We start from the raw sequence: 136,595 nt of genomic DNA, 5'->3' as shown, positions 1-136,595 counted from the left end.
GGCGGCACGGACCGGTGCCCGGCAGGGCTGCCCAGAGGTCGGAGGAGACCCTGGGGGCCCACAGCGCCTAGAGCGCAGAGCAACTGGGGCCTCCCACGGGATTTACGGGGTCAGCAAAGTAGCGGGGCCGGGAAGTCGACCCTCCAGCAGGACACGCTGACCTCCGACCTGCAGGCGCCGTGTGCATCACAGAGCACATTCTAAGGGGGGAGGCTCCCCAGCCCGGGCACCCCTGCAGTACCCAGGGAGCTGGGGAGCGGGGTGCACCAGTCAGCTGTGGCCAGCCTCCAGCCGCAGTGGGACGGGAGGCTGGGCTGTTCTCCAGGCACGTCCCCGGCCCCGGGGCAGAGCATGTGAGGGCCCGACGGGGCCCCCCCGCCTCGTGCGTCCCCTGCCACAGGCCTGGCGCAAGGGGACAGACGCCGCCGGTCAGCTCGGCCAGGCCTCGGGACCCGCGGGCCAGTCTCCGGGGTCGAAGCGTTATCGTATTACAGGGATCTCGAAGACTGTTGACAAATATAAATCCTCGCACCAGGACTGCTGAACAAACACTGGTAAAAAAAAAGTCTCGGCTCCAGGCCATCAGCCTGCGGCGGTGACGGTGGTGACGGAGGAGCCGCGGAAGGCACTTGAGACGGCCGGTCTCAGCCGCGGCAGGGCCGTGTCGTGCTGGGCGCCGGCCGCGGTCACACCTGGCTGACGATCTCGCCGTTCTCGGGCACGAAGATCTGCACGGGCGCCCCCTCGGGGGACCTCCGGAGCACACACATGGCGGGGGCCTGCCGGGCCGGGGAGAGAGGGGTGGTGAGCAGCCCGGGCACCGCCTGCTCCTCAGGGCTGCGGGCCGGTGGGGGCCCCGGGCCAGCCACTCGGCGCCTGCCTCCAGGGGGCCGTTGGTCCCCCAGGGAACACCTGGTGGCCACTTCCCACTCCAGGTGTGACAGGCACCTTGACCGCCCCTTCCCTCTGCTGGCTCTCTGCTCGCCACCCTCCCCGTCTGGCAGGTTGGGACAGGCTGGGCCTGGGCCAAGGACAGGTCCAAGCTCGCTCACGGGGGAGAAGCACACCGGCTGGAGGGTGTGGCCAGGACGGGCTGCCAGGCCCAGATGCCACATGCGGCCAGCGGGCGGTGGCCGGGGGAGGGACACGCAGCTGGGCCTGCGGGGACCCAGGGTTTCGAAGCAGCTGCCCGTCGGTCCCTTCTGGAGCCCGCCCCCCGCAGAGCCCTCCAGTCCAGCGAAGAGCAGGCTGGGGCCTGCTCTCCCCCTCCCAGGACGAGGAGGCGGGGCACAGCAAGCAGGCGGCCACCCCCACGTCACGGTCAGGGCGCGGCGTCCCAGAACCACCCACGACCCAGGGCAGCACCGCCAATCACGGCTCGAGCACTCACTCCCCAGAGCCCCCGCCGGCCTGGGGCGCAGGTGCCCCCCCCCCCGCCCCCCACGGAGGCAGTGAGGGCGCGGAAGCTGGCCGGCAGGGCTGAGGCTGGAACCCGGGCTCGACAGGGGCGGGGGGCTGGGCAGTTAACCGCCAGGCCACCTGCCCTTTAGCCCGACAGCACGGAGGGGCGGCAGCCGCCCCAGGAGGCCGCTGACCGACAGGCAGTCACGGCGTCCGGCTTCCGCAAACACTTTTGCAGAGTCCTTTTGTCCTGGGCACCCCAGTCAGGAAGGGGGGGGGCAGCGTGGGCTGGACCGCGGGGAGGAATACGGGTGGGTCTGTCTGGGGACTGTCCTGGGGCCTCTCCTCTGGCCCGGCCCAGCCCGACCGGCAGGTCTTGCCCAGCGCCAGGCCCGGGGGTGACCTCACCTGTGCCCGGGACGCCAGGGCCCGGCCGGGGGGCAGGCTGTGCACGCGGAAGGCCCCCTGGCGGTCCAGCGAGTGGGGGCGGGCACCGCGCAGGTGGGCGCGCTCGACCCACGACTGCAGCTCCTGGGTCACGGCCGCCCGGCAGAGCGGGCGGCCCGTCGGGCTGTCCTTGAGAGAGGGCGTGCGAGCGGGGCGGCCGCGGGGGCGCACGGGCTGCGGCCGCTGCTGGAGCCGCAGGGCCAGCGCCTGCTCCTCGCCCGGCGGCAGGCGGCCCTCTGCCACCAGCACGTAGCGCCCGGCCGCGAGCGCCCCGGGGGGCAGCAGCAGCGCTGGGCGGGCCGTGGCCGCGCCCCAGGCCCCGCGAGGCCCTGGTGGCATGGGCGGGGACAGTGGCCGCAGAGCGCAGATGTCGGGGCTGCTGCTGCCCGGCGAGGTGGCGTGCGACACGCTGGAGCCGTCCGAGCCGCTGTCCTCGGAGCAGGAGAGGGGGACGCGGGGCGGCCGTGGGGGTCCGGCCGGGGTCCAGCAGGAGCTGGGCACCGTCACCGTGTAGTGCGTGGGGCGGCGGCGGGGGCCCGCCCGGAAGGAGTCCACCCTGGGGGGGACGAAGACAGACGCCCTGAGTCTGGGGGTGGGGGCGGCCCCCTGCACCCCACCCCTCGCCCCGCCCCTCGCCCCGCCCCTCGCCCCGCCCCCGCGCCCCGCCCCCGTCCGCCTCTCGGGCTCATGTCCGGTGTGCTGCGCTGTGTCACACCCTCTCGGCCATTCTGGGAACCCGGTGCTCAGCGGCGTTTCATCCGTGGTCTCCACGCCACGTAACTAACCGGAGTGTGGCTCAGGATGCGGCCACAGAGGAAGGCCGCCGTGGTCCCCAGTCCGAGGACAGAGCCTCAGGAGAAACCAGCCCCGGAGCTTGGGGTACGGGCCCCCACAACCGTGAGACGATCATTTCCGTCCCGTGAGCCACCCGTCCGCTGCATTTGGTTAGGGCAGCGCTGGCGAGTGGCCTCCCCCAGAGGCGCCGGTCTCGGACACCGCCGGCCGGGCAGAGGGACACAGCGTGCGGTCAGTTCTCAGCGCCCGCAGAGTCCGCAAGAGCAGAGGTGCAGGAGGCCGGGGTGGGCCTCGTGCGAAAAGTCCTGGACGAGCCCCATCTGGGCATGAGTTCCACGTCACCGAAACACAGCAACTTTACCCAGAAAGCCACGTCCCATGGGTCATGAGCCGATCGGCCGACAAAAACGTTGTGAGCGGAAGCTTGTGAGAGCCCCGCGCTGCGTCCCCGGGAGTGTGGGCCGTCGCCGTGGATTCGCATTTGGGGCGACTTCGCAGGACATAAAACGACCACGAACGAGAATCCACGGACGTGGTCGGCGACCGACAGCCTCAGACACCTGCTGAAGCTCCCGCCCACGCACGGGGGCCACCGGGGACAGAGCGGCCGGCCTGGCACCTGCCCTGGGCCCCCGGCACGGGACGCCTGTGTGACGGACACGCGGGGCCCGCGGAGGAGCCCGGCGTCGCGGGCGGACTGGCCACGCGCCGCCCACAGCTGCGCCACCCCGCTCCGCCGTGGGCTCCCGCGGTGGGCCCCCCACCCCCTGCGTCTCGGGGGTGGCCCGCGCGTTACCTCAGAGACTGGCCCCTCCTGCCCCGCACCTCGGGGGTGGGGGGGGCACTGGTGCGGCCCTGCCACTGGCCGGGCACGCTGCGGCTGGGCGCGGGCTCCGGCAGCCTCGGGCCGGGGGCGCCGGGCTGGTCCTGCAGCGGGGAGGCCGGGCTGCTGCGGAAGGGTGCAGGCGGGTCAGCGGCGGGAGGCTCCCGTTCCCGTGCATGTTTGCAGAGGAAGCGGGTGCTCGGAAGGGGCCCCACGCAGCCGCCAGCAAGCACACAGCTGGGCAGAGGGGCCGCCTCCCGCCTGGCCCTGCCGCGCCCTCCCGGCCCTCACCTGGACTCGCTGCTGGGCTCGGAAGACTTCCTCGGCTTCTCGTAGGGGTGGTCCAGGCTGGTCTCCCGCCAGGGGCTGTTCTGGATGGGGGCCCGGTCCAGGCCTGCCGTCTCAGCTCCAGCCGGCTGCAGCCCCTCGAGGCTCTGGGGCGGGAGAGGCGGGGACTCTGGGGGTGCTTCTGGCCCCGGGGCAGCCTCTGCAGGGGTGGAGAGGCCTGAGGGTAGTGGCCAGGATCCACCGAGCAGCTCTCCCCAGCCCATGGCTGTCCAGCTACGCTCCCCCCAGATGCTCGAAAAGGGATCCCCCTCTCTGGGACCCTATGCCCTCGCGGCCCTGTCCCACGCCTGCCCCCTTCAGGAAGCCCCCCTGGACTGCCTCCCTGGCTCGCAGTCCTCCGCGGCTGACCTTTGCTCCCGGTGCCATGTCTGCACCTGACCTACTTCGCCTGTTCTCGCCACGCCCAGCCGTGCCACTTCCTTACTGGCCTGGGCGCTGCCCCGGGCAGGGCGGCACACCTTCCGGTCACCTTCCCCCCGCATCTGTAGGGCTCGTAAACAGGGCTCTTGATCTACAGACTCGTGCCCTGCGACCGTCCTCTCAAAAAGGCCAGCGACTGTGGCCGGACAGCCCTCTGGCTCCGACGAGTGCACAGTGAAATAAAGTCCCAGGACGCCTGGGGCCCGGCTGCAACTCTCCCTGCCCTGCCCTGCCGGCAGGGCTGAGTGACTCGCATGGGAGGGGCCGGCCACCCCCGCCCTCGGTGAGCATGTGCGGGGCACCCCGCCTGCCCTGGCCCGCTCGCCCCCGAGCTCTGCCCGAGCCCCAGGGCCGCTGGCGCCCAGCCCTGACTACCTCCCCGAGACGCCCCTCACCTTCCTCCCGGAGTGGCCCGTCCGACAGGGAGCTGTCATCGGAGGCACTGAGCTCTGGAAAAGCCAAGGGGAGACAAGGGACAGAGGTGAGGAAATGAACCCGCGGGCACGGGGCGCCCCCAGCCTGGGGCGGCCCAGGCCGGACCCGCCACTCTGACCCCTCGTCAGGGGACGCCCCCTGGTGCCAGACACCGCACCGCATGGGTGCGGATTTGCTGCTTGGAAGTAGAAGAAAAATCAGAAGTTAGGAGCTAGGAGACAGGAAACCTGATTTTAGTCCTGGCTCTGCCATTAGCTTTGCAACTGTGAATCAGCCTTCCCAACGCACAGGGCCTCAGTTTCCCCATCTGTCAAACAAAAGCCAGGCCCGCCTGCGGCAGGGTTTCCTGGTGGGGAGGCGGAGGTAGAGCACCAATCTGGTCGGCCCGTCGGGGGAAAGAAGTTTGCTAACTGTTCCACGGCCTCGGCCGTCCACAGCGCAACTCAGCTGGAGGCCCCCGAGCCGAGAACTCCCGCGCCACGAGCAGCAGAAGCCGTGCGTGTGTGCGTCTGAGTCGTGGGGTTGGGGGCGACGGCCGGATGCGGAAGGTTCTGTGACTGGTGACATGGCCAGGCCCCCGGAGGACATGGGGCGTGGCGTTCCCGCAGGTTGCAGCCAGAGCCGGGCCCCGGGAAAGCAGAGGGGACTGACCTGGGCCACGGCCTTCGAGCCGAAGCCTTCGGGCCCTGAGGATCTGCCTAACGTGACCTGCGTGGAACTCAGGGGGCACCTCTGACTACACGTGAGAACAAGGAGGAGGAAAAACAATCCCGAGTGTGTCCACTGTGCCTTTAACTGCCCAAGCGCTGTGATAACTGCCTGCCCAAGGCCCGGGGCCAGTAAGCACTGCGCAAGGTCCTGGCCTGGGGGCAGAGAGTGGCCTCGGCCAAGAGCCGACCCCCCATCCAAGGGCCAGGGGTCAGAGCCCGAGGGGGTGGGAGCAGCGGACAATCCCCCCAGCCCAGCCCAGGCCAGGAATCCAGCTCTGCCCCAGGGCCCCCCACAGCCCCTCCAGCCCTTCACAGCAGCCAGGAGGTCTGGGACCCCCAGCAGGCCTGGGGGAGGGGCCAGCCAAGGGCAGGCACCCTTGGGGGGGGGGGGGCTGCAGGTCTGACCCGACAAGCTGGTTTTGTGTCTGAGAAGGACAAACGGTCACACCTCAGGGCTCAGAACCACATGTGGAAGGTGACCGAGGCTGGAAGCCTGGACGTGTTGATGGCTGGGCCTGGGCCCAGGCCACCCCCAGGCGCCCCACACGGCCACGGGGCTGGGGCCTCGACTGGAGAGGGGAAGCCGAGGGCTCCACCCGACCGGGGCGCTTCTAGAGACTCCAGGGGCTGTGAGGCAGGGTGCTGGTGAGCCTCAATATCAGCGTAAACGGCCCACGAGTCCCCCAGGCCCTGGGACGATTCAGAGAGCTGCGTGTGAAGCCCCGGAGTGGCCTCCCTCAGGCCAGGGGACAGCGCATCCCAGCGGCATGCAGAGCCTCGGGCTCGTCCGGCAGACCAGATACGCATCTCCAGGGGAGGAGCCCTTGGAATGGAAGGAGCCGACCTGGCCGGGGCTTGAGCCCGGGGGCGGCAAGGACGGTTTGGAACACTGGACGCAGCTGGGGCGCACGGCGGGGCTGGCCAAAGGCAGGAGCGGTGGCCGCAGCCCAGCACCCCGAACGGGCTCATGGGGACCACCGCCCCCACGGACTCACCGCGGCCCAGGGGGCGGGCGGGCGCCGGCGGGGGCCCGCTGTGGCGCCTCCACGCCCCCAGGTGGCGCTCCAGCTCCCGCAGCTTCTGCTCCTCCTGCCGCACCGCGTGCTTCCGCTGCCGGCGCGCCTGGCGGCCCAGGTGCTCCTCGCGGCTCAGGCGTCTGGCCGCCTCGGCGATCTGCAGCTGCAGCGCCAGCTCCCGCTCCAGGCTGCTCAGGGGGTCCTGCGGGGGGAGATGAGGCGTGGGCGTGGGAGGCAGGGGGCTCGGGGACCCTGGGGACACAGGGAACAGCCCCGGCCGGGTGTTCCGGATCCTGCCCTAAGCCGCCCTCCTGGGGCAGAGGGTGGAGTGATGGGAGGTGCCCACGAGCACAGCTGTCGGCCGAGAAAGCTGGGCCACCCCAGCCTGCCCGCCGAGCCAAGCAGGGCGGGGACCAGGTGAGACACTTTCCCTCCTGACCCCAAAGCGTTGGGCAGAGGAAAGTGCTGCCACTCAGGACGCGGGGCAGGGCTCCCGGGGGACCTGTGCCACACCCACTCCTCCGTCCCCAGCCAAGGACAAGGACAGCCCCAGGGGCCAGAGCAACCTGTCGAAGCAGGCCACCGCCTCTCTCGGCCAGCTGCCGGGCTCCTAACTGATCTCTGCCCACTGGGGACCACGCCAGTGTCCTCCCTTGAGTGCCTGGCTCTCTGCTTCCGCGTGGCCACCCGGGCTACGCCTCAGCGGGTGGCCCTCGTCCACTCGGAGCCACGCGCCCTTCCTGGGGGTGATGGGCGGCGTGCACGCTGCCAAGCGCCCGTGGAGGCGCTGGGCCTCAGAAGCTGTGCCCAGCTGGTGCGAGGTCCTGGCTCAGGGGCCGCCTTTGGGGACCGAGGTTCCTCACCTCTCTGGACAAGGCCTGCTCATCCAGCCTGTAGGCGGCTCCAACCCTGCGGCGGACCTTGGGGGCCTTCTCCCCTGGTTTGAGGGGATACTCAGCCGGCAAGACGCCCGTCAGCTCCTGCGGAGGGAGGAAGGTTAACCCAGGCCCCTCTCCACTCGTCCGGCCCGTGGCCGGCCAAGGTGAGCCTATCCCCAGGCCCGGCCATGCCCACCCTCCACTGCACCCTGTCACCCGGGGTGGTCTCGCTGGCACCTTTGAGGCCCCCTCTGCGCCCCTGCCCCGAGCCTCCCAGCCTCCTCCGCTCAGCTCCGGGGCTCGACCCTGGCCCTGGCCAGCCTCACCCACCTGCGTCTCCACCTGCAGCCTTCCGGCCCTCGCTCCCCGGGCCACCTGTGCCCTCAGCAGGGGCACCGGGCACCGTACCCCCACCTGCTTTCCAAAGCTCTCCCTTCTCACAGCCCCAGCCTCCCAAAACACGACTCCGCAGATGAAGCCCGGGTGCGGGGAGCAGACCGGGGCCGGGCTCACCGCCTCCCGCAGGCAGAGGGCCCTCAGCTCCTCCAGGCAGGCCTCCAGACGCCCCTCCAGGGCCCTCTGCTGCCTGCGCATGGCGTACGTCAGCTCCTTCGCCTCCTTCAGCTCCTTCAGCGGGGACACCGGGCTGTCGGGACCTGGGGCAGAGGGCACCCGTGTCAGATGCCTAGGGGAGCACGTCCACACACACGCACGCACACGCGTGCACACACACATGCCTCTCCTGCCCTCCGTCAGGACGGGGCCAGCCCAGGCCCACGAGCTCAAGCCAACCAGAGATAGGACATTCGCACGAGCCGGGTGGGCCATTTCGACGCGGATTATCAAGCTAAAATGGAAGATGCCGCGCTCCCGGCCTGACCCCCCGGGGACGAGGGCTCTCCAGCCCTCACAGCGTCCACCCCCCCACACAGAAGGCCCCCGACCCTCCAGTCCTGGGGCGCTGGGGCTCAGGGAGCCAGGGCCGGGGGGCCCCCCGAGCCGCTCACCAGACTGCAGGATGACGCCGCTGTCGGTGCTGCTGACCTCGTCCTTGCTCTCCATGGCGGGTTTCTGGGAGGAGGGGGCACAGAGCAGGGGGAGGTGGCACTGTTCCCAGCCTGGGCCAGGTCTCACAGGTGGCCTGGAGTTTCCCCAGCTTTTAGGAGATAAAAAAAAAAAAAGCTGTGCGTAAACCCCCTGGGTCCAAACAGCACTAAGAGTCAGACGCTGGAGGGGGTGGGGGCCGTGTCTCTGGGGCAGGTGGGGTTCTCGGCACTGGCCGTACATAGAGGGAAGGTTGGCTCTGTGGGCCCCACGAGCACACCTGGTCCCTACAGGCTCACTGGGCCACTGAGCCCCCTGCCTCCTCTTCCCCCCGGGGGGTCCACGGCAGGGTTGGCACAGGAGCCACCGCCCTGGGGACAGGGTCCGTAAGGAAGAGTCAAAGGGCAGGAACAAGGACGGGCGGGGCACAGGGAAGCAGGAAGTGGACAACGTCCTCCCGAGATACAGCCGTCCCCATGGGGCTGACTGTTCCTGGCCGGAGGACCTGGGAGGCACGAGGCCCACCCTGCCACCCCAGTGCGTGAGGGCACTTCCGGAAGTGGGGGGGGGGGCACTGGGCACTCAGCCGAGGCCTCAGGCTGGGGCCCTCACAGCCGCCGGCTCTACAGGCCATTAGTCTCAAAGGCAGTGGCCAGAGAACTGTCCCAAAGCCCAGAACCACCACCCGGGCCACTAACCACGACTAGGAGACCCCTCGAGGGGGAGTCGGCCCGGATCCCCTATGCCGCCAGGGGGCCTGGGGTGGGGGTCGGGGCTTTTGGGGACAGGAAGGGCATCCTGCTGCCCTGCTCCCTGGGGCTTGGGGACGCTGCCGTGGCTCAGGCGCAATCCCAGCTGTGCCGGCCCAGCCAGCACCCACACCAAAACAGCACCTGCTGCCCGCCCCCTCCCCGCCCCACCCCGCACCCCTGCAGGCCCTGTGGCTGGAGCAGAGCAGGGGCGGGGAGGGCGGGCCCGGGGGCCAGGGAGACGAGCCCAGCCGCCTCCTCGCTGAGTCAGCCCCTGAGCGACAGGCCAGTGCTCCCGAGTTTCTGTCTGGAGCTCATCCTGCCTCCCGAGGGCACGGCCCCGGGCTGGGCTGGGGGCGGCGGGTGCCACCGCTCGTCAGCCTCCGGGAGGAAAAGTGGGCCTTGGGAAAGGGGCGTACACAGCAGGGCAGAGGCGGGGGGCCCCGACAGCACCCCGGCCCGCAGAGGCGGAAAGGCCAGCACGGCCGAGGCTCGCTCGACCTGCGAACAACGCCCGGCGCCGGCGACGACAGTGAGGCCGGAGCGGGCCTGCCCTTGGGGGCTTCAGCTCCCCGAGGATGCCCGAGGGGGCGGCGGGGTTGGGAGAGAATTTACATGGGGCCCGTGCAAAGCTGCCCGAAACACTAGCCGCGTGTCCTGCGAATATGGGGGGGGGGGCGTCACCTCTGTCCCTTCCATCCCTCCAACCCCTCGTCCTCCTAGGGATGAGAACAGGGCAGAGGACAGGGGGCTGGGCAGTCACCCGCTTTCTTACCACCCACCCAGTAGCCTCGGACCCTCCGCCAGGCCCGGGCCAGGCCCCGCCAGAGCTCCCAGACAGGTAGCCTCGCTCGCTGGGGGCAAGAGGGGGTAATGTGGGTAGGAGCTGTTAATTAGTCACACTTGCTAATTAATTATTAACCTGACGGGCAGCTCCAGGGACTGGGGGTGCTGGGCGGACACCCCTTGACAGGTCAAGGCTCAGGGGCGGGGAGGGGGCCCAGAGGGGCTAACTGCTGCTCCGAGTGAGTCACACGCACAGCCCCTGGAGCCGGGGACCCAGATCAGACTCTGTCACCTTGCCTGGCTGGGTCTCGCCCCGCCTCACAGGGACAGTGGACATGAGGCCGAGGCCCTTTCCAGCCTCCGCTCTGAACCCGGACACTGCCGGACACAGCTGCACAGCGGGGCCCCTCACGCCCTGCCCAGCTGGCCTCCACTCCGTGGGGACCCCGCCCCGAGCCCGCCTGCACCCAGGAGGGCACGGGTCTCCTGCCGAGGTGCTTCAGGCACTGCTTTTCAGTAAAGCCAATTGGGGACACCCCCCCACACACACACACCGGCCTTCTGGTCCTCAGCCCTGGTCCTGGGCCCTGGGAAGCACTCTGCCCGACTGAACGATGTCCCCGGAAAAAGGCAGAGGAAGGAAGAAGGGCCGTGGGGCCGGGGGGGAGGGAAAGGAAGCCCAGGGCACCTCCCTCAAGCCGACCATGGGGTCCTCCCGTAACAAATGTGCCCCCGGCCAGGTCCTGGCCCTCTGGTCCCCTCCCCCTCAGCAGTACGCTGACAGGCTGCTCGTCTGGGCCACCGGCGCCCCTCGCCCTGGGCCCCCACTCGAGGAGGGGGTGGCGGAGCCGGCCGGGTCCCCGGTCCCCGCCCCGCCCTCACCTGCTTCTGCGCGGCAGTCCAGGCGTCCCGGAAGCAGCCCCCGTCCCCAGGTCAGGGGGCTGAGGGGCGTCGCGTGCCGCCTTGGGGCCTCCCAGGCCGCAGGGCGGCCTCCCGGTGCGCTCCCTCCGATCTGGCGCCTGCCGTCCCCGCGAGGGTCCCGCCGCAGCCTGGCCCGGTCGCTCCCGGGCTGCTGGCCCCGGAACCAGGCGACTTGTTGCGACTTGAGGCAGAGGGAGGAGCAGGTGAGCTAGTCCCTCCCTGAACAAACCTGCCCTGGCTGCTTCTGGGCCTCTGCACTTCCGGGAGCAGTGGCGCGAGGGGCACCGCGGAGGAACCCCACGAGGAGGCGGGGGGGGGGGGGGTGTGTGTGTGTCTGTCTTCGTGGAGGAACCCCACGAGGAGGCGGGGGGGGGGGTGTCTGTCTCCGTGGCCCACAGTGGGCACTAATGCAGCAGCCACGCAGTGGGGTGCCCAGTGCTCTCAGCCCTGACCCTGCCCTGGCTCCTGCCTCCGATGGCCACTGCCCTCCTGAGCCTCAGTTTCTCTTTCTGGAAATCGAGGCACGCAAACCCCCTGGAAGCGGGGGTAAGGACCACTGACCACGGGGGCCAGCAAGAAACCTGTAAACCACCAAGGCTAGGTCCTCGGTCCTTCCGCACCGCAATACTGACACTGAGGGCTGAGCTGTCTCTCCCCGGCCGGCTCAGAAGCCTCGGGGAGGCAGTGACCCCAACTCCCCACGCGGAGCCCAGACTGCTCCGGCCTTTCATCCAGACGCCTCCCCCAGGGGTCACGGGGACCATCGCTTCCCTGCATGTGATTTCCACTCATCCTTCAGAGCGCCGACTTGAACCCCGATCCTGACCGGCCCCAGGCCCTAAGCCCACTCCCCCAACTCGAGGGACCAGAGACCAAAACGGCGTTTGTTTCCTACAAAAATCAGGCCTCCAGTTCGCCCACCCCATTGACCCTCGAGCAAACACTGCTGGAATTCAGCCTATTTTACCAGGGGACAAGGCTTAGGCCACCTGTTGCCCGTCCCCAGGGAGCAGAAAAACAAATGCCGCAGATCCAGGACTGACCCCCAGACTGCGCCCCGCCACTGCTCTCTCCCCCCACTCTCCGACCCTCCCCGGGACCCTAGCACCTCAGCACACCTCTGCATGGCTTCCCCCCCCCCCAGAGTGGGGACGGCAGACGGCTCCGCCAGGCACCTCCAGGGACCGGAGCCCCCCCACACACACACTCAGCTCACCTCCACATTCCTGCACACACCCTCTTTCCAAACAATGCCAGTCTGGTCCTCCAGGCTGACCACCCCCTTCCCTCCCCAGGCTGAGGCTGAGGGGCCCCAACAGGGGACGGTCCCTTCCGCCGCGAGGGGCCTGCAGCCCTTCCCTCTCCCCAGCCCCAGGAGAAACAACAGCCATCCTACAGGTCTGTCACATTCTTCCAACGTCAAGACTGACACCCTCTCTCCATCTTGCCCACCCCCCCCCCAGCTCCAGGCCTGGGATGATGGAAGTTTCTAGAATCAGCTGACAGCATATTTTTTGATGCATTAAATAAAATTAAGAGAACCACTACGAGAACCAATTATACTGAAACATGGTTCTGAAAACAAACAAACAACAAATAGCGAGGGACGTGCTCCTCCCTCAGCAGCAAACGGGGTCTCCCAGCCCGCGATTCCACAGAAGGGACGAGTGTGGCCGACGTCTCAAGGCAGTGACAACTGCTGCGTGACACGGAACTATCTGTGAGTTCCGCTGACCCCCGGCTCCTGAGGGCGGCGCTGAATTTCTGCTGAAGGTAGTGAAAATTAAGGACGCAGGTTTCCCCTCCCCCACGGACATTCGCCAGCCGGCTAAACTCTCTCCAGATGCTTTAATGAGGACCCAGTTAAGAGCCCCACCTTCCGGTGACCCCCATCTCTGAGTGCAAAGGCCTCTTGCTCCCTCGAAATCGCAGGCGGCATGTCCCAACCCAGCAGAATGTGGGGTTTGGAGCAGAACTGGCCAACAGAGTGTGGGAGCCCCCCTGGCCCACCGGCTCTCACTGTGCGCCAGGCTGTCCAACTCCAAATGCCAAGGGCAGGTGGGCGTTCCAGGGGCTGGCTGGGGACCTGGGGCTTGGCGGCCCACTATCAGCCAGCCCATGGGGTCAGCGGCCAGATGACCCAACTCTAGACCACCGGCTGGTGAGGACGTGGAGTCTCCCCACATCACATTAGAGTACTCAGCTCTGTAAGCGGGGAACATCTGTCTCGCCAGGGTTGTCGCTTCCCAAGGAAAAGCCGCCCCCTCCCCGCCCCCCGCCGCGCCCCGTCGCCCCCCGCGCCCGCACACTGTCTTAGGTTCGGTCTGTGTTTCCTCTGGTCCATGAGCGCGAGTTCTTTAAGGCCGGGGCCCGTCCTGCGTCCCCACCCCCCACGCGCACCCAGCGCGGTCCAGTCCCAGGCGCCTGGAATCCCACAGAATGAATTAACAATCCGCGGTCAGCGCCCAGCCCGCAGAGCACACCGCGGGAGGGGAAGGGGCCGGGACCCTCCAGGCGAAGGGGGGGGGGCGGGGGTGACGGCTCCTTGGCCATTTTCCCTCCACACTCTCCTCCCTTCCCACTGGAAAAGGTGTTCGCCCCAGCGAGCGATGGTGGCGAGGCTGGGACGCGGGACCCCACCAGCCCGGAAGGCGCCCTGGAACCAGACCTCTGGCTTCCCTTAAAAGCCCCTTTGTCCGCTCCACCCTCTCCCCTCCCCCACCGCGCCCTCCGCATCCCGCGGCCCGGACTTTGCTCCTTTTGTTTGGCGGCTTCTGGCTTCTCGGAACCCGGCCGCAGGGTCCACGGCGCGGGGAGGGTCCCGAGAGAAAGGTGGCCGTGGTGGACGCAGGCATTTGGGGTAGAGACTCGGGATGCCCACCCCCCTGGACGGATTCCCGCGTTCCCTGTGCCCCCCCCCCCTCCGCTGAGGCCGAGAACCGCGGGTGCAAGGGCCGATCCCCCGTTCCCCCTTACCTGTCCTCCGGAGCTGCGGCGCCGCGCGCCCGCGCCCGCGCGCCCGGCTCCGGCCCCGCAGCCGCAGGACCCGCGTGTCCAGGCCGCCGTCGCTCCCCGCGAGCCCTCCCGCAGACCGCCCTCCCCGGAGGTGTTCCATTTAACTTCGGCATTTGCAGCATCCCAAATGTTAAAGATCCCAAGACATCTGTCCCCCGGGGCGTACCAAGGCGCGGAGGAGGGGGGGAGGCGCACGGGGGGGCTGGGGATTCCCACTCCGGAGCCGGGCGAGGCGGCGCGTGGGGCGGGAGGGTGCCGGCGGGGGTGGGTGGCCAGCGGGGGCACCGGCTCCAGGGGCGAGGCCTTCCCTCTTCGCCCGCTCTCGGGCGCCGGCCGGCGGGACCCCCCCGGCGCGGCCGGTTCCCGCGGCCCGGGCGGGAGGAGGCTGCTCTGCGTCCGCGCGCCGCCTTCGTCCGCGCGCCCCGGCGGGGCCTGGCGGGCGGCTGCGTTCCCGAGTGCCCCGGGTGAGAGAGGCGGCGCGGCCGCCGCGCCCCTCCCCGCTCCCGTGCGCCCCGCGAGCCGCCGTTGCCCCCCCACCTCGGCCCCGGCCCAGCGCCCGCGGCTGGCCGATCCCGGGCGGGGAAGCGGAGACGCTCCGGCCGCGCGCTGTGAGCCACGTGCCCGTCCGCCCTTCCCTCACTCGCTCGCTCCGCGTCCCTGGCCCCGTTTGCTCAGTAAACTAGCGCCCCGCACCGACGATCGGCATTCGGGTTCCCGCCCCGGAGAGCACCCCCATCCGGACAGTGCGCGCCGGTGAAGCCAGGGGCGGGACCCAGGGCGCGGAGCCCGAGGCCCGCGCAGGCCGAGGGGCCGCCGGGCCTGGCCACAGGAGACCGGGGTGCGGGGGGGGGGGGGCGCGGGGGCAGCGTTCGGGAGGTTTGCAGAGGAACGCGGGGGACAGCGGCGACAGGGCGGACAACAGCGCAAAGGCACAGGAGCCCGGTCGGTTCTGGGAGCTGCAGGACATTAGGGTGTGGATGGCGAGGGAACGAAGAGAGAACAGGCCGGAGTGGCGGGCAGCGGTCCCTGGGGAGGCGCGACGGCTCCGTGTTCTCCGGATTGTCCACGGCACTCAGGAAAGGCTCGCGCGTGCTCCACCCACGGAGCCTGGAGCCCTGGCCAGAGCCGAATCCGCCTAGAGGCGGCAGCTTTTTCTGGTGTGGGCAAAGCCACTGGATGAGCTAAGCTGGCTGAGGAGCCACGTGGGCTAGCGAAGGATTTAAGATTTTTATCCTGAAATTGGAAAGAGGCTACTTGTATTATTCACGGTTTTCCAAAGAAACAAAAAAGAAAAGAAAAATCATATATATATATATATATATATATATTGAGGAAGGCTAACAAGTCCGAAATCTGCAGGGTGGACTGGCCAGCCCGAGACCCAGGGAAGGGCAGCAGTCAAATCCAAGAGCAGTCAGCGCAAAGAATTTCCTCTTCATCAGAGGAGGTCAATCTTTTCCGCATTAAGGCCTTCAACTGATTAGGTGAGGCCCACCCACATTATGGAGTGTAATCTGCTCCTCTCGGAGGTTACTGTTCATTCATCTAAAATATACCTTCACACAAACACCTAGAATAATGTTTGGGTACCATGGGCCACGCCAAGTTGACACATAAAATTAGCCATCACACTACTGAAGACTGGATCCAGATGACTTGGGTCAACTCACTCGCAGATCACTTTGGGGTATGAGCAATAGGTGTAGGTTGTTGGGGGGGGGCAAGGAAGCCGTGGCTAGACAGTGACCAGGCAGGGGTGATGGGGCCTGACTCATGTGGCAGCACCGGGGGAGGGAGGGGTGAGTCAAGGACGAGTTGGGAGATAGACCCGGCCTGAGTCTGTGATTGATCGGCTGGGAAGCTGGGGATTCCCAGGTGCCCTCACTGCGGGACATTGATGGTGACGTCCACCGAGCAGTCCGGCTGGGGCTCCCAAGCACAGAGTGAGCGGCTAAGGCGCCAGCCGTACCCTGCCGTGTGGGTTCCCGTTAGCCTTCAGGGTGCCGCCTGGGAAAGTGGGGTGTGTGCCACCCCAGCAGGCCCTGGACAGAATCCGACTGATCTAAAAGCAACAGAGGAGGCACCGGGTGCATCTCGCAAAGCTGAGCTTGTAGGTTAACATCTGCAACGTTACTGTTCTCTTCACTGCTGGAGAGGAAACCGTAATCGGGTAAAGCCTCGCCATGGCTGGCCGAGGGGGGGCTGGGGAGTAGATCTTCCTGATTCCACACCCCTGTGGGTGGGCAGCGGCGCAGCCCCAGAGGGCCAGACAGGCGAAGCGACGGGGGGAAGCCCCTCCGGCAGGATGCCGTGTCCCCGCGCGGTCCTGCTGCTCCTGCGGGGTGGTGGAGCTTGTGGTGCATTCGAAAACGGAGGGAGGGGAGAGGTGCAAACTGGGAGCTGCCACCAGGCCCCCATCAGATGGGGGCTCCTGGAAAGGGGTGCGGGTGCTTTGAGGGGACTCCGAGGGTCTGCCGTGAGGAGCAAGGGACATGGTGGGTGGCCGCAGCTGGGCTCCTGGGAGCCACCTCCTCCCCACACACACCCACAGTGGAGGGGCTCGCCCCAGCCCGCGGTCCTGGTCCAGCTGATGCCGCGACCCCCGGGGCCAGCAGCTAACCGGCTCGGCCTCCCGCTGTGCCCTCCGCATCGCTGCGTGGCTGGCAGGAAGGCACCCGGAGGCCCAGACGGTGCCCTGTGGGCGCCCTCGCCAGGAGCTCACTGGAAACCCCAGTGTGAGTGGGGGCCGCGGCCCCGCTTCCTCTCCCAACCGCATCCTGCAGCCTCTGTCGGCCACAAGCCTCTCGACCGGGCTCCGGGCGGGTGAGTAGCTGTGCGAAAGGCTGGCCGCCAACTTAGGGGGAACGCCGGGGGCTTCACGCAAGTGCTGGCGGGAAGAGACTCCCCCAAACTGGACCCCGCTCCAAGTCTGGTGGGCAGGCCCATGGCGAGGCTCTACCCCGAGCCACGGGGCGTGGGAAAGGGGCCCGCTGCCCCAAACACCAGCGTGCGCGGCCAGCTGACCTCCGCTCTGTTCTAAGTGCCACTTAGAGAAGTGGGGTCCCCCTCCCCCCTTCTCTCTCTCCTCTTGCATCTCTCCCTGGCCTCCTCTTGCTCCTCCTTCACTTCAGACTGTCCATCCTGGTCTTGGGGCTGCCACAGGAGTCCAGGACCCCCCATCGGGGCATCACCTGTGGAGGTCACTGGCCCCCGAGACTCCTCCCCTCCATCCCGCGGGCCACGCCCCAGTTGTGGCCGCTGTCCCCGGCTCTGCCACCAGGGGACGCCCAGCGGCCCTCCGTGCGCCCCTCAGAGCGACCTGACGGGGTGGCTGCGGGGCCTGCAGAATCTAACAGCCTGGTCCGCCCAGGCCCAGCTGGCGGGTGGTGGTGGTGGGGGGGGGGTCACCCCGACTGCCCCGCCACCTTCCACCCCTCCGGGCACTCGGCGGCTGCACAGCCGGGCCCTGGTCGTTCCCGCCGTCCACTATTCGGTTTCCAGAGACCCGAAGAGACTTTGGAACTTTAAGAATAGATAGTGAATTGTGTTAAAAATAAATCGACGACTATGAAGACCAAAGCGAAATACTGGAGAGGGGGAAGATGGCATTTTTGTGAGGTTTTCAAATAAGGCGGCGGCCGGTGGCCAGTCCCACAGGACAGCAGGGTCCGGAGTGCAGCTCTGCTCCAGGCCCCCCCCCCCAGTCCCACGAGAAAGCCCTGTCTGCTTGAAGCAGATGGCACAGAGTAAACACACGGTCACGCTGGTCCCCACCCATGTCCCCGCTCCTCCCCCCTCCCCGCCCCCTCTGGTATGTGTGCAAAGCATTCCCCGCCCCTGGGTGCAGACCCCCAGCCCCCAGCCCCCTGCCCCCCCAAAGGCTGGAGGGGCTGTGGGAGGGGTCTGCTGCTGGCTGCTCATTGCTCCCAGGCTCCAGGGCGGAGGGACCGGGTATGCCCGTGCCTCCAACGGCGCCTGCCGGAGGGGTCCTTTCCCCGCTTTCCCCGGCAGGTGGCATTGAGCGGCTCAGGTACCCAGCTGAGGAGAGACGTGAAAACACGTGTTCTGCAGCCTCGGTTTCTCCGTCTGTGCTGCGGGGACCGCAGGGCCCGCCGCGGCCGCGGCGAGGGTGACGCGCACGCGCAGAACGCGTCCCGGCGCGGTGCCGCGCTTTCGCAGGCAGTGATTTTTAAAACGACGCGTTCCCCACGTCCCCAGTCTTAAAAGAAAAGTTTTTCTTCTTCACACTCACCTCTCAGGGAAAGAACTACTAAAATGTCTACAGTCACCTCTTCCTGGCCTGAAGCTGTTTACGGGGGACTGAGTTTCGCTTCCTGTGGTTTAGCAGCGAGAGGCTTCAAACGGCCAGCCTCCCGTGACCAGCCTGCCTGGGGCCTTGGCACCGGGGCCTAGAAACACCTCTGCCTGCTCTTAGAACACTCAAAGCTATAAGAAAGGAAGAGAAAGGGGGGTGTTTAGGAGGGAGGCGGTTTAAATCGAGGTCAGACGTGGGTCGATTCACTGAAATGGTCCGTGAACTTGCCATTGTGACCTCCTGACACCCCTCCTCGGTGCCGCCGGCTCCCGTCCTCACCCCCTGCAATGGTCAATTTAGGTCAATTCCCGTTCATTTGTTCGCAAGCACATGGGTTGAGGCGTCTGGGTGCTTTGACAGTCCCTGGGCTGGGCGTAGAGAGGAGGGAGCTCCTGGGAGGGGTGAGCTCTGTGGAGCAAAGTTTGGGGTGCTCGTGGTGGGCAGAGCCCCCTGGGCTGAATCCGAGGAGAAGATGCTTGGTTTGCATAAAAAACTTGTTGCCTTGGGTGCTGGAAAGTGGGCGATTTCCTTCTCCTCGGCCACTGTCACGAGCTGGGGTCCAACAGCCAAGGAATTGAAAACCAGTGAAACACACCCAGATGGCAACAGCGGCTCCTTCCGGGGAGGAGACCGGGCTTGGGGCTGGGGAGCGAGCACGGCTCCAGCTCTGTTATTTCCGCGTGAACCTCGTGCTGTAAAATGCATTCCTTATCTATGGGCACTTTCTGTATTTTAAAGACATCACTTAAAACTTTAATGATGAATGGGTTCCAACACAAATAAGAGACAAAGACAGCGAATTCCCGGTGATCCATCACGTAGACTTCGTGATCATCATCTCCCTATATCGCCTTCGTTTATTTTGTAAGTGAAATATTTTACAGAATGCCTCGGGCGGGGGGACGTAGCGCTTCTACGATACGCGCCTCTGAGACAGGTCAGACATTTTCCCTTATCTGATCGCAATAACTCAGTATCGCCTAAGGCACGTTTGGAGTCCTTCAGTGCCTAGTGCTGCCTCGTAAAGTCGGCCAGTCTCTTGGTGTCCAGGGCAAAGCGAGCGGCAGGTCCCCGACCCCACCTGACTGCTTTTTATCGCGCGGGGGACTTGTGGAAATCAAGTCCTGGTCTCAGGACATGGTCTGTATTCTGCGTTTCATCTGCTGGCCCCCCACCCACACTGTCATTTAAATCTCTCCTAATCCCTCTACGTCCAGTCACCTGGGACTTAGTGGCAAAAGCTTGAAGAGTTTCTGGTTTATCATTTTTTGGCAAAATACCTCACAGGTGGTGCAGGGCGCCCCACCCCATCCTCGGCCAGAAGCACATGACCCTCTGGTCCTGCTTGGTGGTGCCAAAGCTGATCAGCGGGTCCAGGGGGTGACAGCCTGACCGTCCACTGCGAGGCTGCGCTTTCCCCTGACCGCTGGGACATAACCCATCTGGTGACATGTGGCATCTTGCGATATCCAGCTCCCCGCTGCCTCCCACCGAGGGGCCTGGCACCCAGCCGTGCCAGAATCGGGTCTTTCATTTTAGGTTGCAAAACGTGATTTTCGACGTTTTACTGTTTTCCCTTAGAAAGCAGTATGTTCCTGCGACGTGAGTGCTCGCCTCTGGCTAACCTGTCTTCCCCATTCAGGTGGCGACATGGAAACCCTATAGCGACATGCACACTGGTTTGTTATATTTTGAAATAATTCCTCTGTTCGTACCCCATGCTATGTGTGGATTGTTTGGCCTTGATTGTTTAGCTCTTAATTGATAGGTATGTGCTTCTAGGCTTTGGAAAGGTGCATTTTATAAAATGTTTAAAATATTTTAAAAAGCGATTAACCAGGTTAGTTTCTGGAGAACAGGCTGGGCGTGCACTCACGGGACCATGGAATCCAGGTAGGCAGGGACCCCAGGGTGCCCCTCGTCTTACCGTGCATAAGGCCGTCAGCCACACTTGTTTTGGGGACCGCCCTGGTCTCTGCGGGTTTACCCACGGGCTTTCCTGAAGGGACACCGTGCCTGACTAATTCTCTGGGAATCGATGATACAGAAAAGCGACTTATTCGCAATACAGATTCTCTGTCTGATTTTTAGTTTCAAAAGAAAGAACAATAGGAAAAGCAAAAGAACATTTTACCGAGAATCAAAGATTGCCCTCTCTGACACCAGACAGCCCACGGCTCCGTCTTCGTTGCGTGTGGGATGGAGCCTGCCGTTCTCCGCGGTTGTTCTGGAAGGGGACTCTTGGATGCTGTGGCCCCGTGGCCTTGCACGCCAACGGGCGAGCAGTATGTGCAAAAGAAAGATGCTTCGAGTCAATGAATTTGAGAGGTCGAGACCCATGGTGGAATGCAGCTCCGTTTCACAAGTAATTTTCTTGTTTATTTTATTCCCGGTAATTGTAGCAAACCTGCGGCGCTTAGTATATGAAGCGCTTAAAACCATCCGACACGCGAGTGTGTTTAACTCTCACGTGCCCTTTGAGACAGCAGCGTGACTCTCCTCCTATGGACGTCGTTTGGAAGTGGGGACACAGGGGTAACGTGCCCAGGTCAGAGCTGGGACCTGAAGCAGTGGCGGCGAGGCGGGGGGAGGGGCTGTTTGTGCACTTGGAACCCGTTATACCGGTTTTCACAGTCGTGGGGGCTAAAACGGTGACCCCTGACCTCTCCCCAGGGCTCGGTGATGTCCGTGCTGGGCGCCTTCCCAGAGTGCTTTCAACATGCATTGTTCATGAGTCCCCGAGTCCCCGGCTGCTGCCGCCGAGCAAGGTCGGGCGCGTGGCATGAGCTGCCCCCCAACACAGGTGATTTAATCTCAGAGGCAGAGCGAGCGGGGGCAGGGCTGCTGGGTTTGGACCAGACATTCAGAACCATCCCTGAGACAGACGGACGAGGGTTCAGTGCCGCACAGTCCCAAAGCGAAGGCGCCTCAGCCCACTGAATGTCCGATCCCAGAGGACCTGCAGGTTATGGGGTCGCCCACGGAGGACGCCTCAAACGACCATTGCAAAATCTATACGGTGGCGTCGGAAAATGCTCACACGTTCTGCAAAAAAAAAAAAAAAAAAAAAAAAAAAAAAAAACAGAAAAAAGCAAAAAAAAGAAAGCAGACATCTCATGATTCCGGTGTGTAAACTGTGAGCCTGGCAGAGGCGGGTAGGACCGAGTGCGTCAGAATGACACGTTCCGGAGGGTCTCGGGCCATTTCACTCTGAACGTTCCTTTTCCTCTCTTTGTGGTAATGATAATCTTAGCAAATGAGACCCGAGAAGATTTGGGGCGAAGGTCATATAAAAAAAACAAGACTTGGTTTAAAAAGACGGAAAGAATTTGGCCAGCTCGTAACCCAGCCGCGCTGGGACCGTGTGCAGCGCCCAGCCCGGGTCGGCCCCTGGGCACAGCCTGCCTGTCTGGGGGTGTTTGGGGCTGAGGCAAACAGAGATTGCATTAGAGGGAGCGGGGAACAGGCACCCCACGAGGAGTCATTTCCAGAGCAGGCGGGGTGAGAGCGCGCGGCGCCCGTCTGGCGTGCCTCCGGGGGCAAACCACAGCCTCTGTCCACCGCCGGCAGCCGCCCCCGGTGTCGCTCACGGGGAGGACTCCCCGGGCACCCCGGCCCGTGGTTTTAGCGCTCTTTCTCCCAGGCCTGACCCCTGACCTCGGCGTACCTGGGAAGACCCCCATCGGCCCCCTGTCTGATGCCAGACATCTCTGCAGTGACAGGGAACTTGATGGGGTTCGTCTGTGTTCTCCAGGGAGACAGAGCCAACAGAGGAGATTAATCTTAACCTATATCTATAGCTGATATGACATTGTATTCTCTTAAAGTTGGCCAGTGACAAAACACATTTTTTTTCTTTAAATAAAAATGCCTGCTGCTGTTTGTTAAGGGTGAGTGAATGGATAGTCTTAACCACCTCTGGAAAGAATGTACGTTTTCCCAACAACTTGACACAGCGAACCGAAGTCTTAAATTGTTCACCATCTTCAATAAATAATTTCGCTTCTAGGAAATTATCCCGAAGAAAGAAGCAGAAATGGATATAAAAGATTTTTGTAAAAGGATGCTCATTTCAGATTTATTTCTAAGAGTGAAAAATGGAAAAATATAAAAGATTAGGGGCTTGATTAAATACGTGAGGTAGCATTTCATATAATGACCTGATGTGACCTTATAAACGTGTTTTAGAATAATCTCTAATGGCGTGATAAAATAGGACAGATCACTAAGTGAAGAAAACAGGCTACAAAACACTGTTGTAGTAGAGTCCGCACTGAGTTAGCTTCGGGGTGCACGCCCGACCACCCGGGGGGGCTCTCTTCAGTCTCAAATGCACTGGGTCTGGTGTGGCTGGAAAACATTGTACACATGCGCATCGTTACATACGCGGGAAAATACTCTAAGTTATCTTTTCGCGGTGGGATAAAGGGTGTTTTTCATCTTTTCCTATAATTTCCGCTTTTTCTCCTAAACAAAGAACCAGTGTTACTTTACTAATCAGGAGAGAAACCGTTAAATTTTTAAAGAGAGAGCAAGGCCAGGGAATCCCCGGTGTAAACTAGGTTCAGAGTGGGGGCAGCGTCTCCCACGTGGGAGGGGCAGAGGGCAGGGGCCAGAGATGGCGGGAGAGACAAAGGTCTGACTATGCTCTTCGCTCCTCTGTGACCTCGACCAAGCCCCTCACTTCCGAGCCTCAGTTTCATCGTCCGTAGAATGGAGCTGTCGTCCTTGCTTGCCCCAGGGTCCTGAGAATGGATACGATCACGTGTCCGTGCTTTTTAAAACTTTGTGATGGGCTGCAGAGATGCAAAAAGGTGCTGTTGCAGCCTTGGGCAGGGGGCGCGCCAGCTCTGGCCCTCAGCGGCCCTCTCAGAGCGGACAGAGAAGGCTTCGCGAGTGCTGAGGTGCCTCTCCCTCCGTGAGTGAATCCCTTCCGGCTCTGATGAGGATGAAGAGCGAGGGTGACCTCACATCCCCGCCTCGCCCCTCTCCCCGGCCAGGCGTCCCCTGGCCCCCCTGCCTGTGGGGTCTTCCCGTCATTAGCCCCGTCCGACTGAGGCTGGGGCCCCGATGAGGGGTGCTGGGTAAGGAACTTCCTGCAGGACTCGCTGCCAAGGCGGGGGAGGGGTGACACCTGATGACCTTTAAGGAGCGAGACGTCCCCACCAGTGTCCAGAGACCTGACTCCCCCCCGGGGAAACGCGGGGTGCTGAGTCATATCGGCAGGCGCAGCCTCGCCAGCCTTGCCATTCATCTGAACTCCCCAGATCACTCATCAGCCATGGGCGCCAGGTTCCCACACTGTGCCCTGAGAAAGGACCACGGGGTCAAGGGAGGTGAGGAGGAAGCCCAGGATGAGTCACAGGATCAAAGCAGAAACACGCGTGCCCCGTGTGCCCAGCCTGTGCCCAGGCGGTGACCTCTTAGAAAACCAGGACCCCGTCTCCTGTTCTTGGGGACAGGTGGAAAGGGGGCAGCGGGCCTGGAAGGGGACACCCTGACTTGCAAAGAACCTTCCAGAACATGATTGCTTTGCTCTACGAGGCAGCCTGAGCGGACGCAGTCACCTCCATCTTGCAGACCAGGGAGTGAGGCTGCGGAAGGCGCCAGGGTGGACTGAGCCAGCCGGGGCCAGGCCCGATGTCGGCTCCAGGCTCTGTCAATTCGACAGTTTTTTGTTAACTGCCCTTAAAAAAAAATCATAGGACACTTTGAAAATAGAGACCGGGGTGGGGACGAGGATCCTAGCGCGCTCTTATCTAGCACCATCTCCACCAGCATCTGTCCCGTTCCCTCCCTCCGGCCTCCGCTCCATCGTGTGCCGTGATAAAACGTACCTAAAACGCAGTACCGGTCCTCCCTCGTCACGTGACACCATGTTACTTCACGTTACGACACGGTCCTGATGACGATTCCTTCCCCAGGTGCCTGCTACCTGCCAGGCCCTGCGCGGGCACGGAGGGCACAGCGTGGAAACGAACCGCGCCCTTTGCTTAGGGAGTTCGGAGTCTGATGGGAGACGGGCCCGGACAGAGCATCCTGTCAGCACTTAGAGGAGAGAGACCTACCTACGAGGGACGAACAGACAGACAGAGGGACACCTACAGCGAGTGCGGGGGAGACAGGAAGGGAGCGAAAGCTACTTTTTATCAAAGGCCTTTGTGGCAATAATGTTTCGCTTCAACAAAACCAGAACTAACAGTTATTTGAAATGTGTGGGTGTTTAATAGCAATTTTGTTACCTTTAAAAAGCTTATCCACACTTTCTAGTCTCTCTTGTATCAGGTTGTAGCAGGTTCTTCCTAGTCGTAAGACTGGAAGGACTCGGCCTGGGCATCCTGCATTTTAGGGGGTGGGGCGCAAAGATTTTCGAAACCCTGACAAGGTCCTCTGCGCGGGAGTCTGCCACTCTTAACCAACGCCTCCTGCCGAGTCGCTGGCTCGGCTCCAGGTCCCCTGTGGGAAATGGGAGCCTGTTGGTCCTCCCTTCTCATCTGAGAATGAGGGAAAATTTCCAAGGGACATGTGGCCGGCTAATTAGTGTCCTACCCCCAATGAGGGGGAGGGAACGCTGAGTTTCTATAACTGCAGGGGGAGGGAGCGAAAGCCCCCCTGGGCGCAGAGGGGCTCCTTCCTGTGTCTCTGGGGAAGTTCCAGCGTCAGTAAGTGGGGAGAAGCCACTTGGCCGGAGGGGGTGGCGGGGGGCGGGGGGGACTCAGTCAGAACGGCCTGGCGAGGGGCCTGTTCTGGAAGGCGAGATGTCCTCACAGGAAACAACCGTTTCTGTGTCAGAAAGTGATGGGGAGGGGCAAAGGGGCCGTGGCAGGCCTGACTCGGAGACACGCCAGTGTCTTCAGCATGGTCTGCTGGCCGGTGACCCCAGGGGCCGCGGGCATGCCTGTCTTGGGGTGAGTGGGAGGGGCGTGCACAGCTGTGTGTTTCTTGGCAGCCTGACCTTCTAGGGCAGCTGACGGGTGGGGTCAAGGTGGCCATGATGCTCAACCACAGCCCCAGATACGGAAGAGAAACGCAGCGCTCTGTGACGGGCGAAGGGCCCACCGGTGGGCTGTGGCCGGAGTGGTCTGGAGGGGCCGTGGCCCTCAAGGAGAATTGCTGAGGTCCTTTCCGGAACTGACCAATATTTCTTTAGGCCAAACCCTCCTAAAGCAAAAGTACCGTTAACCTAAAAATAAAAGGCCAGAGTGAGAAGCAATAAGCGTTTATTTGAGATTAAAAAAAAAGCTAGTCGGGAGGCACTGATTCAGGCAGAAACCCTAAGCGATTCAGTTAGGTGACAAAGGCAAGAGGTGTTTGTGAGAAGGGGACAGCGAGGCCCACGAAGGGGGGTGTCGCTCTTGGTGCAGACGAGCGAATATGGTGACGCCGATTCTAAACGTTTTCAGTCTTCGGCCCAGCGGCCCTCGCATCTGCTCTCCTTGCGAACGGAGCTTGGGGACAGAATGCCGCCCCGGGCCCCGTCCGGGGGTCCTTCTGCTCTGTTTCAACATTCCAAAGAGTTGGAGCTGAAGACCAGCAGGACGGGGCCTCTGAGGCAGCAGCTCCGGCTCCATCCGAACGCGGCTCCATTCACATTTTTTTTCCTATAGTACGAACACTGAATTCCAAACCCACGGGAAACCTCCAAGGTAAGTCACAGAGTCAGAAAATGGATAATCCCAAACACTCGTGCTGGGCGGTCTCAAAAAGGACCGGAACGAAGGCCCAATGCACATTCGAAAGTCGCAATGACGGCCCCCCTTGGAAGGCGCCTGGCAGGCAGATCCCCTTAAGTCCTTTTTTTCTTCTCTCTGGAACCTTCAGAATGTGCAACGCCCTTTAAAATAGTAAGAAAAACCGACTCGCTGCCCTCCCGTGGGGTTCCCGCGCCCACGCTGCCGCGGCCCGAGTCCTGACATCACACCACAGGCTGCTCGCCCTGAAGTCAGCCTCAGTCACCAGTCTGAGCTCCGTCTGACCCCGAGTTCAACCGCCACTCGACACTCATTCCAGGCCCACGCTCAAGTCGAGAAAGACGTCTTGTCAAGCTCAAATAGCCACCGCGCGAACTGAGAAGGACGGACTCACGCGGAAGGTCCCGGTGTTCCTGGTCAAGTGACAGAGTGATGGAGAATCCGCAGGCCCGGCGAGAGAGACTTCGGGACCCTCTGTCTGAGGGGAGTGTGGGGACCGCTTGCAGGTGAGCGCGCCAGTCCCCGGGAGCGAGGAGCAGGTCTGGAAATTGCCAGGGGCGTACACTGGGCAGCTCACACCCCGCCGGTCCCCAGGGCTTTGCTGAAGCTGGCAAGTGAAAATTCGAATTGGTGGTGACCCGTGACGTAGCAAATGCAGCTAAAAAGAGGACAGGACCAAGGGGCCGTCCACGTCCACAGTCTACAGAAGCTCTCCGAGAGTGAAGGTGCCCAGGGCCTGCGCAGAGAAGGTAGTTATTCCTCAGGAGGCAAAGCTTGTGCAGCTGCAGACAGGGGCTTCGGGGTCTGGGTCTGAGGTTCCGGCAGGTGCTCCTCGGGACGGGGCTGGGAGGCGGTCCGCTTCCCGCTCCTCTTCCGGGGGAGCCTGTGGGTGTCCCAGCTGCTGTCCGCTGGTCCCGGCACCTTTACCGGACTGAAGGGTCAGCGCAGGCGCCCACTGGACCGCGCAGCCGACGGGCCGCAGCCGCCTGGCTGGGGCAGCTCAGGAAGGAAGCGCGGGGGTGCTCGGTCAGTCCGTGAGGGAGCCCGCGGGTCCCCGGCGGCGCCGCTGCCGAGACAGGAGGCGCTTCTGTGGGTCCCGCTGCCTCCCGGCGCCTCCGCCCAGCCGGGGTGGCTAACAGGGGCCGGCCGGGCCCGGACCGGCCGTGCGCGCGCGCCCCGCGCTCTCTCTCGCGTCCCGCGCCTCGGCGCTGGCGTCTGCGGAGCGCGAGGACGCCGAGCTGAGCCCGCGGGCCAGGCGCCAGGCCCGGGCGCGGAATGAGCGGTCCAGCAGGAGGTAGATGACCGGGTTGGCGCAGCTGTGGCCGAAAGCCAGGCAGGTGGCGACGGTGAGGCCCCAGCGCAGCGCCTGCAGCAGGCGGCAAGGCAGCGGCAGCGCCCCGAGGCGCGCCAGGTGGAGGCCGGCGCGCAGGGCGCCGAAGGGCAGCCAGGAGCCCACGAAGGCGCCCTCGACGGCGCAGATGATGCGCAGCGGGGCCGTGGGGACGCGGCCCAGGCGCGGCGGCCGGCGCAGGCGGCGCGCCAGGCAGCAGTAGCAGAAGAGGGTGGCGCCCAGCGGCAGCGCGCAGGTGAGCAGCAGCAGCAGCAGCCCGAGGGCCTGCAGGGCGTCGGAGGGCCGCTCCCCGCACTGGCTGCCGAGGGCTCCGGGAAGCGGCTGCAGGTCGCGGTAGACCAGGGCGGGCAGGCCGGCCAGCAGCGCCGCGGCCCAGGCGCCCCAGCACAGGGCGCGCGCGCACCGCGGGGAGCGCAGCCGCTGCGCCCCGAGCGGCCGCGCCACCGCCAGGTAGCGGTCGGCGGCCAGGCCGGCCAGCAGCAGCGCGCCCGCGCAGCGCGACGCGGCCAGCGCGAAGCCGCTCAGCTTGCAGAGCGCGCGGCCGAAGGGCCAGCGGTCGCCGCGCGCCGCCGCCGCGGCCCACAGCGGCAGCGTCAGCACCAGCCCCAGGTCGGCCGCCGCCAGGTGCAGCACGAAGGTGTCCGCCAGCCGCCGCGGCCCGCGCCGCCCGGCCAGCAGCCGCACCACCAGGCCGTTGCCCAGCAAGCCCATGGCGAAGGCCGCCACGTAGAACGCGGGCACCAAGGCGCGGGCGTGGGGCAGCTCCCAGGCCGCGCACAGCTCCAGCTCCTCCTCCAGGGCGCCCGACCCCGAGTAGTCCCAGGACGCCATCGCCGGGCTGGGGCTCCAGGGCTCGGTGTGGGGCACGGTCCGCGGGAGCCTGTGCGCACCCATGGCCACAGCACTGGGGGCAGGTGGCGTGGCGGCAGCTCAGCTCGGCCGGTGCCCAGCACCACCCTTCCTGCCCCGGTCCCAGGCGAGGGGTGGGCGGGAAGGTGGGGGAGGAGCGGGGGAGGAGGGCGTGGGTGGGAGGGGCAGCTTCGGGGATGGAGCGGGTGGCCTCCGATTTGGGACCGGCCCGAGCGAAAGGGCAGGGCCGAGGCGGAGGGGCTTCACGGCTGGGTCCTGGGAGGAAAAGTCCCGGGCTCCCAGCGGGAGCAGCCTGAGGTCAGGGCGCAAGCGAGAGGAGAGTGGCGGGGAACCCTCCTCAGCTCCCCGCACCCTGCACCCCGCGGCCCTCTTTTCTAGTTTCCAGGCGAGGAAGCAGACCCGTGAGGGGCTCAGAGGGCTATGCGGCCTGAGCCGGCGCCGGCCTCCTCCGCTCCGGGAAGGGGTTCTGCAGGCGGGTCCGCCCTGGGCGGCCGGGGAGTGGGCCCCTGGGACCCGCCACCTAGCCAGGAACTGGGCACCGGAGCTGTCAGTGCTCGTTGGTCTCCCGAGGTGCTGGGCTCAGTATCTGAAACAAAGTGGCTTTCCCGGCCCAACCAGGTCCTCGTGCAGCCACCGGGCAGCGTTTCAAATTTTGAGGGAGGGCTGAAGGAGCAGAGCCTGGGGTTCAAATCCCATCTTCCATCGGGCAAAACCTACCTACGAAACCCACCACGGACGACACAGGATGGTGCCAGAGTCGGCGCCAGGGTCGCTGTCCCAAATTCGGAGCCAGAAGCAGAGGCCGGGAGGAGTCGGCAGTGGATTCACGGACGAGCGGGGTGACTCGGGCCCTTGGTGGGGCGGGCAGGGGCGGGTGAGCGGAGCTGCGCCCTTTCCCCAGGTCACGGGCACAGCGGGCATTCGGCGATGCCAGCGCGGTCCGGCCCCTCCCGGGCGAGGCTACGTTGGCACTCAAGTGCCAGTGCGTGTGGCACACAGAGCCCACCCCACTGTCACCGGGGATGGACGACTGCCCCGCCGGGCCTCCGGGCGTTGACCGTCGGAGGCGACTGTCAGTTTTACTGTCGTCTCGAACTGCGCGCCCCTGAGCACCACAGGGGTCTGGGCAGGGGCACAGGCGCACAGCGCGCAGGGGCCGACGGCAGTCACGCCGTGGGGCCACCAGAAACAGAGCCGCGGGAGCACGGCGGATGGGCAGGGCGCATCGGAAAGGCATCCCAGGTGACGCTGAGTCAGTCCCGGGAAGAAATGGAGGGAGGCGAGAGCAGCAAGCAGCTCCTGGGCCCAGGGGAACCAGAGCCGGGTGGCAGGAGAGGAAGCAGATGACTGAGGGGCCACTGGCCATTTCCGAGTCGGGCAAGACACTTGTCTGCTCTGAGAAGATCTCTGGCAGAACTGTGGCCTGGACAGGGTCAGGCTCAGGCCGGGAGACCCCTCGCGAGCTGTGACGTCATTTGTGTTGGGCGCGGAAGGCTCTGGAATTGATTGCTGGCTGTGGGGACAGAAATAGGGCTCATTTAAGAGGTAACTGTAACATCGCGGGTCTCAGCAGAGAGAGGGCAAGGGCGGGCCTTGGGTGGCTCTGTGGGGGACCACGTGGATGCCACCCCCCTCCCCCAGCGTGTGGGAACCCGAGGGGCTGCAGGAAATTCAGAGCTTTCTAAGGTCTGATTTACGTGGGTGCTGGTGAGTGCCGCCCACATCCTGGTGGCCTGGGGGCTGCAGCCTCCTCCCCTGGGAGGCTGGCAGGGGCAATGTCTGCTTGCCAGGCCCAGGGCCCCTGGATGTCACCTCCCTTGGACACGCCTCCGTCTGGGGCAACCGAGAGAGTGAGTGATTCTGAAAGCGAGATGAGCAGCGAGGGAACCGCCAGGTGAAGTTGGGGGGGGGTGAGCTGGGAAGGGAGGACCTGGGTGGGGGCGGGGGAGCAGAAGCCGGTTGTTTACTGAGCACACACAGGCGCTGGCTTCCTGGGCTGTGGTCTGGCACCCAAGGGAAGTCTGCGGCCCACAGCACAAGGCTCCTCCGCGCGCGCGCGGGGGGCCTGGGCCGCGCCCCGGGGCCCTTTCTGAGCTCGGCTGGACCGGAGGGAGCAGCAGAGACCAGACACCGCTCTGGGCCTGGCCCCCGGGGTGCCTGGCCGGGGTTACGTGATCCAGGCCCACGCCACCGTGCTGCGAAGCGTAAAGTGTCCTCCCTCTTTCTCAGAGTCTCTCTGTCCATCACGATGATTGGCACAGGCCGGAGGCAGATGAGGCGATAAATAAATATCCATCCAGCGCCTTGAACTATAGGTTCATTTTATTTCTGTCATTTGTGGGCTGTAGATTTAAGCCCTTACAGCTTCCCCACAATTTGAATTTTTCCATACAAATCACTTTGACCCTTTAGGAAAAGTGTTGAAAATTATATTTGCCTTTTTCATCCCAGGCCTGGTGAATTCACTGCCAACCAGAGAGGGAGGGTCTCAAAAGTAGAGAATTCCATCATTCTTGGGGTTTCTCTTTCTTTCACATTCCATTTCAGGTATTCTCCAGACAGGTACGTTTCTACAGCCCTGTGTCAGAGTTGCACTTGGACTCAGGGTAAATTGCTTTCCCGTCTGCTTTTCTCAGAGAATGCTACACAACTGCACATTCTCCTGGGTTGCTTAATTTTCCAATCCCTTAATTTTGGAGATTTAGATTGTGTCCAGTATTTTTCATTGTTCCAGAAACTTGTAAAAAAAAAAAAAAAACCTGCTCTTATGACTCTTTTTTTTCCCTTCTTTGGCGCTGTTTCCATTGTATAAATGCCCTAAGGTCAAAGGCTGTAAGAATGTTCAGGGCTCAGAAACGCTTGTGATTAGTGATTTTGCAGCATTGTCTGAGGGGATCAGGCTCAATACAATCTTGTGAGTGAAATATATTCCACTTTTACAGATAATGAGGTAAAATGGCACCTCATTTTATGAGCAGTTCCTTGAAAACAAGACTGAAAATCTTTCCACATTTAATTCCTCTTCTGTGGACCATCTTATCATGTGTCACCTGTTTACTTATATTTATTTCTTATTCATCTATATGAACTTTATTTATTTATAGGGAATTTATGATAAATCATCATCCCATTTGATTTCAAATATTTTTTCAGACTTTCTTCTCAGCTATTTTTCATTGTTTTTAGTTTTACATTTTTATATAGTCAAATTTGTTGCTCTGAGCAATTTCAGAGTTTAAAATGTTACTTTGTCTTTGACGATCTAAAAACATTCACTTTTATTCTTGTTAAAAAATAATTTTGTCTTTTCCAATCTATCTAGAGTGGTTTTTTTTTTCAGATTTTTTCCCAATTTTCCCAACACCCTTAAATAAAAAATATATATATTTTAAACCCTGTTCCTTGTGTCGTGACATTGAATTTATGATATATCTATCTTCTGTGTCATCGTGTCTGCTTCTGGTCAGTGAGCAATAGGCCAGGTCACACGCATCAGTGGCAAGAGTCTGGCTTTAATAGCAGTTTTGTAAGTTGAAGTTCTGCGATCCCAAACCTGTTTCCACATCTTCAAAATGAGCACGGCAGTGTCTGCCTGCCGGGGCGGTTGTAAAGTCAGATTAGGCGGCCGAGCTGAAGCCCGTGCCCCCGGGCGGCGTCCTCATGCACTGGGCTCCGAAGCGCGGGCCGCGGGGGCCTCACGGAGGACTGCTCTGTGGTCCCCGTCTCCCGGCCAGCCTCGGCCGCGAGCCGGCGGCTCTCTCCTCTGGGACCTGTGGCTTCTTTGTGCACAGTGGGTGCTCAGCATGTGCTTTTGGAACTCGGCCGGGACTCTGTGGAGGTGCCCCAACGGGGTGGGATCCGGGAGACCCGACAGCAGAGGTCCCGGGGCCTGGGGTCCCCCGGGGCCCAATGGCTGACGGGCTGATGCCCAGACGGACGGCCTGACGCCAATTCAGCAGCAGCCGGCAGGACGTCCACAGTACCTGAGTCCCGAGTGGGAGAGAGGCCTTGCGTAGCCACGACCCTTGCACGTCCCCGCCTGTCTGGAGAGGTCCTGGGCTGGAAGTGGGGAGCTTTCTGTTCCATTCACTGGGGCTGAGTGGCCACCAAGACGGGGTTCCCCGCAGCCCACACGCCCCAGAGCCTCAGTGTGTGTGTGTGTGTGTGTGTGCTTAAAAGATGAGCAATAGGGAAGTCCCTCCACGTAGCGATGGCTGCAGAGCTTGGGGCGGAGGTAAGCTCTCTCCGCGGAGTCCCAGGGAAGCTTCCCGCCGAGGGCCCGCCCTGACTCTTCAGCGATTTCCCAGAAAGCGAGCGCGCGCGCGGGTCATTCGCAGCAGGACTCGGGCGCCGGCTCCTTGGGTTGGTGGGGGTTCCCCGTGCGTGCACCGTGGTGCCCGCCGTCACCGATCGAGCCACCGGCCAGCTCTGACTCGGGCGGCCCGGCCTTTCCGAGGACGAGGTCCGTGGGAGTGACCCGGACACCAGGCCCGGACCTTCGAGGTCCCAGGCACCGGGAAGATTCGTCTCCCCAACACACCGACCCCGCCCTCTGCAGCCCTCAGCGGAACAGACCGCGGAGTCAGCGTGAGAAAGGCCCACGGGCTGGGTGTTTTTTTCATGACAGCGCTGATGAGTTATCTCGAAATATCAGATTGTTCTGAGCCCTGCCGTGCTCAGGAGGTGGTTATTTCCCCGTCCGAGGTCCTGACTCTGCTGAATCGCCGAGCCGGGGCGAGTCTGCGGCTCCGGCGCCGGCGCGAGGACTCGCGTTTCAGGCTGCGACGAAAGCCGCGCTCCGGGAAGGCCGCGTGACCGTGGGCAGGACGGTGTGGAGGGAGGTGCGGGCTCGGGCCAAGGCCGCGGGGCGGCTCCTGCGGAAGTGGGGTGTGAGCTGTTGGTGCTCAGACTGGCCTGGATGCTGGGAGGCGACAGGGACGGTGAGGAGCGCGCGGGACTCCGCACGCATTTCCCAGCTGTCACCCACTGCGACGTGGGCAGGCGGCGCCACGCCCCCCGGGGCGGGGTCTCAGCCTGGGGCGGGGTCTCGCCATCCCCCTGCGGTGTCGGCCGGGGCAGGGGTCTCAGCCCGTCCCCCTCCCCCCTCGCTGCGGTGTCGCCTGGGGCTGGGGTCTCACTGCCCCGCACAGGCCTGTCTCCCCCTCTGCTACTAAGGAAAGGCAGTGAGCCAGGCCCGGGACACACTCTGAAGCCACACGTGGGCGCCAGGGTGCTTCTCGAATGCTGCCTGAGCCTGTGGACAAATATTCTTACTCTTGAGACGGAAGGTACAGAAAACACCTGCTCTGGAGGGTGAGAATCTACCGCAGCACGCTGGGGATGGGAGCTGTTTCTTCTGGTCAGGCTTAAAAAGGCTTTTGTGTTGCCGTTTTATTAAGATGTTTTACAATTTTTTAATTTTTTTTGCGCCTACAGCGCCTGGTCTTCCTAGGTGGTCTCCCATGCAAGTACTAACCAGGCCCGACCCTGCATAGCTTCCGAGATCAGACGTGACCTCACACCATCAGGATGGCGTGGCCCAAGATCTTTTTATTTCAATTGTTCTGGTCTTAGTGAGTAGAACTGGCCAAATCAAAGTGAAACTTACAGAATGACAGTCAAGAAGCGACTCTACGTGGCCAGTAAGTCATCAGGGAGGTCGTTAGCCATTTGGTTTCAATGTACGGAATGTTAATTCTGGCACAATTATTAATTCACTGAAATAGTGAATCCGTACGCACGAAACCAGTACGAGATGGGCGCAAACGTTTCTACGCCACTATGCACTATGCGGACTGAGTGGTAAGCACAGAAGGTCACAGGCTTAACGCTGCCCCAGGCCAGTATTCAACGTCTCATGTTACTAAAAGCTGCCTCTTACGGATATTTGAATTTTTAAATTTAAACATAGTTTAAGAGAAAGGAAAACCATACAATGACTTTGCCTAAGTTCACATCACATTAGGAAAAAGCCACATTTCATTCAAGAAACAGGAATCGTTTGGTGCCATGCTTTTATTCAAATGAGGGGACTACACTGTACCAGGAAATGGCAAATCTGACAGTATTTTACAGCACAGCATCTTAAAAAACCTGTAAGCAACGCTCTAAAGCGGACAGTGAGCACACCATACACCATCTACTGCCTGACTGCGTCCATGAAACCATCATTAGAAAGCTGAATTTGGCTTTAAACAGCCAAGTGAAAACTGTACCAGTTACTCTAAGACAACCTTGAAGAGCTTTGCAAAGCCGCGTCCAAGGGCAGAACCTGACGGCTGCACTGGTGACCATGACAAGTATTTGGCAAACTTAACTGAATAATGATCAAAATAATTTGACCTCCGATGATGAAAGCACCAGTGTTTCAAGAAGATGGATGGAAATCTCCAGGCTTGATGAAGTGGCATAATTTTCATTTGTACAATTTTAAAAACATAATTAAAAAAAAAAAAAGCTGCACCATAATTAAAAAATTTGCAGACTTAAAGAAATATCTCCATATTCCTCCTGCATTGATAAAGTAAATGTTATACCGGGAGCGATGGACTCTCGTGGCGACATCCACACTCCACCTTTGGACACCACGGACGTTCACTGCTGGACATGCGCATGGAGGGGAAGGTCCTGCTTAGCCGTAAGGGCTTCCTCCACTGTCCTGCACCCAATTTTCAATAATTTAATGGCCAACTAACATCATGAAGAAGACTGCTCGGATAAGGGAGACGGGGTGGAAAGAACTAATTTAGTAACGTAAAATGCGGGCCAATTCTCCTTTTGACTATTACTTGCCACTTTTTGATTAGACTTACTATTTTTAAACCAGTCTTCATCTAAACATTATGGGACGATTATTTCCTTCTAACAGTGATAGACACTGTTGTCTGAAAGGTAAATGTGCAATGCCCCATTTTTAATATTCGTATATTATACACAATATGTATACACTTAAAATATAAGAGTTACATATCCTGGTCTCTGACATGCAAACAGTAGATCACAAATAGTTTTGAGCTACACATATATCTTGCACAGGTATTGGAAAAAACTCTTTGAAATTTTTTTACAGTTTTAACAAATATACATAAATATAAGAACATAAATTACAGTAAAATATTGACAGCATTTGATAAAGTGTCGGGACCTCAGATGCACTGATACCTAACGGCCGCATGAGGATAGAAAAGTGCGGTGCAGGAACGGCTCGCTCCTGCTGTTTTTAAAATAAGTCAGTACATCGTACGAGACGTCAGTCACTCCTCTAGACACCTCGATTAGAGAGATGCGTACATTTTAGTCTCTGCTTCCCACGAAAGAAAACCGCGCGTCTCGTTTGTGATACAATACTGCCGTCCCCCCTAAGTCACACGGTCGTCACAACACTGATACAGGACAGGGTCACATAACCATTCGAGTCTTTTCCTGAGAGTGAAGTTTTCCCCCAACTAACCCTCCGGGACACGCTGTCAAAGGGACAAAGGTCAAGTAGAGAAGATTTCAAGTGTCTACTTAATCTAAGCCGTTCCACTCGAAAAGGACCAAAAAGAAGAAAAGCTTGCGAAGTAAAACAATGTGAAGCTATTTTAAAATTAAAATGTAGCCCTTCGTACAGTTTAAAATTTCTAAATATAGTTCTTATATTAGTTATAAATATAACGTAAAGACTTTCTTGAGACTTTGCAGCAGGAAGTCTTAACCTCTTCAGGCTGAAAGACGACCCTCAAAGTGTCATTCACTTCTGCCAGCTTATAAAGTGACTCGCCGAGGAGAGACAGAAAGCCTTTTCTGGCGAAAGAACGATCTGCGCTGTTCTGAGGCGGCCAGAAGTGGTGCCTCGACACTGATTTCATCAGCAACTTCTAAAATTCGTGGTTAAGCTCGTGTGGTTTAAAGTGACCCTGCTAGCAGCTCTGCATGACACCTCTTACTTGATAATGTTAATACTTGAGTGAATAATAAATATGGAGCTGTGAATACTTAGCGGAATACTTGCGAATGCTCTAACACCATTGAAACCTGAGGGCTGCCGTGGCGCCGAACACGGGCCTTTCTCTTAGCGTTAGGAGAGGGGCATGTTGCCTGTGGAGCAAACGTCTATTCTCTTCATCTCCACAGGAAACAAAATGTCAAGTTATCTTAAAAGCAACCCTCGAGGAGAGAAAATGCCAAAATAAACCATCTGCAGACAAGCACATACATTAAAAGTTAAAGGAAACAAAGCGACAAATAAAACGCCTACCTAGTTATCTTACCATGTTCCCACCATGCGTCCAAGTAGTGTCTGAGAATTCAGTGCTTCAGTGTTCCTGGAATCAAGCAGTGACCCCCCGATGACACATCTCCATTCGTGGATCCAACGGGTCGTCCTCACCGGGCCCGCCCGCCCGCCCGCCTGCGAACCCCCTGCGCACCCGCGGCCTGCGGTGTGCGTCCTGCGCTCCATGGTAACGGGGCTCAATGTCACTTTCGGCAGACTGAGGTCTTGCTGGCAGCGGAGAGACCTCTGCAGGCAGGAGGCGCGGAGTGCGAAGCCACCGGCAGCGTCCTGCGGCCCACACCCCCGGCCCTACGCTCGCGTGGGCAGCAGCTTCTTGGGCGTCACCGGTCTCTTGGCTTGCCACAGATGGCTGTGAATGGTGATCGCGTCCACGCTGGCGGACAACGTCTTAGCGGGGATGTGGCTAAACTGCTTCCTGTCGGAATTGTATTTGTAAAGTCCCTCGATCATTTTCTTAGTGATGGATTTAGGGCCTATCCCAGTCAGTTTATTGATTTCTTCAGTTTCTGGACAGTAAGTGTACAAAGACCGGAACTGACAGCCTGAATCCCGGAACAGGATTAAGAAGTTGTTGGCATCTGACTTCTCCATTTCCTGTGGAATAAAAAAACAAAAACCGAAGCAAACGATAAACACCCTTTAACGTTTCACAGAATAATTGTGTCACGTTTCCTGGAAAAATCTGATGACATTTAATTTAAAATATAAATACTTAATGGCCAAAATAAGGTGCGTGTTATAAAGGCAAAGCACACTTCGGTCAAAAACGTACGCGGACACTCACGCTGAGGTGGCCGCTGCCCCCTGGTCTCAGCCACCCTGTCCCTGCCGCTGCCCCCAGGCTCTGGCCGACTCACGCCTCGGCAGGTCGGCCTCCTCTAACAAAGGGGGATCACGTTACCTGCCTTCACGAAACATGAACGCGCGAATCTGGGCAGGGAGCTGACTTACGATTTTTTATTCTCACCTGAGTCCAGAACCCCATTTGGAAGTGAACTAAATCTAACCGGTCTAAGGCCAGTTCCGGGCCCGTCACGCGCCGCTGAGACGCCGGGCCCTCGCCGGGGGAAGGGCCCCTGCGCACGCTCACCTCCAGGATTTTCTTCTTCTGGCCCTCATTTACTTTTCCAGCCAAACAGCAATGGGCCAAAGCGTTCTGTATTATGTGCTTATTGGACTTCGCGCTGGGTTCTTTGTAGAGCTTTGGTCCTGTGTAAGGAAGTGACGACAATAAAAATAACACTGCTGTGTCAGAAGTACGAACGACGCCGCTGTCCCCACTCTGAAGAGACCCTGTGCTCTGCGCTCGAAGGCCCGGGCCGGCTCGGCCACAGCCAGGACCTGGTCCTGGCCCCACGGGCCCCCCGCAGGGCGTCCCCGGCCCCCCAAGGCTGCTGTGCGGAGCAGCGCTGGACCTGGACACTGCTGTGACCGCCACCCTGTGTCACCTTCTGTCTCGAGTCTGCTGAGGCTGCTGTGAGCTTCAAGCGGAGTGGGTCCGCCCGCCCCCTCCCCACAGCCGGCCGTGCTCCTCCCCACTTCCTGTCCCGCTCCGCTCCGTGGAGGTGGCCTCCCTTTCGCCCTGGTCTCAGTCCGCCTCCGTGTCGGTGACACACCCCCCGCTGGGAGACCGGGACAGCGAGGCTGGACGCACCCCTGGGGCCGCTGCCTCTCAGCGCCCTCTGGAGGCGCGCGGTTGCGGGCACCGAGTCCCCGCGCTGGAGGGACTCCGCGGCTTCCAGCCTCTGCACGGTGCGCAGGAACCGTGGGCTGGAACCGCTCCGACCAGGACTGCGAACGATGACGGGGCTCGGCCAGCGGTGTTACGTGAGAAGCAGGGGGCGACGTGTGGTTTTGTTAGGAACTTGTCTCCGTTCGCTGGGGACAGCCCCCTAAGTGGCCCTGGTCACCGACACTGGCCGACCTGGCGGCGCGTCCGATCGGCCTCCTGCAGGAGGCCTGTCCCTGGTCTCGTGCCGGGCTAGAGCATTTCCCGGAAACCGCACGGGCGCGCACCTGTGTACTCGGTCCCGGAGGCCACCGAAGAGGTGGTGGACGCGTTTTCCCAGTCTTTCTCTCCGTTTCGACTGCCACAGCGACTTGGGGACAAGAAGCCCTCGACGGACTCTGATCTAAATCGGAGACACAATTTTTTTTATGCCTCCAACAGAGAAAGGACACTTGGGGCCAGCAGGGTGTATGCGACAGCACCAGCCCAAATCACGCCAGATGCTCGAAAGCGAAAGCTGATGCCCACGCCATCTCGGCCGCGGCTGTGCCTCCGAGCGCCGAGGATGCAGCCCGCGCTCCAGAAGCACAGGCGTGACCTGGCACCGAGCACAAAGGGACGGTAATTCAGAGATCAGAATTCGGCTGATGACTGTCACGGGAAATGCCCTTTTTCATGCGGGCATTACAGGAAAAGGTAAGGAAACGCTGACTCAGTTTCTAATCTACATTCTAGAAGGAGAGTGTGCAGAAGAGATCTTTCCTAGTCACAGGCAACCTACTTTGGAATTAATCGAATAGGGTAAAAGGCTTTAAATTTGGTGGGAAATAAACCAGAGAGGCTGGCACTATGCAGATAACATACTTTCTATTTCTACAGACTATGATTTTATTACAACCATATTAGCCAATTACTGTTATTGTTTCATAATGAAAAGTATCAATGTCAAGAATTCTAAAATTCTAAAAGACAAGCAGTGAAAGATCAATCGATCTCTTTACATACACACACACGTATATGTATCATATACACGCATACAGATTTCTTTTAACAGAAACCAGACCGTTCTAATCAGCAAAACTTGTAAAAAGCTGTGATTGTGATGAATGCATTGCAATACGCAGGGCGGGGGGCCCGCCGACGGAGCCGCGCGCTGGACGCACCTGGGAGTCCTCTTGCCTGAACGCAGGCTCTCGTTGTCCCCCGTGTCCAGTGACGCCAAGGAAAGGCTGGAGGCTGAAAAACACGGGAAATGTGTGAAAACCGAAAACTTAGAAGGCGCCGCTGAGGAGTCTGTTCGTTAGATAACGCCAGTTTACGGAAACTGAGCCGCTTTCTGTATTTCCTTCTCCTTTTCTTTACTCTTAATCTCAACATGTAACATGCTTGCATGCAAATATGCACAATTTATTTAAAATTAGCTACGGACCTACTTAAGAAATAGCGATAAAATTAACTGCTGTCAGGATTTACCCCAAAAGGAAAGTGGTAAGATGAGACATGACATAGTGATTATAAGAAAATAAACAAAAAGAAAATTAACAAAAAGAATAAAATATTTTTAGGAATATCTAATTCCTAGGTGAATAACTAACTTATTAATTTCAGTCGACACCGAGTATCAAAGCATTTCATTGGCTAGAAAAGGCAGAGGGAGGTTATTTTCCCTTAGTTTTAGAGTAACTGTGGGGACGCTCTGTAATTTCCCGCGGTGTTCAGCTACTGGGGACTCGTGCTGACAGCGGGGGTGTGGCCCCCACATCCGCTCTGCCGAACGCGAGCGCGACAGGCAACACCCGCGCGTCACGACCGTCGTGACGGCTGCCCCGGGAGACGCGGGGCGCGGGGGCCTCGCGGGGGGTCCCCCGAGCACGCCGGGCAGGGCGACCGGCGGCCGTCCCTGTGCAGACGCCTCCCGAGCGCGGGCTACCTGGGGGGCCCTTGACTGGAGTTTTGGGGGACTCGACGTGGTCTCTGTGGATGGACTTGGGGCGCTGCTTCTTCTGCTTCGCCGCCGGGGGCCGGGGCCGCAGCACCGCGTCCATGTCCTCCATGAGCTTCAGCTGCTTGCGCCGCAGGTGCTCCTGCCGGATGAACTCCCTGCGCATGCGCTCGTCCTCCCGGCGCTGCCGCTCCTCCTCCGTGCGGCGCCTGCGGGGCCGGCGAGCACTGCCCAGCGAGCCCGGCCGGGGGCCGCCCGCGCCCCACGCCCGTGACCCCCATCACCCACGTGCCGCCCGCGCCCCCCGACGCCCACGCCCCACGCCCGTGACCCCATCACCCACGTGCCGCCCGCGCCCCCCGACGCCCGCGCCCCACGCCCGTGACCCCATCACCCACGTGCCGCCCGCGCCCCCCGACGCCCGCGCCCCACGCCCGTGACCCCATCACCCACGTGCCGCCCGCGCCCCCCGACGCCCGCGCCCCCCGCGCCGTTACCGCGTCTCCTCCTTCCTCTGCTCCGTCTCCGCCTCCAGCTGCTGCTTTCGCAGCTGAGCCTCCTTTTCCCGGCGCAGCCGTTTCTCCAGCAAAGCGGCCCGCTTCAGCGCCATGTCATTTTCTGCTTTTTGATCATCCTAGGAACCAATTTCATTGAGAAAGAGGAAGTTTTTTAGGTACGAATAGTCCTATTTCAATTGTTGTGGTCACTCTTATAGCAGAAAATATGAACTATCTAGTCAACCTTACGCCAACCCTGCAGCACACGTGGGCACGTCCAGAAATTACAAGGAAGGAGAAATGAATTAAAGCATGGTAACAATTCTATCAAGTAACAAAGGACACAAACTTACTGAATTACATGTTTTCAAAACGTAGGAGTTGGCAAAGAACAACCACAGAAAGGAAAAAGGACAGTTTTTTGGGCCCTAATAAAGAACTCGAGTGGGGAGTTTCCCAAATCTTTAAACCACATTTAAATTGTATTTAAAATACGTGATCAGTAAAGAAAACCCAAGTCAAAAAGCACCGGAAACCAGCCAGAGTCACAGCCGCCCACGAGCCTCCCGCCCAAGCGGGCTCTGGTGGCTCGCTGGGCTCGGGAGGACGCTGGAGGCTCTGACCCCGACGACAGAAGCTGCCCCCCTCCTCCCCGCGGCCCGACAGCTCTGCCGGCCTCCTGGGCCTGCCTCGGTTGCCTCTCAGGGAGCTTCCCGAACGCTCCAGAACTCAGGGAAGTGACAAGCCCCAGCTCCAGACACGGCCGCTTGTCACAAGGGTTCCCCGTGATGCTCCCCGAATATGATGCCAAGGGCTTTGGACTTCATTCAACAGGCAACTCCGAGATCTCTGACCAGAGAGAGACTCAGCTGCAGTTGCAATCATGGAAGAATTCTCTCTCAGCAGATGGAGGCTGGAGAGGCACAATGAGGGGCCGGGGAGCCGGGCCCAGGGGCGACAGCGGCCCAGGGAGGGGCGTGGGGCAGTGCAGACGCGCGGGTGAGGGTGTGGGTGTGGGTGTGGGTGAGGGTGTGGGTGAGGGTGTGGGTGTGGGTGAGGGTGTGGGTGCACCGCTTGTTTTGCGTGAAGGGTTTTCCCGCTGTTCTCTGTTCTCTGCGAGGAGCGGAGGGTCTCGCAAACCGGACAGGAGGCTGTGTCTGCTCGTGCTTACAGGAGCATCCATTAACAAATAAAACACGACTCGAATTTCTACATACTCCAAAGGGTCTAAAGGTCAATCGTCCTGAGAGTAACTTTAAATTAAGTTACCGACTTCCAGCGTTAAATGATTTAAAGTAAAACTGGCAATTGTAATCACTTCTGTATTCTTCGTTCTTATTCTCACAGGACTGCTGTGTGTTTCCTTCTAAAATCTTAAATTATACACCGCTGCTACCGAGCCTGACTTCTGCCTACAGTCCACGTGTGGAACAGAGTCAGAGATGATCTACGTTAATCCCTTAATTTTAAAGAAAAACATGAATGACAAACATATATGTTTCTGATTGGTTGGGAAAAAAAAAAACAAAACTGTGTACTTCCCTATAGATGATTTGGAAAATACAGAAAAATGTAAAGATGAATGAAATGATAATTAGGAGAAATGTTTAAAGACATTATTAGGTCTTCGTTTTTCAAACACCCAGGACACACTGCGAGGTCGTCGCCATGAAGAGGGGAGGCTGTTCACTACCTGGGTCCCTCGGCTACAGGGCTGGCGCCAGGGGCGAGACCGAGGAGCGACCGAGGTGGCCACTGCTCAGACCGCGTGCGCTTCTAAATGCTTTGCTTCGCGAGACTCTGGTCGGTCTTAACAAGCTCTAGAAAACTAGGCGCACGGCGCCGAGGCGTCGGCTTTCTGTGCACCGGCAACTGAGCGGCTCTTAGACGCGATCGAAACAGCTCAGTTTTTGAAAGCGAGAGAGCAAGGCAGAGGAACAAAAACAGCGGATCCGAACCCGTATCGTGCCCGACCAGAGGAGGCCGTTCGAGAAGCCACAGCGGGCCTGAGTGCCCACCGAGGGGGACCCCGAGTCCGTTTAGGATCGCAGGCGGCCGGCGCGTCAGCGGAACACGGGCCCCGCTGGCGAGGACACCGGGGCCGTGCGGCAGGCATTACCTTGAAAAAGAACCCGCAGCAAACCTTCTGGTCCTCGTCCAGTTGTTCCTTGTCGCTGTCCCCGTCACCCTTCTCCATGGACACGTCGGCCTTTTCGGGGGGTTTCAGGTCTGAGAGAGACACTTCGATGAGGTTCATGCTTTTGGGGGCGGCCGGCGGGGCAGCCGGCTGCGGAGGGGGGTCTGGGGGCCGCGCCGGCTGGTCCTCGCTGGGCGTCAGGCACACGGTCTCGGTGACGGGCTGCGCCAGGACCTCGGAAACGGTGGAGCCCAGGGGTTCCGGCTGCTTGCCCCCGGGGCCCGGCCCGCGCGGCTCGGGGGCCTCGGGGGCCTCGGGGGCGCCCCCGGGCCTGCAGTCCTTCGGCTGCGGCTCGCCGTCGTCCCCAAAGCACACGAACGACCGCGTCTGGATGGCGGCCTGGCTGGGCGAGAACCGGCGCAGCCGCGGGAGGCTGTCCACCGAGCGCGGCGGCGTCAGCGTGCGGTTCAGGGGCGGGATTTTCAGCTCGTTGGGCCGGGGAGCCCTCTGGGCTTTGGCGGGGAGCGAGGCGCCCCTCCTGCCGGCGGCCTGTGGGGACGGGTGTGCGGGCCGCGGGGCGTCGGGGGCCGGGCCGGCCTGCCTGGGGGCCCTGGGGTCGCGGGGCTGCCGCTGCGGGGCCGGCTGGGGCGGCGAGATGACCCAGGCCTGCCGCTCCCGCATCTGCATCAGCAGCTCCTGCTGCAGCGCCAGCCGCTGCATCTCCTGCTGCAGGACGTGCAGCGACGTGTTCAGCTTCTCGATGGACCGTGTGTACTCCGCCACCTCGCCCTCGTTCAGCGCCTCCTCCGGGGGGCTGGCCAGGCCCCACGGCTTCTCGGGGTCCACGGGCGTGGTCGGCGACCTCGGCCACTTGGCCGGGGGGCTCTCCCCGCTGTCCTTCGCGGCCGCCAGGGGCTGGCCGCTCGGGCCGCCAGCCCTCTGTGCCTCCTTGTCCTTGGCCCGGTCGCCGAACACCTTCTCATCCTCGGCGCCGGCCGCCTCCTCGCGCATCGGGGACCCGCCCTCCCCCTTCTTGCGCACCACGGTCAGGAAGGCGGTCCGCCCCGCCCGCTGCCGCTGCTGGGTGAAGGCGGCCTCCACCTTCTTCTTCTGGGCCTCAATGGCACGCCGCTTCTCCTCCAGCCTCATCCGCAGCTGCAGCATCTCGGAGGCCAGCAGCTGCGTGGTGTCCCGGCCCTGGGGCAGGCCGGCCTCTTCTGGGGCCTGCGCCCAGGCCACCACGTGGGGGACGTTGAGCTCCGAGCCCTCCGGGGTGGTTTTCTGAGAGCTGCTGCCGCTGCTTTTCCCGTCGGTGTGGTTCAGCTTCCGGAACTTCTGCTCGGCGAAGCTGGTCATCTTCACGCCGGAGCTGGACGAGGCGCTGCTGCCGGGCTGGGACCTGGTGCTCACGGTGCTGGGGCAGGGGCTCAGCGCGTCCCGGGTGCTGCCGGCCCGCGGGTCGCAGTCCTGCAGGAACCGCGACGCGTCGTCCATGTCCGAGTCCAAGCTCACGGTGTAGTCCCTCAGGGAGGAGTCCTCGTCCAGCGTCTCCGGAATGTCCTCGGAGGGGACGTGGATGCCCGTGTCCACCTCGGTGGTGTCGGTGACGGGACTCAGGGCGCCCTTCGTGTCCGCGGTGTCGTCCGGACTCGAGGGTCGCAGCTTGACGCTGGCGCTCAGGATGCCCATGTCCGGGCTGTGCAGGAAGAAGCCGTTGGCGGTCTGGCCCGGCTGCGGGGTGCGGGCGGGCTTCTCGGTGTCGTGGATGATCTGCAGCGCTTCCTCGATGCTGGGCGTCTCCCCCCGGCTGCCGCACTCGTCGGGCAGCGCCCGGCTCCCCCGCCCGGCTCCGTGCGGAAGCTCGTAGCGCCCGTTCCCGGGGGGGCTGTGCTCGGTGGCGTCCGGGGGCCCCGGGGACTGCAGGTCGCCAGGGGCGCCCACACCCAGCTCCTCCTCGATGCTCCCCGCCTCCTCTTCTCCGTTCACTGGCTTGAAGGACAGACTTTTCCTGATGTTTTTAGACACACGACTGTTGCTCAGAGCAAGTCCTTCGTTACTGACAGAGCGGGTGATGCCCCGGTTGGCCGTGGGCCTCTGCCCAGCGCTTTCTTTATCGAAAGAAATATCAAATGAGACTCCATGCACTGATGATCTACAACAAATGAAAGAGAAAACCCGTAAGTAACCCCGGATGAATGATTTCACATCTTTGAACGACGACTATCTGAAGTCACAGCCGTTGCCCGGCATCCGTGAGGCCTGGTCCCAGGACCCGCCGGACGCCGCCCTGCGAGGCGCCCCGTCCCCGACGCGGACGGCCCGGCGTTGGTGTGTGCTCCGTGCGCCTCCCCGGGGCTGAAATCGCCCCTCGCGTCCAGCGCCTGACGCAGGGCGGATGGTACGGGAACCGCTGTCTGCGGCAGCGTCTGGGACACAGTGACGAGGACCGAGTGTGCAGACGTGGCTGCGGGCGCGGACGCTGCCCCTGAGCACGGCGCGCACGGCGGCTGCGGCCGCTTGAATCCGCGGATGCTGGGCCCGCGGACGCCGGGGGCTGGCTGTATACTTCCTTTGCTCCCCCGCCTCTCAATCTCACTGGCCTCGGGTGAGGTGATGGCCGTGGGTGACCTTTCCCATTCAGCCCCTCTGACCTCTACCACCTGCCTGGGCTGCCCTTTTCACATTTAGGTGCTAAAGGTCCACTGCAATTTGCCTAACAAAAGAGAGAGAGAGAGGATGAGCACTTCTTGGTAAGGTGCTCGCACTGAACGGGACTCTCATGCTCACCGTTTTTCTTTGGGCCATGTCCCTATGAAGCCATCCACGTAAGACATAGACGAAGACCTTCTAATTCCTCCTTCAAATGCAAAAAAAAAAAAAAAAAAAAGTCACTGAAATCACATATAAACGTTTTAACTTACAGCAACTTAACAGATTTCACACATTTGAGGAGTCATTAACAGCATGAAAAAGTACGTACAGAGACAGGAGATCGTTTTGTTAATGAAACAAGCAAAGAGAAACAACTCAGCCTTTTGGTGTGCGTGACATTTTTCAGAAAAGGAGACTGGATGTTTCTGTCTCGTTCCAGACTTGTTCCCGTCCCTCCCTGGGTAACCTGGGTGCATGGCACTGTTACCTGAGGCTGCAGAAAGGGTCTGGGGACGGGGACGTCCAGAAGGCAACTGAAGATGGGGGTGTGGAAAGGCAGCTCCCTCCGCACTGCAGTGTGAAATAAAGGTCAAATGTCACGTTTCGACGCTTTAACATAAACCTCACGTAGAATGGCTGAAATCAGAAACGACACTACAACCTCCGATTCTCCGCCCTAAATTAACAATACGGGAACATAACACGTCGTTTACGCCCAGAGTGGTGGATGATCTGCACCTCCATGCATTTCATCTCCTTTACGAAGCCCCTGAAGGACTTTCATCTACATCTCGGTAGAGAGGATATGCACATTATTTCCTTTTCACAAATAGAAAAACAGAAATAAAGAGTTAAAATCAAAGGCGTCAGTTTGCAATACTCAGTCGAGTCTCACTGTGGAAGCTGCAGGTGTGACAGGCCCCTGCAGACCCTGGAGCCTCCCCAGCCTGCCCCCCGACAGCGACCTCAGGGGCCATGCCGTCAGCCGCCCCGGAGCCCTCGACGCCCGGACGTGAAGGACAGAAGCCGTCCTGTTGTTCCTTCTGACTCAAGTCCACCCGATTTCGTCGGACACGGGGATGAGACGGTCCACTCTGCAAATCACGTCACCTGGCCAGAGTCTGCGTTTCCGGGGCCTAAGGTTTAGGTCTGCGTGGCCCGCCGAGCAGCCAGGGGAGGAAGCTGGCGTCGCCCCCCGTGTCGGGGACAAACTGGGGAACGGGAGGTGGTGACTGCTGTGGCTCTCTCAGGCCACCTCATCTCGGTGACCTGACCAAGTCAGCGGGGACTCCGAAGGTGTCCCGTGCGGCAACGCGGAGCAACGAGGGGATCGCTCGCATCCCGGAATGACGGCGCACCGTGAGGCCCCCGTGAGGGGCTCGGGGCTCGTCCTGGGTTAGGGAAGGCTCGTCTGCAGGGAAGACGGAGGAGGGGCCCCCAGGAGTCTGAGTGCGGGACCTCGGTCGTCGTCCGGAGTCCTAAACGCACAAGCCTGTCTGCACCGTTCCCGAAATCGCGGACTAAGCCGCTCTTGGAGCAGAGCGCTTTGGGGGTCTCAGACTTAATGGCCCCAGAGTCACCACCTGCAACACCGACTGTCTTCTGGGTTTTCGAGGAAGTACAGGTCCCAATGCACGCAACCCAGGGCACACCGAGGAACTAACGCGTAGGAACTGCTTCCGTGGGAACGAGGGGGACGCCCCGGATCGGCGCGGCCTGCCGTCGCCGTCGCCGTCACGCTCGGGTCGCTAGGGAACCGACAGCCGGCCGCGGGCAGCGAGTCCAAACGCTTCCCTGACCCGTGGATGTAGGCTCAGGCTCGGGGCCCGGGGCCGGAGCCCGCGGACGCGGGCAGCACAGAGCGGGCAGGTGGCGTCGGGGTGCCCGCTCGGCACTCGGGGACGGACCCCGCCCAGGCCCGAGGGCCGGGCACGGCCTCAGCCCGAGTTCAGTCCCACGTCAGGCCCGTGATTCATTCAGAAAATACTTTCAATTTCTCTCACAGAATTTTTACAGCGTATTTAAAATGTCTTGAAGTTCAAGGAAAATGAAACTCATAGAGCATGAGAGAGAGAATGAGAATTTCTAAAAAAAAAAAAAAACCCGCAAAATTGATCGTTTAAACTTTAAAAAATCAGATAATTAGGGAGTCTAAAGTCGATATAAATTTTAGGTTCTAGTAAATACACATGAAAAGCTGCTTACAGGATCTACTAAAAAACATTTTTAAGCAAAATGTCTCCATCATATACTTGGGTCAGAAGTCAGGATTATCCTGATATTAAATTTTACTTACTATCAACAGCTATAGTAACTAGCAAACAAAACGATAGGGAAAACCGCCTCAAAGATTAAAAAAGAATCATAAAAAAACTTGAAAATCTAGACAGAATTTAAAATTTCCCACCGACGCCCAAGCAGTTCTCCGTCCTAAACAAGATACGCAGCAAGAGTTTGGTTTCAGGCTAGTTTTCGTCATGTCGACCGTGTTCTCCCAGTTTTCAGTGTGATTCATAAAACCCTATTTCTGAAACATTCGTTTCAGTGTAAATTTCAATTGCATTTAAGTTAAAACAGGCTTTAATAGGGTAGCTAATGAAAACATTTAGTTCAAAGTCCAGGCGATACTCGGAAAACTCTAACGTGCTATGTTTGTTGCGGCTTCACCAGTGAGGAGAAGCCGTGGCCGTGAAGTCGCTGTTACCTTGACGTCAGGCCAGCACATGAACTGTCCCAGGCATTTCTCTTGGCAGCGTTCAGGACGGGGGTTGAAGGCAAGTCATTCACGGACTCAGCTACGATGAAAGATTAAAAAAAAAAAAAAACCTTCACAATTACAAATTTACCATGTTTCCAACATTATTTCAAGATTTCTGAACCACTAATAAACGTTTAAATTGAATCTCAATGTCCCTTACTACTTAGAGAAGTCATGGCATATTTAAAGCTATCTTTTAAATAAAATATTCTGTAAACTCTTTTGAAGTGTTCTGGTTTTAAAAAACATTCACTCAATTAAGGTTAACTGGGGAGAAAGGCCTAACATAAAAAAAGTAGAGATGTTTAAAGTAAAAATAAGTCGGTCTAATTTTGCTTCTTCATGAGATAGTTGGTATTTCGGCAACCCAAGACAGAATTTCGCTGGCCGGTGATGAGCCTGGAACGGTTCACGTTCCTGTACATCACCCTGGGGAAGGCCGGGCTGGCTCCCCGCTCACGGGCCGCCTGCGGTCGGCTCACCTACTCACGAGGGACCTGCTTCCCCTGACTACAGATCTTCCTCCTCCTTCCTTATCTTTCTCTCGTCTTTAATTTCTCTGGGGGAAGGAGGATAGAAATGGGGAGAAATAAGGATACTGGTGAGAAAAATACCAAAATCTGGAGCCCAGGAAAGCGGCTGGGACGCACCAGCATCGCGTTTCGCGCTGGGCGGGTGGGGACGGCCTCGAGGTGGGCACGGCCGGCCCCAGTCATGCGGGAGGCGCCGTCCCTGGGGCCGTGCTGACGGTTTGGGGTCTTTCCCCTATGGAAGCAGACCCCTGGTTTGATAATGGAAGCCGACGGAACATTTGTTTTCCTTTAGAGAAAATGCAGGAATATTTCTGTTCTTTATGTCTGGGGATCTTTACAATAAACCCTTTATTTCCTATTTGTTTTCTTATTATGAGCAATCAGTAGATTATAATGCTATAACGACCACAAAACCTATTAGGTTTAAGTACACACACACGCCTTTTTATGGTTGAATGGCAAATTCAAATGACAAATTAAAGCCCAGCCATAATTCGAATGGATTCTTGGTAACACTGTTAAAAACTGAGACTCTAACAGGCAATAAAAGCAGGGACGGGGTGAAGGGTGCAAAGCAAACCGGGGGCCGAGCGGTGACAGCTGAGGCGTCCCGTCCCGAGCCGCCCCTCAGAGACTCTAGCGACTTTAACTGTAAGTTGGCCGCAGTCTCGCGAGGCTCGTGGCCGTGGCCGTGGCCGGAATGGGAAACAACAGCTCCCAGCCCCCCGCCCCCCCACACCCTCCCCCGCCCCCCAAGAGAAGAAGCCTGCGAGGCTGCGACCCTCCCCCGTCTGCGGCAGCAGCGCCCCGGCCGGTCACCTGCTCGTGGGTGGACGCGAGGCTGCACGAAGGACGGCTTCACGACCTCGAACCACCAGAAGAGCTCGGCCATGAACACCAGGTAATTGCTCTGCGGGCGAGAGTCAGAGTGCTCAGCCCCACAACGCGGTGGTTCTGCGTTTGGCCACAAGGTGTCAGCAAAGGAAGCACTAATTCCCCCAGTAACTCAAGCTTATGAAGATCAATTCTTCCTGAATCTGGGACGACGGCACAGCAGTAACTCTGCTGCCGAGTTCCGGGAATGGACCAAAATCACTTCGTGTACAGGCTTCCCCCCCTTTGGTTCGGACGGCTTTATATTAACATTCCTGAACACTAAACTACACCGGATTCAGAGACAGGGGACAGGGGACAGCAAGAGCGTGCGCCGCCCCTGCCCCCCCGGCCCTCGTGGGGCGCTCCGGAGAAAGCGGCCCCTAGCTCTGCGCTCGTCCTCCCGCAGACCTCCCGCAGCTTCCTGCCTGGGTCTGGTCTCGAGCCCGGGGTGGGGCCTGTGGGCATCGTCCCTCCCGGAGGCCGCCCGCCACGCCGTGCCCGGCCGAGGGCGCCCCGCAGCACCCCGGACGCGGGCCACCCGCTGGCCTGCCCCCCGCTGCTGCCCTCAGGACACCCACGGCTCTGCGTGCAGCTTCACGGTGCAGAGGAGACCCGGGCTGACGGCGTATTCAAAACATGAAATGAGCAGAAAAATCTAAATTACTTTTTCCAAAGCTCCTCTGATGTTACTCTGGAGGCTCGGAGTGAACGGGCCAGTCACGTATCCGGTTACGCCTTTGGAGCAAAGCTTCACTGTACCTTTATGGACGAGGCAGCGTAGAGCATGTCTTCCAGGGTAAAATGGCAACACTGGTTCAAATATTCTTGGCAAAATTCTTGGATCAGCTGCAGGTTGTACAGGCTGTCAGCCAAAGACATGGTTTCCTTCAGACAAATATCTTCGAATAAGGAGAGAGCGAGGCGATGACTCGGGGATAATTCCGGCAACACACATCCCACGCCCACTTCACAACTAGCGACTAGGCGCGAACACACGCGACGTGGCCTCCGTGTGGCGGACTCGCACACGGAGACCTGGGGCCGCCCCGCCCCGCCGCCCCGAGGGGCCGCCCGGGACGCTCACCCTCCAAGCGGACGACGCCGGGGCAGTAGAAGTGGATGAGGGCGGCCAGGGCGCAGCCGTCGCTGCCGTCCTTCAGCAGGTTCTCCACCAGCGGGATGCAGGGCGGGTGCTTCAGCAGCGTCTGCTCCTTCCTGTACCGGGCCTGGGGACAGACGGAGCCGGAGATGGAGCCGGGGCCGGGGCCGGCGCGCGCTGCACCGTGCACAGGGCAGTGGGTGCGCGGGCCCAGCGCTCGCCGCCCACTCGCGGCCAGAGGACGGGCCGCGTCCCACGCTCCCCCCCCCCGCCGGGCACCACGGACGCGAGGCGCCCGACGCAAACGCGCCACGGGCTCTGCGCCGGTGAAGCGAGGGCTTCGTGTGACGCGGCCGCCGCGGACCCCGCGTCCTCGGCTCTGCTCCTCGTGGACGGACGACGCGCTCCCTGCCCGCGGGACGCTGACGGGGCCCTGGAACGCCACTGCGCGGGAGGGGCTGGGGTCGCAGCGCCAGGACACGCCGGCTTCGGGCTTGAGGGACACGGGCAGAGGGAGACCACTCCGGCGCCGAGATCCCCTCCCGGTGAGGTTTCCTGAGCCGGCAACCGAGCGCGGTCCCGGGTTTCCGGAGAAACCTGTGTCTCTCAAAGGTCGCTGGCGTGCCTGGCTCTCTGAAGTGAGACGTGCCGTAAAGCCAGGGGTGGCGTCCGGAGACCCGAGCCCGGCCTCCGCCACTCGGACGCTCACTTCAGCTCCCCCGCCTGCACGAGGGGGACAGCGACAGCACCCGACTGCGCAGCCCGCTGGGGAGAGAACGAGGGGCCGGACGCAGTGCTACGCGCACTGCGCGCACACGGCGGGCCGGAAAGACGGTCAGCGTCCCTGGCCGTCGGCGATCCCGGCGCCGCCAGAAGTAACGCCGAGACGCAGCGAAGGTGCGAACTCGAGTGTTTGGTCAGCAACGCACACAATTATGTCGGTCGCTGTTCTTTAAACAGAGTTTTTTAAAGTAATCAAACTAAGTCTTCTTCTAACTCTATCTAAACTGGTCATCTTTACATTTTGTAATTAAAATGGTTATGAAATCGAATACTTTCGTGACAATAAAAACAGGAAAATAACGTGCTGAGGGAGAACATTCGGCATCTGGTGGGGGAGCTAGAGCTCTCCGAAGGGCGCCGGGGGGCGTGGGCACTCGAAAGCGGGCGGTCACTCCTGGTCTGCCACCGGCCACCCCAGCGCGAGACTCGTGGGGCGTTTTCCTCCTCAAGACTCTCCGAGGTGCTCGCCCCTTTTAATCGCTGCGGGCTGGGCGTGCGCACTTAACGGCAGGAAAATCACAGGCATGCACTGGGCAGCTTCTTTACTTGGTCACTGATTTCTGCACAGTCCTTAGAAAGCATCCTCTCTTTGCTGCTAGTGGACAGTTTACACATCCACCAGGAAAAAAGAGAGAGAAGAGGGGAGAGAGAAAAAGCCCCCCGGTAGCGCTGCCCAGCCCGAGGCGCCCTGTCCCACGCGTGGGACGCGGCTCCAGGCCCTCACCCTCCTCCCTTCGCCGCAGCAAAGGGTAGTCTGCTTCCTGGAAACCCTCGAGCGGGTTGGGCCCGGCCCCGCACGCCTGGGTCTCGAGGGATAGCTTTTTCCCACCTACAATCTGCGCTGGATGGAGCTGGGCGCCCAGGGCCACGAAACAGAACCAAATCGTGTGGCTGGTTCTGCTGCTTCCTGCCAAGCAGCACCGGTGTGGCACATGCACACACACGCACACATGCATGCATGCACACACGCACACCACACACGCACACACGCATGCATGCACACACGTGCAGAGATGGACACACATGCGCCACACGCACGCACGTGTGCACACACATGCACACACGCACCACACACGCATGCACACATGTGCACCACACGCACACATGCATGCATGCACACACACACAGAGATGGACACACATGCGCCACACACGCACGTGTGCACACACATGCATCACACACGCATGCACACATGCACACACGTGCACACATGCACGCACACGCACAGCTTCACTGGGCTTTAGCAGTAAATGTCTACGTCTCAGGACGGACAAGCAGATGTCCGCGAGGGGCGTGCCGAAGCTGCTCCGGCTAGACCGACTTTCACCCCGAAGTCACCTGCGACTCCCAGGAGGGTCGTCTGCAGGGACACCAGTTTCTTCCAACATTAGGGTGTATTTCTAAGTTCTATTTTTTGTCTCTGAGGGTGTAAAATACTTAAGTGGTCTAATCCTCCCAGCTTTACTCCTGAAAGGTCAACCCTTCAAGTCAAATTGTAACTGAATATAGTTTATGTCCAGGACTGCTGAGAATGCAGAGAATCTGTCACTTTTTTATGACACAAAGTGTCCTCTACCATTCGGGCTGAAAAGAAAATGATTCTCTCAAAAAGATAGTTTTAAAACACAAATAATTTACACATGCAATTCACATTCACTTTTACTAAGGTTATTAAAACAAATGAGAATCTATATTCATATTTTTTAACCTAGTTACAGATGGTCTGCGAATAGTGACCAGATTAACAAAAGGATGCTTATGCTTTAAATTATTTTTAAAGCTTCTAATACGAATCTTGGATAGATTTTTAAAATCTTTCCATTATACGCGATGATCGAATACCTTCCGCCCCCAGCCCTATGCGGTGACATGGAATGACTGTAGCAGCAAGACACAGACACCCCCACACTACGATCACAGACAGAAGGAGGAAGCCGGGAGGACTTACTGGGAACAGTTTCCAAAACCACTTGGAAGGAGACTTCAGAGGAGGCAGCGGAAACGAAGGGAAGAAAAGGGAAAGGGAAAAGGCATCAGAATCATTCCAAGTGGCGAGTCGCAGTAGAGCTTCTGAAAGTGGAGCTCCACGTTTATAGTTCTCATAGCATTTTTAGACACATAAGTTTATTTAAAAAAAACAAACACATGTGGACAGAAATAGATTACGACCCATTAATGAGAATCCTTCAACTCGTACAGATAACGAGATCATGACAGACAGATGAGGACAGAGTTGCATACGACAGAACCTCAACTTCTAAATATGAAAATATGGAGTTAGAACAGATCCCTTTTGCAACCGTCATCGTAGAAACCCACGTGGCAGGTGCCCTCGGTGGGTGCTGAATCTAGGGTGAGTGGAAAGGCTGGAGAGGGGCAGAATGCTCAGTGTCGGATGATTTACGACAAAGGGAGAATAGGAACCACGCAGTCAAGGAACCAGACGACGTCCTAGCCGAGCGATCTCGGTAAACGCCGCCCAGTGGGGACAGAAGGGTCCACGTGCCTCCGGATGTGTGCTCTGAGAAGGATACAACTCGCATGGTGTCTCAGTCGACATCAAGGCACAGCCTGAATCTAATCACGAGGGAATGTTAAAAAGACAAATCGAGGGGTGTTCTATGAAAATGACCTGTGTTCTGAGAAAATGTCAAGGTCATGGATGAATAAGGAAAGCTGAAGACCTGTTTCAGTTTAAAGAAGGCCAGCGATGTGAGGACTAGCTACAGTCCGCGATCTTGGACTAGCCCCGGAACTCGGGAAAAAGCCACGAAGTACCAGCGGGACAAGTGGAGCACAGGCTACACGTCTGACCGCGGCGTCATGGTGACAGTGACTCACCCACTCCCTGGCTGCGTCAGGAAACACACGCCGAAGTGCTGCGGGCTCCAGGGTCACCCAGTCACCCGTCCCGTGGGACGCCGGCGCACGTCGCCGAGGGGAGAGGTCGGAGACGAGGCACGTCTGGGCGACGGGCGGACGGGCCCCCCGCCCGGCCCTCCCGCGGAACGTGGTGGGGGGGCGGGACATGCTCGCGGGGCGCGGCGATCCCGCACGTCTGCCGCCAGAGCCCTCCTCTCCAGTGGCACCTCAGGCGCTGGCCGAAGACGCACGTTTCAGGGAGGCGGGTCGCGGCTTTTCCTCGCTGGGGCTCCGGCGGAGGGGGCGTCCCCGCAGGCCGTGGCAGGCGAGCGGTCGTGGGGGAGGCTGCGCCTTTCGCCACGGCCACCGGCAACCCACGCGCCCGGCTCCCGCCCCTCTGCAAGGACCCTCCCAAAGTGGCAAGTGTCACACTAGCACAGGAGCATGTCTAATATCCCGAGAAACAAACTTCATTCTCTGCGCAGTTGCCGCTGTAGACCTGAGACTCTGACCCACGAACTCACGGCTTCCAGAACCGTCCGAACGGTCTAGTCGCCGACTCCCCACTCAGGTTGCTCCCTGTGACCCGGCGCCCCACTTTGCAAACGCCACCATGAAGCCGGCCGTGGCCCCGGCCCCGTCCCCGCCCTCGCGAAGGCCCCAGAGGCTTCGCTGCCACGGCCGTCACAGACATGCTCGCCACACGCGGTGACGTCCACGATGGCCGGCTTCTTCCTGCTTCCCTAACTGTCCTGTGCTGCATGCACCCTGCTCACTAACACAGCGAGAAGGGAGAACCGGAGAACCGCGTCAGTCGCAGAATTTCATCCGACCTCTTAATTTTCACGGATGAAGAAAATGAGGCCCGGCGCCGTTGTCACGAAGCTAGTCAGTGACAAAACGAGTCTGGCGAGTCCGGCTCCCAGCCCGCTTCGCACGGCGCTGCGCACAAGCCCTGCAAGAGGACGGACGTGGCTCCAGTGTCCCTGGCTGAACACGTTAGCGACCCCGAGGGCCAGACGCAGCAAATAAAAAAGGCGAGATGCTCCTGCCGGTCGCACCGGAATTCTTCGTGGTTTCTCTGAAATTCCCAGCTAACCGGGCCCCTTCCTTCCCGATCACAAGAGCATTAGAAGCAAAAACGGGCAACCTGAAGAAACAGAGAACGTCCCCTCGGGGAAACGTCTGAACGAAACGCCTGCCCGGACCTGGTGTCCCGTCCCACGCCCCCTCCCAGGACGCCACGCCGGCCGAGGACGCCGTCAGCTGGAGAAACGCCTCGGAGTTTCCACTCGTCCAACGCTCGTCGTACACGGAACCGGCTCCCCTGACAGATGTGTGTGTGTTGCTAAGAAGGTGGCTGTAAACGGAAGTTTCACCACACGGCAGTCGCTAGACAAGGACTTAGGCGGGTGACGGTGAGGTGGCTTCGTTCCTACAGCACAGTAATGAGCAAGAGCAAGTCGTCTCACCTCTCACCCGTGAAGTGAGAAAAGGGTCAAGAATTTTGCTTTCACAGAAATAAAACTCAAGAATGAAACGGTGATACTGCCAGTCAAGCCAAGAGACTCAAATCCCAAAAATCCCATTGCTGGGCGACAGCGGGGTTTCCGTCCCTGGTTCACGCTGTGACAATGTTTCTCCATAATGATGACGCTGTGCTTTGTAGTGAGACCATGTGAAACTAATCGTTACTGTCACAAAGGTTCCAACAATGAGAAGGGCACGATTCATTTGAAAGGGTAGGTATAAATGCCACGTTTGTGCCAAAATAAAAACGCGTCATCACCCGAATATTTAAAACAAATCACATTCGTCCATCCACTGACCGCGCCACCCACGAGCCTCACGTGCGCACGGGGCCACGGGCCATGCGGAAGCCGAAGCGTGGGGCGGAAATGCAAGGAGCCTCCAGGTGCCGCGGCGTTTTCCTTAAGGGCCCCTCGGTCTGGTTGTTCGGGGCACCAGTGGCGCTTCTCCCCACAGAAGTGATGTTAATCGTGTCCCATGTCATAATAAAATCCCGCCTAGTCCATAACGTGTACGCAATCCTACAGAACTTAGTCATCGTGTGTGACAAACGAGATCCTAAGGCAAAGTCGCCGGCATTACGACTTGGGTGATGCCTTCTTGACCTCGCTCCTGAGTAGAGCCAGGAGCAAACTGGGGGCAGGAGCATCCCCACCTCCAAGGCAAAGGCTTCGGCTCCGCTGGGATGGGACAGGGAAGGAGGGCGAACGGGAAAGGGCGTGGGGAAGCCAGAGGGAGGAGCCCGGCCAGGAGCCAGGACCTGACCGCGCAACCTGGACCGGTGGGAAGAGACCGCCAGCTGGCGTGGCCCCGGGGGACAGGGCGCCAGCGAAGGCGAGGATCCCGCACGGGGGACAGGGTCAGGAGCCGGTCAGTGAGCTGACGCGGGAATCGCTGTGGGTCCCAAACATCGAATCGGACAGAGCTGTGGGTGGTCTTCCACAAAACCTGGTTGCTGGGGGTGGGAGACCCCCGCCAGCTCCCTCCCTCCCTCTCCCTCCCCTGGGAGCCATCTGGGCGGCAGTGGCATGAGCCCCAGACGAATACGAGTTCAGCAAAAAAATGAAGAGATTCCGTCCAAATGGAAAACGAGGTTTCTGAATAATGATAATTTCTTACACCTCAATTCAAATGCCATAATGTTTGAAGGGCTCTAATCATAACACGTTTTAAGAGCTGTAAGAAATACTATGTTGTAGAAAATGTACTTTTGGTCTTAGTATGTGACAAGCGCAAATTTTCAAAGAAGAAAACTCTAAATCTTTGTTCTAGAATTTTTAAAGAATGAATCCATGTTAGCACTTCCTCTTTCTTCACAAAATAACCATGTGTACAACCTGCAACTCCTGGAATGTAATTTTAAAGGCTGGACTTATTACAAGTCATTATAAGACTAATACGTCAAAAATTGTTTTCTCGTTTTATATATTTTACCAAAGTCAAACCATTATTTTTGCCAAAAGAACCTTGGAAATTGAGCTCTAGCTTGTAACAATTTTTCCCAAACGCCACTATCTAACTTTCATTTTATACTTCTACTTACTTGATGCTGATGGCACGATTTTCCAGGGCACAGTTAACATCACCAACAAATAATGCAATGAACATAAGTGCTAACATTTCCCAAGACCGTGACTATGTGAACACATACAGCATTGCGCGAAGGCGCCATTTTCCCTCTGAAATCGATACCTTCTGGCCTCCGGGGGCTTCCGCCGTGTGATGCTCTTTCAACTTCTGCTCCTGTTCCATTATGTCTTTCAAATGTTCGTTTACCTTAAAACACAGAAACATTAATTTGAATTTACATTCAGATATACCAGTAAAATAACAGGCACCTTAAAATGCCCGTGGGCAGATTTCTGATGTCGAATATCGGTGCCGCCTGAATGAAGAAAGTTTCATTTTCCCCACCACAGAACGTGCCTTACAGGAGCTACGTGTGAGAGTGTTAGACGAGTTCGTCTGTTTGCTAAGCGCTGCTGAGCGTCTTCTGCCCCTCAGGACAGCCTGGCGCAGTCGGCCACCGCGGTGGTGATGCTCAGGGAGCGACGAAGCTTCGGCTCGAGTCTACAGTCTGCTTTAGGGCCGAAAGTTGTCGCCGGCCGCAGAAAACACCTCGAATCCAGTTCTTACACTGTGACGTCGTAGACATGGCCATGGCCCACGGGTGAGCGGGTCTCGGTGTGGTCACCGGTCCCCGTCAAATACACGAAAACGTTTCGGGGGAGGTCTCGTTTATTTCCTATCAGGGTGTTCAAATAGCCCCAAATCCAAAGGGGTTAAGAAGCAGTCTCCCTGGTGCACAAAACATTTATCGGGAATCTGTAGACAATTTTGGACTTCGAGTTAATGATTTTAAGGTCACGCTAATAACAACTGTGTTTGAATGAATGGCACTCTCAGAAACATTAATGCCGTCATCAACCTCTATAACTCCACACTGAACCAACAATTTTCTCAACTCTTCTACTGCCTAAAATTCAGTTCGGTGGTTCAAAAACATGACTGAGGAAAACTGCAAGTTACGACACATTTAATTGAGCATAGCTACTGAGTCTTTTGTGCTTGCGACGTCGTCTCCAGTGTGGTAGGGCTGCGAGCCATGGAGTCACTCTGGGCTGGGAGGCCGCAGGGCGCGAAGACCTCGTCCACGCCTCGACGCTGGGACGGGAGGCTCGGGGAGGACGGGGCCCGGCCCAGGGCCCCCGGCACCGCTGTGGCCTTCGCGCTCTCCTGACATCGCTGAGCCTCAGCTGCGGGTCCGAACGGGCAGGAGCAGTGGACGGCTGCGAACCAGCGGACCGGGACGCGGCGAAGGGGACGGGATGGACCGCCTCGTTGGAACGAGAGAATCCTTTCACTCCTGGATTCAGAAGACGCGCCCCGCACGGCCCCCGCGCAGCGCCGCTGCTCCGGGCGCGCTGACTTGTGTGACAGCCTGACACGCACTAGACCGATCGCTGTAAACCGTCAAGGCTGCAGGAGATACAGAAGTCTATCTCCACCGCGTCGACAGTATATACGCTTTTTCAGTGAAAGGGGGTGGGAAACTGTAACGAGGCCGTACAGCTCAGGGCTCGCTTCGCCCTAAGAGCCGTGGGCGGAGCCTCCGCCGTCCGGGCTGCTGCAGTGACCGCGGGCGGCTAACCGGCGGCCGCCCTCCTCCCGGCGTGGAGGCCGGGGACCCACGACCGAGGCGCTGGCAGACACGGCGTCCGGCTTCCCAGCCGTCTGACCGCCGTGGCCTCGCTTGCGGGGGGCTCCTCGGAAAGGGCACAGTCCCCGAGGCCCCTGCCCTGCTGACCTGCTCCCCCGCCACGGCCCCGCCTCCGAAGGCAACACACGGGGGGTCAGGGCGCCATCACGTGGACTTGGGGCACGCACAGTCCCGGCAGCGCAGCCGTGAACCGGCGAGGCTTTCGGTTTCTCGGGTCATGAGCTCGTTTTCCACAGTGAGCCTCCCCTACCTTGTTTATCCAGTACGTGACCGCGTCCTCCGTGTCGTACGGCAGGTCTGAAGCTTGGAAGAAAGCCGCGTACTGCTGGGCGCACGCGATGACCTTCTCTATGCTGACCATCTCCACGGTGTACGCCATCATCAGGGTGTCGGTCATGGCCAGGTGCGCGCTCTGCGGCGGAAGCGAGAGCAAGGGGTCACGCAGCTGCGCCCGGGGACAGCGGTGCGCACGTCTGGCAACAGCTCCCGACACGCGGCTGCAGGACCCACGCCGAGAGGACGCGCCCCAGGGAGACGGCGCGGAGGGTGCCGGCCGAAGACGAGCCAGCTGGCCGCAGCGACCGGCCAAAGCTCCCGGTGGGGCCCCGCCTGCGACACCCGCTGCCGATGGTGCAGCTGCTCCCGCTTCGGCTGGCCACACCCACCCACCGAGCGACTTACTAACGCGGCGACATCCTCGACCCCGCCCTCCCCTCGGCTCCACACGCGCGGAGCAGCGGCACCCGCCCCTGCCCCCGCCGACGCCCCGCCGCGCCCGCCCGGCGTGGGGCTCCGGTCTTCCCTTTGCCTGTGCTGTTGTTTCAGGTTTTAAACACAAACGTGCTGTATTGGGGTTCGTAAGACGTCCAGACGCTGCTCGGCGCATAGAGAAGGGCGGACCCCTCCCCGGCCCTCCTCCCCGCGCAGGCCTACGAGTTCGGGATGGATTCTTACAAGACAGTTTAACGCACACCGGGCAGGCAGCCGCTGACACCGTTTGCCACGCTCGGGCCCCACGGCAGCCACGCTGGACGTGGGACGGATGACCAGGGTCTGCCCTCTCTCCAGAAGCGGACGCGCCTCTCGCCGCCCACCGAGGGGCGTGACGGGCCCGGCGCGTTCCCCGGTGCGGGCGCCGCAGTCGGTGTGGACGGGGTCAGTGTGGCCCAGGGGTCAGCCTGTCACCCAGAGGCGATCGCTCGTTCTCGCGTTGGCCCGAACGTTTTATCAGCGACTCCTTTAAGGACTGAATCAGGAGAGCTCGTGCCACGCGCCGGGCCCACCGACGGCGGGGCTGCCCCACCCGCGAGACGACGGCTCACGCGGCTGCCCGGAGCACGCGCGCCCCCGGGCGTCCGACCGCCCTGCCCGGCCCGGTCTCCTTCTAGGCCACGTCTATGCGGCGGCCCGGGCTCGTCCCCACCACTCGACCTGACGGCCGCTCCTCCGCGCCAGGCACGTTCCGTCACGTGCTGACCCCACGGTGTTCCTGTCGCGTCTTCCCGGCCGCCTCACAGCACGGCTGCGTTTCAGAGCTTGCCCAGTCTCAGAGTCGTCCGGGCACGTGTGATGCTGAGCCAAGAATCGTGCTTCAATCTCTACATCTACAAGTCACATCAAGTTCGCTGGACTACGCTGCGTCATGTGAAAACCACCGTCCGCAAAAGCTCCATTAACACTCAAAACATTGCCTGGAAGGAAGTGTGTCAGCACATTTCTCCCAGCGGGGTGTGTGAGAGAGGTACCAGCTCCCCGGAACAAGGCGGCTGACACACACGGGGCCACGCCTCGCCGCCCCCCGACCTGCCTCCTGCAGCCGCCCGGGCCGTCTCCCAAGCCCCGTCCACGAGGACGAGAAGGGGGTCCTGCTGTGCCCCCCGGGAACATGGGAGGCTGCGCCCAGGTGTGTAGAAACCATGATGACCAACGGGACGACAGCAGAGCCGGCTCCACGGGGAGCACACAGCACAAAGGGGCGCGACGCCCCCCCGCCCCGGGGCCGCCGGTGACTCCGCCTCCTGGACGGACGCAGGGTGAGCAGGGCCAGACTGGCAGGCTCACGCGGGTCTGGGACCCCAAACGGGCCCGAGCTGGCCTCACGGCCGCCGCACACACACACTGGCCAGAGCCGAGCAAGTGACAGCTGTGGGGGAGCCAGAGCTGGGGGACGGGTCGTGGGCGAACTGGCAGGAAGTTGCCTCCTCGAGAGGACTCTGGGCCAGCGGGCTCGGACGGCGCCAGGCGGCCGCGGGTCAGGACCGCCCCTGCCCCCACGCCGACCCGGGGACACGGTTCTCAAAAGCGTTCCTCCCTGCAGCAAATGGCCAGGCCTTCGCTCAGCGACTGAGCCCTACGCCATGCCCGTCTGGGCCCTCCACGCCGCAGCCTCCGCTCCCTCCCAGATGCCCCTCAGTGGGCTCTGCCCGGTGTCCGGAGCCACCTCTGGCCACGCCCGGCCCAGACCGAGTCCGCCCTGTACCCCCTCCCGCGGCACCCCCACTCATGCCCCCTCCGCCTCTCCCCCGCGGCAACGGCCCTCAGCCCCCTTCCATCTCCACAGACGGAACCCTGGTCACCACTCTGCTGTGCTCAAAACCCTGCGTCTTTGGAAGAAGAGGGGTTCTGAGCTCCAGGCAGCGATGTCGCTGGCCTGCGAGGCCTCGGCCCCCGCCCCGCCCACCACACCCCCCCCCCGCCCCCGTGTGCGCGGGTGGCCACGCGGACTCACCATCTGGATGGGCTTCTTGTGCAGGTCGCGCTCGGTCACCAGCCTCTCCTGGTCGGTGACGTAGAGGCCCTTCTGCGCCAGCGCCTGGATGACCGCGTCGTGGCCCAGCAGGGGCTTGGCGGCGTCGCTCTTGAGGATGAGGCTCCCCGCGCGGCAGTACAGCTCGGCCGACAGCAGCAGGCGCACGACCGGCGGCTTGATGTGCTCCTGCTCGTACTGGTCCGTGTAGAACGGCTCCCGGAGCTCCTCGGGCACGTTGTCTGCGGGCGGCAAGGGAGGGTCTCACGCGAGGTTCATAAAAGGGGCGCGGTTCATTTAAAATACCACTTACATCACGAAACTTAGGATTCCTCCTCAAAACAACAACGGCCCTTTAACAGAAAAGGGGGCTTATTGGACCTTGGCGTACGATCTGCAATGAGAGACAGAAACGTCCTTTACGGAAGACGCCGTGCCAAGGATGCCCTTCGGAGGGACCACAGAGCAAAAGAGAGGGCCCGGCGACCCTGGGGGACGCGCCTCGTGCACGCTCAGACCCAGCGGGCTGGAAGACTCTCGCGATGGAGCTCAGCGAGTCCCCTCGCGGCCGAGCAGCCAGCCAGGAGATGCACTTGACAGCTCCTTCGGGAGATGGCACCTCAGGGTGACAAGGTCAGCTGCCCACCTTACTCATCCCTCTGCCTCGAGACCTCGGCTCTCTTTCCTCTTGCTCAGCCTGCTAGAGTTACTGGGGGGTGGGGGGATACAGCTATAGTTTTGGGGAGAATTACTCTTAAAGTGCCTTTAAGGACTAGTAAACCGTCGGCACCCCCCGCCTTCCGCTGAGCTCTCCCCATCCTACCCCAGGGAGCCCTCCTGAGCCCCCTGCTATCCATTCGATGGAGACACAGACAAACGGGACATGAGCCACGTTCGCCATCGCCCCTGAAAATTGTCGAGCCCCCTCCCTCCCCGACACAGCCTTTCGGCTCACCCTCGAGGGCTGCCTTTGCACCCGGGGGCAGCGAGGTCACCAAACAAACAACACGCGCAAGGCGTTCCTGTCTTTTCGCCTCTTCTGCCCTGTATCTCTTCCTCCTCCTCCCCACTCCTAACCTGGACTCCATGCTTTTCGTCAAAGCCGGGACGAGAATGAGGTTTGTCCCCGAGGGAAAGGCAGGGTACCCAAGTTAGGGGCACACACGGAGCTGCCCGTGGCCAGTCCCTGGCCTGCCTCCTCTTGGGCAAGTGAGGGCTCAAGGCCGCCATCCCGCAGCACCGAGTCTGCGAGCCTCCTCAACGGGCAGCCTCGGCACAAGACTGATGAGGCACAGGTCAGTAGCACAAAGTCGGCACTTCAGAAACTTTATTCGCGAAGAATTTATAAATTCCTTAGCAATTTGCACCTTAAGAGTTTTTGAAAATCTATTACTTAAAAAATATTTTCATCCAACAACATTAAAGTGCTTATTGCATGTTCTTATATACCAGCATGGTTCTGGGGAATTCATTCAAAGAATTAGTAATAATTCCTATCCTCCAGGAGCCAAAAATCTACAAAGTAACATCTAAAAGGTAAGTTAAGCAATTCAGAAATTGCAGACGATACAAAGCAACAAATGACCGAACACCGAATGAAAGAAATGAACGATTAAGCGCTTCGGGTTCCGCAGACGACGCGTCAACATGGACTTCGCCGAGAAGAAATCGGATGGGAAGGCCAGGCAGAACTTGTTTAATCGGGGGAAAAAAGGCTTTGTAAACAAAAGTGGGGAGCGGGGTGGGGGCGGGGGGATGTCAAGAGACACAAGACCGAACAGCGAGGGTGGAGACGGTCCCCGGGGAGAGCAGGGAGGAGCCCGGGGCTCGGCCCTGGAAGTGCTCGCGCTCGCTCAGACAGGAGCCCCGACGTGACAGCCCACGAGAAACTGCTGGCAGCTCCGAAAGAGAGACTGACGTTCAGGGACAATTAAGACTGATGTTCAGGGACAATTAATCTGGCATCTGACAGTGACCGCGGAAGACGTCGGAGCTGGAGGATGGCGGCGGTCAAATGAAGTTAGACTGCGGTGAGCGGCGAGCGGACGGCAAAAATATCCAAGTGGAAATATCCGAAAAGCAGCTGGGGACCAGACGAGGCTCTGGAAAGAGGTCAAGAGTAGCGGTATCAATCTGGGATTTGGGTGACATCTAAAAATATCATCCCCATTTAATAATTGAAAACACGCTGCTGCCTTCACAGCCGCATTAACCAGTGCTGAGCCAGCCCGCGGCGTGACTCGGCGGCTGGCCGCCCACGACACAGAGACACAGACACCCGCAGAGGACGCCGCGGCCGGTGCAGGGGCCTGTGCAGCCAGCGCCGTGGGCGCCGACGGAAGCCACGCGCAGGAGCCGCTCGCAGAGGAAGGTACTTGATTTGAACATGACTGCTCATAAAGGGCACACGCCTTGGATCTCCACTTCCCGGAGCGATGAAAGAAATAACCAGCAAAGGTGCCCGGCATCTAAACTTCAACCGTGCAAAGAAAAGCGACTGCTCGCTATCAAGATGACGGACTTCGCCATCACACCTGGGCAGCCGCCCAACACGCTCGCTGCTTTTACATCCCTCTGACACGTGGCGCTCATGCCGACGTGGAGGAACTGGCAAATCAGAGGACACACACATACCAGGGGTCCACGAGTTCCTACCGCGGGTCTCCTCCGTGCCGGACACTGTCCTAAGCATGCTTTCTGCCATCCGATCCCAACAGTCCTCTTGTCCCCGTTTTACAGACAAGGTACCCAAGAAAGGTTGCCTCGCCCAAGGGCACACAGCGGATCCATGCGGAGCCCAAACCATCAGCTAAGATTGGAGGAAAAAACAGCGGTGTGCCTACCCGGCTGGAAGGAGGAAGACAGACAGCTCAGGGGCGACTTCCATCCGGCCTCTGCACCACCGCAAACCGGAGTTCGGACAGCGGCAGCTTTGAAAAGATCCCAGTGCAGAGGACGGGGAGGGGACCCGCAGCAAATCAAAGGGCATTTAAAGACGACAAAAACGACTTTTCCACCCCCAAAAGGATCAAAACTGCCTAGTGAATATTATAAAATAGGTCACTTTTAAAAAGTCTTCAAGAACTAAATATGCTGAAGGGAAGACTTTGAACATGTCTATCATTTCTGCCAACAGTATAAGACCATCTTTTTTTAAGAAATGGCTTTGGACTTGCATCACATTTTAAAACAAATGAACTGAAACAGTGTATTAGAAAATAACTAGGTGAAATCAAAGGTAAGAGGCTTCACCCTCTCCCCAACCTCCGGCGCACAAGAGCTGAGAAAGGACCGCCTGGGGAGCGCGTGCGAAACGCCGCGCCCAGAATCGCGAAGGATGGGGAGACCGGCAATTCCTGCGCACCCGGCCTTGGGCAGAGGCTTCTCCGCGTCGCTATCTATCCTGCGGAGAGCTCGGCTTTGAAATTAACAACCACCTGAAGTGCTTGAGGTGCAGGTACAGGGAGTGTTGCTCAAGGCGATTTTCTGTAATTTTCTATACAGCTGACTTAGCTACCTGTTGCATGCACAAGTCATGCCGGCAAATGCCACCGATTTCTTTAGAACGAGGAAGGGGTGGCCCGCGGCGGCTCCTTCCCGCTGGGCAGCGTTCCCTCTCAAAGCCCGCCCCCTCCGGCCCATCCAGTCACTGCCGTTAGAAGGTGGCATGACGTGCAGGGAAACTGGGGCTTTGGGTTTAAAGACGAGTCTTGATTCTCCCACTTACTCGAGACAGGATCTGGGGTGCAGGGATTAACTTCTCAGTTCACGCTTCCCCAAATTCCACAGACATGCCTCCCACTTCCTCTCCTCTGGACCACAACGTCCCCCGCCTCCCTGAACTCGCAGGGCTGCAGCCACTCAAGCCTTTCTGTCGCTATGACGGGCCAGGTCCGTGCCTTTGGGACTGTGACAAGCCGTTCCTTCCGCCTAGGGTGTCCCTCCCCCGACCGTCACGTGGCTGGCCCTCCCCACTCGGGTCTGGGTTAGATGTCTTCTCAGACGCGGCTTCCCCACCCACCCAGCCAGTCGCCCCAGCTCGGTTCTCCGCGTGGCCGTCGGTACTATCCTGCGACGTCCAGCCTGCCACTTCCTCCTCCTGCCCCTCTAATGTGGCCTCGAGAGCACAGCCCCCTCTGTCCAGCATCGGCACCTAGAACAGTGCCCACGTCACGGCCAGCGTTTGAATACCTGCAAGACCATGAGGTCCCCGATGCGGAGCTCTGCCTTCAAAGAAGACGCCTGTGCCCTCCCCACTCTCACCAAGCAGCCAGGGCCATGCGCATTCCTGGGCTTCGGTGGCCTCCCCTGCCCCACCCTTCACCCCGGGAGGCTCAGGCATCCCTTCTGAGCTCCGGTGCCCTGTAAGCCGCCAGCCTGCTCGGCTCCTCGCTTGGATTGTCACAAAGAAACCTCAGCCCAAAAATGCGGCCAGGTGTCTCCATGGCAGGGGGTCAGAAAAGTGGAGAGGGCCAGAAGGAGCCCAGCGGCGTGGCACGGAACCAGGATGCGTCAGGAGGAGCACGGCGTTGTCCAGCCATCTGCAGAGAGAGACCCAGGTGCGTGCACGTGTGCGCCGAGCTCTGGGGGCAGCCCCCCGCGGCGGGGAGCCCGGAACCCGGAGCGTGGCTCCTAACGCCCTTTCGCCGCCGAAAGGAGCAGGGCTCTTGAAGGGATGGCTGCGTGCAGGGCTGGAGGCGGAAGCGCACCAGACGAGCTGAGGACACCCGGGTGCCCACGCGCACGGGGAGCCGGGAGGGGCCCGCGGAGGGCGGGCCGCGTCAGAAGGTCCAGCGGAAAGACGATGTCACTGGCCAAATCTGGGACCATGTAAGTATCACAGTAAGTGATGATGATAAAGGGCTATGAGCTGCTGAATAAAACAAGAATCAATGTGTCCACTCTGAAAAAAATGAATTAATGAGTGAGAGAGAAAGAAGGAAACTCTCTTCCTTGTAGACCACCAACCAATAAATGGGGAGGGGGGTGACATCAATAATCAATAGTAACTGATTCAAGCAGGTATCGCTGCTGGATGGTGAAATGGTGGGTAAAAGTTTGATGAACAGGGTATTTCAAACTCTCTCTCCACAAGTCGCTGATTGATTAAAAATGGAAGAGCAGTAACTCCTCCTCTTTCGCGTCTCTCTCTTCGCCGGCGCTGCCCCTAACGCGCCCTGGGCGCCCATCGGCCCCGGTTCCGTCTGAAGCGCCTCCTCTCCGGCGACGAGCTCGCCGACGTCCGCGGCCCTCCGGCACGGCGGGCTGCCAGACCGCGACTCCCGGCCTCCACTTCCCGAGCGCGCTCCACTCCCACACTTACGCTGCCCACGTGGCCGGGCTTCTGGGAGAAGCGATCTACCCGACCCCCCAAGTTCGAGGATGCCGAACACACAGCTGACTGCCCGTCCCGGCCGCTGCCTTCTCTCTGCCAGGGGTGTCGCCACCCACCTTCCCAGTCGCCACAGCCCAACAGCTCAGGGGGCCTCACCCTCCCACAACCCCTTGCGTGCTACGTTTTTACTTAAACCGCTCCCCCTGCGCCCCGAATTCAGGCGCTGGAAATGCGAGGGTTGACACCTCTGCAGCTTTTTCTGTCTTTTGCCTCCTCCTTCCCTGTTCACTCGACTCCCGCCCCTATGGGGCCGTGGTCAAGAGCGCAGGCTGCGGCCAGACTCCCGGCTCCACAGCACGGCTCTGGGTGACGCCCTAAACCTCTGGGCCTCATTTTCTGCATCAGTAACACTGGAATGATGAGAGTGTCCACCTCTTCGGGCTGTCCCACAGATCAAAACGAGATAACGCCCGCAAGTGCCCGGCACACGGCGAGTACTCAGTAATTATTAGCAGCTTGATCGTCATTTCCACCCTCCTCGAAGCTCCCAGGAGCTCTTGCTCAAACTCCTGCAATAACTCCCCAAACTGGCCTCTCCGCTACCAGTCCCTCCTGGCTGCAATGCCACCACCGCCATCGCAACCTTCGCAGACGCGTAAGTCAGGGCTGATGGCAAATCGTGACAACAAAATACATTGGAATGTACAAAGAAATTAGGCTAAAAAAAAGAGAGAAAGTACACTAAACTCAAAGGTACGAAAAAGAGATTAATACTTGATAAAGTTTAAACGACAAATCGACATGAGGAAGTAGGCCTTAAAGCTCCATGCTAAGAACTCCAAGTTCAAGAATTCAGTAAGGAAGAGTGTCACAGAGGTTCTGCACCCGTCATCCCCCCAAAGGATTTAAGAGGGCAGAACATCTCCGCAAACCCAGTAATAACATTGCTTACATGGGTTAAGCTGTTCCCACGCAGTAGTAGGCAGAGAGTTTAACTTCCTCCTCTTCTGCAATTTGCTTAAAGTAACTGGAGTATCTGTTTGTCGATCAAAATACATCTAAACAAACTTATTCTTCATTTGATCAAAACCGAATCTGCATTCTTCCACAAAATAAACTATTAAGATTTGAGCTATGTAGAATATTTTTAATATGAAGAATGTGATTCAAAGCTTCTGACATAAGACTTCGAATTAAGTAAATACTCCATCTGCTTTTAAGGTATTACGATGCTAGTATTTGTTCATTTTTTGTGGTTCGATAACTTCATTTTATGGCCACAATTGATTTCTAGCTATCATTTTTAAATGAGTTTTTCAACATATGGTTCTAAAATTCAATACTTTTTAATATGTCAAAAGTTAGAAAATTTCTTATAGAAAAAGCCTATATCTGTGCCTGAAGACCGTATATCTCATCGCTAAAGAAGTGATTTTAGGAAAGCATAACAAGTTGGACTAATTTTTTGAATGATTAATTGAATACCGTTAGGTAAGAACCTTTGAAATACGTTCTCTATTAACATTTGCTGCATGACAGTGTCTGTAGCAAATGAAGAATATTTATATCAAAAGAAATGAAACCGTACTGTTTTTCTAGTCCAGGCATATAAATTTACACTTTGAAAGATTGTTGATTAAAGAATAAACAAAACATACAAACATAACATTGTTGACAATGTATTAATTTCTTGTTACTAAGTCAGCGTTTTAAGGTCTTCTAAACTTGTTTTTCATTTTACTTTGAAAACGATCTTTCTATCTATTCCATCTGTCAAATGTTACTTAGTATATCATTTCAAATCATAGGAGAGTTTAAGATCTGCCCACTCTTTAAAGAAAAGAAACCTTTAAACACGCACTATACCCACATTCTTCACACTTGCAGATAACAAGATTACTCTGCAGAGTGACATGAAGAGCAAAGATTTCAGAGGCGGAATGACCTGAGCTGGCGTGCAGAACCCGCCGCTCGCCAGATGTTTCATCGTGAGCAAATTAATCTCTCTGAGCCTGTTCTTTCATCAAAAAAATAAAAAAACGAGACTATGAGGAGGGCTGCTGTAGAAAGAAACGCAGCAGCATACCTAGAGTGCTGGGTGTCCACTGGTGCGCCCGGTCCCCAGCGAGGCCAGACCCCGGAGTCAGATGGTCCGATGCAAAGTCCGCTCTGCCCCGCACTGAAGTGTGACAGCAGGAAGGCTGATCAACCTCTCTGTGCCCCATGCTGTTTTTTAAATGGGGGACACATCACCTACGCCCCGGAGTTGCTGTGAACCCCAAATGGACGACTATGGCTCAGCGGGAGCACAGAGCTGGCGGGCCGGGGGAGGGGGGAACAGGGGGGGGTCCACTGGCACCCGCCCCTCTCACTTCCTTTCTTCCGGAAGCTGTTCAGTGCGTCCCTCCAGCGCGCCAGAGCCTACTACACACGCAGGCGGAAAGTAGGCCGTTAGCTGGTTGGCAGCCCTTGCGAATCCAGGGCAACACGTTGACGTTTGTAGTATAAGTGTCCTCTGTGTCAAAGGAAAGGAAACGTCGCTCCCCCTGCCTTCCACCCGTCTGCACACGTTGCTTTCCCACATGGGTCACCATAGAAATCTCCCTCTTTCCATCTTCTCTCGTTTCTCCTCTGAATGGACATTAACTTGAATATGCTGCTTACGTCAAAATCAAAATACGATTATTATTCTCATTACCGTTACCGGTGGCGCCAGACGCTAACGCTTTCTGCCTCCTGCTATGTGTTGCTCTACATGTTTAGTTCCAAAGAAATCTTTAAAATTTAATTATTTCAAAATGACATTTTTTGTTACATTTATTCCTGATGCCAGTTTAAAAATATTTACCATCTTTTTCTAATTCAATGCCAAAGCATGAGAATTCAAATAAAATGAAAGCTGTCATAAATATATAAAATCATGCTGATGTGAAGTCTCCCTTAAAACTGATTCAAATAATTTTCCAAACAGTGAGAGTCATTTGCTAGTTAACTAAACTGTGCAGTCCTGAAAATATCAGCTGTGTATGTTAACGCAGTCAGAATGAATTACATCTTTACCCACATATTTTCACAGTTCTAAAAGTGGAAATAAGCCATTCACCCCACATCCTCTCCCTCCCCCCAAAACAAACAAACTATACTTAGCATCTGGAGAAAAGTCTGTAAATACTAAGAAACTTCTCAACAGATATTTCACATACCCAAAATTTACTAACTGGGGCACAGAAATCTCACAAAATGACTGAAAGTCACTTCACAGGAGCATCTATCTCCAAATGAAAAGCCCTAGCTCGTCTCCAGCACAACATGGAAGCTGCGGCTGAGGAATTACAGCAGGAGGCCCTTTTCCTGTTATTTCGCAGAGGCCGGCAGCGGAGGGAGTGCTTAATTGCCCATGCGAGTCAACAGCACATGCCCTCAAAAACAGTCTCCCGTTTAAAAAATCAAAATAAAAATTCCAGAGCAGGGATTTTTGTTTCTCCTAATATATGAAGCCAAAATGCCATTGGAAAAGGAGTATGTCTCACCGGTAAGAAGAAATGACCACAGTACTCTACCATCAGCAAGCTGAATATTGGTTTGAAATAACTGCTTTAATTAAGTGCCTGGAATGTGTTCGGATGGATGACCCGGGCTCAGAGAAGGACAACAAAATTTCACAGTGCGTTTCGACCTGGGCCACCTGCCACTCCGGAGCCTGAACAGCAGCCATCATTACAAATGTCAAATCGATCTAGTACTATGGGCCATGTCCCTGCTTCAGGCCGGTGAAGACCCACCTCAAACCGCCCGCGGTGGAAATGACCTGCGAGTGGATGCAGAACGAGGAGGAAAACAGCACAAATTAAAACCATTCTAGGTCAAAACGGGACAAAACTGCTGGCTTAAAAAAACTCACACACACACATACACAAAAATACACAAAAAGGCCACTTCTGGGATCCAGTAAAAAGGAATGCGGCCAGAGCCCAGCTGAGCGCGCAAGGGCGCTGGGTTTCACCCAGACCTGCCGCATCTCTCCGGTCCTCCTGCCCGTCCGGGGCTGCCTGGCCGCCGGCGCCTGCAGGCGACACGCACGGAGGGGCTCCGGGGACGCGGCACGAGCGCGGGATGCGCGCGTCCGTGGGGGACCTACCTGTCCCGAAGGCCTTGGCCACCAGCCAGGCCAGATTGCAGGCGATCTTGGCCCTGGAGAAGTCGTAGTGGTCGAAGGGCTTGATGGCGGGGACAATGAACGTCCTCCTGGGCTCGCGGGGGTCCGCGGCGTCGCCCATCGTTGCCGGCGGCTCCTGGGGCGTCGGGCGCCGAGCCTCACATGGCGCGCGGCCGGCGGCGGGGGCGCTCGCGCCGTGGGGCCGGCTCGGCGGTCCGCGGGGAGCCCGCCGCCTCCGGCCGCCGCCCGCGCGCCCCCCGCCCGCCGCGAGCGCGCGTGAGCGAGGCCGCTCCCCTTTGTCTGCGCCCCGCCGCACGCGCGGGGGCTGCGGGGCGCGGGGGGCCCGGCGGCGCTTCAGCAGGCGCGGCGGGGCGGCGGTCGCGCCATCGCGGGCCCGGGCGGAGGGGCGGGGGCGGCCGCGCGGCCGGCGCTGAGCGAACGTCAAAGCCCCGCGGCGGCCCTGCCCCGCGCTCCCCGCCGCCGCCGCCGCCCGCGCCGGCTCCCGCCGCACGCCGCACGCCCCGGGCTGCCGGTGCCCGATCCCTTATGCGCGCCCAGTTCCCCGCTCCGCGGCGGCCGCGATCGGCCGCTCCCCCCGCGTCGCCGCCGCCGCCGCCGCCGCCGCTGCGGTTTTCCGGCTGCGGCACTGGACCGAGGGAGCAGCTGCGGCCACTGAGCATGCGCCCTGCGCGGCCCCGCCCCGGGAAGGCCCCGTCCCCTGCAGGCCCCGCCCCCGATGGGCCGCGCCCCGGGAAGGCCCCGCCCCCGGCCCCGCCCCCGGCCTGCTTCCATCCAGCCGCAGGCATCCCGGCTCTGCGGCCCCGCGCTCCGAGCACGCCCAGCCTGGGCCCGCCCCGGCCACGCCCCAGGCCACGCCCCCCGACCACGCCCCGGCCCCCGGCCCCTCCCACCCCGGCTCTCGCCGCACGGCTCTCGGCCCCCGCGGCACGGCGCACTGAGCATGCGCCGCCTCGCGCGCTCCGGCGCCCCGGCTGGCGTGCGGCTGCGCTTCAGTCGTCGCCCGGGAGACCGCCGCGTCCCCGGCGCGGGGCTGCCGCTGCTGACGCTGCTGGCAGAGGAAAGGGAAGGAACGGAGGAGAGAGGCCTGGCGCCGCCTTTCGTATTTTAGCTACTGAGGGTAAGCAAAAGGAGCCAGTGTTTGCTAAAATGCAGAATTCCAGTTGGTCCTCGAAGGAGCCCTGAAGGGCGGGCGGCCGTTATCGCGGGCGGGCCCCGAAATGATGGCGCTGAGGCGAGGTCGTGTACTCACACGTGGTGTAACCGGGTTTAGGATCGGGAGGCCCCAAACCCGTGTTCACGACGTCGGGACGCTTCTCGACTCGACGCCCTCCGCTCAAACGCCGTCCGGGTGAGGGACACGTCCGCCGGCGCCTCCCCGTCCCCCCCAAAGACAGCAGACATTCTTTCACAGAGCACGCGGACGCCCGCGCGCACCCCGCGCCCGCAGAGCTTCGCGGCCTCGTTTCGCCGCAGGCCTGTCCGCTTTCCCGAGGGGACGCGCCTTCTCAGCTGTGCGCTCGCTGGGTGTGCGCTGTGTGTCCACCCGGCTCACCTCCTACTCGACTGTCAAGCCTCTTCACAGGATCCCTCCGTCGAGGAAGGGCCCCCTGACAGCTCCCGACACCCTCCTGGTCAGGGCTGGCCCATAGGTGCCTCCCCTGCTTGTCCCCAGCACCCCGGGTTATTTTTGTCATAGCACTTGTCACACCATGTGCAAGCCTCCGTTCCTGGTCCTTCCCGCCCCCTGATGACAGGGCCTGTCTCCTCTCTGGCACCTGTACAGTGCTCCGGCCATAGCGGGTCTCGCTTGCTGTTGAGGGACTGAGGATGGATACTATAGTTAATTCTTCCTGAGTTTATTTAACTCACAAATGTCTGGCAATATCTCATTGTGACACATCTAATTTTAATCCTTGTAAAACCCCGAGCTATCTTCATGTCACAGGTGAGAAAACTAAAGCTCAGAAAAATTTGAAAATCGCCATGTATCATACAACTAGCGAACTGGCAGACCCAGGGTTTGAACCCAGGACTGACTGACTCTGAAGCCCACGTTTACCTCCCAGGGCCTCCCGGGTATTATAGGAAGCATGCCGGGAGGGGCTTTGGACCCTATGTCTAAAAGGGTGGCTCTGCCAACAAGCCGGCCCCTTGGATCCTGTCTAATCCCTACAAATACTCCCCCCTGAATCTGGGAGCGCACTACACATAAGCTGCTCGCTGTGGGCTGGGGAAAGAGCAGGCGAGAAGAATCTCTCACTGCAGCGAGGTCAATATCGTCGTTCAATGATTTAATGAAGTTTAACAGTATGTCGTCTCATGGGCAAGGGCCTTCGCTAGAGCACGCTGGGCGTAACAACCTTCACACGGACAGTAGTTCACAGCGTGGGTCCGTGCTCGCATCCGTCCTGTGACATCGCCATTATTATTATCTTTCCATTTTAGATGCAGGACAGAGGGTGGTAGAGATGGAGTCGCAGCCCGAAGACTTCATGCTCGAGTCACCCCTGAGTCCGGCTTCAAAAACGGGCACCGGTCTCCTGGCTCCACTCCGGACACCGTTTCCTGTGCCCGTTCCGTCCCTGGATTATGGAGGCCAACGTGTCCATAAAGAAATATAATCCAGTGGAAAGGAGGTAAGTGCTGTAGAGACAGTGCAGACAGAACATGTAGGTAGGTGGAGGGGTCAGGAAGGTTTCTTAGGGACTGCTGTCCACCCGAAAGCACTCACAGTCGCCTGCGACTGGCCTCTGGAGCATCGAGTCAAATTAAGAAGACGCTATAGCCCGGAAAGGCTGAACAGGGTACGGAAACATTCTGCCAGTCATTCGAATGATCCGCAAGGCGATACAAGGTTCTGAGGCCAGAAACCATGTCCGGTCAGCTTCATGTGGCATCTGTGACCTGGCTCTGCTCACGGTGGGCGCTGGGTAAGGCTCGTTGAATTTTATCAAAAATGATTTCAACCTAAATAAACACAATGAGGAAGAGAAGGAAACAGAGACAGTTGCTCTGACATGTCCCTTTGATTCCGTGGCGATGCATTTAGTAGCGATGGCATTCTCGTGACCCCGGCTGGGGAGGCGTGAGTTTAGGAACAGAAGAAAAACACCTGCACAAAGAACAGCGTTAGCTTTCAGGGAGGGTCACAGGGTCATAGTAGGAGGATCCTATTAACAGAGAAACACCCTGTGTACAAAGAAGAAGGATTCCTTTTCAGGGGACAGACACTCTAATAGGGTGCTCTTTGTGACACCTTCAGAATGATCCCTTTACAAACTGGAACTCTCTGCAGAATACCACTGTCAAAAAGAAATGCTCTCCACTGCCTTCTTAAGATATCTGACTTCGTCAACAACAAACCAAAGCCGGAGGTTTTCTGGGCCAGCGTGGCCAGCGGCACAGCCATCGCTTTATTTTTTTCCTCCAGGCTCAGAATTTCTATCCATCAGGCAACAGCTACCCCTGTTCCTACATATATAATCCTCCTCCTCTCTGTTTTAAAAATTTCTCTTCTCTCTCCTGGAAGATCCACAGTCTCAGCCAGATCACCTTTCCTGTGGCCGCCCTCCATCTCTCTGTCTTTGGATGGTCACAAAATGTATTCGCCAAGTCATTAGCCAATCCTGCTTGAGCACCTGCACGCTGAGGATGCAATGTTGAACAAGACAGCTGAGAAAGCAAATTTTTAATGAGAAAACTTAGCCGTGCTAGAGCCAGAGCGAGCAGCCCAACTCTCCCTCTCTGCGGAGTCTCTGTCTCCTTGTTACTTTCACAGAAATCTGAGAAACAAAGAAACACTAAACCATTGAGCGCTGCAGTGAGACCTCCCGTGATCCTTTAAAATGGAAAGTATGTGTCCATGTACTATCACCCACTTTCAATTAGCTACACTACTAGTAACAGTTACTGTCTACTACCGCCTGCTGAGTGGCAAGCCCTGCGCCACCAGTTAACCGATTTAATGCCACCGCCGCCCTGTTCTTATCTTCACTGGGCAGAGGGAGAAACCAAGGCTCGGGGAACTTAGGTGGTGAAGACCTTACGTTATTTTGAAACGCAAGGAACCCGAAGAAGGAAACATTGAATCGACCCAAAGTGGAAGGACACGGAGCAGGGGTCGGACGCGGGCCAGGGACCTGCTTTTCTCTATGCTTCGGGTCGCTTTTCGTTCGTCTGCACCTTTGCTTCTGCGAAGTATAAATTAGTACGTGTTTTTTTACCAGCCTCTTCGCTCGCTGCCGGCAGCGTGGCTTCTCCCAGCGCCCCCCTGGGCTGCTCACAAAAGCCCTAAGGAGCGCTTCCTTGTGACTCTCGTGCGCTTGTTTCTGTGGCCTCTGTGGCATGTGGCACTCGTGAGCGCCCCTTGGTCCTTCAAACCGGCGTCTCTCTCAGGCCACACCTGGCTCGCTCCCACTTCCCAGATTCCCCTCCACTGTCCCTCGCTGTCCACTGTCCCCGCGGCCGCCCGCCTGCGCCTGGCAGGGCCGCTGCTCAGCGTGGCGGGGCTCCCGCCTCCCCCTGCACGTCTGTCTCGGGGTCACAGTGGCTGGATGAGAGAATCGGTGAACTAACAGGCAACAGAAAATACACGTTAACGTTGCAGGGCCACGAGACAGATCGGTACCCCTTAAGTAGCTCCCAGTGGTTCCTAAATACTAGTCTGGCGTGCTTTCTTAGACTTTATACTGAAAAAAAATGTGCTGATTTTTTTTTCCCATAAAACAAATTTTTCTTCCTCTGAAGGACTATTTTTTATTATGAGATTATTCCTTTCTCGGTATTTTTTCCTGTTAAACTGTCCTTTCTCCTGAAATGATAGTGAATATCGATGGTAGTTGAGCGTTTATGTCTCCTCACTCGGTGAGATGGGAAGCTGACGGCCCTGTGCGCGCGCCTCTCCGGTTCATTCATTTATTCGCGTGCTCGGGATCCTAGGCTGCTCTGCGAACCCCCCTGGGTCTAGCGGCTGCTGCTCTCATTAGCCAAACCGAGTGAGTGGCCCGGCTCAGGTTCCTCAACCAAACTGGCCGCGAATAGCGTTCAGAAAAACAGAGCAAAATCTGTTATTCCTGTATCATATTTGTTATGGAAACAGTTATTATTGTAGTTTCAGATATGTTGGTATTCCAACAAGTCATGGGATTTGGGCTAATTTTCCTTCTTTTTTAGTCACTAAAAATAGAAATCAAGTTTTTCTTTAAAGCACCAGTTAGGAGCTGTGCTTAAGTGCGTGCACTCTTTTAAATCGACTGTGAACAGGGTCATTTCTTTCGTCATGACTGGGGGCAGCTGGGGGATAGAGCGCTCTTCTTCGTGACATGTGATCTTTTGGTGGGGACATTAGCAGGCATTCAAACACAGGATTTTGATTAACAGAAGCAAAGTATGGTGGCTTCCTTCTCCTGGCTTGGTTTTCTCGTCCGTTCCCCCATCTTCCTCCTAATTTTCTAGTTCAGAGAAATCTAACTTCCTGTTTAGCTTCTCAAGTTCTTAATTTAAAGGTTCTGGATAAATCTAGAAGAGGAAAATTACAGCTTGACGTTGAGGATTTGAAAAAGCCAGAGCTTGTGGTATGTAAAATGATATTCTTTATGGAACTTTGATAACTCAGAGGATGATTTTTGCCATGTGAGAAACATTTTACTTTTAGGTTATTCAGAATGAAAGGTGGAATGAGGAAGAAAAAAAGAAAAAGCAATAAACTCTTTTCCACCAGACACTTTCAATCGGACGTCTACGTGGTGGTATATCATTTTGTGGAATCATTGTACGCGATAAAGTAATAAAACCTCAAAAAACTTTGTTGTCTAGGGCCTACAGCATGAGTCTACAGTAAATGTTGGCACTGCTGCTTAGCCTCTAAATGGCATACTAAGACCCATCCCAAAACAGAATCCCGGCATCAGGGAAGAGTCTCCCTGCCTTAATTTTAAATCCCCTCATGAAAATCAGAAGCAGCGTTCAATTGAGAAAACGGTTTCCAGTGAGCACTGCTCCTGCCAAGGGAATGCTGGAGTGACAGTTGTCATGCAAAGGACTGTTTTGTGTTGCTTCAGACATTCCGAGGGGCTGCAGAAAATGCCGAATGAAACAATGAGGGGCCCAGTGACCACAGAGGCCTTGTGTGACCCTTGAATTTGGTGACACTCCCGTGGTTACTCGCAATTTCATGGAACTTTTTAAAAATTGTTTTGTAATCCTTGTAAAAGTATATACATATATTATTGTATATGAACATCACTATATGGGTTTTATACAAGATGGTTTTTTTTTAACTGATTCAGTAAAATCCCAGGCACTTTTTCTTAGAGAACATTCTCTAAAAGAGAACAAATTACCCAATGTTTTCCAAGCCCACGTCTTAGTTTTTCCTCAGATTCCACATGGAATTATAGCTACATGATGGAACAAAGTCTTGCCAGGAGCATGACTGGTTTTTGATCAAAAGTCTTACCGAAATACCCACTTTCCTAATTGCATCCTTTCCCAAAACATCTTAAAATAAAAAGTGAGGACACCGCTTGAGAAGGGAGAGAGGCTGGCTCTGCGTAAAATGCTTGGCTTGTTTTACTTGGTGCGTGTGTTTTCAAAATTTATTAAAAAATAAAAAATAAAAAATAAAGTCCCTTGCCTGAAAAGTTGTCTGGTGAATACAGCGTTCCAGCCGAGTTACAGACCTCAGCAAAGGGAGGCTGGAATGGCAAGCAGGGGGCAGGACGGCACCCTCCCTGCGGCCCGGGGGGGCAGGACGGCGCCCTCCCTGCGGCCTGGGGCACAGACCAAGCGCCATCCACGAGCCGCGTCAGTCAGCCGCTAGATGGTCCCGTCCATCACTGGCTAGACATGAGGTTGCTGGAGCTGTCGGCGAAGCTCATCCGGAAGACTCACAGGCGTGGAAAGAAGCGTATTGGAACGTACCCGGCGTCTTCCCATCCACTGGACTTCTGGCAGACCGAATGTTATTTTGGCGCTGGGAGGTCGTTAGGTAATAGTGTGCTTTTACAGGTCAACCAAACGAGGGAACGTCAGGCTCCGTGTGTCACACAACCAGTTCACTCCTTGTTTGTTTTCTTTAATTTCATGTTCTGTCTTAAAGCGCACAACCACCTCCTAAGTAGAAAAATCAACGTCTATTAAAAAAAAACAACGGTCCAGTGTTTAAATTTGATCTAATTCACTTAAAAAAAAAAAAAAGAAAAAATGGAAATCATAGTCATCGTGATGGAGCCGTGTATAGGTCATCTTGTTCTTTGTGGGTTTTTACCTTAGGACGTGATTAGAGAAGATTCCTCTTTTGATACCTTTTCTCCTGGACGCTAATGAATGTGTCACAGAGAACGTTCTGCTGGAAAAGCAGAAATAAAAATGAATAAGAATGGATTTGTAAAACAGTTCTCAAGACCTTTAATTCTCAACTCCTCATTCTCAATTCCCTATATCATTTATCAGTGAAAATACCTAAAACAGAAGAAGCAGGGGGTCGGGGGGAGGCGCGCTGCCTTGGGGAGTCCGGGGGACCGCCCCTCCTCCCAGCCCTGCACCGAGGCACCGGCCAGTGATCACATCTGGGCTCGGTTTCCCCATTCGCGATCAAGGTGTTGAGGAGATGTGAAACGCCAGAAGGTTCCGTAGGGAGATGAAACCCACTTCCCTGCTCCTTTCTGGGGGGCTCGTGTAAATAACCTGGTGCCGCGTGGTCCCTCCAGCCTGTGGCGCTGGCCCAGGAGGAGCCGGAAGGGATGTGTCTTGTGTGAAGATGACAGGCAACTCTCGGGGGACAGGGACGATCCAGTCGGGGGACAGGGACGATCCAGGCAGGGTCCGTGTGTTTGGGGGTTTCCGGGCACACCCTAAGTCCTGTCGGACTGTCAGGCCAGTGGAGGAGGAGGGTGGTGGCGGTCCCCCCGAGCAGCAGCCAGGTGAGGCAAAGAGTCCCAGGAAGTGGACTGAGGTCCCCAGGGCCTGCTCTCGCTCTCTGGACAGAAGCAGCCGGACAAAGGGGCCGAGTCGGGCCCCTTCTGAGGACGTTCCCCTGTGGCCTCAGGACACGTGCTTAAGATGACTTTGGGTGAATTTCTCAAACTTTTGTAACTTTTCCAATGTTTATTTTTAACCCCGTTTCTCAATATTGTGGAGCTAAACAGGGAAAAGCTGTGCTTGCTCCAAAAAAGGGGAGTGGACCCCTTCGAGGCGAACCTTAAGAAACAAAGGGGGTTCTAGACGGAAAACGCGGCTAGCTACAGCGAGCAGGAGAGGCGAGCTGGGAAAACCCGAGAGCTGCAGGAGGAAATTTGGGGCGCGCGAGGGGCGGATGCCGGTTTAGGGGACAGCGCTTCCAGGGCGGGAGGCGAAGGCCGGGTTGTGGTCATCATGCCTCTCTCGTGACGGGGGTTAATACATGGTTTTCTGATTTCGATGAGCATTTTCTCCTAACTACTGCTCTTCAATTCAAATTACAGCTTTCCAGAGGGCGGGGGCGGGGGGCAGGAGAAGAACAAGGCTGAGGTCTGCGTGGCGGTCCCAGAGCCGCTCCGCCCCCAGACCTTCGCGTCTGCCGCTGGCGGCGTTTTCCTGCCCGGCCGGACCCCCCTTCGTCATGCCCGGTGTCTACGCACAGGTGTCCACACCGGAGGCCCGGAGCGGCAGAGGACGCCGCCTGGTTGGCCGGAGCTCTGCAGGGATCGCGCTGTGTTCCCTGAGGTTTCGGTTCCAAGTGCGTTTTCATACTGAGATGACTCACAGAGACTTCGTTGGCACGGAAGACGGGCTGGACAAGTGAGAAACAATGAATTTCAACATGCGTGCACGGGAGGATGGCCGCTTGCTGTCTGCCACACCCCTCCGCTCCATTCCAGCCGCATCTGCTGGGGCCACTCGGCAGGCAGGAGGGGCCTGGAGGGCGAGAGCCAAACAGCCCGTGTGGTGTCCTCCTCACCGTGGGCAGGACAGGAGCTGGGGGCAGGGGGAGACAGCCTTCTGCCCTGTGCGCACGCATGCGTGTGTGTCTGTCCTGTGCGTCGTAGGGTGTGGGGCCCCATGTCCCCCCTTCCCCGCCCAAGTTGTGACAACCAAAAAAGTCTGCAGACATTTTCCCCTGGGAGTAAAGTCGCCTCCAGTTGAGAATGACTGGGTTAAAGGAGTTAAGACATTCGGCGTAAAGAACAGCTTTTACTTACGGTGTCCAAACATGTGAGGGGCTGTCTGTCACACTGGTGACTCTCGTGGGCAGCTTTCTGTTTCCCCTAAGAACAGAATTATTTCAGCCAAAGTGTTTGGATGAAACCTGGTCGGTTCAATTCTTGCGAGGCTTGTTATGGCACCGACACAGGTTACCCAAGAGGAAAGGAATGCCTGCCTCGGCCAGTCCTTAAAGCGAGCCTGACCCCTCGCCCCTGGGCTCCGTCCTGCACACTCATTCCGTCAAGGACGTGTGGGGGGGGGGACCCCGAGCTTCACCGAACCCCAGCACCGGCCCGCTGATCAGAGGAGACTTTCCCAGACAGACGACACGGAGCATGTGTCTTATTACTTTGCTGTCATTAGGGACAACCCAGGAATCCATAAAACTGTCCTTCGGCATTTTCTCTGGTTGACACTTCGTAAGGGACTTGGACGACATCCGATTAGCTCTGTGTGACATTGGTCTGCTCTTACTCTGAATCACCGATTCGCTGCGGGGCAGGAAGAGGCCTTGCTGCGTTTTAAGAACCCCAGGAAGGGACTGTGGGGACCGTGGACAGGAAGCCACTAAAAAGAGAAAGACCTGGCTTCGCGAAACGTGTGGACGGATGCTCCCGCCTCATTCCAGGAAGGTTTAGGCAGAATTCTTGATCTTTTATGTTCATATATAGTTTTAAATATAACATATAACATTTATTTATTATTTATAACACATACTTTATTACATGTTATACATATCAGTAAAACCTCACGACCTTCGCACCTGGCCAGGTGTGGCACATGGCGGAGATGTCCCACGAGCGCAGGTGTTTCAACAGAGAGGGATGTTGCCAAAGGGGCTTCTGTCCTTCCAGCCCTAATTAGATTTGAAGAATCACATCAATTTGAAAAGTGGCGAACGGATCTGGGAGGCCAGGAGACTGTCCTGATGCTTCGGGGTCAGGATTGCACAAAATGGCTCATTTGGTTGGAAATAGCAGGTCTTCTAGGCTTTTAGTCGCTCATGTTAAAATGCGCAGGAAAAAAATTCCAAAGACACAGCAAAGACCCCCAACGTCACCATCATATCCCACTGTGCTGCAGTCACCTTTACCAGCGCGTTTCCTGGCGCTAACCCTGACGAACCAAACGTGCAAAGACCAGCGGTCGCGGTGAATGCGTGAAGTAGCGGACGTTTGATCTGAGTGTTCCCTTGCTTTGTATTATCTCCCCTTTGTTGAGGACTTAAAGCCTCCGCCGGCCCCTCCCCTTGGGAAGCGGGCTCTCAAACTCCGTTAGGTCTGAGAACCAGCGATGGATGAGGTTTTCTGTGCTGACTTTTCGGTGCGTTCAGCTCAAGGCGGGAAGGTTTAACTACAGGGCAGGCCCGCGTGGCGGGGCTCCCGCCGGCCAAAGTCGGAGAGAGCAGGCGGGATTTGCCGTCGCGGTTTCGCCTTCAGCAGGGCGAGCCCTCTTGGCAGCTCTTGAAATTTTTACACTTGGTTTGTTTAAGTCAAGAGCCAAATAAGGATCGCACGTTCTGTTTAGTTTATGGGCCCCGTGTAAACTCTGGGTTCCTCTGTTTCATTCTCTCTTTCTCGTCCTTGGCATGCAGGCATCATTTTTCCTGTAAGTTTTCCCATTGTCTGAATTCTGCTAATTGCATCCCAGGTTTGTCGTTGAAGACACTGCTCTGTCTCTTACGTTTTCTGTAAGTTGGTACATTGAGAGGCTCCATCGGATTTAGGTTTAATTTTTTGGCACGAATAAATGGTTTATTCGTGAGTGGTTTTGTGGACCTCCATCAGGAGGTACAAAACACCTGACTGTCTCTTCCAGCGTGGCTGAGATTGATTAGCGGGTTCAGGCATGCCAGGTCGACCGTACACTGCAGAGTTCTCCATCGGCGGTTCACCTAATGCTTTTAGCCATCGATGACCTTTGCTTAAACATTCTTTCATTACAGGTTGTAACACTGTGATATTCTAATTCGATTCCGCCTGCTTTACTTATTAGCTAGAATATCTCTATAACTAAAGGTTACATGCAGGTATAGTCTGTATAGGAAAAACAGACAATTATTTCATTCTTTTTACTTCTACGTTTTTAGAATTACAAGTTGGTGCCTAAAAGATTCTGACTTCTCTCTCCTCTCAGTACTTCTGAGGCCAAATGTGTGGGTTTCCCCCGTCGCATCAAGAAATCATAGACATACAAACCGATACCTGCCTACGAACAGAAACCTGACTTTCCTCAAGCCCAGTTTTCATCCCATAGTGACTGATGCACCCCCCTGCAATAAAGTAGCGACTCGACACGTTGGCATGCTATGCCATCATGAAGGGCAAGTCCCTAATTCTTTGAAAATACTTTTATGTAATCTTTTAGACTATTTATAATCTAACGCAATCATTTTAATTCCCACCGTATGGAATTATACTGTCACACTGAAATACAAGATTTTTTTTGCAACACGCGTTCATTGCCGCTGTATGGATCGCGCTAGGGGTTATGTAACCGAGGGACGACAGGCCGCGGGGGGCGAGGCGGCGCGGGATGCGATCTGCCAGAGTGGATGAGGGCTCTGAACTTGATTCGGGAAACCGCACCGAACGCGCTACCACTCCAATCCAGATCTTAAAGTGCAGAAGGTTCTGGAGAGGCAGCAAACAAGGAAAAGTCAGCACGGAAAGAGTCAGCCTGAAATGAATCACCGCAGAAAAGAAAAAAAGAGGAACGCCCACAGATTTCATTATTTGAAGGATTTAAAAAAAAAAAAAAAAAAAAAACCAGAACACTTCCTCTATTTTACAGTGAACAATAGGAGATGCAGGAAACGGCGTGGGACGAGGCCGTTTCCTCCTCGCCGGACACTCCCGAAGCCGAGGGCCGGTCTGGAGTCCGGGGGCCGCCACGCTGAACTCTCAGACGTTGCCTTGTTGAGATCCGCCATTTAAACCAGTAACTGGGTTCCTTTTTTTTTTTGAACTGGGAAACACTTGTCTGCTGTAGAAGATACAGACGAACAAAAAGATAAAAATCGCCATAAGCCCACCGTCCAGAACCGGCTCCTCCGCGAGCCGCCTTGAGATCCACATAGCACGCCGTTCGCCCATGTCAAGTGTGCAGTGTTTTTAGTATATTTACTGGGTTGTACAACCATCACCCCAAAATGAGACCCATCGTCAGTCGCTCCCCATTTTTCCTGCCCCCCCCACCTCCCCCCAACACACACTCAGCCCTGGACGACCATCGCCTCCACAGATCCGCCCGTTGTGGGCATTTCATGCACCGTAAACAGAATCACAACAAGTGGTGGTCTGTGACTGGCCTCTTCGCTTCGCTTAATGTCTCCGAGATTCCAGTCGTGGTGTGTGCCGGCCCTTAACTTTTCGTTGCTGAATAACATTCCACTGTGTGGATGGACCCCACTTAGTTCATCGATTCATCACGGACACGGCCCGATTCCCACCTGCTGTCACAAAAAACGCTGTCTTTGTCGCTCATCGTTACAGTCCCAGCCCGCCCTGTGGCGGACCCCGTGCACCTGCTGAATGAGGAAATAATTCACCTTTTAGAATTTGAAGACTTTGTCACAGTACTCATCAGGAAAAGTTACCAAAGGGCAGAACCTAGCGGGGTCCCAGTCGTGGTTTGGTTCGTGGCGATGATGTAAGTGAAGACAAAAGCGGTGGGGGCCGAACGCCGCCGCCCCGTGCTGTCCGGTCTTCACTGTGACGCACGTTTCTATGGCGTTACCTAGTGAGAGTAAGGAGTAGCTCCGAACGAAGGGGCGTGAGAATCGAGCTTCCTGGGATGAAAGAATGACAGGCATTGTTGTTCCTACACATGTTCTGACAGCACAAGGGAGAGACATCCAGGTCAGCTCACGTTAATGCAGCATTTCCTGCTCCGAGACGCGGCTGAAGGCAAACACCTAGAATGGTCACGTAGGATGCGCGCATTCCACAGCTCTCGTCTGACTCACCTGGACACTTTCCCGTCCCTCCCTGCCACGCAGCATCGTGCATGGTAGGAATGCATTAGTAATGCTACCTGTGCTTTCCATGTGAACCACGATGGGTAAGGCTTCCCGAGGCCCCACCATTCAAAGGCTGTCGTCAAACCACATCGGGAAGACTCGGGAAGAAGTCTGATGAGATCTTACAGAAATCTGAATCCGAGCTCGTTACGGCAGGGCAGAGGCGTGTGTGAGCGCTGTGTGGACTTATCAGCTCTAGAAAGCGCGGGCTGGTGTTACACACTCGGCGCCACCCAGCACCCCCACTGCACGTGCACGGAGGTGCAGGAACTCACTAGGCTGGGCATCAAGAAGCGAGCGTCCCACCTGAGAGGACTAAGGGGTTTGCCGAAAGTGGCCGCGAACGCCAAGGGCAACGGTCCAAAGCTTCTGCTGGAAAGCGGTGGAAGTCGGAACGCGTCACCGGAGTGAACGCCGAGGCTTCCAAACGGGGCGAGCTGGGCACGCTGAAAGCGGAGCTTAGAACCAGGTCCCTGGATTGCACTTTAAAGGGACATGGTTTTAGATCTCACGTCACGAAGTTGGGAGCATAATCGCATGGCTTGTGGACAGTGGTCCCTGACCTTCTTGGCACCAGGGACCAGTGCTCCTATGAGAATCTGAGGCGGAGCTGAGGCGGTGATGCCGGTGCTGGGAGCGGCTGTGGATGCAGACGAAGCTTCATTTGCTCATCTGCCACTCACCTCCTGCCATGTGGCCCGGTTCCTAACAGGCCACAGACCAGTACTGGTCCACGGCCCGGGGGTTGTGGACCCCTGCTTGAGGAGACAGACCTGGGCTTGAATTCCTTGGCTCAGCCCCCAAATGCCTGCAGCCATCCATCGCTACCCAGCTGCAGAAGTGCTGAAGGAGCGGAAACAAAGTGGTCCTAATGCATGTGGCGTAAATCGCTCTGTTCTGCAGTTCACAGAAATATATGACTATGTGACCACATTTCCAAGACACCCACGGGGAGTCCTGAAGCTCAAATTTCGTTAGCGTCATGGTAAATTCGCCTCCGATAACAAAATACAGGCAGCAACTCAAGTGTCCACAGGAAAATGGATCAACAACTATACACAAACCACTTTACAGACCCAGGGTATTTATTATAGCAGGGAAATGTTTACACGTCAAAGAAAAAAATGTTGAACGATACAAGCAAAGCCCACTAAGCTATATACATGTTTTTAAAACAAACAAAAAATAATAATAATGTATCATGTAGGAATGTATCCATCTATAAGACTAAAAATGGCAGGAGATAGACAAAACTGTGGATAATGGTTGAAGGAAGCAGCAGAATCCCAGAGATACATAGATATGTGGTTAAATTGGTAGCCTGGTGGATCACGGATTTCCGTTTTATTAGTGTGCTTTAAAACTTATATATTCAATATATTATATGCACCAAATATTAGACTGGAAATATTCTAAAATACTAAAGACACCCGAAAATATTTGTCATCAACCTCGCTCTCACCCGATCCCCCCTTCTCCACCACAAGCCGCTGCGGGGCGCGTGGCTCCGGGGGCCGCGCAGCAGTCTCGCCAACCAGGCGGGACCAAGAACCGTGACCGTGTTATTTTCTTTCTGGTGCCGGGCTGGGGTGTGGCGGTGGTGGAACCACCCTGCAGTGTATCACATATGCCACATGCAACTTGCGCGGTTTAATTTTAGTCATCCGGCCAGCTAAAAGCGGGATGGCCGTCCGGGGCTCCGGCCCGCCCCCTAAACTCAGACTTCCCCCTTTGTACGAGTGCCAGGCTGGGCGCCACCCCTTCCGTCCTTTGGGGCCGTCTGACTCTTTTTTACCATCCCCGCCGACGCGATCACGTCAATTCTGCCAAGAGGCCCCCGCCCCGCCCCGCCCCGCCGCACCGCCCAGTCGGGAGCCGGGACGCGACGGGGCCGCGCGCCGAGCGCCCGGGCCCCGCCCCCCGCCGTGCCTGCGCCTCCCGCGTCGCGCCAGGGCGTGCCCGGCCCGCCAAAACCCGGAGACTCGGACTCTGCGCTCCGCACGCCCCGCCGGCCGCGGCGACACGGAGCGGGCCCGCGCCCGTCGGCAGGAAGCCCGGCCCGGCGCCCAGCGGGGAGACGGCTCCCCGGGCACGGCCGCGGCGGGCCCCCCGGCTCAGGCCCACCTCCGGGACCCGGCGTCAGGCCGCGGCGGTAGGACGACCACAACCCCTCGGGTTCTTGGAGGCGCCCGCTTGTGCGGTCTCCTAGCAGCGCCGCGACGCGCAGGCGCCGTGGAGGCCGGGCCGCCGCGACGCGCACGCGCCGTGGGTTCCGGGCCGCCGTGACGCGCACGCGCCGTGGGTTCCGGGCCGCCGCGACGCGCACGCGCTGTGGGCGCCGAGCCAGAGGCGGGGGTGAGGGGCGCGCCCAAAGGCAGCGTCTGGGGGCGCCGGGGCGGGGGCCGGGGTGGTGGCGTGGAGCGTGGGGGGCGGCGGCGACTCGTGGGGACCGAGCGGCTGGGCCGGCCCCGCCCCTGGAGGACTTTGCGTCCCCTGCCCTCCCTCGGGCGTTTTCGGAGCCTTGGGGACAGCAGTCCTAGACCCTCAGCTGCAGTTTCGTCAGGATTTCTCTGGAGAAATGGAATCTGGCAGTTCGTCCTAAGAATTATTTTTGAGAAAATGTCTGTTAGTATATCTGACGGCCCCGAGTCGGGTGGGCCGTCTCCTCACTCAGCCCCCGTCGCGCGCACCAGCCGTTCGGGTGCGAGCTGGCCCTCGGGGGCAGCGCCTGCGACCCGACGCCTACGGCTGCTGTGAGCTGGGCCGGGCGCGTCCTCTCCAGGTGGCCGCGTTTCCTGCTGCCCCCGAGTCTGTAACACGCAGGCCAGCACAGGAACAGCTCCGAGGACCTGGCGCGGTTGGGTGACACGGGAAGCGCTAAGCTCTGTGACCCGAACGTCGCAAGCGCTCAGGGCGCCACTCGTTGTGTCAAAAGAGCAGTTTTTTCCACGCGTTGTGGTTGTGCTTCGAAGGGTGCCTGTCCCTGGGAAGTCTTCCTCCCGTTTACTCCGTGGACATGCGGCAGGGGTCGCCCCGGAATTGCTACACGGCCCGAGGAGCCGGTGCGAGGAGCGGGCCGCGTGCCCCGCACCGCTCGCGTGTGCACGCAAAGGCCTGTGTTTCCGCCCAGGTGGTGTCGCGAGGCTTCCCTGCTCCTTGAGGCCAAGCTCAGGGGCACTGAGTTGACTGCAGGGTGAGCGGCTGGTACTTTATACTTGACCTTCGCTGAGAGTAAAAGAAATCTCGCTATACAATTTCCTCAACAGGATATTGAAGGATGTTTGTCCCGAGATCTCTCAAGGTCAAGAGGAGTGCTCACGAGGACGGCAAAAGCTGCGCGGCTAAGAAAGCAAAACCGGAAGCGGAAGGCCCGTGCGCGGACGGCGCGGGTGACCCGGTGGGCGCTGTAGTGACAGAGGGAGCCGCCGCTGCAGACGGGCAGGGCGCGGGACCGTGCGGCCAGCCGGCCGAGGCCTGTTCGGTGGGGCCCATGCAGGGTGCAGAGGACAGCCCTGTCTCCGATGAGCCTGTGAAGTCGTTTTCCAAAACGCAGCGCTGCGCAGAGCCCGGGGAGCCCGTGTGCGTGGTCTGCGGCCGGTTCGGGGAGTACATCTGCGACCAGACCGACGCGGACGTGTGCAGCCTGGAGTGCAAAGCCAGACACCTCCTGCGGGCCGGGCAGAAGGGGCAGAAGGGGCAGGAGGAGCGGGAGGCCGGCGCCCCGCCCCCTGCGGCCTACGCCTACAGAGAGCACCCCTTCATCGCCGGCCTCCGCGAGGACCAGGTGGAGAATCTGAAGCGGCAGCTAGGGATTTCAGTTCAAGGGCAAGACGTGGCCAGGCCCATCGTGGACTTTGAGCACTGCGGGTTCCCCGAGGCCTTACACGCCAACCTGAAGCAGTCAGGCTACGAGGTCCCCACCCCCATCCAGATGCAGATGACTCCTGTGGGGCTCCTGGGACGGGACATTCTGGCCAGCGCTGACACCGGCTCCGGAAAAACGGCCGCTTTCCTCCTTCCCGTCATCATCCGAGCTCTGTTCGAGGTAAGGTAGGGCCCACACTGTCGCTCTCAGAAATGTGTCCAGTTCCCAGGTGTCAAACTCAACTACGTTAAAGTTGCAAATGGAAACATTATTTAGAATTGAGTAGTGTGTCTGAAAAACACAATTTTAGGGAATATGTCATCGAACCTAACAGCTTCGTCGTGGGTCTCGAAAATGACTTTCCTTACAAGATGCTTTCTAACAGATTTTTTATTAAAGAGATAGCTTTCCGTTGGAATGCGTGTGCGATCCTGACCTGATAAGCTGCGATGCTTTATGTCAATTCAGCCGTTGGGATGTTTAGCTTTCGTTGTAGATCTGTGTCATGTGAGACCTAAGTTCTGTGTACGGTGTGTTTTGGAGACTAAATCTGCAGCGAGCAGAAGGCATGAAGTCTCACTTCTGGGAACATGTTAAAAGGGAACCGCGCCTGAATTCACCGTGAAGATTTAGCCCAGGGGTCCCCAAGCCCCGGGCCGCAGACAGGTGCTGGTCCGTGGCCTGTTGGGAACCAGGCCGCACAGCAGGAGGTGAGCAGCAGACAACCGAGCGAAGCTTCATCTGTATCTGCAGCCGCCCCCGCCTCAGCTCCGCCTCAGCCCCTCAGGCCTGCGATGCTCATAGGAGTGCTGGTCCCTGGTGCCCTAAGGTTGGGGACCGCTGGCTGGCGTAGTGCAGGTCCACAGGGACGGCCCGCTGGCGTTTGCAGCCTTGTTCTCTTGTGTTTGCAGAGCGCGGCTCCATGTGCTGTCATTCTGACCCCCACGAGAGAGTTAGCCATCCAGATAGAGGGACAGGCCAAAGAGCTGATGAGAGGCCTGCCCGGCATGAAGACCGTGCTGCTGGTGGGGGGCCTGCCCCTGCCCCCGCAGCTGCACCGGTTGCGACAGCGCGTGAAGGTGGGTCCGGCTGCTCGGCGCGCCCCGGGGAAGCGGAGTGGGACCTCGTTTGTTCCCTGAGGAAGTTCCGCACGTGGTTGCGGGCGGCCTCTAAGTCCCTGCCAAGTGTCACTTTTTAAAGTGTCTTTTACGTAGGAGAGGAACGCACATGCCGAGTGTCAGTTGTTTGCCAGACACGTTGCATGTTCTCGCGTGCTCCGTGACATTTAATTGTCACACCTGCTCCCGGAGCTGGGTTAGCACATCTCCTTCCTTGCGGTTGAGAAGGCCACCCTCAGGAAGGTGGGGCACAGCTAGGGAGCTGCGCCCAGCGTGACGCCTGCAGCGAGGGCGGCGTCCTGCGCGGCCAGGCCCGCCACGGGGCCTGGACGCCGACCTCGGCACAGCCGGGGGGGCGTCACTGTCGCCTGCTGCTCAGACCCGCGTGCGTTCTGCCGGTTGTCCCGTCCGATGGTTCAGCTCAGGAATCTGGTTGGGAATCACGCTCGGGGGTCCTGTCTCTTCCGTCTGCAGCTGGGAACAGCTCTTCCATCCGCCTTTAAGAAATTTTTGATCTTCATACTTTCAAATAAAAATGACGTAGGCCCAGAGGGGTTAAGGGATTGGTACTCGCTGACAGAGCCGGTAGTGGTCAGCTGCCCGCGGTCCTGTCCCGGCCTGGTCCTGCCGCACGTCAGCCTCACCCTGGGCCCCTCTGCGCCTCCCTCCACCCGGCAGCCTCAGCGCTGGCCCCTCTGCACCTGCTCACGTCCAGGGCTCACCGGGCTCCAGCTCAGGTGTCAGCCGGTCCTGGAGAGATGCTCCAGGCACTGCTCACGCACGGGCGTCAGGAGCAGTTCGCTTGATTGGCTCCTTCCTTTGCATTGTGCGCTTCGCGAGAGCGGAGGCCCGGCCGACTCAGCCGTCGTTGGACTCTGGGTGCTCACCCCAGTGTCCGGCGCGTGTTAGCCGCTCGGCCAGGGTGGGGAGGAGGGCCGGTACCTGACTCTTTGTCTGCTCCTCATGTTGCTAGGTCGTCATAGCGACTCCTGGGCGCCTCCTGGACATCCTGAGGCAGCGCTCCGTGGACCTCCGCGGAGTGAAGATCGTGGTGGTGGATGAGGTGAGGCCGCGCCTGCAAACTTCACATCATGTGGGAAAAGCATCTCATAGTCATGTGGTCTCACTGGGACTCGGGGACTCTCTCCCCCAAAGGACAAGCGTGGGGTCTGTCTGGGTCGCGGTGGGTCTCCAGGCCGTCCCCGAGTGAACCGCAGCTCCGGCGCGGGTGCCGAGGCGAAGCCACGGCTGTCTGTCCCTGCTCGACGGGACAGAGTCACTGGGCGCCGTGTGCCCAGCAATGAGGCCGTTAAACATGCCGGGGACCATCACCGCACAAACACAGAGGGACAGGACATGGCGTGGGAGACCGCGACACTTTGTGCGTGACATGCTGAGAGTGGGGAGGTAGGAAGGTAATTCTGCTGCTGGAGAAATGAAAGGAGTTGGTGGTCGAGCAGCCAGCAGCCCACATGAGAGGTGACAGGGGGAAGGCGGCCGGAGGAGGGGGCGTTGGAGTCGGGACACGCAGTTTTCTATTGGGCCAGAGGGCAGGCGCAGCCGAAGGTGAGTCAGGCGGCAGGGAAGTCGCCTGAGAGACAGGGAGAAGCTGAGAATGAGCAGCCCCCGAAGAGGAGAGAAGCCACTGTTTGTGGAGCGTGGCCGCCGTCCAGGGACTGGGCAGCAAAGGGGTCCTGGAGAGGCACTCCGTCAGCGAGGGGAGAAGAATGAGCGTGTGCAGGCGGCTGGTCCCTGTGTTGCGCGCTGTAATTTAAACACGTAGCATTCCCAGTACACGAGTCCTGCAACTTCCGGCCCACCCATCCGATTCCTTTCCTGACCCCAGGCTCTTTAAAGGCGGGGTCCCTTCGCGTGTCTGAGCCCCGAGCCATAGCCGTTCCGCTCGGTGCTCGTGACGAGGGTTTGCAGCCAGCGCCGTGGCCCGCATCCCAGCTGCACCGTGGGCCGACCGCGCTGTCGTGCGCCTCCGTTTCCTCTGTAAAACAAGTCATAATGGTGCCACCTCACAGGCGTGTTACGGGGGCGTGTGCAGGGCCGGGCGCGTAGGCGACGCTCAGAACGCGAACCACCAGCCACTCTTAGCTGCTCGGGGGCGGCCTGGCCACTGGACGTTTAGCCCCGGGCCCCTCGGCAGGAGAGGGACGTCAAGCGGTCAGGACCACCGGACTCCATGAGCCGTGAAGACATGCGGGCAGCACTAGCAGCGGAACACGTCCCAGAAAAGCTCGACGGCGTTTTTGTTACTGTCAGGGGACACCTGTGTTCATCCGTGACCCTGTTTACTACCATGTTCCCAAGTCGTGTGTCATTGTAAGCGTGCAGCTCGTTACACGGTATATAACGTTACACGAACGTTGATCTTTTGTCTTTTGACCTTGCGGTGTGTTTTTCTGTGTAAGCGTTTTGAACTTTTGTGTTCCCGATTCTGTCACCCGTGCCCGGGTGGCTCTGGGCTCTCCCGTGCAGGACTGACTTTGAGGTGATCTGATTTCAGGCCGACTCCATGCTGAAGATGGGCTTTCAGCAGCAAGTGCTGGACGTTTTGGAGAACGTTCCCGCCGACTGCCAGACCGTCCTGGTGTCCGCGACGGTTCCCGCCAGCATCGAGCAGCTGGCCGCCCGGCTGCTGCGGGATCCCGTGCGAATCGCCGCGGGCAAGGAGAGCCTGCCGTGCTCCAGCGTGCGGCAGGTCGTCCTGTGGGTGGAGGACCCGGCCAAGAAGAAGAAGCTGTTCGAGATCCTGAACGTGAGGACCCGGTCACCCCCGCGCGCGGTCGCTCGCTCCGCGGACCGAGACGTGGCTTCGGGGGGCTGCGGTGTCGCCTGCCGTTGAGCACCTACCTACCTCGATGCGTTTTTATTTGCGAAAAACACGCCGTGTAGATGCAGAGTTGGTTTTTCTTTTCCTCACCACAGAAAGTCATTTAAACGTCAAGATTATTCCTCAAGAATGTTTTATTTTTGCTACAAAGATTTTTAGCAGTCTTGTACCTAAGGCGGGATGAGTCGTTTCTTGGCTATTCTCTCCTGAGAAGTGGACTTTCTAACAATATCTAGGTCGGCTGCGTGGGCGATGCACGCAGCACGGTCACCGGGGAGCAGGACTGGGCAACGCGGGTCGCGTTGGCCTGTGGGCGGTATTTTAAAACTTCTGATCGTTTTTGTAAGAGTGACGGAGCGAGGTGGAAGCGCGAGGGGCGGGAGGCCCGCCCGTTTGCGCCTGGTCTGAAGAAAACCCCCGTCTGAGCCGAACGTGCCTTTTTCGTCCTCGGCCGTGCTTATTGGCCTGTGGACAGCCGGCCTCCGTCCTGCTTGCAGGAGAACTTCCCCTTGTAAATTCCGTCCCAGGTGCGTTTTAAATGTGCGTCTCTGATTTTTCAGGACAAGAAGCTCTTCAAGCCGCCAGTGCTGGTGTTCGTGGGCTGCCGGCTGGGCGCCGACCTGCTGAGCGAGGCCGTGCAGAAGGTCACGGGCCTGCGCAGCGCCGCCGTGCACGCGGAGAAGCCGCAGGCCGAGAGGACGTGTGTGCTGGAGGTCGGGCCCCTTACCCCGTTTCGGCTCCCTGTCGAGAGACTCGGGGGAGCAGCTCGCGTCTAGAGCTGACCTTACTGATGGCTGAGGGCCGAGGTGGACCATTCCTCTCGCGTGGGTGTCCTTGTCTGGGGACTGGCCCGCCTGGACCCCAGGGAAAGTCACGTGGAAGCCGGGCAGAGCGTGGTTCACCCGGGGGAGAGCTGTGCCCACGTTGGTCACGAGAGAGCACCCAGCAGGGAGGGAGGGACTCGAGCCGACTGCTCACGGGAGGCCCCCAGGCGGGGGCCCGCGGGGGACAGGGACGATGCCCCGGACGTGCTCCGAGCCGTGACCCCTGTGGCTTTTTTGGAAAGGGCTTGCTGGACGGCGGCTACGAGGTGGTCGTGAGCACGGGCGTGCTGGGGCGAGGCCTGGACCTGGTCAGTGTCACGCTGGTGGTCAATTTCGACATGCCTTCAAGTATGGACGAGTACGTGCACCAGGTAACGAGCTTTGGGGTCCCCGCCACCCTGATGGGGAGCGGAGGAAACCAAACACCTGTCGCAGTGGACGGGAAATGATATTTTTTGCTTTAAAAAAAAATATATATATATATGTGTGTGTATAAACTAAATTTTTAAAAAACTATACATGTGTCTAAAACACATTAAAAAGTAATTGGAAATAATAACCTAAAATGTTAGTTTAAAAATTTTTTTAAGTCGTTGGTTTTTGGTTTCTTTTTATTTCCTTTATATTTCTTATTTTCTTCAAGGAGGTATTAAATGACTTTTATAATCAGGAAAAAAAAAGGACTTTGTTTGAAGTTGACACATCTGGCCAAAATAAAATGTATCCGTTGCGGCGCCTGGTTTTTAGGGCTCTCGTCTTAATCTGCTCTTCATAGCCTTGCTCGGTCTAGTCTTTCACCTTTTCAAGTTTCGTTTCTTCCTTTGCTGCGCGAGATAACAGGGCTCTGTTTCCCGGCAGGAACAGAGCCTGCCCTGAGGCCGCGCTATCTCGCTGGTGCTGTCTTCCTTCTCCGGCACCAGCATCGCTTACAGACCCTTCAAGCAAAGCCTTTCTCTGCGGCCTCAGTCGCCCCAGAGTTTGCAGGCGCCCGGACCACCCACTGAGACGCTGGTGCCCCGCATGGTGTTCCAGCTTAGACTTAACAGCCCCCTCCCCCTCCCCCACCCTCCCCCTCTCCCCCCCCACCCGCGCCTCCCTCCCCCCCCCCCGCCTCTGTCCCCTCCCGTCACCTCACTGACCTGTGCGTTCGGGAATCGAGTACATAGGAAGTGATTGTTCCAATAACTGAAGCTTATTTTCTTTCCAACTTTCTAAAACGTTGTGCGATGCTCAAATACTCAAGCAGCTTCCGTGCCGATCATAACCGTGCCCCCTCCTTGCTGTCCCATGTCACCCCGTGGACGTCAGCGGGTGACGGCCGCGGGCACCCCCCGTCTCCTCGGGGCGCCCTGGGTGCCCAGCTCTCCTAGTGCTGTGTCTGGGCGCTTATTTGCGCGTTCGTCCCGTGATTGAACTGCACCTCCGTACGCTGACAAGCGGCACAGACGACAAGCGTAACGCGAGAAGTCTTGGTCGGGTCCTCGCCCGCCTGCCTGAACTGTCACCGGAGTTCGCGGTGTGGGAAGGACGGGCGCGCGTGTCCCCTGCCGCCGCCCTCCCCCTCGGACAGGCACTGCTCGAGCCCCCTCGGCGGTTCCACTGCCGATCCGGCCTGCTCGGTCTCGATGGCTCTGCGGCAGGGTGTCGCGTGAACGGCCCGACCATCAGATGGTTCCGGTCCTTCGCTATTCAGCGACGCTGCGGCGAGCAGCCCGGCCTGGGTCTGCAGCGGTGAATTCCCGCTGGGAGACCGGCCGGGCGGCGGCCGTGAGTTTGATCCTGGCAGCTCTCCCCGAGTGTCTGCTTTTTAACTGAGGGGGGGGGGCTTTCTGGGGAAATAACTTTACACGCGTTCGCCTCAGCCGTCACACACGTTTACCAACGTGACGTGTGCAGTTCCGCGGTTTAGTGTGGTCAGAGAGTCGTATGTCGTCATCACATCGATTTAGAAAAGTTTCATCACCCCAAAAAGAAACTGCACGCCCGCGAGCACCCCGTTCCCAGTCACACACGCGCTCAGACGCGTCACCGAAACAGTTTCCCAGACGCTGCTGCTCGTTACCTGTGACCGCTTTCTTATTTTCGGGCAGTCTCATGAAACATGCGCGGCTGGCAGCCCGCGGGAGCGGTCCCACGCGCCGAGCGCGCGTCGCCGCCGCGGCCTCTCCGGGGACGTGGGGATGGCGCGGGAGCGCCCTCAGAGCACCCTCGTGTCTCCTCTCAGGTCGGAAGAGCAGGGCGCCTGGGGCAGAACGGGACGGCGATCACCTTCATCAACAACAACTCGAAGCGGCTCTTCTGGGACGTCGCCAAGAGGGTGGCGCCCACGGGCTCCCTCCTGCCGCCGCAGCTGCTGAACTCGCCCCACCTGCACGAGCAGAGGCGGCGGGAGCAGCAGCGCGGCGGCCGGGCGCACGGCCTGGTCACCGGGGCCAACCTCATGGACGTGATCAGGCGGCACGACAAAAGCGCTGCGCAGAAGTGACCGTCTCGCCACTCGGGACACTCCGCGTGCGTCGCCAGGGACGTTTCCGTCTCTTATTATGTATAGTCGGGTAAATGGGACAGGTGCAGAAAACGAGAAAATCGAAGTGTGATTTAAATTTTTTAATAGACTGTCAAATTCATACAGCGACGCCATGTTTACTTTCCTTTTAAATGCTCATAATTTAAACAGCATCAGACAAAGAACTGCTAAGTAAAATAAAATCTGTTCTCTCCGGACAAAACTGTTTTTAAATAAACGTCCCTGGGCGCGGCTGTCAGAACAGAGCGCCCAGCAAGGAGGGGCACTGAGGGCTGCGGAGCCTTCGCTCTCTGTCCCCACCACGTGTCCCCACCGCGCCACACGCCCGCCGCGCCTGGGCCGTTGCTGAATAAGCGGACGCCGGGGAGAAGGCGGCGGAGACTGGAGGCGGCACAGCCCTGGAGGGGTGAGTGTGCAATACCCGCTTTTACTCTCAGCTGTTTCCCTGCGGCTCGGTACACACATTTCCGTTCAGGGTGGGCTGCCCAGCAGACCGACGCGGGAGCGTGCTCACGTCGCTTTGCGGTGACCGACGACCGTTTATGTCCGTGTCGCTTTGCTGATTCAGTGGCTGCCAGCAGCTTCCGGGAGGGAGAGAAGGAGGCCTTGCGCTTTGACACATCGTTACCTCGGTCGCTTTGAAAACTGTCAGTATCGGCTTCATCATCTGGGATTTAGTTAGAATGTTACATAAATGTTGACACTTGAGCAAGCTTTCCAGCCTCAGCATCCTCCCCAGGGGCCTGTGCGAGAGTCAGCAGCTGACCCCATCCCTGTGTGGGGTCCCTACAAGGCTCTCCACCGGGAGGAAAGCCTGGGCACAGCACCCCCAAAGAGTGCGACCCCCGAGATGCTCGCCCCTCGCCCTGTTTCTCGGTGTCTGCGTGTAGTCAAGTCCACGGACATGGCTGAGGCCCCGGGCGAGCGGTGGGGGCCCCGAGCGGCGGATCAGCCTCGCTGCCGTCACCGGTGGGTTCCTCACTCAGTGGATCGTACAGGCTGCGGCTTTAAACTTTTTAAAAACTGCTCTCACTGTTGCTAATGTTTTCTTTCCCAATTAAAGATGTTATTGTAAAAAAGCCACCATCTGTCATTTCATGAAAAGAAGAACATGAAACAGAACAAGGAGGAGGGACCCTCTCTGAGTGAGGGCAGGTCCTCCCAGGGAGTGACGACAGCCTCACACGCTGGCACACTGTGTCACAGCGTTTTAAATAATAGGTTTTTGACAAAAATTGTCACACCGTCTGAAATTTTAATTAGCTGATGGAACTAGTTGCGTGCACTCAGACTTTCATTTTTCTCTTCCAGCAGTTACATGACAGAGGAACGGAATTAACCTTTTAATCACTTTGTTGCCGGTTGAGGAAACATCCGTCATGTAGCAAACACCTCAACGCCGCTTCGTTTCCAGTATCTTCCGGTCAGCCCGTCTGGTAGCAAGCACGTTACAAAGCCAAGGTCTTTCGTGTGGTTTCATAAGCCCTTCACAAAGAACTCTGCCACATTTTATACTGTAACCCGCACGGATGAAGCTACTCTGACAGTCTGCGTGGGGCCGCGACCTGTCCTGTCTTCTGCCAGAACCATGCGGTCTTCTTCTGGCAGGTGGGGCGTGATTCGGAGCGCGCCCGTTGCGGACTTCCTGTCTCCCGCCTCTTCCTGCCTCGTTACGTCATGTCGTCTGTTGGCCACAGTCATCGTGACGTTTGCTCCATGATGGAGGTGGGCATGGTACAAGAGGTGACGTGTCATTCAAGGTGACTTTCCTGGCAGCCACCAGTAAGCTGAGACCCACACAGATAGGGCTCTTTTGTCACCGAGGCACACTTAGCTTGGCTCCGGAGGCCCGCAGCCGCAGCGGGAGAAGCAGCCAGCGATACCGAGTAAACACGGTTCTCTTGTTCTGCGCGCAGGGCGAGGCCTGTCCTGTCGTTGTCTCTTAGGACGTGTGGCACGCAGTGACGTTTGACAGAGTGACAAAGCTTAAGGTGAATGGTTACTTTTTAAATATGTTTACAAAGAGTAATTTATCAAATATTTACAAGCACTAATTTTAAAATTTGAATTTTAGTCTCCTAAAAAGTTTGCACATCACCCTCATTTTTCTGATTTGATCTCAGAAAGATAAAAATGTGGCAGTAATTGGCTTCTGGGTATTGCTCCCCGCTCGTTTCGGCCGGGGGGACATCCCTGACTAATCGTTAGCTTCACTCATGGGTAAGATGTAAGTTCGCTCGAGACGCCTCCAAGACCTTCCCAAACCCACGTTTCTTCTGCTTTAGACTGTGAACCCCATGTCTGGGACCTGCCTGCTTCCGAGTGATGAGCGGTGGGGGCTCAGGAGGGACTAGGGATGATGGCTGCTGAAGCCGGGTGACAGGTGCCGGAATTCTTTCCTGGTGGTCTGCGCGTCATGTATCCGGAACAGTCCACGGTAAAAACACGTAGAGAAGGACTCACTGCGGATGAAACTCCGGTCCCGCCGCTTGCCTGACGCCCTGGCCGCGGATCTGCAGTTTGCCACCGAACCTTTCGGGCTGTCCGGGGCCAGGTCACCTGCTTCCGGCGCCCCCGTCGCCCGCCGCTGCGTCGGCAGGCCCCGTCCGCCGCGTTCAAGTCGCCCACAGTTCCTGCTGCCGCCAAAGCCGGGACCGCATCGCAAACCTCGTTTCGCTGGAGGCTCTGAATTCCAGGGACCCGCCGCTGACCGTCCCTGCTGCCCCGAGCAGGGGACCGCGCTGGCGCCTGGGTCCACTGATGTCCTCACTCGGAAGAGGCCCGAGAGCCTCCGGCCGGCAGTGCGCTGGGGTGCGGGGAGCACGGGGGCTGGGGGGACGGCGGGGAGGAAGCGAGTCCCACGTCTGCCGCCTGCGTCACGTTCAGTGACCTCCCCCCGCCCCCCCAGAACAGAAGCAGAAGTGACACTGTGGCCAGAGCCAGCGTTAGGGCAGAGCGCGGTGACGGGTTAAGGGTCAGCTCTGTCCGTGAGTGTGACACCCACGCCCCTGACAGGGTCACGGCGCGGGGCCAGGGCCGGGCACCCTAGAGAAGCAGAGCCCCGGGTCCGCGCGCCGCCCTGAGCACCCCGGGTGGGGCCCTCAGCGCAGAGCGAGGCCCGGCCTCGCTGTGGCCCCGGGAGGCAGGTAGGTTTACGGATGAGCCCGCGAGGGTGCCGTGTCGCCTGCTACGCTCCAGGAACGGGCCAGATTACTGAAGATTTAAACAGTCTAGGGAAACGGGGCTAATCAGATTCAGCCTCACAAAGCCGGAAGGTCCTGAGTTAAAGTTGAATCCGTGATACCTGTAAATGGGGCCTCGGTCGACGGTCGAGTTACTGAAACAAAGGGAGACCCGTGGGCGAGATCGCACCGCCATCTAGTTGCAAACGGGGCTTCCTTGGAGGGCAGAGGACATGATGGTTCCTGTCTGCAGGTGAGGCTCTCACACCACATCAGAATCCTACGTGCATCCCAGAAAGTGAGCATTGTGCTGGGGAAAAAAAAAAAAAGTGGAGAGTAAGCAAGAGGATCAACAGGAAAAGTTGATCCGAGCCCAGGAATGCGCCAGACTTTTTAAAAGGCATTTTTTACCCCGTTCTTGGGCTGAGGACAAAGCGCACCCCTAAATTTGGCTCACGTGTCAGCTGTTTAACGTGGGGTCCCCGCAATTCCTTTCATGCTTTTGTCCTCACACCTCTGCTAACTTGGAATTTTTCTGTTGTGTATTTTCATGATAAGGCATCTAAAGAAATTACAGCCAGAGAGCAGAGGATTTGAGCTGAGAAAAAGGAAATGCAGGGATTTCAAAGTTCGCGTTAATTAAGCATAGTCAGGCACGTGTGAGCTCCGAGAGTGGGCTGCAGCGTCATGAAATCAAAAACAGCCTCAAACCACAGAGCAGCCACCATCAGGGGCCACCAGAGCCCAGAGTGACAAAGGGAACGCGCCGGCGGGCGCGTGTGCGTGCGGCGTGTGGCCTGGGGTCGGGGGCTGGAGACTCCTCCCTGCTCATCCAGCTGGAATGCAACTGATTACTTAAATTTCGAACCCACATCCTAAGTCCCTTCTCTCTCATTTCTGTAGTCAATGAGAGAAAGAGAGAAGAGGAGGAGGAGGAGGAGGAGGGGAGGGAGGAGGGGGAGGGGTACAGACAGGACAGAGACAAAGTGAGACCCAACTGTCTGGGACTGTGGCTTAGAATGTGGCTGGTCCTGTAAGTGTAACACACACACACTGTCTGGGAAAAGACTAATTTTCATGTTGATTATGGATGGGTTGAAATGGTATTTCCAATAGGTTGCATTAAATAAAATATATTTTTAGAATGAATTCTGTTTCTTTTTACTTTTGTTAGTTGGCTAGGGGGAGATTTAACAGCCCTGCGGCAGACTTTCAAACAGAACAGATTTCTGGCATAGCACTTCACATTCCCCTTGTGACATTTCAGGAGAGGAGAACACTGATCAGCTCGAAGTTTGTTTTCATTTTCTTGTCTCAGGCTATAATCTCCAACTGCTCAGGCCCAATCGTTGTCAATTGGAGTGGATGCCTGGGCCAATGAAAGATCGTGGCACAGAAATCCAGTTAACAGTATTTAAGAAATGTAGCTGGGAGAAGTAAAAGACAGAGTGACAAGATTATTCTTTGGGCATAATTTCATATAAATTAAATTAAACCCATAAAGTCCATATAAACCTAAAGCAGGGCTTGTGAAAAGACCATTTATCACAGAAGACGGAAAAATGCCATCATTTATTCATGTTTCTACGCCAGAGGAAACTCAAAACAGCGTTAACCCAGTGGAACACTATGCCCTCTGTTGTGCCCCAGACCGCTGTATCTGAGTGAAAAAGCGCAGCTCTCTGTGAGGGTGGATTTCTTCTCTTCGCGAGTGAGTCAGAGAACAGACTGTGATTAAGCCTTCTGCGAATGGGCACGGGCATGTGGATGGCTGAATTATGCATGAGGCTGCAGGGCTCTCTTTGCTCCCCTGTGGACACGCTGTGGTGACGTGTGAGGCTTGCAATCCAGGTGGCCTTTCTTTGGCAGCTGCCCTTTCAAAACCACAAATGGGAGAAGCGACCACTTGGCACAGTCTCCTTTATGCTGTGTTCCAAATGAGAAAACTGATTTATGTGAACACACAAACCGAAAGTGATTGTAGAAACAAGTAGATAGATGTCATTCTAGACAATTCTAGACACTGCTGGATAGAGCTTTGCCAATAAAAGAAATGAGATTATGAACTATTTAGGGACCGCCGTGGAACAGCTGAGTAACTAGAAACTGTCATTTTCCATGTTAGGAAAACAGCTACGATTCTATCGGGAAGAGTCAGCAGCATTTTTCACAGGATGTCAAAAAACCTCAGGCCATGTTGGCAAAGCACGGAAAATGCCCCACTGATGCTCAGACTTGGCCTTTTGAAAAGAGTGTTTATCCTAGGTGAACCCTAGAGCTTCCTTCATGTAAAAATAGGTTACCCAGTAGGCTTTGGGGCCGACGATGGTTTTTAAATCGTACTAATCATCATTGGAATGAAACCAGCGTGATTCAAAGAGAAAGCGGCTGGAACATTTATTAATCCCTGAGCTCTTCTTTCTATTTTAAAAAAGGATTACGAGCTTACCGTAATTGTTCCTTTTAAAATTACTTGGCAATGTTGCTAAATGTGGTTAGATTGTGTCACTGAGTGGTCACAGCTACAGACGTAAAACATTCATCACAGCAGTTCAAAAAGTACAAGCATATTACAGTGCACACTTCGAGGACTCCTGGCCTAACATTCATTAGCATTTAGAAAGAAAATATGGAACCCGACAAATCTGAAACTGCCTTTGTGTCTAACTCTTGTGCATATCATAACGTTACAAACTGAGAGCCAGAAAGGACCTTTGTAAGAACCGCTGTACAGCGTCGTGGCCCAGAGCACAGGCGGTGACGTCCAGGTTTCTTCTGAGTTCTGAACTTGACTTAACAGACGTGTGATATCAAGCAAGTCATTGGCTGCGGGCGTTTAATCCGCGAACTGTGTTTCACAGGTGAAGAAACTGCACCGGGGAGACGCGTCCGGTGCCACCAGGGGATGGTGCCAGAGCCTCGGCTGTGGCTCAGGTGCCCTCATGGCTTTCCCTCAACTTCTGCTCTGTCCTTTGGACTTTAAAATTATGAATTTCCATCGTCCTTTTGCACCCTTTTGTGATGGACCCAAACGTAACTCAATAAAAACACCTACAAAGCAGGAAAATACCACCCGCATTTTAATAATTTAAAAATTACGAAATTGGCTAAACTAACAAATCTGTATCCTGGGACCATTAATCGGCCCGAGTGAATCAATCCTCTTCCTCCAGATGTGAATCTGAGGGAGAGGGCTTCACCCCGGCTTGCTTCGCCTCCGAAGTGTTTTCTTTCCGTTTGTCTCCCCCTAGTGGATTCTAAAAAAATACCTGCTTTTATTTTCAGAATAACTGGATTATTTGGGATGGGATTTGCTCGTTAAGAGTTCAGGGGTTCTCGGCCTGACTCATGCTGTGGAATGTCTGGAAAACCGTCTTGTTTGGGTGGGAGTCTTCACGGAGGCTTCGCTCAGGATGGGGAGAAGCAGGCCGGGGCATCTGCTCCCTGAAACCTACACGAGCACCGAGAAGCACAGGAAGACACAGAGGTGTATTCCCAGAACTACGAGTGGTTTGAGGTGACTGAGAATAAAGAACAAGAGGTTAGCAATGAAAGTCTGTCTGTGGCCAGACATGAAGTGGAAAGGTAGGCAGAAACCAAATCACGGGAGCTCCCTGTCATCAGGGATCCAGGTTACTTCCAAGTACAGTATGGCCTTTATCCTCATGGTGCAAAACGGCTGCCTGAGCTCCAGCTATCACATGCATTTATCCACTTGCACATCTATACTGGCGCTGCAAGCTCAGACAGGTTAAGTCATACAAAGCCCAAGAGTTGGCTCCGGTTGGAGCTGCCAGCAGGGTTACTGGCGACTTTGGTGAGGGTGTGTCTGCACTATTTCGTAGGGCAGAGCCCTATTCCAGATTGAAGCTCATGGGCTAGAATTGCACCTTTCTGGCCTCTGTCATGATGATGCTGGAATGGTGGGGAGAAGTCAGATGGCAGGGGACTGAGAAGTGACCGGTAGGGTAAGAAGTAGAGAAAGTGAGTGAAGGAACTCGCGGGATGAGAGGAGTGTCCCGTGCTTGCCCCTTGTCACTGACCCTGTCACTCCCCTGAGGTCAGGCTCCAGCTGGAAGGGGCTGTGGACGTCTCGGCTGTGTTTGTGGGAGGGGTCCCGACGCCCTTTGCTTCTTGGTTTTCCTCTTTTAGCTCCACGGCCGTGTTTGCCAGAAACCTGATTTGGGGTTTTAGTGGCTCTCTCGGTCTTAATGACAGTCTTGAGGACACAGTCTGTGTCGTCTCTCCGGCTTCTACCACTTCCGGCTGCCCAGCTAGTGGCCCTGATGGAGGCAGCCTCTACCATATGAATGCCAGGCACCTCCCTCCTTCTGCACCTGCTAAGCCCTTTTTACAGGGCTGGGGCTGAAGATAGATGGGGAGAGAAGGCGGGAGCAGAGGGCAAGAGGAGACGTGGGGTGGGGCAGCATTATTTTGTTCAGATGAGAGGGATGCTGAAGAAGAGGGAACACAGGTGTTTTGATGCAGGGAGGTCCCTGGGAAGATGCAGAATCCGAATCCAGGATACAGGTGTGTGGCTCTTAGTAGGTACAGTGAGTCCGTTACAAAAGGACTCCCTATTTCATCTTGTGGTTATTCCTAGGGATTAAATCATAATCCTCATCCTTTGTAAGATGTGTCATTATCAGTCTATAAAATGCACAACCCCAGCTCCTCAGCACTAGCTTTAAATAGGGCTTTTCAGTGTTTCACAGAATTCTCTTGGGCTACGCAATTTAGCAGCTTATGTTTATTGAGCATTAATCCTGTGCCAGGCTCTCTGCTAAGCACTCTGCATACATTATCTAATTTAATCATTACAGCTCTTCAGAGTAGGTGACATTATCATCGGCAGTTTCCAGATGAGCAATCCGAGGCACCAGAGATTCAGTGGCTTCCTCTGCTTGTCATCTGCGGACAGGATCTGGAGAGAGAAGCGCTGTCTCAGGGTAATAAATAAAAGATCAAAACCCTCTGTGACCTGGAGGTGGCTCACAGGTGGCCTTTGATCTGTGGTGTGTCCATGATTCCTGTGGTTGGACTTAAACTGGGAGCCTCTAACTGAGAAAGACTGAGAAGTGGGAAGTGTGGCAGGTGTTCTCAAGGTCCTGAGACATTCCTGGGCCAGGTACTAGGGTCACAGGGTGGGACAGGTCCTGCTCCACCTTGGGCTCACAGTTTTGGGGGCACAGATCTTGGTTTGCTATCTAGGCCATACATTGTTTAGTGCTTTTAAATTCACTATTATAACTTTAATAGACAACAGTTGTAATAGAAATTATTTTCCCCACATTTTTAACCATTTAAAGCAATCACTCATGGTAGTGAATCGAGTTTTCCCAGTTTTGGATTTTCAGGATTAAATGAAAAAAAAAAAAAAATCCACAGAGGACGTGGAGTCCATTTCCTAGCTCCACGCTCGGCATCGGAAATACTAGAAACGCGCTGGTCATTCTGATTAAGTCGGGGGCCATTTTTACAACGCGAAGGTGGACAGACTACGCTTCTTTTACATCGAGGGTGGACGGGGGTGTCGCTGTCCCTCTTCTTGTTTAAAACCCACGTCACCTGCGTCAGAAAACCGCGTCGCGAGCGGGTTGGGCCCAATGTTCAGACTCAGGGCGACACAAGCACGGGCGCTTCCGGGGGGCGGGAGGAAGCGGACGCACGGCGCCTGACGCGACGGCCAACAGCCAATCAGGAGGCAGCACTCTGGAACAGCCAATCAGAAGGCGGCGCCCGACGCGATGGCCTGTAGCAGCCAATCAGAAGGCGCTGCTCGGCGACGCCCAGCAGCCAATCAGAAAGCGGAGCGCCCATTCAAACTGCGGGCCCGGGCAGCCGCGGGCGAGCGGCGTGGGCGCGGCCTCGGAGGGTCCCTGGGCGGGGCGGCCGCGGAGGCCGAGGCACCGGCGCTGCGAGAGGCGCAGGGCCCGCGAGCCCGGAGTCCGGTCGCGGCTGAGGGGTCAGCGAGGAAGGAGGGCGGCGCGCGGGCCGCGGCTCCGCGGGGACCCGGCGGCCGGACCCCAGGGCCCCCGGCCCACAGCCTGACCGCGGAGGCTCGCCCGGCCGCGGCGCCGAGGGGGTCCCTTCGCTGTCCCGCCGCCGCGGTGACCAGCTGAGGGCAGCGTCGCGGGGCCGCCGGGGCGGGGTGCGGACTTCTGTCCCTCGTGTTCATTGCAGTCTGATGAAGAAACCTCGCAAACACGCAGAAACCGCGCCTAGTCCTGTGAGTAGCAAACAGCCTTTCGAGCCGCAGTGGAATTTCTTGCCTTTAAATTTATGTCCATAATAGGAAGATTCTGTACTTTGGTTAAGAAGGGGGACCAGAGATGTCTCTATCCAGGATTGTTATTTACTTAGTCTTTAAAAGACTTTCTTAAAAATTAACTTTTGTTCCTCGAAAGCAATCCTCTGTGGAGTGGTTTGGGCAAAAGTCATTTTACATGTGAGAACAGGGCACACAAGTTTAAAGGCTTATTTACATCAATATGACCACTTCGTTGCAAAATTGGGTGGAAGCCAGGCCGCCTGGCTGTCCGCGCTGTTCTTTCAAGCCTCAATGCCGGGTAGATGTTGACATATTTAGATATACACCTGTAGTTTTTGTTTTGGTCCCAGCCTGTTAATAACCACTGCTGGGGCTGGACCAGCCCTTGTGGTTCTTGTTATGATTGTAAGACACCTGTGGACTCGCCCGCGGCCTCTCCCAGAGTCACCCCTCCCACGCGTGGGCGTCCCCCGTGCCGGCCACCGGCCACTCCCCCGCACTCCCGCCTGTCCCGAAGCGCCCTGCCTGCTCAGGACGTGCCCGAGTGGACGGCCTCAGCGTGGTCCTTTCGCCTCCAGCGATGTCTCGGGCTTAACTTGCTCTGGGCCACGTGTCCGTCCTCCCCGTGGTCCAGAGTCTCCGTGGGGCTCCCCCACGGCGCCGAGTCTCACACGAGCCCGTTTCTTCCCTGGCAGCCTCCCTCACTGTCCGGCCTCCGCGTCCATCACAGTCACCGGGAGACGAGGCCGTGGGTGGTCTCGGCCTCGGTCCCTGATGACACGGCTGTGCTCCCGGGGACCTTCCGAGTCCTCCCATTGCTGCCCTCCCGAGTCTCGGCCTCTCCCCCCACCCCCGATCTCTTGGCTTGTCCATTTGAATTGATGACTGAACCAAGGCAAGAAAAAGCCTTGACGGTTCCCACGCCTCCGCTGCCTGCCACGGTGCTGTGTCTCTTCTGTGGCCGTGACTCCGGTTTTCTCGGTGTTCGCGTGCAGCCCTGCCGAGCTGCTCGCTACTTTGACTTTCCCCAGAAGTCATTTCAGGTGATCGCCGCCTTCTGCCCGGAAGATGGTGCCGTCTGCACATCTCGAGTCTTCGCCGTGTCTTCCAGGTTTCACGTCTCCTCCCTCCGAGTCCAGCCCCGTGTTTCGCATGCCGTGTTCTGCGTGCAGATTGAAAAAATTAGGGAGATCACATGCACCCTTGTCCAACACCTTTGCCTGTGGGAAGCCTTCTGTCTCCATATTCTGCTCTGAGAGTGGCTCCCTGTCCCCAAGACAGGTCACAGGTCAGGACACTCAAGTGCCGAGACACGTCCATCTCGTTCGGAGCAACTCGCGGTGTTCGTGATCCACAGCGTCACAGACTCGCTGGAATTCCGGTCCGCGGTGGCATCCAGCGGATGCTGGCGACGCGGCCCGAGAGCCCCTCCCTTCTCTGACCCTGCTGGACGTCCCGCATGGACGTCCGTGTTTCCCGCTCCAGAGGAGGTCGGGGCCTGTGTCGCATCACCTCGCGCATCGTGGGGGATCAGGACGGTCGTCCCCTGCCAGCCGCAGTCCTTGGCTTCCCCTTTTTTGGAGACTGTGGTGAACGTTTCCCGTCTGTGGGCCATCGTTCTGTTCTGCATATTTGCGGACGTATTCTTGTCAGGGTTTTGATGGATTCGGTCTCTGTGGCTGGAAATAATTCTCTCGGCATCGGTGAGGCAGCCCCGTCTTTACGCACGCTCAACGGATGGCATGAAAACGCTGTGCTCCAGGCGCTGGGACTCCCGTCCGCCCCCCTCCCTCCTCCCCACGCTGGGGGACTGAAAAACTCTTTGCTGACTTTTCCGTTTTACATCTTCTGAGTCCCTTGGCACGTTTGACCTGATGTAAGGGTTGTCTGTGTGTCCTTCCAGACGCAGGAAGTAAGGACAGGGGACTTGTCTCAGATCCAGTGTCCAGATCATGTGCCGAGGGAGGGTCGTGAGCCCTTCGAGGGCAGAGAGCTGTTCACAGCTGTCAGGAAACCGCGTCTGGGCTGGAGACCGTCATTCATTCTAGCATATTCCGCTGGGGAGGGTCTTGTGTTTTTAAAGCCTGTTTGTATCTGTGCAATCTAATTCTTTTTTTTTTTTTTTTGGAGTTTAGCAGATATTTTTGGAAACCGATAGGCCGGAAGGGAAAGGAACTCCCCCAGGAGAGCTTCGGTTCACAGCAGCATCCTTCGTAAAGATAAGCGGCCGCCACGATGTCGGTGCGCGCTGAGCTCAGCAGAAGCAGCGGCGATGTCGCTGGCGCCCCCGCTCCCCCCGAGAGCTCGTCGCCGCACGTCCTCGGCCACGGCCGCGGCCTCCAGCTGCCTTCCAGGTCGGAGATGTCAGAACGTGAAAACGACCAGTCGCTGCGATCTGCGAGTCACGTCAGAGACATGAACTGCACTTACGTTATTTCTGCCTGTAGAAAAGCAGGAGACGCACACCCGACCCCCACCCCCGTAGGTCGGCTGGCCCTGCAGAGAAGGGTGACGAGGAACAAAGAGTCACCGTTGCTTGGCAACGAGGTGGGAGCCCCCGCTGAGCAGAGGACAGGAGCTCGCCTCGTGCCGCAGGGTCGCGTGGACGGGCGGAGAGCGACGCGGCCCGTGGAGGGAGCGGCAGGAGGTGACCGCGCTTCTGGGGAGACCGGCGCGAACGCCCAGGTCACAGATGATACACCCTCTCTCGTGGCGTCTTGCGAGCCCTCAGCCGGAGACCGGAAAGTCGCGGAGGTGACGGCCGAGGGAAAATCCAGAGAAACGTTTTCTGCCGTCAGCAGGCCAAATGACAATGTGGCATTTAAGTGCTTAAGTCACAGAGTGTCCGTCGGTCCCCAGAGTCAGGCCGGACTTGTTAGATCAGGATACTGGGCGGCGAGGCCCATGCAGAGCCCGCTGGACAGCAGAGAGCCGGGGACAGGAAAGTCGCATCCTAGAAGTACTGGGAAGAATGCTGCGAGAAGTTCGAGTCAATCTGAAAGCTCAGAAAACAGAGCGCCCACGGGGTGCGCTGCAGGGCACTCGCCGACGCCGAGGCGTGCGCCCCGGCTTCCGAGCCCCGCCGTGTCCACGCCGAGAAGCGGGGTGCCCGACCCTCAGGTCAGACGGGAGCCGACACCTTCTCTCCTGGCGCATAAAAGGGAGCAGCCGCGAGACGCCACAGCCCCTCCCCAGGAGGAGGCCGCAGCCCGGCCCAGCTCCGCGGACAGAGGGCCCTTAAAGGCGGAGAGCAGCCAGGTGACCGTGGCCGTGCGCGTGCGGCCCTTCAGCACGAGGTACGCCGCGCCGGGCGCGCCTCGTCTCTCCCGCCTCTGGGACGCGGGGCGTTCGCGCTGCGTCAGGCTCGCCGGGCTCGTTGGGGGTGTTTTTATTTGGGGAGAACTGTTCGGTTTAGTCGTAGTGCGTTGATTGTTCTTGGTGATTGGCTAGGAATTTTTAAAGATTGAAATCATCGTCTTTTGCAAATGTGAATTTCTCTAGATACTAGAGCTTTGTAGAGTCTGAGGGACCTCAGTTTCTAACGCGGTCGGAGCCGCAGCATCTGGTCGGATGCCCCCGGCCCGGGGACGCCACGTGTCACGAGTTCTGAGGTCCTCGTGCCCTGTGGGCGTCATACTCACGATGATGGCAGGAGCGCGAGCTTTTTCCGTGTGCCTCTTTTTAAAGAGAGATGGCGGAGCACGCGGCCCAGGTGGTCTTCGTGGACGGGGACGAGCTGGCGGTGAGGCACCCCGACACGGGGCACCTGTACAGTTTCACCTACGACGTTTCGCTCTGGTCCTTCGACCCCGGGCACCCCGGCTACGCCGGCCAGACCGCGGTCTACGAGGCCCTCGCCGCCCCGCTCCTGGCGCGAGCCTTCGAAGGCTACAACACCTGCCTGTTCGCCTACGGCCAGACCGGCTCCGGGAAATCGTACACGTGAGTTGACCTGCAGACGCGGTTCTCCGGGAGAAGCGGTGTGGTCCTTTGGGAGGGATGCCGCTTTGGGAGCCCGCGGACCTGGGCGCGGACCTCGTCCGCCCGATGCACAGTTCTGTTTGTATCTTCTCACGACTGTCCTTGGAATTAGGTAGTTCTCGTTTATATCCACTTTACGGAGGAGGGGACTGAGGTTTAGGCTGATAGGTGTCTCGTCCAAGGTCCCAGAGCTAAGCAGAGGTGACCTCAAGATTGAAATCAGCCCGAGGCGGCTGCAGAGCCAGGTTCTTAGGCTTCGATGATGAGGTCCATTCAGCTTGCCCCCCACTCCCTCCCCAACCCATTTCCCCAAAAAGAATTTTTTAAAAACCGAATTAGTTTTATTTCCCCCATTCATAATTATTTTCCAGGATGATGGGATATGGTGAAGAACCAGGAATAATTCCAAGATTTTGCGAAGATCTCTTTGCACAAATAGCCAAGAAGCAAACCCAGGAGGTAGGTTCGTATGCTGCCTGGAGCCTTCACGTTGGACTAGGAGATGGTTGAGCAGGTTAGAATCAGTCATGGCTGCAGAGGAAAAGCTAGTTCGGCCGTGGTTCCAGATTCTAGATCCTGCTCCTCGGGCGGTAGGGTGGAGAGGGGGCGTCTCACTGCAGGAGGCTTCCTCCTGGGAGACGTGCCAGGTGGGGCGGGGAGGGCCTCTCTGCCTCCTTCCTCTGTGAGCGTGAGTGCATCACGGTGAGTGTGCGATGCCCTGTTGTGTGTGTGTCTGGTGGTGATGATGATGGTGGTGATGATGATGGTGGTGATGATGACGATGATGATGGTGATGATGGTGATGATGGTGGTGATGATGATGGTGATGGTGATGGTGATGATGATGATGGTGATGATGATGGTGATGACGATGATGATGGTGGTGATGATGATGGTGATGGTGGTGATGGTGATGATGGTGATGATGATGATGGTGATGGTGGTGGTGGTGATGGCGTCGAGCACCTGCTTTTCCACGTGCTCGTTGGCAGTTCGTAGCTTGTCTTTGCAGAAACGTCAGTTCAAGACCTTTGCTCGTTTTTTAATTGGGTTGTTTGTTTTTTTTGTTGTTGTTGTTGTTGTTGAGTTATAAGAGTTCGTTATATTCTGGATTCTAGGCCCCTATCAGACATGTGGTTTGCAAAAACTGCAAGGACTTTAAAAATGAATTACATGCTGCGTCTCTCTTCCTGCAGGTCAGCTATCACCTGGAGATGAGCTTTTTCGAAGTATATAATGAGAAAATTCATGACCTTCTGGTTTGTAAAGGTGAAAATGGGCAGAGAAAGCAACCAGTAAGATTAAAACAATTTATTATTTGTTTTCAATTTCTGTTTTTTATAAATGCATAGAAGTGTAGTAGTTCTCAAGATGATATATATGGCTTACGTTTTTACTGAAATGTTATATGATAGCAAATGGTTGGGACCTGCAGTCTAACTATATTGTAATTCAGTAAATTAGCTGAATGTTATTGTTAGTGGAACTAAAATTAGTTCTTAGATCGAACCTGTTTTTATTTTAAGCAAATATTGTGTAAAAGTTAAAAGGTCAGGGTGTGTTTGGATCACTTAATCCAGACACCAAACCCCTGAACGTCGGCAATGCCAAAAGGTGGTAAAAGCTACCAAAACAGTATTGTCATTTATTAAATATGTATTTCACCAGATTATTTAGCACGTCGATACCTTATCGGCGACGTTCCCTGTGACGTAGACAGGCTCCCCAACACATAAGTTCTTTCAATTGTATGCATGGTGCCTGTCGCCCCCGTAACGCGCCACTGTCTGCTCCCCCAGCTGAGAGTGCGGGAGCACCCCGCGTCCGGACCCTACGTGGAGGCGCTGTCAGCGTGAGTGCTGGGCTCGGGGGCGCGGGGGGCGCTGGGGGACTCTGCGGTTCCCCACAAGGGGTCTGGCTCTGGCTCCGGGACCCTGGGGACCTGGGGAGTGGCTCGTGTCCAGCCTTGGCCCCCCATCCCTGCCCGAACCCCGGGGAAGCTGGCACCGGGCCCTGAGAGCCGCTCGCCGGCCGGTTTGCTCCCTTTCTCCCCTGCCGTCCCCGAGGTCAGGGCAAGCCTTCCCTCTCCGGCTGCGCGTCGCATCTGCCACTTAGGCTGGGGAGCGGACGGGGTTCAGTTTGAAGACGAGTCGTTCTCTGTGTCCTTGGGCACGCCATGAGCTTTTCCTGAAGGAAGGGGACGGTGGTCGGGGGCGGGTCCCGTGCTGCTCAGTAGCCCTGGGCCTGTGCTGACACCCGGCCGGGACCTCGGCCCGCTGTGCACGCGGCAGTCACCGGCGTGTGGGCTCACGTGTGCGCGTGACCGTGGACGCTGGGTGCGGGCGCATGTGTGCGCGACTGTTACCGTGTCAGGGTGCCAAGGCGCTTTATTGTACTGAGGAAAAGCACACTTCTGGGTAAAATTAAAGCAGTATTTTATTTCCTACCCATTAAGAATAGAGAAAATGAGAGATTCTGTGAGAATCGCTTTGATAATGTCTACGAATCACCCCACCGGGACCCTGGCGGGTAACCGTGCGAGTTAAGGGTTAGTGATATTTTATGAGGATAAGAGTGTAATTGTCAGTCAAATTGATTCTGTCTTTTTATTTTGAAAACTAGGAATGTTGTCAGTTCCTACGCTGATATTCAGGTAAGGTTGATTGTACCTTGTCTTCTTTCCACGAGATGGAAAGATCATGATCATGAACATTTATAAGACTTTTCCTTAATTACTGTTTGCGTAAATAAAAGGTTGCTCTTATCAGCTTATTGTGAACTGATTTTGTTTGTTAAACTTTAATCAAAAGAATTACTCATCTGAACTAAAAATAGAAGTTGACCATCACGTCAGCTTAGAGTTATAGAAATAGCCTTTAAAGGTGGTATTTCCTGCCAGCTGGGTGGTTGGATGATATAGTGGAAGAAAACATTTTCTTGGTTTACCCTTGTGTACTTTTGAAATTTTATTTATTTTTTATTTAAAAAAATTTTTTTTTAGGGGAGGCAACCCTTAGTTGACCTCACAGATTGCAAGGAACTTGTCAGCTCACAATCCCTTATTTTTTTTTACACCTACAGAACCTGGTCTTCCTAGGTGGTCTCCCATCCAAGTACTAATCAGGCCCGACCCTGCTTAGCTTCTGAGATCAGGCAGGATCAGGCTCGTTCAGGGTGGCATGACTGTAGACCCCTTTTGGAATTTTAAAACCTTTGGATTTATAACTTATTCATAAGCAAATAAATAAAGCTTAAATATAAAACCCTTCTTATTGCAGAAAAAGATAAAGGTATTTCCTGATTCAGATTTGAGTGACAGAAAAAACAGACAACGGGAATACCAATTTTTAAATGCCAAACATTTATTATCTCATGTTGTAAGCGTATGAATGCGTCTGTGCGACCACATACGTGCCCGTGCTCTGCTCCCGCTTCGGCCCGGGGCGCTGCGGTCTGCGGAGCTGACCCCTCCTCCCCCGTTCGCAGAGCTGGCTGCAGCTGGGGAACAAGCAGCGAGCTACCGCGGCCACCGGCGTGAACGACAAGAGCTCCCGCTCGCACTCCGTCCTGACCCTCGTGCTGACGCGGACCAAGGTGGTGGCTTTCTTAAATTAGACAGCCGATGCGGTCACATTTCATGTTTTCCTTATTTTTTCCTTTAAACTGAAGGTAAAAGTGCATTCACGTAAATGCGTGACACTGGAGTTTAGGGAACATGCGTGACAACTCTGGATCACCGGCAGTACGCTTTCCTCACTTTTTAAAAAGCCAGCAATACGTGATTATTTACCATAATGTCACTGATATTATATTAATAGAATTGTTATGAATAATACCTGGTCATTAGACAGTGTTTGGAAAATCACATCAGAAAGCAGGCGATTGTTAGAAATCCTGCCGTAGGTTTTACGACTCAGAATCTCTCAACACTTTGGTGTATAATCTTTCTGTTCTTTTACAGTCACACTTAAACAAATTTTCAAAATCTTCAACAATTTGATGTTATTAAAATTCTTTACAAAATATTTTTCATAGCGGCATAATACTCCATTGATGATATAATTCCTTGAGTTTTTTCTACTGTTGGACATTATGTTGCTTTTAAATACTTTGCTACTTTAGTGCTAGGATAAACAACATCTTGATACATTAAGCTTTTTGCCTATTCATGGTGGTTTTTGTTACATAATTGCGTAGTTGTCGGTATTTGTCCCTTTCAAGTCATTTGTTCTGTTTTGCACAATCCAAGCGCTGCTCAGTGTATTCTCCATTCTTTGTGTTATAAATTATCACCGGTCGAGGAGGGGGCAGTTTCAGAAATAAGTGAGTTGCTCGTAACTTTCCCTTTTGGAGACTCGTGCTGATGGCGGGTTAGAAAGAATGTACGGTGTGTGTTTCCATACCGTTTTGCTGCAGACGGAAGTCGTGGCCGGGGAAGAACATGATCACAGGACGACCAGCCGCACGAACCTCGTGGACCTGGCGGGCAGTGAGCGCTGCGGCTCTGCGCAGACCGGCGGGGAGCAGCTGAAGGTGAGGCCGCCGCTCGCGCCCTGCGGGGCTTCTCCGGCCCTCGGTGGTGGGGGCTCACGCCCTGCTGTGATTTCAGGAGAGAGTCCTACTTTTTTGGTTATACTGACTTTTCAAAGAACGTGAGTGAATTTTGCGCCCTAAGGAAGTGGGTAGTTTATGGAAGAAGGTGTCTACGCAGTAATCGCGGAGGGAGGAAGTGCGCCCTGGGAAGTTCATCGTGAGCAGGTTCGACGTCGGTGCGTGTTTCTGTCCTGTACGCAGGAGGGCGTGAGCATCAACAAGTCCCTGCTGACCCTGGGCAAAGTCATATCTGCGCTGTCCGAGCACGCGCACCGGAAGAGGGTTTTCATTCCTTACCGCGAATCGGTTCTCACCTGGCAAGTATCTCCTGAAGTTCAGAGAACTGTATGACGCGTAGTGAATGCCGTGGGGACAGTGCCGCGGGGACTCTGAGCTTGGGGCAGAGGAGACGTGGGTGGCAGTTCGCATCCCAGAGCCGACCGCCTGGGTTCGGAGCTCAGCTCTGTGTCCGAATCTCTGACTTGGGGCGAATCACTGGCCCCTCAGCCTGTTGTCGCAACTGTAAAACGTCCCTTTGTTTTAGGGTCGTAGTAAGAAGTAAGTGATGAATACAGACACGCGACACATAGTAGGCGCTGTATCAGTGTAAGCACCTACTGTGCTTCACACCGTTGGTGCCTCATGTTCAAGCACATCCGGCGTGGCCAGACGTGACTGCGCACCGCGAAGCGAAATAGTTTTGGTGCGTGGCACGCGCCGGCTGGCAGGTCAGGGTGCGGCGTTTTCGTCAGCACACATGCCCGTTTCGGATTTATTCCCGTTAAGTCACGTCCGTATAGACTCAACGTCCGGTTCTCACGGGCGTCACTGTATGATTCCGATGAGGACCGCATCCGTAACTGACAGCCGCGTGTCTTCATAATTGATTTATTCTAATGTAATTGCCACCTTAAAACCCGGAAGGGAAAATCTGACTTCTTTTTAATGCCTTTCGAAAGTTAAGAACGGTAAAATTTATTCTTCATTAATAAAAAGTCTTTTTAGTTTCATACTTTTTCCTCCTCTTAAAATAAGGCTTTTGCAATTAGTAGAAAACAGAGTGTACGTTCGCAGGCCCATCCATCGTTCCCAGCATTCGCGACGCCTGCTCCAGGAGGCGGGCCGGCGTGGGAGGTGCGGGGTGACCCGGACGCCCCCAGCCTGGTGGGGGGCGGGCGATGGTGAACCAGATTTGAGATCCGTGTTTCATGAAGCAACGTAAAGATCAGAGGAGAAAATGAAGTGTTCGCGAGCTGTAGAAACAGCAGGGGCAGCACAGGGCTGCGCGGGGCGCGGGGGGCGCGGGGTGCAGTCTCCACTCTCCCCCAAGGCTGCTGAAGGAGAGCCTGGGCGGGAACGCGAGGACCGCCATGGTGGCCACCGTCAGCCCGGCCGCGGGCAGCGTGGAGGAGACGCTGAGCACGCTGCGCTACGCCCAGCAGGCGCGGGCCATCGTCAACGTGGCGCGGGTCAACGAGGACGGCAGGGCCGCGCTGCTCAGAGGTGGGTGCTCCGCGGCCCCAGCACCCCCGCCCCTGACCCCCCCACCGCGCGTCCGCCTCGCAGGCCGCTCGTGCTCACGACAGTGCGGCTTAGGAACACCAAAGATTTTTTCCAAGCCGGTTTATGATGGATCCTCGTCCTGCATCGATGGGGGGACGGCAGGAAAGGGGGCGAGCAGTCGGGGGGAAACAGCCAGAAGGGGCGCAGCACACGGAGGACGGGCGAGGGGAGGTGGCCCCCGCGCCGGCGCCACGGAGGACGAGCGAGGGGAGGTGGCCCCCACGCTGGGGCGTGTCCCCGTGGCACGAAGGGCGGCGCCTCGTTTCCCTCTGGGGCCCTTCCCCGTGGCCGCTGTCACAGCCAGCGGCTCCGTGCGGGGCCCCCGCCTTTTCTGCGGCCGGGGTGGGCGGCCGTGGCAGGCCCGAGGGCCAGCGGAGAGCGGGTCTAGTTCATGCAGTCACCGCAGGGCTCTCGCCGTGGGAACGGCTCCGGAGCACGCGCTGTCAGTCAGCCCTGTCCTTACGCACCCTCAGAGTTGAAAGCCGAAATTGAAAAGCTGAGAGCTGCTCAGAGAAGCCGTCAGAACGTTGACCCTGAGCGGTACAGGCTCTGTCAGCAGGAAATCGCGTCCTTGAGAATGAAATTGCACCGACAGGAGAGAGACATGGCGGAGATGCAAAGGTGGGTGTGTGGGGCGAGCGCGGCCTGGTGGGGCTCGCGGGGGGCGTGCGGCCTGGTGGGGTGCGTGGCCTCTGCGCATACTGCCCGGCGCCCCGGGGCCGGCGGGCAGGGGCCTCGGAGGACTCGCCTCTGCCTTCCCGCCCCACGTGAACAGCACAGCCCGCCCCGACTGTCACCCACGGTCCTAGGTGGTTTCATGGTCTATTGGTCGCCTCTTGATTCTCAGTCTTCGACGTCTAGATGTTTTTAATGCTCTTGTTTTGTTTGTCTTTGGGAAGAGTGTGGAAAAGAAAATTCGAACAAGCTGAGAAAAGAAAACTTCAGGAAATCAAGGAGTTACAGGTACCCGCTCACTGTTCTTGAACGACTTAGACGCCAAAGACAGACTCCAGCAAACATGGAGCTCCGACCCCTCGGCCTGGGCCGGGGGCGCGCGTGGCGCTAAGGTGGGCGCCGGGGGCCGGCCGCAGAGCCAGCGCCCTCGCCCTAGTCCGGGGCTGGGCGGGGGTAGGCGTAGTCCTGTTTTTGCTTCTTCAAAGGGTGAGAGAGACTGGACCTTGTTAGAGGACCCGACGCTCCTTCCCGGGGCGGGCAGGGTGGCTCAGGGCACAGGTTCTGAGGACACAGGCGTGACGTGCTGGCCACGGGTCGGCGCTCGGCCAGGCCGAGGGCGAGGAAGGGCGACGAGCGGGCGACGTGGCCGAGGCGTCTGTCCCGGGGTGGTCGCTAGGGAGAGTCCGAGAGCCTTCCAGTCGCTGAGACATCGCGGAGAGCCGTTCCGGTGGCTGTCACGGACCTTTCGTGTTACGTGAACTTGACAATTTCATGCTCACGGTGACAGTTGGCTTTTTTCTGGCCTCTAGAAAGCAGGAATTACATTTCAAGTGGACAACCGTTTGCCATACCTGGTCAACCTCACCGAAGACCCTCAGCTGTCGGAGGTGCTGCTGTACGTGATCAAAGAGGGGACCAGCACCGTCGGGAAGTGCCACCCCGGCTCCAGCCATGACATCCAGTTGTCCGGGGTGCTGGTGGCTGAGGATCACTGGTATGTGCGTCTTCCACTCCTTGGTGGGCTCCCCCACCCCGGCCGCGGCGGCTTCTGCCACGCGAGGCACCGTTCATACTGATGCTTCGGTGTGACCCTCCGGCTGCGCTCGGAGGGCTTTGCGAGGACCGCTGGGAGTGCCCAGCGAAGGCGCCATCTCTTCGTTGCGTGAAGTGATCTGCACCCAGGGCCGGGCCCCTCAGGACTGAGCTCCGGCCATCTGCGGCCGGGAGTCTCGGTTGGGCTGGCGAGTTTGTTTTCGAGTCACGTGGCTCTTGCTCTTGGGAACGGAATGGCGACGCGGCATCTCTAGGACGGTGTCGCTCCGCCCCGCGCGGTGCCTTCGGGTCGCCCGTCCCGGCGTGTGGTCCGTTTTTTCCCTCCCGTGGCGCCCGTAGGCGGGTCGAGGGTCTTCGCTTTACCGCGCTCAGCCTTTCCCTCTGGGCTAGCCGTTTCGTGTGTCTCGTTTGAGAAACCCCGAGGTTATGGAGATGGGCTCCTACACTTTCTTTGAGACGTTGTGAGGTTTTGCTCTCGCGTTTAGGTCCTAACGTAGTCTGGAATTCTCTTTTGGTTTGGAAGTCCGGGTTAGGTGGGTCTTGCGGACTCACTGCTTAGATATAAAAGGAGGGGTTCCCCTCTAGCTGGAGCTCCCTGGACCCCAGCATTTACGTCCGGCCTCGGCAGATCATGGAGATAAGGGAGCGGCCTCCTGTGTTGGAGGGGTGACTCAAACCATGGAGGGGAGCCACCGTCCCGGCAAATTCGGGGGGCTCTTACGGGGATCCAGTGGCAGACAAGGGAGGTTGGTGGTCCAGCCAGGGGGTGGGGCTCCAGAGTGCTGGGCCGAGGGCTTTGGTGGCGGGGCAGGGAGCATGGGGGGAGGGAGGGGGCGCGAGCAGGCAGGCGTGGTTCGCCTCAGCCGGCGGGCACACCGGGTGGGCGGCACCGTGCCGCGGGCGAGTCACATTGCCGGGTGAGCCGCTCTCGCCAGACGCCGCGGTGGCCTGGGCGCCGCCGATGCTCTCGGCCCGGCCAGCAGCCAGAGGCGCCCGCTCAGGACTCGGCCTCGCGGCAGCTGCCCCTCCCGCCCTGTCGGGCTCGCCCAGAGCTGAGCTGGACTTCGGGGTCTCCGCCGTACTCTGCATAAAAAGAGTCAGCGGAACGCAGGGCATCGGTCGCTCCGCCTCCGGCGTCACCGGCAGCCGGGTCCAGCGACGGGCTTGATCCCTGCGCGCGCCCTCTCTGCCACCCTTCGTCACGAGGGGAAAACGTTCTTCCGTGATTTAGACTCGGATCAAAACGCAACGTCAGGAAAGTGAAAAACGAGAATGCTTAACTGCTGTTCCCCTTAGACATGAGCCAGTGTCGATACTTTGATTTTGCTTCTGGTATTTTTTCCTACGTGTGAGGGCGGGGAGGGCGGGGGGTGGGGAGGGCCAGTGTTCTTTTTAAAGGCGGCGATCATCAGAGCGCGGTCCGCGAAGATTCTCCCGACCCCCGGCGGATCGAGCTGCCAGAGAGCCCAGGCCTTTTCACCCGAACGTCACATGGTGGGCGGGCAGCGGGAACGCCACGGCATTGTCCGCGTCGGTGTGAACCCGGGCGCCGAAGGAGAAGCCCTCGCAGGCTCGCCCCGCGCCGCCGGCCTGGCCGCGCGACCCCTCGGCGACGGCGTGTCTCTGTCCTCACAGCACCATCAGGAGTCGCGGCGGCACCGTGAGCATCGCCCCCGTCGGGGACGCGCAGACGTACGTGAACGGGCAGCAGATTTCGGAGCCCACGGTGCTGCACCACGTAAGCCGGCCGGGGCCGGGCGTGAGGCGCCGCGTGCTCCGGGCAGGACTTTCCGTTTCTTCGCGTCCCAGTCTGGAGCGTCCCCTTCCCGATCGTTCCCCTGTGCCAAGTCGCAAGCCGCGTCACTGCGACGGGCCCCGCTGAGCCGAGCCCGCCGCGTCGCTGTGTGCGGCGGAGGGCCGGGGAGCCCTCGCGAGCGCTGGTCGCGGGGCCCGGAGCCCGTCGCCCGCGCGGGGCGGCGTCGGGTGTCCGAGCACGGCGGCCGCCCCCGCGTGGTGTCGCCTGGGCTCACGTCCCGTGCGACCTCTCTGCGTGCTGCAGGGCGACCGCGTGGTCCTCGGGGGCGAGCACTATTTCCGGTTCAGCCACCCGGCGGAGGCGCAGAGCGGGAGGCGGCCGGCCGGCGAGGGCCCGAAGGACTTCGAGTTCGCGAGGAACGAGCTGCTGGCGGCTCAGAGGTCACAGTGAGTGTCGCGGGCGAGTCGGGCGGCCGCGCGGGGCGCAGTGGTGCCCGGGCACTGCCTTCCAGTCTTTTTCCTGGGTGCAGTCGCTCGGTCCCCAAATGCCCACGGGGCAGGCGCTCTGTGTCTGTGGCGTGCTGGGTGCCGGGAAGGAGAGACCTGTGGGGACACGCCGCACACAGGAGGACCTCGTCCCCGCGTGGGCGACAGGCAGACAGCGTGTGGGGCGGCTCCTGGCCGAGGGGTCAGCGGAGGGTTCTGGCGGATGGGAACACGGCCCTGGGAGGCTGGACTGACCCGCCCCGTGGCCCGTTGCCCACGGCGCTTTCGGAGTCATTCGCCGTCTCCTAACCTGTGACCCACACGTGACCTGCTGTTTCTGCTGCAGCCATCGCTGGTGCAGCACAAATGCCCTCGATGCTTCCTGTCCACCGCGGCGCTCGCCGCAACATCACGTTTCTGTGTAACTGATTTTTCTTAAGCGTTAGAGAAACGCATTTTCCTAAACATCGGGCAAGCTTTCATCCTTTTACATTTCCTTGTGGAAATCATTCTAAAGCCAGCGAAAACTTGAGACCGTCACTGAGGGGGTGTCAGAGGCGGGGTCTGAGACTCACTTCCACGCGGCGCTGGGCGGCGAGGGGCGAGGGGTCCCTGGGGCCCAGCCTGCTCTGCCCCGCAGGCTGGAGGCGGAGGTGAGGGAGGCGCAGCTGCGGGCCCGGGAGGAGACGCTGCAGGGCGTCCGCGTCGCGGAGGAGCTGGCCCGGCGCGAGCTGGCCTCGCAGAAGGCCGCCTACGAGAGCCGCATCAGGGCGCTGGAGGCCGAGCTGGTGAGTGCGCCGCGTCCCCGCCCGGCGTGGGGGCGCCGGCCGCCTCCGCGTCTGCCCCGACGGACGCGTCACGCGGCTTGCGCTGTGTCTCCCCGACAGAGGGACGCGTTGGCGGCGGGGCGGCGGGCGGCGGGAGGGCAGCGCCGAGGGGCCCCCGGGAGCCCGTCCCCTCCCCGCCCTCGGCGCGCTCCCCTGTGCCCCCGGCCGGCCTGAGCCCGCTGCCACGGTGGACGTTCGGAAGCGCCGCAGCGGTGGCTTCCCAGGTGGCGGGGACCGTTCCGCGCGGTGGCACGGCGACCCCCCCCCACCCCCAGCACGGAGCCCGGGCCGTCTCTGTGGCGCCGGCACCCCAGGGCCCGGCGGGGGCGGCGCGTGCGGCAGGTCCACCGCGAGTCCTGCAGCTGCAGGGCGGCTTCCGTGGGCCTGGACTGCGGGAGGGGCCTCTGTGCACTGTGGGTGTCTTTCCAAAAAAACGCTTCGTGTGTTTGTCCTAGTTAGTTCTTGTTGTCCTTTAAAGAAAGAAGAGTCTCAGAGGAAGAAACTGCAGGAAATAAATAACCAAAAGGCCAACGACAGGATCGAGGCGCTAGAAAGGGCGAAGCAACGGCTGGAGCAGGAGACACGGGCCAGCAGGGTGCGGCTGCAGGCGGAGGCTCTGGCCGCGAGACAGGTGACCCCACGCCGCAGCCCGCGCCGCGTCCGGGAGGGGCTGGCTGGGCCTCGCTCTGCCCCGTAGACTCGCGGCGGCTCGGCGTGGGGCCGACTCCGGGGTCCGGCTCAGAGGGGCCGGCGCGGAGGACAGACGGTGCCGCTCCCCGATGTCCGCCGTGGGGCCAGGGCCTCCCCGGTCGCGAGCCGAAGCTCCGGCTGTGTCGTCGCCTTTCGGGGCCCCCACCGGCCCGGTCCACAGGACCGGACGTGAGCCAGGGTGCCCGCCACCTCTCAGCCGGCCTCGTGGCCCGTGGCGATCTCCATCTTGGCGGTTCTCACGGCGGGGTCCCGGGACTGCCAGGCAGCCTTCCCGCTGGACGCCGAACCCCAGACGTGCTGTGCAGGGGTCCTGGGGGGCCCACGGTTGGGGAGCCGCCGATGCTGTCTGCTCCAGCCCCTCACGTCCCCGCCAGAGCTTTACTCCAAACGCCCCTTTCGTTCCTCTTCTCCGAGTCCGTAGCGTGGTGGGGGGGGGAGGGGCGGGGGGGCGGAAGGACACACCCCCGGTGACCACGAGGCTCGGACACTCGGACACTGCCGTGGTGGCCGTGTGTCGCCGGCCGACTCCGGGACAGAGGGCCAGTCAGCCGCCGCGGAGGGTTTGAGGCGGAAAGGTAGAATCGTTTGAACCTTAAAAGAATTGTCGTTTGTGGGCGGTTGTCAGGCTTCTTTGTGTCAAATGAGGTTTTACTTCCTATCGACGGAAAGGAAAAGATTTTTTGGGGGGGAATCATTTTATAAAAATAGTTTACGAATCATTTATGCTCAGTCAACCGCGTACTGTGGAGCGAGGTCGGGTCACGGCGCATGGCCGCGTGACCTTCGTAGTTTCTGTCTCGGCACTCTCTGACGTCCAGGCCCTGTGACCGTCCCGCAGGCTTTAGAGGACCACAGCATCCGCCACACGAGGATCCTGGAGGCCTTGGAAGCTGAAAGGCAGAAGATTGCTACAGAGGTCCAGACCCTGCAGCAGAGCCAGGGCGGCCGGGACAGAACCTTCGCGAGTGAGTGTGCGAGGCCGGGGCGTCTCCCGCGGCCACGCCTCGTTTCACGTGATGCCGAGGGGCGCGGTCAGTCGCCTTTGCACGTTAGACATGTTTTAATCTAGATGCCAGCAATTCCGGATCTAGATTTATTTGTATGAGTGATGGTTTCTAGGGTATTCAGTTTTCAAAATATTTACTTGGTTAGAATATTTGGTATTATGTTAACGTATATAACACGCTTTAAGAAATACGTTTTCTGATCCTTCGTTCTCGCCTTACATCTAGATTGTGGTCAGTCATCGAGGACTTCATCTTCTTTCTTGCTTAGACGTTATTTTTTTGTGAACATTCTTAGGTTTCTGTGTGGAGCACAGCGTGTTTTTAGTGTAAACTTTTTTTTTCTGTTACGGAAAATTTCAAACTACAAAAGCGGAGCGATCGCCTCGGGACACGCTCGCGCGCCCGCCCGTGCCCAGCGCCAGCACGCGGGCAGCCCGGTTCCGGCCGCCCTCGCCCGAGCGCCGTGGGCTGGCCTGCAGCGAGGCCCAGACATCGTGGCGTCCGATCCGTGTCCCTCTGTCACCGCGCACGGTCGCGCTGTGCAGCCTTGCGCTCCCACAACACGCGTAACTTCTCGTCCTCATTGCAAACGCAGGCCGCGTTCAGGTTTCCCGCAGTAGCTCATAAACACGTCTCGGTATTTGGGGTGCTTGATGCAGGACGCAGACCTGGCCCACGTGCTCTGATTGATAGATGGACTTTTGAATCTCTTCCACCTCCAGAGGTGAAGATACCTGAGAACGACCTCGTTTTGTGTGGAATGTTTTGTTCCACCAAACTCGGAGTTACTCAGATATCGCCCTTGTTTTCTGTGATATGTAGCTAAAGCCGTTTGTTTGAAATCGGTGATTTCTTTCGGGCATTATTCTGCCCCCCAGGCACGTGAGCCCTATACGTGTGTCTCGAACCTTCTCCGTCTTTTCGATTAGTCCAGATGAACTGGAGCTCCATGAAACTGTCGATGATGATTCAGGAGGCCAACGCCATCAGCAGCAGATTCAAAAGACGTTATGTTTTCGGCAGGTGAGTAATCGACTGTCCTACCTGTACGGTGATTCTGCTTTAAAATAGTTGCCTTTTACATTGTTTATTGTTATCAGTCATTTTTATTTGTTTTAGTTTCTCTAAAGACACAGTATTGTGCTGTCCAGGGCCGGGCGGGTGTCAGGATCCCCGGCGACGTGCTCGGACGCCCCTCCCGGGCCCACTGTGCAGCGAAGGGCTTCCGGCCACTGACCCCGCTGCATTTCATAAACAGGATAATCGTAGAGGCTTTAGGGGTCACTGATTTTCCTTTCAGTTGAAAATTGATCAGCATTTCACGTTTCAAAGGGGATGTGCCTCGTAGCACTTTTCCGTTTAGAGACTTCTGCACGGGAAGCTGCTTTCACGTGGCACGTGCCAGACGGGACTGTGTGTGACGCGGCACCGTAGGCGGGCCGAGCGCCGAGCGCCTCGGGGCGGCTCTGACGCGGCGCTCGGCGCCCGCGGCCGTTTCCGCGCGCGCCTCTGCTCTCTCCGCAGACTCGCCACGCCGGGCGACGGGCGTGGTTCCGGCACCCGCGTCCGCGTGCAGGACCTCCGACTGGGCGTCAGCACCTCCTGGAGCCTGGAGAAGTTCGAGTCGAAGCTCGCGGCCATGAAGGAGCTCTACGAGGTCCGCATGACAGTGAGGCCGCGCCACACTCTTGGCATGAGCACGTGAGGGTGGCGTGTCCATGAAAGGCCGTCCACGGGTCCCAGAGCCACCGGCGGTGGCAGTCGGTGTTTTTTCTTTGCCTTCGCCTGCTCGTAGGGCCCGTTGGATTCTTTTCACGTAGTCGTAACTGTATCCGTAATGGAGACCCCCGGACGCCGCTGGTGTTTCTCTCCACGTGACAGGTTTGCGAGCAGTTCGGTTTTTCCCCTTCGTGTTCACAGGCATGAACGCTTTCCGAGTCGCCCCCCACGAACGCGCGTTGCTCATGCAGTCGGAGCGGCGGCGCGTGTCACGGTCCCCCGCCGACGCCGACGCCGAATCCGGTTCCCAGGGGCCCGCACGTCCCCTCGTGCGCCATCTCGGCTGTCGCCGCGAGGGTCTCCGCTTATTTTCCGCCTCATTGTCCTGTTTCTGACTCAACGTCCACGTCGTGTTTTGTCAGAACTTTAATCGTTACTGCTTTCGGTATTTAATTAAGGCGCGGCTCATCGCCGTGTTCGGACCGTCCGGCCAGGGGGCGACGACGTCCGGGCATCGGGTCTCCGTCTCTCTCCTGTGGGTTTCACCTTCGCTGTTTCCACGAACACATCCCGGGTTCTGGTTCCTGGGTCACCGAATGAAGTCTCTTGCTTTTTCTCGTGCGTCTCTTTTAATTCAGTTCCTAGCATCACGTGATCGATTTCTCATTTGATCAGGAACATGATTCTTTTTAGATTTTTTTCTCAGATAACATAATTTTGCTAATTTTATATTTTAAGCGTAACGAAGTATTTAAACTGGTTTTTTTTTCACTTGCCGAACACTTAAGAAGTCAAAATTACGAGAAACCGTCTGTTTTGTTTTCTTAGAGTCACGGCGGCACCAGGAGTGAGGACATCTTCTGCGACCCCGACGACGAGTGGGAGCCTGACCTCACGGACACGCCGCTCTCCTCGCTGTCCAGGCGGAGGTAGTGACTTCTCCTCTCTCCTCCTTGGTTTCCTCGTTCTGGGGCGAACACGTGCCGTTTCCTTATTTAAAGGAACTGTCCATCATCGTGATGGACATCTCCGTGAGGGGAACCCAGTAACGTAAACGGAATGGCATCAAATTGCAGTACTAGGGGCATTAAATCGTGCGTCAGTTAAAATAGGAACAAAAACGTCCAGTATTTTGGCACATAAATCCGAAGAGCAACTTAGCATAGCGTAAATTTAATTTCCTACAAAAACGAATAGTAGTTATTACTTTAGGATTACCCTTTTTCAAGAACTCGGAGTATTCCATGAGAGTTTATTGTAAGTTGTAGAACTTCAAATGCGGTGCAGTTAGTGTGAGCACCATGGAAGGCGAAGTCGCGGTGACAGGGACCGTCTATCTGTGACCAGCGCTGCTCGTTAACTAGAAACAAGACTTCCACCGCGAACAGATGCTTTTCAAGGGAAAGCTGGTTTTGCGTAGACCTCGTTGCAGATGCGAACGCTTCGGAATGAGGGAGGCCGAGGTCTCGGAACCAGTTTAGCCGCTTAGTTCGCTTTGTAAACAAATGCGGTTTTGTAAACAAATACTGCTGGGTTTGGGGTTTAAGCAGGACTGCTGTCCGCCAGGGCCTGAGGGAGCAGGGGTTGGGGACCCTAGTGGAGCAGCTGACAAAGAGCCAGACTAAGGCCAGGCGGGAGGACCGGAGGGCAGAGTCGGGTTTCATGCACAGTCAGGAGGGAGGCTTGGTGAGGACGTGGCTGGCGGTGGGGCCCAGGCCCGTGAGGGCACCAGGGTGGATCGTGGTGGCAGCGGGGTCCCTGGCTGGAGGGGGCTGGTGTTGCCTGCGATGGGGCGCGATGCTGTGGGACTCCCGGGGGGCACCCGAGGGTGCACCCAGGGCCGGAGCTCTGGGCGGGGTCTGGGCTTTCTCAGGAGGCCAGGGCCGCGGCCGTGCGTCTGACGGCAGCGTTGTCACCCGAGCGCTCATTATCGAGCGCTCGCTACGCGGCATTGTCATCTCGTGCAGTCCTTACCCCAGGAGTGTGAGGGTGGGTGGTCCTGTCCCCGCCGCCTTTTACGGGGGAGGGGGCAAGGATCTGGAGAGGCGAAGGGACTCAGCCCGACTCACAGAGCTGATGAGGGAGGCGCCGGTTCTCAGCCCAGGCCCGAGACCCCTGAAGACCCGATTTTCTTGGCTGCTGTGCCAAAGGCCTCTCTTTTGCACGTGAAAAATCAGCATCCTTGTTGGATGGTTTTCGGAAAATTTCTTCATCTTTAGCTGCAGCTCAGAATCCATTTGGATTTCCAGACCTTTTTAGGCCTTTCTTGGTTTTAACCACACTTATTTTGATCTCATTTATAAAATCTCAGAGATTTCAGGTTAATAATTAGGAATCGAGAGACGTTTCAATTGTCACGTCCTGGACCGCAGTGCCTCCCACATCCCGGCGCCCCGTCTGGAGCGCCCGGCCCTGCTCCCCACGCCCGCCTCCCCGTCCCGCTGGCCCGCCTCGTCCCCCAGTGCCACTGCTCCCGGAGGCCCGCCCGGCCCTCAATCCTCGGGCCAGCCCGGGTTCTCCCCGAGTCCGCCCGGCCCCCCCCCCCCCGCCCTCACTCCTCTCCTCTCCTGACTTAAACGCGCCAGAAACCACGTGCGCCGGCCCAGGGCCTGCGAGCGACGTGCTCTGTAGATGCCGATTCTGCTTAACGACGAGACGCCCGGAGCAGTGCTGTGAACAGTCACGTTCCTGCTCAGCGAGCCGAATGGATTTGCTGCTCGGTGAACGTTTCCGTGGCGAACACCGCGCACGCCCGTTCTCCCCAGAGCGCGTAAAAGCGGACGTCGCTGGCGGCGCCGCCCCGGGCAGCCCGAAAGCCCCAGCCTCACGGTCTCTCCTTCCAGGAGCAGGAGCTTGGCCAAGAACAGACGGGTTTCTGGCTGTTTGCGCGACGTCCAGGCTCCCCCGATTCAGCACTCGCATTCGTCGCGTTCCTGGGGTACGTTTCTCACCGAGTGTCCTGCGGACGCAAGTCCTGGCTCTGCCACCCCCGCCCCGTGTCAGGCTCCCAGAGGCTTCCGTTGCCTCGGCGACGTGGTCAGCCTGCCGGCCCGCTCCACGGCGCAGGCAGTGGGCGGTGCGGCTGAGGGTGGAGGCGCCGAGGGAGACGGGTCCCTGGGGGGCTGCGTGTTCGCCGTGGCGTCCGAGGTCGCGCAGCCCGCGTGAGCACCCGGCCGGGGTCCCCGGGGCGCCGGCGCTCACGCGGGGCGTCGTGCGGGAGGCGGGACTGAAGCCGTGGTTTCTGCCCGACCAGGCTCCGCGGGGACCGCGGGCACCCTGTGCCCCGGAGCGGCCGATCCCGTCCTCCCCGGGGTCTGCAGGGAGCTGATCGGCTGGTCCGCGGCGGCGCTGGCGAGGGGCCGCGGGGCAGACAGCGCGGCGGACGGCCTGCTGCGCGGCTTCCTGCGGGTCCGCGCGGCGCTGTGCGCAGTGGCCCGCGCCCACGAGGCCCAGGACGAAGACAGCCCCGACGGCCGTAAGCACGCGCTCTCCGCACGCGCCGCTTCCCGCGCTGCGCTGGCTGCCGGGGGCGCGTGTCCGTGCGTGTGTGGATGCGTCTGCACGTGTGTCCGCGTGTGCGCGTGCGTGTTTGTGTGTCCATGCGTGTGCATGTGTGTCCGTGTGCACATGTGCGCGTGCGTGTTTGTGTGTCCATGCGTGTGCACGTGTCCCCCGGCTCTTCCCCTGCGGGGGCCCCTCCCACTAACTCTCCTCCTCCTCCTCCCGAAGTGTTCTCCGACCGCGAGGCCCAGGCGCACACCATCCGGCTCACGTGCGCCTTCGGGCAGCTGGTGGTGCTGGCCGCGTGCTGGCCCCGCGGCGTCTGCCCGGCCGGCCTCGGAGACGAGCTGGGCGAGGCCGTGGCGAGGCTGGGAGGCCACCTCCAGCTGCTCCTGCAGGTGAGCGGTGCGCCGGGCGCCCCGCGAGGAACTCGCTCCCCCACGAGTAGTTGCTGGCCTCCCGTCCGCATGTCCCCAGAACTCGAGCTGCAGGATCTTCAGAAGCGGCTCCTGTTCGGACAGCCTGGCGCTATGGGGACCGTGCCTGGCTCGTCGAGGCAGGACCCCGCGGTCTCCGAGCTGACAGCTAATCCGCCACCCCCGGGAGTTGGGGCTGGGAATGCCACCGTTGTGTAGACGAGGTGGGGGGTGGGGGACAGCAGCCCGTTCACGTCACAGAGCTGCTCGAGGACAGAGCGGGGACTCGGGCCCAGGCTTGTGTCACTGCTCCGCCGACCCTCTGTCAGAGGAGAGGCGACGTCTTGCTCATGCTCAGTCACAGCCGGTAGCATTTTGCCAAGGAAACATACTTGTTTTCTGTTTACCTGTATCAGGTAAGATCGGGTGTGGCTGTGAGGGCCAAGTTGTTGGGTTGATCGTAAGTTCACCCGGATGAAGGGTCACTTTGGGCGTAGGTGCCGAGGGAACAGGACTGTGCGGTGGGGGGGAAGGGGGCGCCACGCCCTGAAGCCTGGCCCTGGGCTGGCGGGAGGGCGGGCGGTGCTGGAAACAGTGGCAGAAACGCCGGGTTGGCTCTCAGAGCCCGAGGGTTGCTAGGGTCGGCAGGTAGCAGAGAGGCTCAGGGGCGCCTGCTCGGCTGGTGGAGCCGGAGCCGTGGGTGGAAGGGCTGTCCCTGTCCCCCCGGCCCCGTGACGTGGCTCATCGCTGCCGTCTGACCGGCTCGGCCGCGCGCATGCCGGGTGTCGGGGCCGAGGCCGCCGTGTGTCTCGCCGGCGTCCGGCTGTTGGCGGCCACGGGGCTGCGCGCCGTCTGGCCCCGACCCTTGCGAAGCGCAGACTGGGTCGTGGGTCGTGTCCGCGCGGGTCCCCGTCCCCCCCTCGCCCGCCTCAGCGCTTCGCTCCGCCCCGCAGGGCTGCTGCGGCGACATGCCGGCCATGGTGGCGGACGCCCAGCAGAACGCCCTGCGCGCCCTGCGGCGGGCCGTGCGGTGCGCGGGGCGGCTCGCGGTGCTGGACGGCAGCGCGCCGCGGCTCCTGGAGGCCGGGAGCGGCGAGGACGCCGAGGACAGCGTGGACGCCGGCGCCCTGGTGAGCTCGCCGCCCTGTCCGGAGGGCGTCACGGGGGGCGGGGGCTCTGCTACTCGTGTCCCTGACCCCGTCAGTCGTTTCTGTTCTAAAACGACGCGTACTTTGAATCGTTTCGCGGTGAGACCGGGGCGGTTTCGTCCCAGCCAGCCAGTTTGGGGCCTCGGCCTCTGCTCTCAGGCCGCTGGCCCCAGGCTTCAGCGCGCACAGCCCTGTGGGCGGGGAGCTGGTGCCCGGGCTGGCCTGGCTGCTGCAAGCCCGGCGCGGGGTGTCACTGAGCCCCGGCTGGCCCTGCCACGGGTGACAGCCAGCGGCGTCACACGCGGGATCTAAACTGCACACGGCCCCGCTTCCCGTGTGGACCGTTAGTCCTGATTCCCGCTCCAGTGGAATTTAGCAACTCGGAATGTATTAATTCCTATAATAAGCACAAAATATAACAAATATCTGATGATTTTTAAAAAACGCAAGAGCTGAGTTAGCCAGTGACCGCGTGCACCTCGCCTAGGAGCATTTCGTGGCCGCCCTGCGGGACGGCGTGGGCTCGGGCCTGAGGCTCCTGCTGGACTCGGGGACAGACGCGGCCGAGCGGCTCCAGGGCGAGCTCGGCGGGCAGCACGCCCCGGACGAGGTAGGACGGCTGGGAACGGAGGGCGGAGCGCTGTCCTCAGAGTGCTCCAACTCAGCGAATTAGAGGCTGTGAATGTGTGTATCTCAATTTGTGTTATTTCTGTTGGAAAGGCGTTGACATCCTTGTGGTGTGGTGAGTCGAGTGACCGCGGCCTGTGGTTAATGTCCCACCAGCTCCCGCCCGGGCTGCGGGTGGGGCGCCCAGTCTAGGATGGACCCCCGGGCAGGGCGGGGTGGCGGGGGCCCCTAGTGACCGCTTTCCACTCGGCCTTTCCCACCTGCCTCTGTTCAGATACTCGGGAATGGAAGCCACCACTTGGTGACCTAGCATCTTGAATTACGCGTTTGCCAGGGGTTCACATCTGTGATTTCGTATCAGATACGGAACCAGTGGAGCTTTCAGTGACGTCCTGAAATAAGCGTCTTGCCACCAACCTAAAGCATAGGCCCAGCACTCTCAGGGGTGGCCCAGGACAAAAGGCTAGGTGTCCCGCTGGAGACCGGCGTTTAAAACCTGGTCTGTCACCTTCCAGCAAGCACTCACCAAGTCCCCCGCTGCCCTGGCCCTGTGTCTTCCCCTGTCGTAGGTGGGAAGACCTGTGTCACGGCTTGGTGGGTGCCAGGGCTGGGGCGGGGGGGACAGGCAGGGGGCGGGGGGCACACACTTCCGGCCGCAGACAAGTACGCCCTGGGCATATCGGTGGCATGGTGGCCTTGGTCGGCACTGCCGAGGTGTCCTCGAGAGCTGCTACAGGAGTGAGAGCTCTCGTCACCAGGAAAAGACGATCTGTTCGGTAACTGTGAACTGCGGGATGTTCACTAGGCTAATTAATTGCTGGTGGTTTCCCAATGTATCAAACTGCTAAGTGGCACTCCACAAGCTGATACAATGTCGCACGTCAGTTACATCTCAGTAAAGCCGGAGGGGGGTGGGGAATGCCTCTGTAAAGTTCTCAGCAGAGCGTTCACTTGGCAACTTGGTTACCTCGCTCCCTTCTCAGGGGAGTTTTGGAGATTTCATTCCTATAAACATTGAAATACGAGACGAAAGCCGTTACCACAGACGCCGGAGGGTGTCCGTGCCGATTGTGGAGCAGACGTGCGGTTTATCCTGAGAGGCGTCCCGATCCGGGGCCTCTGGCCGCTTAGTTGTCCCAGTGACGGGACGACGTGGTCCCGGCGACAGGATGCGTCTCCCTCCGACTTCTGGACGAGAGTCCTCCCTCCCAGCCCACAGAGCCCCGGGGCTTCGACGTGTCTCAAGAACTCCTTTGTGTGACGAACCGTTTTACGCCGTCCCTAGGTCGCCCAGCAGATGAGAGCTAGCGCCATGGCCTTGACCGAGTCTCTCGGAAACATCTTCGCTGAGTGGAAAACAGTAAGGGACGATCGTGCTGCGCGTTACCGTTTCGCTGGGTCCGCGTGGCTGCGTCGATTGCGGGCTTCCCCTCAGCCGGCAGCGCCTCTGAGCACGTCCGGGCGGAGCGGCGGCACTAGCTCTCCGGCCGCGACCTCCCGGCTGTCGTAACTGACCAGGTCGAGTGATGGATGGACATCGATTAACACCGGCGCATCCTGTCTGTCTCTTACCTCTGCCGGTGTCCTGTTCGCTTTTGCCTGGAGAGTCCTTAGAGGCTAAAAATTTGTGTTGAATAATCAGCATGCTCAGAGGTTCTAAAACACAAGTCAATTAGACAAGTTACTTTATTCTCATGTCACAGGTAAATAGAAAAAATATCAACTAGGTTTGCAGTCAATTAAAACCGCATTGACTAAGCCTTACTGCTATGGAGCCTACTCTGTATTTTTTAAAAATATTAACTTTATTCATACAGAAAAGTTGCAGAGCTCAAGCACAAGAAGAAAATTCTGGATACCAGGATCTGAAGAAGATGGTCAATCTCGCCCCACAATTCTTGAAGTTAAAACACTGCTTAGAGCAAACTATTCAGATTGTTATCGCTGCACTGAGAGGTATGTACTCCGATGGCATTCGTAGCTAATCAGAATTGTATAGCTTACGGCAGCGGTCCCCAGCCTCTGTGGCACCAGTGACTGGTGCTCCCGTGAGCATCTAATGCCCGATGTCTGAGGCGGGGCTGAGGCGGCGATGCTGGCGCTGGGAGCGGCCGCAGATACAGGTGGAGCTTCGCTCGCTCGCCCACCGCTCACCTCCTGCTGCGTGGCCCGGGTCCTAACAGGCCAGGGACCAGTACCGGTCTGCGGCCCGGGGTTGGGGACTCCTGGCTTGAGGAGTCTCAGACGTCTTTATTTCTGGTCTAACTCATTAACTGAAGTTGACATTATTTACCAGTACAGGAACTTGTACGATTGAATTCGTGTTTAACATATATCAGTAAAGACAAAACAAACCCCCCACATGCTGATTTAGCCGCCACGCTGAATAATCCTAGACGCGTTGGAACTGCCCCCCAGGGTCACTGTGACGTAAAGCTATCTGGGTCACAGAACTGGCAGGTGCCTGCTGAGACGGGGAGGTTGTTGACACCCCCTTCTTCCCGCACAGGACGCCGCAGCGACCCGCAGCTGCTCAGGGACTGCGTCGAGAGTCTCTGCAGCGTGGCCAGGGACTTGCACGATGACGGGGGTGCTCGCGATGACGTCAGTGTGCACGGTGACGATGACGTCGGCATGCAGGGTCCCGCAGACAGCCGTGCAGAGAGCCGCAGGGGCCTGGAGTCTGTGGCCAGGTCGCTCCTCTTCTGCCTGGAGACCGACAGGGGCCTCGGTCCGCCGACGCCCCGGGAAAGCCCAGGAGGACGGTGACGGTCCGCGTCGGGCAGGGCCGGCCACGCAGGGGACCCAGGCGTGCCCTGGCGTGGCCACGCGCGGCCTCCCCAGCCCCAGCCGGGCTCGTGGCCCTGACCGCTGCGCCCGAGGACGTGGGCTGGAGACGGCGGAAAGCTCGTGGGTGCCGGCGGCCCAGGCGGGCGCGTCAGGCGGGGGCCTCGCCCGGCTCTGCGACGGCAGCGTTGGCCTTGGCCTCGACGCGCTGCCTGCTTGGCTGTCGCCTGGTTGGTGGGTGGTTCTTTGTCCCTGGGTGCAGACGGAACCAGCAGCAGCCGAGCACCCGCGCTCCCCGGGAGGGTGGGCACAGGGGAGCGGAGGTGACGGGGACAGGGTGAGCTCGCCCGCGCAGGCCTCGCTGGGTGCTCAGCCGCTTTCACATGGTGCGGGGCAGCAAACTGCTTCCGTGTTGTTTAATTTCCTTGCGCCTGAGCGGGTGCGGGTTCTGAAGCGTATCCGTGTGCTCTCAGCGATGCTCTGCGGGGGGCACGCGGGCTCCGTGCACACACGACTTCCTGAAGGTGGTACCTGTTCGAAGAACCTGAACTATCAGTAGTGGCTTTTATCTTACTGTTCAGTATTTAATCTTTGTTTTCTATACTTGCTCTCATGACTTGGTTGGTCAGAAACCAGTGTCTTCATCAAATTTTGTACGTTTATATATTTATGCTCTGAACTAAATTCTTATACAGTAGGTATATGAGTGAAACTATATTTGCTATTGGAATCATGTGCACTAATAAATAATATAAAGGGAATGCATTTAATAAATCTTGTCAGCTGGAGAATTGTGTCTTGGTCTAAGGTTTTTTTGAAATTTATTTTATTTTATTCCTGACTCGAAATTGCTGATAACAGCTGTGGCAGCATTGCAAATCAAACACAAACCTAGGAATCAGCAAACATATTAACATCATTCTGACACCTGCTTAGATTTTTTGAAAAACATCGCTCTGCCCCCTTAATTGGCCGTGTCTGAAATGTCGGGTGCTGTGGCGGAAAGAGCATGAACTTTGAGGTGCGACACATTTCTCACACACCTGGAGTGTGAACCCCAACAAGGCTGCCTAGTGTCTAAGTGGCCTGGGACAAGGGGCTTGCTGTCTTCACGCCCATTTCCTCGTCGGCAGGAAGCAGAGTGATACCCGTGCCACGGATGGAGCGTAGAGTGAGGAAACCTTCGGAGTAAGTCCTGGCGGGTGGGAGATGCCAGTACCCGCTCGAGTCCGCCCGTCTTTCCCGGCTCTAGCCGCGAAACCCTCGTCGTGCGTACCAGGCCACACTCGGCGCAAGCCCGTGTCATTTGTAACATTCTATGCGTACCAAGTAGGCTTGCAGTTGTTTCGACGTGACGTACTTGGACACCTATCTGCCACCAACAGGCCCCACGATAAGGAGAACTAAAAGGCGGGAAGGTACAGGGCCGCGCGGGTGTGTCCGTCACGAGGTCTTTCTGAAATTTTTAGCAAAATATTTAGTCTACCTACGGAATCAGCATACTCTAATCTGTGGGGCCTGTGTGCTCATCACTATTCTGAGGGGTTATCTAAATATAAAAAGGATTCACTTGTCACAGAAGAGGGGAAAGGCTGTCTTTAGTTAAATCCCACAGGCTATGGAGCAAAAGTGGAGAGACCTGAGGTGACAATTTGCAAGCCGAGGGAACCTTTGGTGGGAACCCAAAAGGCATCCCCCACCCCATCCCCCATACAAGGGGGAAGCTGCCTTTTGCAGAGCAAGTGCTCACCCAGATTCCCAAAGTCGGTTTTATGCAAATAGGTTTCTAAGTCGTACAGTCGGATTGGTCAGTGTCACCTGATGATTGGTTGGTAGAGAGCAATTGTGATTGGTTGGTAGAGAGCAATCGTGATTGGTCGGCGTAGATGTAGATGCGGTTGCGATGGTGCAGCTCTGATTGGAGGCGGCCGCTCTCAGTCCATTGCTCAAACCAGGAGCTCCCTCATAAGGGAGGGCTCAGCGGAGAGCGCTGACGGGGGCAAGTGCAGGAGGCTGGGCCCACCTGCGCCCACCTGAGGCTTCTGAAGGGCCGCGTGTGTGGGAGGCCTCTGCCAGCACCAGCGGCTGGACCCAGGCTGTGAACTTGTGCCCAGCGAGCCGCGAGCAGTCTGCTAGGACAGAGGAGCTTCTCCCTGGGGGGCACAACGGCCTCAGGTTCCTGGGCAGGGTCCGTCAGGTAGGCTTGTGCGCTGGGCCTTGTAAGTCGCTGCAACTGTGTGATGATATAAGCAATTGTGAGCGTTTTCGTCTTTAACTGTTACTAGTTTACGGTGCTCTCAGAAATGGGGTGTGCGCACCTCGTTTGCTCATCGGAGATCCGGGTTCATGCGCTCGTTCCAACCGGTGCTTAATGACAGGCATACTTCTAGCGCAAAGCGTGGAAAAAGCCTAGATCACCTCAGAGCTTGTGGCAGACGCGATTTGTTGGGTCCCCAGGTGTTCCTGACAGGAGGCTTTCTCCCTCCAGGTGGCCTGCCCCAGGGAGACCCCTGAGGGGCTTAGGTAAACCCCGCCTCTTGGACCCAGACCAGCAAATGAGGAAAGGCTTCTCCGCTCCCGGATTGGGGTTCCTGCCCCTCCGCTGCGCCCTCGGCTGACCCGCGGGTGCTCCCCGCACACGGCGGAGGGGGCGCAAGTCGGTGCAGGTGGACGGTCGAGTAACCGGGGCAAGGGCGGGGCGGGGATGCGGCCTCCGGGGGGGAGGCGTCGGGGATCCTGGCAGAAGCTCCTGCCGGAGCCAAGCGCGGCCGTGACCTTCTGCAGGCAGAGGAGACGGTGTCCACACCTGTGCGGCCCACAGTGCCACCCCCCCACTTCTGAACCACAACGCCCCCTTTTTCACGTGGACAGGGCTTACTTTTAAGCCAAACCTTGATTCTTAGGGAGATTTTTAAAATTGACGCATCTCAAAGGCAGTGGGTGTTTTGTTCCCGCGGAGAAGCCTTTCATTGTTGAGTCCCGCGGTGACCGGTGACCGGGCGGTGAGGGGTCACGCCCGTCAGCTGAGGTGGAAAGGTACCGGGCGAGGCCGTGCTCGTGGGAGGGCACCGAGGTCCCTCTATGCTCCAGCCTGGAGTGGAGGTGCAGCTGCTCATAGCTGGGGGGCTGCAGCCCCTCCCTGGACCCCCAGGCCGAGTCACTCCTGCGCCACCGTCCCGGCAGGTGGCCAAGGCCTGACAGTGGCCAGGTGCAGCCAGCCCGGCCCCAGCGCCAGCCTCTGGCAGGAGGAGGCCTCTGCGACCAGCCCCGCCCCTTCCTCTCCCCTGTGGCGTCTGCCCCCCCGCCCCCGTGATCCCTGGCCCTTCACCGCGCCCCCCTGCAACCTCTGTCACAGGGAATGCATGTCCCCTCCCTCGCTTTGGGTCCTGACATTTATAGGAACTAGACCTCCCCCTGCGGCTAAAACCTTGATCAGGCGACTGTTGCCACTGCATGTTACTTTGTCATTAAAGAGCTGACATTTCCTGTTTTACATCCCCCGGCCCGATGCTCCGAACACAGCCTGGGAAATACATACAAAGTGTCCGGTTTAATTAAAGCCCGAGCTGATATTTCCAAGAAACGCGGCGGTCAGTCAGCGAAGCTGCCCATTTCTGCTGACTTGCAGGTAGATTCCGACCTTGTGGTCACGTGACCAGTTGCGCACGCCCCAAAGGTCCGTGCCCCCCCTTCCGCGTGCGTAGAGCTGGCCAGCTTGTCCTCTCCGCCTCACGGGCCGCGCACGGGTTTCTAGAACAGCGTGGCTTCGGCTTCGGGCCCCTGGTTCTCATTTTCCCTTCCCTGCTTTGCATCACAGGAGGATTTAGCATAAGCTGACAACCTAAGCGTAGTTGGCTCAGCGGATAGGACGCCGGGGTCTCGGGGGGCCGCTCCCCTGGCCTGTTCTTCGGAAGCGGTTGAGGGGCTGGGGGCGCCGCAACCCACCCGCCCGCAGCACAACCCTGGCGGGGCGTCACCGGTGCGTTCCCTCGCGAGGCCGCTCGCAAATCCGCAGAGCGGGCATGGTCTTCTTGAAAGTCCTCGTGCCTGATGCAAGGCGACGTGGCTCCTGGACGCCCCGGGGACAGAGCGCAGGGTGGAGGGGCGTTGGGGGGGGGCTCTGGGAGGGGCTTTGGGCCGCGGGGAGGAGGCCTGACTTGCACGCTCGCGAGGCAGGACCCCGCGAAGCCGGGGCGCCCCCCTTTCCTTCCGTCCACGAAGCCGACTTCAGAGCGGGTTTGTGAGAGAGGAGGCAGGCCCTGGCGCCCGGGCGCTGTGCGGTGACAGCCCGGAGGGCCCTCACGTCCCTCCCCTGTCCCGCGGCTCTGCTGGACTCACTTCCCGACATCTGAAATGGCTGAATTTGTTCAAAAATGCTCACCTCTCGTGTCCCAAGTCCGAAGATGGCAGCTTCTCGGCGGGGGTGTCAGGCTGCAGCAGGGTGCCGGCTTCCAGGCGAGGCCGGCTCCCTCGGGGTGTGATCATGGGGGCGGGGTTGGAAGGGGCTCCCTGCTCCCCAAATCTAAGTGGCCCCCCACGCGCTAAGATTTCCACCGCCCGTCAGGCCTTCGGGTCGACATTTAGGTCCAAAGCAGAGGCTCCTGGAAGGTGGGTTACTAACGTGCTTGATTTTGGCCTGGTTTACAGAACCCGAGAGCTTTCTACATTGTTTAGTTTTGCACAGACTTGAAGGGCAGATAAGCAGAAGCCAAAGTCCAGAGGGAGTCCAGGCTGTTTCGGTTCA

At 58.2% G+C, this 136,595-nt stretch overlaps 5 protein-coding genes, 1 long non-coding RNA gene and 1 pseudogene across 19 annotated transcripts in view; 2 read left to right on the top strand and 5 right to left on the bottom strand.

Annotated features, from left to right (window-relative positions):
- Positions 1-14,432, bottom strand: part of INAVA (innate immunity activator) — a 15,277-nt gene extending 845 nt beyond the window's left edge. Inside the window, exons 1-11 of one of the 6 annotated variants that reach the window (XM_036235498.1) lie at positions 13,955-14,430; positions 10,735-10,954; positions 8,281-8,429; positions 7,787-7,929; positions 7,259-7,375; positions 6,375-6,597; positions 4,630-4,683; positions 3,758-3,953; positions 3,440-3,592; positions 1,810-2,404; positions 1-779 (exon numbers count right to left, since the gene is read on the bottom strand). The exon at positions 1-779 is cut by the window's left edge and continues 845 nt beyond it. In XM_036235498.1, coding sequence (XP_036091391.1) covers positions 687-779; positions 1,810-2,404; positions 3,440-3,592; positions 3,758-3,953; positions 4,630-4,683; positions 6,375-6,597; positions 7,259-7,375; positions 7,787-7,929; positions 8,281-8,335 — 1,629 coding nt within the window. In that variant the 5' untranslated portion in view covers positions 8,336-8,429; positions 10,735-10,954; positions 13,955-14,430 and the 3' untranslated portion in view covers positions 1-686. Of the gene's footprint in view, positions 780-1,809; positions 2,405-3,439; positions 3,593-3,757; positions 3,954-4,629; positions 4,684-6,374; positions 6,598-7,258; positions 7,376-7,786; positions 7,930-8,280; positions 8,430-9,015; positions 9,100-9,848; positions 9,869-10,734; positions 10,955-13,749 lie in introns of those variants that run through there. The other 5 variants (XM_036235496.1, XM_036235499.1, XM_036235497.1 and 2 more) reach the window with 5 other exon arrangements.
- A 12,494-nt stretch (positions 14,433-26,926) lies between these two features.
- GPR25 (G protein-coupled receptor 25) lies at positions 26,927-28,077 on the bottom strand. Its single transcript, XM_016150543.2, has one exon. The coding sequence runs from the start codon at positions 28,037-28,039 to the stop codon at positions 26,927-26,929; it is 1,113 nt and encodes a 370-aa protein (XP_016006029.2). The 5' UTR covers positions 28,040-28,077.
- Positions 28,078-34,012: 5,935 nt separating this feature from the next.
- Positions 34,013-71,269, bottom strand: CAMSAP2 (calmodulin regulated spectrin associated protein family member 2). 2 transcript variants are annotated; one of them, XM_016150577.2, is made up of 18 exons: positions 71,131-71,269; positions 61,640-61,899; positions 59,162-59,323; positions 57,384-57,467; positions 53,248-53,280; positions 50,502-50,643; positions 50,177-50,316; positions 49,361-49,451; positions 47,955-48,045; positions 45,738-45,820; positions 45,386-45,455; positions 42,581-44,750; positions 40,462-40,598; positions 39,953-40,173; positions 39,186-39,258; positions 38,310-38,425; positions 37,384-37,502; positions 34,013-36,887 (listed from the first exon to the last, which is right to left on the bottom strand). In XM_016150577.2, the coding sequence occupies exons 1-18, from the start codon at positions 71,267-71,269 to the stop codon at positions 36,582-36,584; spliced, it is 4,437 nt and encodes a 1,478-aa protein (XP_016006063.2). In that variant the 3' UTR covers positions 34,013-36,581. The 2 variants fall into 2 exon arrangements, with proteins under 2 accessions (XP_016006063.2, XP_036091388.1); XM_036235495.1 differs by lacking the exon at positions 53,248-53,280 and having other exon boundaries at positions 36,582-36,887.
- Positions 71,270-72,152: 883 nt separating this feature from the next.
- DDX59 (DEAD-box helicase 59) lies at positions 72,153-99,880 on the top strand. Of its 7 annotated transcripts, XM_036235492.1 has the most exons (9): positions 72,153-72,286; positions 73,615-73,805; positions 87,640-88,418; positions 89,150-89,317; positions 90,330-90,419; positions 91,872-92,123; positions 92,759-92,911; positions 93,265-93,393; positions 95,247-95,507. In XM_036235492.1, exons 3-9 carry the CDS (start codon positions 87,651-87,653, stop codon positions 95,505-95,507), a joined length of 1,821 nt encoding a protein of 606 aa, XP_036091385.1. In that variant the 5' UTR covers positions 72,153-72,286; positions 73,615-73,805; positions 87,640-87,650. The 7 variants fall into 7 exon arrangements, with proteins under 7 accessions (XP_036091385.1, XP_016006060.2, XP_016006061.2 ...); XM_016150574.2 differs by lacking the exons at positions 72,153-72,286; positions 73,615-73,805 and adding an exon at positions 86,316-86,525; XM_016150575.2 differs by lacking the exons at positions 72,153-72,286; positions 73,615-73,805 and adding an exon at positions 86,691-86,728.
- On the bottom strand, positions 79,261-80,993 carry LOC118613378. The gene is made up of 2 exons (XR_004955447.1): positions 80,349-80,993; positions 79,261-79,939 (listed from the first exon to the last, which is right to left on the bottom strand). It is a non-coding gene; the product is annotated as an uncharacterized LOC118613378 (long non-coding RNA).
- A 4,721-nt stretch (positions 99,881-104,601) lies between the features above and the next one.
- Positions 104,602-132,642, top strand: KIF14 (kinesin family member 14). Of its 2 annotated transcripts, XM_036235490.1 has the most exons (30): positions 104,602-104,960; positions 107,138-108,298; positions 108,690-108,944; positions 109,355-109,442; positions 110,180-110,278; positions 110,783-110,835; positions 111,606-111,636; positions 112,470-112,577; positions 113,400-113,516; positions 113,778-113,893; positions 114,907-115,079; positions 115,613-115,760; positions 116,039-116,102; positions 116,624-116,808; positions 118,503-118,605; positions 118,927-119,069; positions 119,749-119,896; positions 120,414-120,566; positions 121,485-121,611; positions 122,583-122,676; positions 123,178-123,310; positions 124,201-124,301; positions 126,216-126,310; positions 126,626-126,847; positions 127,102-127,271; positions 128,243-128,419; positions 128,925-129,047; positions 130,350-130,424; positions 130,882-131,020; positions 131,574-132,642. In XM_036235490.1, the coding sequence occupies exons 2-30, from the start codon at positions 107,238-107,240 to the stop codon at positions 131,831-131,833; spliced, it is 4,761 nt and encodes a 1,586-aa protein (XP_036091383.1). In that variant the 5' UTR covers positions 104,602-104,960; positions 107,138-107,237; the 3' UTR covers positions 131,834-132,642. The 2 variants fall into 2 exon arrangements, with proteins under 2 accessions (XP_036091383.1, XP_036091384.1); XM_036235491.1 differs by lacking the exons at positions 104,602-104,960; positions 107,138-108,298; positions 108,690-108,944 and adding an exon at positions 108,985-109,095.
- Positions 112,056-112,174, bottom strand: LOC118613518 (annotated as a pseudogene).
- Positions 132,643-136,595: the final 3,953 nt, after the last annotated feature.

This window comes from Rousettus aegyptiacus, unplaced genomic scaffold (assembly GCF_014176215.1).
Source record: "Rousettus aegyptiacus isolate mRouAeg1 unplaced genomic scaffold, mRouAeg1.p scaffold_m13_p_18, whole genome shotgun sequence".
In the NCBI taxonomy this organism is placed as follows: domain Eukaryota; kingdom Metazoa; phylum Chordata; class Mammalia; order Chiroptera; family Pteropodidae; genus Rousettus; species Rousettus aegyptiacus.
Note: the sequence above shows the minus strand (reverse complement) of the source record. Positions and strands in the feature narration are given on the sequence as shown.

Excerpts from the sequence above, each read along its gene's own strand:
- DDX59 (XM_016150572.2), top strand. The coding sequence starts at position 87,651 with ATGTTTGTCCCGAGATCTCTCAAGGTCAAGAGGAGTGCTCACGAGGAC. Across the intron at positions 88,419-89,149 it reads TCATCCGAGCTCTGTTCGAG|AGCGCGGCTCCATGTGCTGT; the intron begins GTAAGGTAGGGC and ends TTGTGTTTGCAG. Across the intron at positions 93,394-95,246 it reads TGGACGAGTACGTGCACCAG|GTCGGAAGAGCAGGGCGCCT; the intron begins GTAACGAGCTTT and ends GTCTCCTCTCAG.
- GPR25 (XM_016150543.2), bottom strand. The coding sequence starts at position 28,039 with ATGGGTGCGCACAGGCTCCCGCGGACCGTGCCCCACACCGAGCCCTGG.
- CAMSAP2 (XM_016150577.2), bottom strand. The coding sequence starts at position 71,269 with ATGGGCGACGCCGCGGACCCCCGCGAGCCCAGGAGGACGTTCATTGTC. Across the intron at positions 39,259-39,952 it reads TCCAGTCAAGGGCCCCCCAG|CCTCCAGCCTTTCCTTGGCG; the intron begins GTAGCCCGCGCT and ends CGTGTTTTTCAG. Across the intron at positions 38,426-39,185 it reads TCAGGCAAGAGGACTCCCAG|ATCAGAGTCCGTCGAGGGCT; the intron begins GTGCGTCCAGCG and ends TCTCCGATTTAG.
- KIF14 (XM_036235490.1), top strand. The coding sequence starts at position 107,238 with ATGTCGGTGCGCGCTGAGCTCAGCAGAAGCAGCGGCGATGTCGCTGGC. Across the intron at positions 115,080-115,612 it reads CAGGGCCGCGCTGCTCAGAG|AGTTGAAAGCCGAAATTGAA; the intron begins GTGGGTGCTCCG and ends ACGCACCCTCAG. Across the intron at positions 121,612-122,582 it reads CCGGGACAGAACCTTCGCGA|TCCAGATGAACTGGAGCTCC; the intron begins GTGAGTGTGCGA and ends CTTTTCGATTAG.